Source organism: Homarus americanus, unplaced genomic scaffold, assembly GCF_018991925.1.
Source record: "Homarus americanus isolate GMGI-L3 unplaced genomic scaffold, GMGI_Hamer_2.0 scaffold45698, whole genome shotgun sequence".
In the NCBI taxonomy this organism is placed as follows: Eukaryota; Metazoa; Arthropoda; class Malacostraca; order Decapoda; family Nephropidae; genus Homarus; species Homarus americanus.
In genome coordinates, this window is record NW_024735554.1 from 10,157,780 (window position 1) to 10,301,958 (window position 144,179).

At 40.3% G+C, this 144,179-nt stretch overlaps 4 protein-coding genes across 15 annotated transcripts in view; 3 read left to right on the forward strand and 1 right to left on the reverse strand.

The window, feature by feature from the left end:
- The window catches only part of LOC121871506, a 41,246-nt gene extending 8,682 nt beyond the window's left edge, over positions 1-32,564 (forward strand). The window contains exons 2-4 of the mRNA XM_042373904.1: positions 19,402-19,570; positions 21,458-21,562; positions 28,435-32,564. Coding sequence (XP_042229838.1) covers positions 19,402-19,570; positions 21,458-21,562; positions 28,435-28,449 — 289 coding nt within the window. The 3' untranslated portion in view covers positions 28,450-32,564. The remainder of the gene's footprint in view (positions 1-19,401; positions 19,571-21,457; positions 21,563-28,434) is intronic.
- A 4,014-nt stretch (positions 32,565-36,578) lies between these two features.
- On the reverse strand, positions 36,579-47,315 carry LOC121871507 (26S proteasome non-ATPase regulatory subunit 9-like). Its single transcript, XM_042373905.1, has 6 exons — positions 47,121-47,315; positions 44,799-44,898; positions 42,622-42,803; positions 40,107-40,220; positions 39,197-39,305; positions 36,579-36,805 (listed from the first exon to the last, which is right to left on the reverse strand). Exons 1-6 carry the CDS (start codon positions 47,211-47,213, stop codon positions 36,801-36,803), a joined length of 603 nt encoding a protein of 200 aa, XP_042229839.1. The 5' UTR covers positions 47,214-47,315; the 3' UTR covers positions 36,579-36,800.
- Positions 47,316-51,426: 4,111 nt separating this feature from the next.
- LOC121871508 (E3 ubiquitin-protein ligase TM129-like) lies at positions 51,427-69,759 on the forward strand. Of its 4 annotated transcripts, none has more exons than XM_042373906.1 (8): positions 51,427-51,553; positions 53,504-53,714; positions 54,230-54,488; positions 54,655-54,885; positions 56,528-56,681; positions 57,834-57,979; positions 58,470-58,631; positions 63,054-69,759. In XM_042373906.1, the coding sequence occupies exons 2-7, from the start codon at positions 53,510-53,512 to the stop codon at positions 58,585-58,587; spliced, it is 1,113 nt and encodes a 370-aa protein (XP_042229840.1). In that variant the 5' UTR covers positions 51,427-51,553; positions 53,504-53,509; the 3' UTR covers positions 58,588-58,631; positions 63,054-69,759. The 4 variants fall into 4 exon arrangements, with proteins under 4 accessions (XP_042229840.1, XP_042229843.1, XP_042229842.1 ...); XM_042373909.1 differs by having other exon boundaries at positions 66,645-69,759; XM_042373907.1 differs by having other exon boundaries at positions 51,439-51,500.
- A 3,554-nt stretch (positions 69,760-73,313) lies between these two features.
- LOC121871510 (major facilitator superfamily domain-containing protein 12-like) lies at positions 73,314-120,226 on the forward strand. 9 transcript variants are annotated; one of them, XM_042373911.1, is made up of 12 exons: positions 73,314-73,387; positions 98,357-99,085; positions 99,465-99,570; positions 102,037-102,244; positions 102,861-102,978; positions 103,165-103,413; positions 106,028-106,222; positions 106,605-106,879; positions 110,950-110,964; positions 113,830-113,957; positions 116,089-116,304; positions 119,564-120,224. In XM_042373911.1, exons 2-12 carry the CDS (start codon positions 98,927-98,929, stop codon positions 119,653-119,655), a joined length of 1,761 nt encoding a protein of 586 aa, XP_042229845.1. In that variant the 5' UTR covers positions 73,314-73,387; positions 98,357-98,926; the 3' UTR covers positions 119,656-120,224. The 9 variants fall into 9 exon arrangements, with proteins under 9 accessions (XP_042229845.1, XP_042229853.1, XP_042229851.1 ...); XM_042373917.1 differs by lacking the exon at positions 73,314-73,387 and adding an exon at positions 86,482-86,622 and having other exon boundaries at positions 116,104-116,304; positions 119,564-120,225; XM_042373918.1 differs by lacking the exon at positions 73,314-73,387 and adding an exon at positions 86,482-86,622 and having other exon boundaries at positions 116,113-116,304; positions 119,564-120,225.
- Positions 120,227-144,179: the final 23,953 nt, after the last annotated feature.

A 144,179-nucleotide genomic window follows, 5' to 3' on the forward strand; every position in this document is an offset into this window, starting at 1 on the left:
CAAACACTATTAAACACACTCAAACACCATGAAACAAACACACTCAAACACCATGAAACAAACACACTCAAACACCATGAAACAAACACACTCAAACACCATGAAACAAACACACTCAAACACCATGGAACAAACACACTCAAACACCATTAAACAAACACACTCAAACATCATGGAACAAACACACTCAAACACAATTAAACAAACACACGGTCACCTGTATACCACTCATTACCTGTGCCTCATTATGTTGGAGTAATTATTGGTGATTTATTCAGACGACACCTGTCATGACATCTGTGTATGATTGTCAGGTGTGTGTGTGTGTGTGTGTGTCTGTCTGAGAGAGAGAGAAGGAGAATGTATGTGCATATGTGAGTCCATGTGTACAAATTGTGTGTTCGTGTGTGTACAATAATCTTTCTCTAAATATACAAATAATTATAATAAAAAAAATAGGTTTTAATTAACAACAAATAGCAATTCATAATGTTACTTCTCATTACAAATATAATTACCAAGTTACAATATTATTAGTTGCAGTTCGTAGAAAATGGTACGGGAAATATCCATATAGTGACGTCACCGGATCTCCGTATTCGTGATGTCATAGTCCCCCCATTGTGACGTGACAGTCCCCATACAGTGACGTTAATATTTGTGGTACACGTCAACGCCGGGGTGTGTATACCTAACGAATCAATACAGTGATAAGATCATCACTCCCTCCTCCTCCCTTCCCTCTCGAGGATACAGTTGACTTCCCGTGCCTGACTCACACATCTGACTCATGTTAGTTACTCCCTCGTGCTGTCTACTCATTCCTTCGTCCTGTCTAGTTAATCCCTCACGCCGTTTAGTCACTCCCTTACTGATTAGTCATTCCCTCGCACCGTTTAGTCAATGTATTGATCACTGCACCACGGTGTATTGATCACTGCTCGCAGGTATATTGATCACTGCCCCAGTATCTGATCACTGCCCCGGTGTATTGATCACTGCCCCCGGTGTATTGATCACTGCTCGCAGTTTGATCCTGCCCCTGGTGTGATCCTGCCCATTGATCACCCCAATTGATCACTGCACCTGGTGTATTGATCACTGCTCGCAGGTATATTGATCACTGCCCCGGTGTATTGATCACTGCCCCTGTATTGATCACTGCCCCCGGTGTATTGATCACGCCTGTATTGATCACTGCCCCAATATTATCACGCCCCTGGTGTATTGATCACTGCCCTATTGATCACTGCCCCGGTGTATTGATCCGCCCCTGGTGTATTGATCACTGCCCCTGGTGTATTGATCACTGCCCATGGTGTATTGATCACTGCCCCTGTTGATCACTGCCCCCAATATTGATCACTGCCCCTGGTGTATTGATCACTGCCCCCGGTTTTATCACTGCCCTGGTTTATTGATCACTGCCCCTGGTGTATTGATCACTGCCCCATGGTGTATTGATCACTGCCCTCTGGTGTATTGATCACTGCCCCATGGCGTATTGATCACTGCCCCCGGTGTATTGATCACTGCCCCGGTGTATCGCACTGCCCCATGGTGTATTGATCACTGCCCCATGGTGTATTGATCACTGCCCCTGTATTGATCACTGCCCCAGGTGTATTGATCACTGCCCCTGTGTCTTGATCACTGCCCCCTTATTGATCCTGCCCCCTGGTGTATTGATCATTACCCTGCATTGATCATTGCCCCTGTTGATCTGCCCCTGTGTCTTGATCAGTGCCCCTGGTATTGATCACCCTGTATTGATCACTGCCCCTGTATTGATCACTGTCCCTGGTGTATTGATCACGCCCTTGGTGTATTGATCACTGCCCCTGTGTATTGATCACTGCCCTGTATTGATCACTGCCCCTGTATTGATCACTGCCCCTGGTGTATTGATCACTGCCCCTGGTGTATTGATCACTGCCCCTGGTGTATTGATCATTGCCCCTGTTGATCCTGCCCCTGGTGTATTGATCACTGCCCCTGTATTGATCACTGCCCCTGGTGTATTGATCACTGCCCCTGGTGTATTGATCACTGCCCCTGGTGTATTGATCCTGCCCCTGTATTGATCACTGCCCCGTATTGATCACTGCCCCTGTATTGATCACTGCCCCCTGGTGTATTGATCACTGCCCCTGGTGTATTGATCATTGCCCCTGTATTGATCTGCCCCTGTATTGATCACTGCCCCTGGTGTATTGATCACTGCCCCTGGTGTATTGATCTTTGCCCCTGTATTGATCACTGCCCCTGGTGTATTGATCACTGCCCCGGTGTGATCATTGCCCCTGTATTGATCACTGCCCCTGTATTGATCACTGCCCCTGGTGTGATCTGCCCCCTGGTGTATTGATACTTGCCCCTGTATTGATCACTGCCCCTGGTGTATTGATCACTCCCGGTGTATTGATCTTGCCCTGTATTGATCATGCCCCTGGTGTATTGATCACTGCCCCTGGTGTATTGATCTTTGCCCCTGTATTGATCACTGCCCCTGGTGTATTGATCCTGCCCCGGTGTGTATTGCCTTATTGATCACTGCCCCCTGGTTCATCTACATAAGGCTCTACCTGGTGTCCGTATCTAATCAACATACACAGTGAGGCCCTCGGGGTATTGATCGTGGCTCCACCTGGACACTAATACCTTACACACTTACCTGACTGACTCTCACACCTGGACACAAATACCTGACTCGCACTCATGGACACTCATACCTTACACACGAACCTGATTGACTCTTACACTTACAGCTCGCATACCTGGACACTAATACCTTACATCCCTACCTGCTTGACTTACACACGTCTACCTGACTCGCACACCTGGATATTAATACCTTACAACACCTTCCTGACTTTTACACATCCACCTAACTGAATCTCACACGCCTATTTATTTGATTTTTACACTTGCTTAACTGACTCGCACGACTACCTCCCTGCCTGACTCACACGGCTAACCTACCTGCCTGACTCTCACGACTCCCTGACTGACCCTTGCCCCCGCTGCCTCGCCTACCTGACATTTACACGGTACCAGCAACTTGTCACCTGTGCTCCCGACTCCTTCATCAACACACTATATAGCATTCTCTATACATAGCTCACTCATTGATTTTATCTCCGAATGTTCCTCCCGCTTTGAATTCATCTTTATCAGTAATTAAAGCAGCGGTTTTTCCTCTCTCTCTTTCACCTTTTTATTTTATTTAGCTCAATGCCCTCCTCTCCTGATCTGACTGGTGAGATATTTTTTCCTATCTTACGTGAGGTTTTTTCGGGTGAAGTTTAATGTAGGTGGTGGTCTATTCCTTGGTTGGTCTTTTGATTCTGTATCTGAATGGAGACGCTATGAGAGATGCTGAAAAGACAAGACCGAGTTTGAAAGGGATTTTTTTTTCTTTAGTCCTTTCTGTTGACGTAACAAAGAGACATGTCAGGGACCATAAATGTAACGAGTAAATTTTTTTTTTTTTCATTTCAGTTCAGGATTCTTATCTCCTTTCTCTTGAAATGTTAATGAAGATTTTAAGAGTAAGAGACAGTAACATGTGTTTTAGAGAGACGGGGCAACTGTGAGATGGGTGTAAACAAAGATACGGTATTACACAATTTAAAAAAAGACGGAGGCGTTGCGAGAGGTGTAAACAGAGAGGTAAACCTTCTCTGTGTGGGACTACAGTATTGGTCCCTGACGTCACGGGGAGGGTCATGGTGGAGGGGCTGTAGGCGCCATTTATCCCTACTGTGTTGTCTGCTGTTAATTTAAAGTAGGAGGGTGGGAGGGAGAGAATAGAGCGAGGGTGGGAGGGAAAATAGAGAGAGGGTGGGAGAAAGGGACAGAGAGAGGGTGGGAGAGTCGGACAGAGAGACGGTGGGAGGGAGAGAAAGAGCGAGGGGTGGGAAGGAGGAATAGAACAAGGGTGAGAGAGAAGGACAGAAAAGAAGGAAAACAGCGAAGCAGGGTGTGTGGGAAGGGAGGGATAGAGAGGGAGAAAGGGAAAGAAAAAAGGGAATGAAGTAGGGAGAGGGAGAGAGGGAGGGGTTAAAAATAAAAATATGGAGAGAGAGAGATAATTAGGGAGACAGTGAAAAAGAAAAAGAGTTGGACTGGAAAAGAAGATTGAAAGGCAGGTAGGGAGAAAGACGGGGAAATATGACAGATAGAAACAGACAGGAAGAGACACGGGGTGGTTTTATCGCCTTTACTGTCACCTTTAAGGAGGGAAGAGATACAGAAAGAGAGATGGGAAAAGAAAGGGAAAGAATAAGAGAGAGGGACAGAAAGAAAGACAGGTAGAAAGGTACAGACAGACACAGACAGACAAAGAAGGCGAGAGAAAGCCACACATTTGTCTGGTGACTTCGATTTGCTTAGTATGTTACTGGGCTGTCCTGACTGGTTGTCCTGACTGGGTTGTCCTGACTGGGTTTTCCTAACTGGGCTGTTCTCCTCACATTTTTATTATATTTAGGACAATAGCAATACAGTATTATCCCCTGCAATCAATACTCGTAATCATTAGCTATATATATTTTTTCAATAAAATTATGACCCACCGAATACAGTACTGAAATATATCCTTCCACTTTTTAATATATTTTAGGATGTTTTCATAATTCTGACTACATATTTGTAGAGACTTTTAACTGGCTATTTTTTTTTAAAGCGCGAGCAAAATTAATTAGCGCATGAAAAGTCCAAGGAGAGTGACCTGGATGTACAGTGCAGTGGTCATTATAACTTTGAACACACCTGAAGTTGTTTTCATTATTTTGTACGTGTTTAAGGGTTTAGTTCAGAGATTTATAATTGGCTGACGCTGATTTTGGGGGCCATAGACACACTACATACTGTATGTGATCTGTACACACACATTACAGAATATATATATATATATATATATATATATATATATATATATATATATATATATATATATATATATATATATATATATATATATATATATATATATTGGTTAGCTGGAACTCGCCAATAGGTGGATTTGAAATCAGGTTAGAATTTTTCCGGAAAAATTATCTCAGTTCCGGGTCTGTGAACAAGTTTCTGGGGACGAAAATCAGCTGCATTTTCCAGGAAAAAAATCCGAGAGATTTTATCATGCACCTATACGACCCCACAAGTCAGGCGCGTGGGTGGCCTAGTCGCTTGGATCCTTAGTTTATATTATAATGCCATTATAAAAGGTTGCTTCCTCTCTAGCTGCTGTTTTTGCATACAAATTGTGCTGTCCAGTACTGTACACTACTGTACCAGGACACAATCAGCTAATAATACATCGTTAATGCGGTGTTAAGACATAAAAAGTGATTACAGTTACATATATTGTAAGCTAGTGATCTTCTTACTTGCTCCATATACATGTTTTACATTGAAACATCTCATCACAGTAAACAGTGGATTGACTATTTCCCGTTTGCACTTGTCTGCTTCCGTCAAATCCATCATTAATTTCTTTCCTTATTACAGTTTTAAGGTTTCTTTTTGACAGACCCAGATTGTATTCAACAGTGTCTTTGTTAGACACGAATTTGGTGACGTACACATATTTGCGTCTGGCTTCAGAGAAAAGCGCGTGACAACTAAAGTTGAGGGTGTCAAGGACAAGTAGTGAGGATAGAGAAACAGTGATGATGAGACTGTCAATGACAGTGGCTTCAATAAATTTAATAGCTGTGAGTGTGGCAACTAACTCATTGTGTACAGTGGATTCCCAGTTGTTCATTCTAACTCCTTTTTCAATTGTATTACCTTTAGGTTGGGTCACAACGACAGCACTTCCAGCCCTCCACAGGCAGTGTTAAGAGCCGTCAGTGTACAGTGGATGGTCTGTGTGATATTATCATCAGTCTGTAGGATATGTATGTGTTCACGAGCTCTCATTATGGCAGTGTGTTGGAGATAAATACTTTGCGTAATTAATTAGGCGGTTATGTCGGTATTGTGATATCGAAGGGAACTGTCCTCCTGGGTGGTAGGAAGGGCTATTGTGTCCCAACATCTTGATGTGTGTAGCTGTAGTTTGGACCCATTTAGATTCACCAGTCCCATGATTCATATATTCTAGCAATTTTAGGAAACAATGTTGCTAGGATCACCTCATAAAAGCCTCAGTTCTTTCCTCATATTTAGTAAGTACTTTGGTGCCAGATTGTTTGTTGAACACCTTAGTTTTTTCAGTGGAGATAATAAGACCGAGGTTCTCACAGGCTGCGTGTACATGGTTCAGGGTGGTTTGCATTTCACGATGAGTTTTAGTATGTACAAGAATATCATCAGCATAGCTTATTGTGATATTGCTGGGGTTGTCTGGTATTTAATTTAATAATGCCTTCATAAGAACATTGAAAAAGGTGGGACTAAGTGCAGCAGCCCTTCTGTTAGTGAGGTAACCACTTATCCAGTATAACAGCCCACCTCCTATATCCATTTTGGCTAGTTCGTACTATATAAGTTGCCTGCTAGCAATATAAAATGCAGCTTTTAGGTCAAGAAATGTGGTGTATCTGTCTTTCATCACCATGTACAGTTAAAAGTGTAGTGATACAATTATGTACACTTTTACCATGGGTGAAGTCATGTTAGGAGACATGTGTTCTCTGATTATATATAAGAGTCTGCCAAGAACCATCCTCTCAGGAGTTTTACACAGGCAGCTGGGTAGTGATATGGGACGAAAAGCATCAGGCTGTCCCGCCTTCGGTAATAGTACTGCAATACTGCTGGTAAATGATGTGGGTAGTTGGCCCTCGGCATAGCTCATATTGTACAATGCCAATAATGGATTACCCGGCACACGCCTTGGTAGTCTTACGATATTATAGGTGACTTCATCCTCACCAGGGGCAGTGAGTGGATCTACCCCTGGCGAGGGCGGAGTCAAGCTCCCACTCATCGTACTGTTTGTCCAGCATAAAGTTAATGAGATTACTTCTCTCTACAGACTTCGTATCAAGGAGTTCTCGAGTCCTATTTGGTAACATGTTATAGCTAGAGTCATGAGCCCATATTCTTATTAGCTCATTCGACTTTTTCAGCAGGTCTGGATGGGAGGTAAAAACAGTAGGCACTACTGTTTTATTCAATTGTTTATTCCTTGATAGGAAGGGATCCTAGCTGTCACTAGTACCCTAAATGCACAGAATCATCTGGCAAGGTGACAAGTATATACAGTATAAATATTATAAAGGGCTTATAAAGCTAAGGAAGGATGTTCTAACACATAATCAATATTATTTAAAAATATCTGGCCGTATTGGGAGGATCATCGTTCCGTCAGGGGTTCTGTTTTATCTCTGTTTTTATGTCCCTCCAGGCTTTGCTAAGGGAAGTATGTTGGTTCAGGCTATTAGAAAATGTTGTTCATGTATTTTTTTCGGAATTCGTTCGCACGCTCCCTATGCGGTAGCTTGAGGTGTTCTCACTTTTTTGCAACCCTTACTTATCCTCCATGAGTCTTTTTTTTCAGTTTGGGGTCATCAAAGCACTGCTATTATCTGTTCCTATAATGTTGACCACATTTACTTCACTTTTTTTTTTGAGTGGTGGTTATTATTGATGACGAAAGCATATGTCTTACAAGATCGTCATGGAAACTTTGGTAGTTGTCCGGTTTGTAATCCTTGTACCAGTCATAGTTGAAGTCTATGAAATGATTTTCACGATCTTGCTTGATTTTGAGTCCACGTCTGTTGACTCTATACTAACTTGGATTGGTTTGTGATCAGTGACTACATCAGAGCTATGAGTTGTGTATGATAGATTAAAACTAACAAACTTGTCTAGAGCCCCGCCATAGATGTGTGCGTTAGGCGTGTGAGAGTGTGTGTATGTGTGAAGACGTGTGGGGATGTGTGTGTGGAGGTTTGTGTGTGTGGGGGGATATGTGCATGTGGGTTTGTGTGTGAGGACGTGTGTGGGGGTGGGGGTGTGGGTGGGGATGTGTGCGTGCGTGTATGGGGGGTAAGACTCCAGAAAGACCAATATTCATGAAAGTAGTTAGAAAGTTAACTTTATGAGTAATAATACATGAAATTCCAACTTTTATTTTTCCAGTCTTGCATATTTTCCCGTAGCGGTAAGAAATTGTACTTCGGTATAATACGACTGACCTCCCTTAACTGGAAGGGAAGGCGGGGTTTTGGTTCTTGCCTTGACCCATGTAAAATGTGCGTGTGTAAAGTTTCTGGTCTCTCCTTCCGTTTTAGAGCTATAACTGGAGCAAACAGACAGAAACACTCACAGACAGACAGACAGACAGGCCCTTTCATTATATTATTATTACGGATTAAGTAAGTGTTAAGGAATGCTGGACTAAAGCGTTTCTCGTCCGCGTTTTGACGCGATATTCGTAGAAACTGAGAAATCTTTTTTCTTTACTCTGGATGGGTGGATGGAATCTCTCTTGGGTTAAAAACAAAAACAGTATCACCGCGAACTCCTTAAATGATCCCACAAGTAGTGTTTAAAGAGAAGCTCCGAGTCTACAACAAACAAAAGGTTAAACTTGTGTACTGTTGAAGTGATCTCGTGGCAAAGACCTTCAGTCGTTATGGTGTTTCCCAGGGTTCTGTGAATGAGTTTTCGATAAAGGAGAACAAATTTCGGTCCAAAATAGTCCTCTTACAGACTTGAAGGACGAATGTCTACTGCGTCTTTGGTTAATTGCTAGGATTTATGTATGTAATAATAATTTAACTTTGCCTAAACATTTGTCGATCTACCTCTGCTTTGGCTTCCTTTTATCCCCGGTGTAGTGAAAAACTCCTTCATTGCACATCTCGAGTGGAGCCAATGGGATGTCAAAAAATTTAATGTAGTGTGTCTGAATAATTTATTAGTGAAACAACTAAAAATTCCATAATAATACACGAGGTAGAAAGACGAGGGCCTACGCCACCGCAGCTCTAAATACTTTCACCACTGACACTATTAATTTGGGAAGAATAAAATACATACACTTTATATATAAATATTTAGCTAGAGTAGTCTATGCGCTATATGTAAATAGTAAAACGTCTACGAGTATAAGTTACATCTCATAGCCTCATTCTATTATAATTAATCCGTGTTACTAACCTCTTGATCGTATCTCTGTTGTTGAAAACTCTAAATATCTGTTATACTGTAAGGATTCTTTATACTACCCGATTGTTATGGCCTCAATATTACCCAACTCAATTGTTCCTACAGAGTTGCACCGGAAACAACATCAAGCCAGGATTAGATAGCTTCATATCTAGGTATATAATATAACATACTATGATACTCTTAACGTGGGCAGATTGGATCCTGGTCACGGGGTTAGTGATGTTTCACTCCACCATGGCTTCAGAAGTCTTGTTTAATGTTATTATACAGGGTGAGTCAAAAGTCTCCATACTTAGGCAAAATGATCACTTTATTATGCAATCACTTGTAAGTCACAAAATATGCTCTATGTGGGCACCATTACACTGAATGCACCTACGGATGCGTTCCTCCCACTGATGGCGAACGCACGTTAACAAGTCTGGTGTTATGCGCGCACACGCATCACGAATGTTTTGTATCTTCACCTGGTACACCATGGCCTTTAAGTGCCCCCACAAGTAAAAACCAAGATGGGGCGCCACCCCATTACGGTATCCGCGTGCGCCAGTGGCTGGATCAGCAGTTTCCGGCTCATCGGATTGGCCGCTGTGGGTCCCGTGGAGTGGCCTCCGAGGTCCCCACACCTCACCCCCCTTGATTTTTAATTGTGGGGGCACCTGAAGGCCATGATGTACCAGGTGAAGATACAAAACACGGACCACCTAAAGGAACGCATTCGTGATGCGTGTGCGCACACTCTTTATTCAATTATTCACCCTATGATCCATACACAATTAAAAATAATACTGGTGTGTATAGTTGTTGTCTGAAGTCCATGGACCATCTATAATTAAGAGAGGTTGTTTCTTTCTAAGCGTGAGGAGCCCTCCCAGCGTCACGTTTTGTCACGTGGTCTGTTTACCCGGGAAATACTTATATGATTCTCTCAACTAAAAAGCTATAATTATTTTTACTGCACTTGGCAATTTTGCAAATTTACTATGAGGTAATTTTCTATTAACTTATGGAAAATACACAAATCTTAGTTGAGGAAAAAGATTTTCTCACATAAGGCCGAAAATAAAGTTTCTGAATTACTCTTAATTCGAGCGGGTTGTTCAAATTCACTTCTTTGGTCAACTCGTCCGAGCTGCTATATTAGATAATTTACGTAAGCATTTAAGCTACTTTTTAATAAGAACATATACATGTTTATTTTATTTAAGTACATAGCTATATTTACATTTGTTGATACTTTTCACACATGAGTAGCAGATCTCATAGGTTTGGTTTTTGACAACTCTGTTCAGTACAGCAATATAGTTCATCAGTAAACTCAATTTAACGTGATTAAATATGGCATTGTAGCAAAAACATCATCTGTGCCAATGTACGGTACACGATATCAGGGGCGGATCCAGGAATATCAAAAGGGGGGTCCAAGAAGTTTTGGGTGGGGGAACATGGCGAGCCAGCAGGCCCACTGGCAGGGGGGGGACGACTCTGTAAGTCCCCCATTATTTCTTTTAAATGTGACCAATATCATTGACATTTTGAAGCCATGTGCACTTGATATTAGGAGATATTCTGAGGTCAAGAGTAAATACTTCTTACTATACGAAAATAAATTAACTAAAAAATAATAATAAATAAATAAAATTAATAAATATTGAAGTGATAACCGTGGTAACATTATGAGATGTTCTTATTACCACCATGCTATTGTACTATTCCACATGATACTAAATGTTACTTAATACTTCCTTGAGACTATAGTATATATCAGGTGCCTCAAAGAGAGCTCAGGTTCTCAACTGGGTCAGCCATGTTAATATTGTTATTATTATCCACTCTGTATCTGTGTTTTTCTGGCTAAATAAACCGTTTTAATTCAATTAAAAAATGACTGAGTTCAATACTGAATTAAAGAAAAAGTATTGGAATTTTCTGATGAAAGGGGGGTCCGGACCCCCAGGACCCCCCGGATCCGCCCTTGATTATGCTATTCGTGTACAACATCGTACAACATCAGTACATCCCTATAATATCCCTATAACACTACAGTTCAGTGCACACTCACATGGTAGCTATATAAGCAACATCGGCAATCGTTTGCTGTCAGCCTTCTGCAGTGGTAACGAGATTACTGGTGGAGTGAAGCCTGTGAAGGTATGAGCTCTGAACAATGGCTTAGATAATGAGATTAACGACATCTGGCATTTACTGTAACCATCACTGTTTCCTCAATTGGCTCGTTGGGAAAAATTAGTTACCAGAAGCCAAATACAGGTACAGGGATATTAAAACCAAGGTCTATATATTCTATAGACCTTGATTAAAACATGACCTTGAGCACTCAGTAAGACCTATCCAGTCATCTAGAAATTTAGTATGAAACTTTTTGTAATCAAAACCTACCCAAAAATAAATAAAAATGCTCAAGGACTCAGCTACTAAAAAATGTTCCCCTGTTCCGTGAACCTCCCTCATATACTGCGTGTATATATATATATATATATATATATATATATATATATATATATATATATATATATATATATATATATATATATATTAATGGTTACAATAAGAGCCTGGTCTAACCACGAGTGGAGTGTACAATATCCCCGTCATTACACCACAGGAATTTTTTTTCCTCTTGAATAACTAAGAGGTACTGTGCGGTATGTTATCCACTTTTATCACGCAAGCATTTATTGACAGTCATCGGTAACCATAGCAACCCCTGAACTATGACGTATAAATATTGGCAACCTTAACAATTGGATTTGATGACACAACACACATCTCATATGTTAGTTCCCAGTGAGTGATTACCCTGTTGCATAGCAACCATGTGTTTGATGACTTAATAACACACGTAACTATAGCAACCACGTGTTTGATTACTTAATAACACACGTAACTATAGCAACCACGTGTTTGATGACTTAATAAAACACGTAACTATAGCAACCACGTTTGATGACAACACAGGTAACCATGTTAACTGGGTGTTGAAGTAATAACACATGTAACCATGGGTGTTGAAGTTAATAACACAAGTAACCATGGTAACTGGGTGTTGAAGTTAATAACACAAGTAACCATGGTAACTGGGTGTTGAAGTTAATAGCACAGAACATAAGAACATAAGGAGTCTGCAATAGGCCGGTTGGCCTGTGCATGACAGCTCCTGTCGAGAGTTACTACCACTCCCTATCATCCATGAATCTATCTAGCCTCCTTTTAAAACTTTCCAGCGTTCCAGCACTTACTACAAAGTTGCTAAGCTTGTTCCACTCGTCCACCACCCTATTTGTGAACCAGTTCCATCCTATCTCCCTCCTAAACCTAACTTATCAAACTTAAATCCGTTGCTACGAGTCCTATCCTGCTCGGATATTATAAGAACTTTATCTATATCGCCTTTTTTTTATTCCTTTCACCCACTTAAATAATTCTATCATATCTCCCCGCACTCTTCGTCTTTCTAGGGAATGCAAGTTTAGTTTCTTTAACATATCTTGATATGGAAGGTTTCTAAGTCCCGGAATCATTTTCGTCATTCTTCGCTGCATCGACTCCAGTGAATTGATATCCATTCTATAATAGGGGCACCAGAACTGAACCGCCTAATCGAGGTGTGGCCTGACTAGCGCAAGATATTTTTGCAATAGGACCTCTGCACTCTTATTACTTACACTTCTAGATATAAAACCTAATACCCTGTTTGCCTTATTTCGAACATTAACGCACTGTTTTCTAAGCCTTACGTCTGGGCTTACAAGTACCCCTAAGTCTCTTTCACAAGTCGACTTCTCTAGGTTGATGTTGTTAAGGCTATATACATTGACAGTATTTGTTCTTCCATTATTAAGTACGCTGCACTTGCTGGTGTTGAATTTCATTTGCCATTTTCTGATCACTCCTGCAGTTTATTTAAATCCTCCTGTAGTGCATTTGCATCCTGCCCTGAATTAATCTGCCGCCCTGTTTTGGTGTCATCCGCAAACTTGCTTATGTCACTGCTGATCCCAGTATCTAGATCGTTTCTGTAGATTATGAACAAGAGTGGGCCCAGTACCGACCCCTGGGGAACCCCACTGGTTACACAGCCCCACTCAGATTTAACACCATCTACGCTGACCCTATGTGTTCTATTGGTGAGCCATGATTTTATCCAATTTAAAACTTTCCCCTCGATATCATGAGCCTTAACTTTTCTCAGTAGCCTCTGATGGAGTACTCTGTCAAACGCTTTGCTAAAGTCTAAGTAAATAACATCGTAATTTTCGTCATTATCTACTACCTCGAAGACTTTCCTAAAAAACGTCAGCAGATTTGTTAGACAAGATTTTCCATTTGTAAACCCATGTTGAGAGTCGTAGATTAATTTGCTTTTCTCTAAATGCGATCTGATGCTATTTGCTATAATTGATTCAAGAAATTTCCCCACTACTGACGTCAAACTGATCGGACGGTAATTTGACGCTGATGCTCTGTCTCCCTTTTTGAATATGGGTACTTCATTTGCCTGTTTCCACAAGTCTGGCACAACTCCCGTGTCTAATGATTTTGTAAATAATTTACGAGGGGTCCACTAATCTGTCCTTACACTCTTTCAAAACTCAGGGAAAATTTCATCCGGCCCTGGGGATTTTGTCTTCTTTAATTTATTTATCTTCTTAAGGACATCCTCTTTTCTGATAGTGATATTCTTTAATTTATCTTCTTCATTCCCCTAAATATCAGTTCCACCTCTGGAATTTCCTCGTGAATTTCTTCTGTGAAAACTGATAAAAAAATAGCTGTTTAATGCTTTGCTTATTTCCTCACTGTCATCGATCACTTCTCCTCTCCCCGACTTTAAAAGCCCCACTTTGTCCTTGACCTTTGTCCTATATACCTGGAAGAATCCCTTGGGATTCGCCTTGGATTCTCTGGCTATCCTGATTTCGTAGCCCCTCTTTGCCTTCCTTACATTTTTCTTAACATTCATAGATAGTTCATTATACCAATTTCTGAGCTGCTCCTCCCCTCCCTTTAATTTCTTATAAATTCCTTTCTTCATTCCTATGTCATGTTTTAAGTTTTCTGGTCATCCACCTTGGCTCATTCTTATTTGACCTAATTTTTCTGTATGGTATATTTTGTTCTTGTGCTTTATGTAGTATACGAGTGAATATATTATAGTCTGTCACCTGTGACCTCACCTGTTCCTACTGGAGACTGACCTGACTGTTCCCAGGCGACTTCACCTAGGTACCTTCTTAACCCCTGATAATTCGCCAATCGAAAGTTTGGAACTCTGACCATATTGTCATTGTTTTTCGTTTCCCAATTTTGGGGGAACCTGATTTCTCTGTGATCACTGTTCCCTAGTTCTTCCCCTACTGTGATATCTCTGATAATATTTTCTTTATTTGGTAATACTAGGTCTAATATATTGTCACCTCTAGAGAGGGAAAAACCAAAGCAAATATACAGGTAAAGATGGAGAGACGGAAAATAGGAAATAAACAGCGAAAAGAGAAGAGTGGTGTAAATAAAGAGGGAAAAACAAACAGGGAGAGGGAGAGAGAAGCCTATAAGGCAGATTGCGGAAGTATGAGACGGAGATAAAGTGAAGAAATTTGGGACAGAAATGAGAAACAAAGAGTAAAAGCGAGACAGAAAAGGGAGATCTAGAGAGGACATGAGAAAGGAACGAGAGAGCGTAAAAGAGGAGAGAGAGAGAGCAGGGTGAGTGAATATTTACCGAGCAAAGGAACGAGTGAAGTGTTAATCACACCACCACACGCATCGCATCACTAACTTCATTGTCCCCATCAGCTGAACCCGAGCCCTCCCATCGCTCACTCCACCCAGGGATAACACCTTTGATACTTACGTGAAACATTTTACCTTCGGGGTAACACCTATAATAATTACACTGAGTAATGTTCGCTATGGAAAACACTTTAAAATTTACACTGAGCAGTATGTCAATATGAGGTAGTCTTTCAGCCCCAGAAAGGAAAAATAATTAACATGCGAATCCTTAAAACAAATTTTCCCAATATTTTGAAAATATGTGCAAGTTTGAACGCAACAGCCGACATTATGTAAAGTTTTCTGTTTTTAATCTTTCAAGCATTTTCCCAATATAATGCAGGAAGTAGGAAGAAAGCGGGGGGGGTGCACGTGCGCGCACACACACCTCTTTGTCTGCCACTCAGCTTCCCTGTCATAAGGTATACGTTTGTGATGTATAAAATAATGTACTGTAATATAAAAGGTTCTCATCCTCTGTAAGTTACTGGAAGAAAAAACATCTTCGCTGATTATTGTTATACCTGTAACAGTTAAATATTATTGTCCAAATTTAGCATTACTACATCCATAAATATGTGCAGTTTATAAGCACATTGCATTTTGTGGGAAAATAAATCATGAAATCAAAATACAGTTCACACATGAACACACACTTACGACACAGAGTCAAATATATTGTATAAAAGCAAAACATATCGTCTATAGTCTATACCAGCGGTTCTCAACCTGGGGGGAGGGGTACAAGGGATTGAATGTTGAAAATGACACGCAGTTTGTCCTTTTTTCGACCTCATCACGAATTCAAAGGCTTGTGGAAAAAAAAGTGCCATCCTTCCCATTAATTCCAGATGAAATACATTTGAACTTCTAGAAAGATCACCTTTGTCTTGGGTTTATTTGGATCTAGAAAGAGAATAAAGGCAATGAAACTGAAGCTTGAAAAAACAGTATTCTACCTTTGGGAACCAGGAGAGGGGGGGGGGAGGCACCATGGATTCAAGCTTGATCATGGGTGGGCTCTGCTTCAAAAAGGTTAAGAACCACCGCTCTATACTGTAGACTTGTAGAGTTTCCAGAAGAAGCCGACAAGCAAATGAATAAGTGGTTTTCGGGGGAAGAACGTGCTGGTGTTGGATAATTCTGGGTAGTGTGAAGCGACGGGGGTAAAGCAGATGTAAACCTTACTACCTTAGTTGAAAGGGGATACCATAACTAAACACAGCCGTAACATCGCCTGGATGACAGTGAGTAATGGGAGAGTCGGTGTTGCTCTTGAATCTTTGCAACACGCTGGGAAAAGTTTCGCAACAGTGATGAAATACAGATGTTGTTAAAGAATATTGACTTTCAACGTCACAAGGGTCATGGGAGCGATTATGTTCTGGTGTTGTATATAAACAATTCACAGCCAGGCCCTCTGCAACACTTATTGATATTCTGCATTAGTCTCGCTCTCTCTCTCTCTCTCTCTCTCTCTCTCTCTCTCTCTCTCTCTCCTAAGAGTGAGGGATTGCGGATGTCTCGCGATGCAGCAGCTGAGGCAGGATTTCACACACACACACTCACACACACACACACACACTTACGAACGAGAGATAGGTGTCTAGCCGTTAGTCCTAGTGCGTGGTAAGAGACGTGCAGGGGTGGTGGTTATTTGTGAGCGGCTGGTAGATGGTTGTGGTAGTAAATCTTATATAAAAGGTTTGCTTATTGTTTTTGACGTGTGGGTGGTAGTAGTTATGGTCAAATAGGAATGATTATTAACGTATGGATGGTGGTAATTGTAGTAGTTAGTCAAATGGATGGTTATATGACTGGTAGATGTAGTTGTAAGCATTCAGATTAAGTGGTTGTTTAGTATATGGTTTGTCGGTGGTAGCAGTTGTGATTGTTACGTGTGGTTGTATGGTAGAAAGTGTTGTGGTTGATTAAGTTTGGTGCAAAAGTTACGATCAGTGGCGAAGAGGATAAAAGTAAAATTCATTTTGGAAAATTCAGTAGATGAATGGAAACACCACACTGTATACTGTCTTTGGTATACAAGGAGGCAGCATGGCCGGTACTGCACTCGACCGCCTTCATTTCCCTAAATTGTAAACCACTGACCCATGGAACAGAAGGAGACCGTTATAAATAAGGCCCGGATAGTTATGCATTTGCATATTTCATATGCAAATGCATATTTTGCGTGATTTCTATGATAAGTGCATATTACCTAGATAACTGCATATAAATGCATATTTTGGTAAAATATTCATCTGGCAGTATCTCTTTGTTGCCACTGAATGAGCACACGTGGTACTGGGAGGTGAGGTGAGGTGTGGTTAGGTGAAGTGAGGTGAGGTCACGTCGCTTTAATCTGTCGTTTCCACACCTGGTCATGACTCATTGGTATTTCTGGGTTAACCCCACCCCCTGACAACCCCACCCCCTGATTTGAAAAGCTGAAAAAGGTCAGTCAGATAATGTCTGGTGATGCTATTATTGACGAGACGGTACAGCCACTCACTATGTCAGACCTCCTATGTATGAAACATGCACCAATCGTCTCGTGTGATGTAGAAAGGGTGTTCTCAGAATATAAAGCTATGCTGACAGACAACAGGCGGGGTTTTAACTTTGAGAACTTACGCCATGTCATCATCAAATGCAACCACAATCTGTAATGTCTGAAAATATGTCAGTCTATAATGTAAATACATGTTCATATATATTTTTTGAAGCACTTTCACATATATATGTTAAATACATTACGTATATTGCTCAATAAACATTAACGTTTGTTTATATTAACTATTTTGTTTCCGTATAACCTGCATTCTTGGCTTTATAAGTGACATTTTTTAGTGCATATAAATGCATATTTCCCCTGTTTTTACGGGGATTAGCCCACCGGGGCCTAGGGGGCGAAAATGTAATGATAATAATAATAATAATAATAATAATAATAATAATAATAATTCATAGTAAATAAAATTTATAATAAAAAATTTAAAATAAAATAATAAATTAATAATGATGAGAATAATAATAATAACAACACTGTAATAATAATAATAAAGAAATACACAAAATTAAAAAAGATAAAAAATGAGAAACAATATATGTATGTTGTGTTCTCAATAGTAAGAGAAACAATTGAGACCCTACAATTATGTGTAAATGAGGCAGAAAATCAGATGAGCAACCTGGAGCTTGGTTACAATTTTCGTGATGCCATATGGCAGCAGGGTCTACCATTAGACAACACATTATGCTTCCAATATCTTCCCAGGCGGTAGTACCTCCCTGTTTGGTAGCTCCCTACCTACTACCTAGTAGGTAGCGCTAAATAAAAGAGTATCTAGCTAATTTAGTCTCTCGGTGAAACTTTGATGTTAAATTTGAACGTTATTTTTGTGAATTAGCTCACGTCAATCAGTTAATACATTCATACATGTTTATTGCTCATTTACGAGGAATTTATTCAAAGTGGTTGTCGCTGAGAATCTGGACAGAATAATAATGAATGTATACAGGAAAAAAGACGCCTGGTATCTAGTTTATGTAATTTTGTCCCGTCAGATACATTTCCACTGCGAATTATGTGTTTATATTGAATACATTGCCATTTTCATTGTTGCTGCTAGTTATTGTCAGTCCCATTGTCACTGGCATTGTCATTCTTTCAAAGCACCTTAAACCAGTGCCATGATCCGTTTTAAGTCGTTAGTCTGTCTCCTACGCAGGCACTATGTCAACACCCTTACCCTGCCCCTCTCCTGCATGCGGTTCCCTGGGTATTATACACTCTTTTTCACCCCGCATGCGGTTCCTGGGTATAATACACTCTGCCTTCCCCCCTCTCACATGCGGTATCCTGGGTATTATAAGCTTCCCCCCCCCACATGCGGTACCCTGGGTAGTAGGCAGCTACCAAACAGGGAGGTACTACCGCCTGGGAAGATATTGGCAGCATAATGTGTTGTCTAATGGTAGACCCTGCTGCCATATGGCATCACGAAAATTGTGACCAAGTCCCAGGTTGCTCATCTGACTTTCTGCCTCATTTACACACAATTGTAGGGTCTCAATTGTTTCTATTACATGACAAAACAACATACATATAGCGTTTCTCACTGTTGATTTTTTTCATTCTTGCATTTCTTTGTATTTATTATTATCACAGTGTTGTTATTATTATTATTACCATTAATATTTTATTTTACTTTTTATTATAAATTTTATTTACTATGAATTATTATTATTATTAATTTTCGCCCCCCGGGCCCTGATGTGGGTCAGTGACCTGTGCCCGGGTGGGCTAATCCCCGCAAAAAAAAAAAAAAATACCACTCCTTTTCACCCCGCATGCGGTTCCCTGGGTATTGTACACTCCTGCACCCCTCACATGTGGTACCCTAAGCATTATAAACGTCTGCCCCCCTCATACAATTATTGTTATAATTACCTTATTACCCTCCTCCACAGGCGGTACCCGCGGGTGGTGTACTCGATGCTGCGGCAGAGCGAGGATGAACCCGAGGACGTTCTGGGCGAGATCCTCATCAACATTGGTCTCGCAGCCCCCGAGGACTCGAGACCTCTTACTCCTTCCTCCTCAGAGACGTCAGACTCACCCGAGGCCTCTGACCACGAGGTAAGAGAGACAGACACCGACAGTGAGAGACAGAGAGGAGACAGGTAGATCAAAGAGACAAACTGAGACTAAAACTAAGGTACTGTATAGACAAATAGGATAAAAGACAGACAATAAAAGAAGCTTAACTAGACAAATTTATAAATATATTGTTTGAAGTAAGGTAGCCACTGGAGTAAGGTGGCCACTGGAGTAAGGTAGCCACTGGAGTAAGGTAGCCACTGGAGTAAGGTGGCCACTGGAGTAAGGTGGCCACTGGAGTAAGGTGGCCACTGGAAATAGGTGGCCACTGGAGTGAGATGGCCACTAGAGTAAAGTGGTCACTGGAGTAAGTTGGTCACTAAATTAAGGTGGCCATTGGAAATAGGTGGCCACTGGAGTAAGATGGCCAGTGGAGTGAGGTGGTCACTGGAAATAGGTGGCCACTAAATTAAGGTAAGCACTGGAAATAGGTGGCCACTAGAGTAAGATGGCCAGTGGAATGAGGTGGCCACTAGAGTAAGATGGCCACTGGACTAAGGTGGTCACTGGAGTAAGGTGGTCACTAGGGTAAGGTTGTCACTAAATTAAGGTGGCCACTGGAGTAAGGTCACTGGAGTAAGGTGGCCACTTGAAATAGTTGGCCACTGGATTAAGGTGGCCACTGGATTAAGGTGGTCACTGGAGTGAGGTGGCCACTGGAGTAAGGTGGCCACTGGAGTGAGATGGCCACTGGAGTGAAATGGTCACTGGAGTGAGATGGCCACTGGAGTAAGGTGGTCACTAAAGTAAGGTGGCCTCTGGAAATAGGTGGCTACTGGAATGAGATGGCCACTGGAGTAAGGTGGCCACTGGATTAAGGTGGTCACGAGTGAGGTGGCCACTGGAATGAGGTGGCCACTGGAATGAGATGGCCACTGGAGTAAGGTGGTCACTGGATTAAGGTGACCACTGGAGTGAGGTGGCCACTGGCATAAGATGTTCACTAGAATGAGGTGGCCACTGGATTAAGGTGGCCACTGGAGTGAGGTGGCTACTGGAATGAGGTGGCCACTGAAGTGAAGTGGCCACTGGAATGAGGTGGCCACTGGAGTGAAGTGGCCACTGGAATGAGGTGGCCACTGGAGTGAAGTGGCCACTGACGTGATGTGGCCACTGGAGTGAAGTGGCCACTGGAATGAGGTGGCCACTGGCATAAGATGTTCACTGCAGTGAGGTGGTTGCAAAAGTAAGGTGGCCACTGAAAATAGGTGGCTACTGAATTGAGATGGCCACTGGAGTAAGGTGGTCTCTGGAGTAAGGTGGTCACTAGAGTAAGGTGACCATTTTTCTGGTAGGTTGCATAATTGTGAACGTCCCCTTATGTCATTTGGAATATTAAGTGACCATAATGCTAAACATTATTGAGTGACCATGATGCTAAACATTATTGAGTGACCATGATGCTAAACATTATTGAGTGACCATGATGCCAAGTGTAATTGGTTAATTATTAGTATAGTCCAGTATTTCCTTACGACAATCAAGAGGACCTCCTTCCACAAAGACTACTCCTGCCTCTCTGTTTAATTTTCAACTCTTCTCTCGATCCTGACACATATGTGGATAAAATAAATTTGGACAGACCAACTACACAGAGTCATGATAGCAGACGGAAAGCCAGAAAATAGTGATAAATAAAAACTGTAATAGCCAAGTGCTGAGTGGAAAATGAAGAGACAAAATAACAGAAACAAAAACAGTGGGACAAGGAGATTTCCAGAGGACGAAGTTGATACTTTGAGACTGGAGATGGACAGGTACAGTTTTTTGTTATGTTTTTTGTTTTAATATTTGTATATTTTGTGCATGCTTAATAAATATGGCTCTCGCATCATCTATAATCTCACCTCAGTGTTTCCTTCGCAGGTGAATATCAATGATTTGGATGGGTCAAAGTTCACCACCATTCCGCTAAGGTCAGAAGAGGCTGCCAAGAGACTCATGGTCCAAGAACCAGAAGAATCTGATGAGGTTAGATATATGTAGTTCTTTTTTTTTCATTTTTATAGAAGAAAATTTATTTAAACTCAAATTTCTCTGTTATTCGAAATCTTTGAGATTTCATATACAATATTTCTTGAGGATTTTAAAAGAAACTATAGCTTTAGCATGTTTTACCCTTTAATCTTATAATAATTGATATTCAGTCATTTTGACCAAGGACAGCTGACAAAGCCATGAAACACCGTACTTGTCTCCAGTAGAGCCCTTATGTAAGCAGGATCTGATGTTCTTAGGGTTAGGATTTATCTGTACCTCCTCTGGTCTTGGAAGAACTTACACTCAGTGCTGTCACAACACTGGCAGATTATTCTAAGATTTTTACAATACTCGCTCCAAAAAAGTTTACCCTCACAATTTACTGGATATGTGGCTTATATAACCTTGAGCTGTGACCTCTTGTGGGGCAGTTGTCCTTCTGAGATGTTTATAAACTTCAATTAAGTCACCCCTTGCCTGCCTATAGTATTACCTAAGCAGTTGCACGTAGCACATGCTCCAGTCTGATGGTCCTCCTTTGGATAATTTCATCAACTGGCATTCGGGGACCAAACGGAATAACAGTACTCCAAACGGTGAAGCACCTCACTCTTGAAGAGTGTTACAAGGAACTGGCTGTCTAGATATCTCAATGGCGTTCTTATAGACCTACAAGCTTTGTTACTTGATTCACCTTCTTTTCAGAATGGCCTGAGAACTTTAGTTCATTGGCAACATACACACTGGGGTCCTTTACATAATCAGTCTCTGTTAATGCAGTTTCATCGTCCCATTGGGACATGTAATACACCTTCTTACTGTTGGTACGACCTAAATGCATCCTCTTACACTTCATCACATTGAATCTTAACAGCCATTTCTTCGACGACTTTGCAACTGGCAGAGAACTTTCTGTAGCTTTTCATTGTCCATTTGGTTCTTTATTTCTCTGCATAGCTTGGCATCATCCACAAACATATGTATGGAGGAGTATATAGTTTCTGGCATGTCATTTATGAAACAAACAACAACAGGCTCAATACATTGCCCTGTGGTACCCTGCTTGTCACTGGTACACGTTGCAAGGAGCGGACTTTCCTTACTTTTATTCTATCCTTCAGATTTATTCTATTTCATATATTTCTTCTCTTTTATTTTTCAATATATTTATTTTCTTTATATTCTTCTTTCTTATATTCTTATTTACAGGTACTTATTTTCTTGCTCATGTCTATCTTTTATATTAACCTTTTTTGGTGTATATATTTAATAATATCATATGCTGTGTCTTTATTTCCACAGTATAAGTATATATCTTATATTTATCTGCTTGTATTTTCCAAGTCAATATTCTTTTCTTTACTTCATTTATTTTCATATATAGTATTGTATTTTCTGAATTTCTATGTCCTTACCTTTCTGAAGTATACCCTGTTTTAATTATATTCAAAACCATGGATTAGTCTGGGGAAACCATGTCATTCTTATTACAACACTTATTATACTTTCAACGGCAGCCTGCCACCACCCAGACTTTTATTAGAATATAACATATCTCATGGAACTGTTAGTGAGCTTCTAGGCATGTGAGTTACTAGTTATTTTCTGAGAACCAATGTGTAGGAGGAATAGAGCGGTGATACTTGTAGTTTACTTATCCACTATTTATTAACATATGGAGTAAACAAGATGTTATCTAAGTACACTCAGACCAGACTGGACCACTTAGGTCTTACTTTGCACATAGCAGAATAGATATTAATTTCTTGATTACAACATTACACACTCATTATATCACTTCATTGTCAATACAGATGACTATATAACACACTCAACAAAATCCAAAATTAAGATAGTATCAAACACATCCTGTAAGTTCGGAATGAACAACATGGCACTTAAACTAGCATTCAGTGGTAGTACACCTGGTTGGTGGACTCAACTCTTATAATCAACAGTACCACTGGTAACACCAACATTCATGGGTTCAATACTTAACCTGGGATAATTATATGTCTGCTAATTATCACCAATCATATACAACAATAATACTTTGGCCCATATAACTGTAAGGAGTGCCCCAGGGTGTAACAACAAACGAAGAACGCTGTTCAGGTCGGTTGCAGTCCGACACAGGGCGAGGGAGTTTGGGCCTACTTCCCAGGGTGATCTTGTCCTCGGATTCTAATCTCGCCATATTAAAGACATCCTTCAAGAACCATCTTGCCCATAGGTGGCTACCGAACCTCAGTAGTGGTGCCAACACAGACAGTGCCTGGAGATGCATTGAGGAAGAGTCACGAACGTGTAAATGTCTAACTCCAACTACACATAACATTTGTCTGGCAACGACACAGATGACACTTACTTTACTCGAATTACTTGGCACAGGATTATTTCACTATGTTAAAACATGAACACTGATATTCACAAAACCGACTAAGTTAAACTGACTTAACATGGTGGCGGGAAACAATCGTTCACATACCTGGAGATGCATTGAGGAAGAGTCACGAACGTGTGATTTTTCCTTGTGCATCCGTATATACGTGAGCCTGGGGCAGTTCCAGCCCATGCATACATACCAGAAAGGCTAATCTCACCAACAGCAGAAATCATATTCAACTCGGTCGCTGTACACTCAACTATGAAAATCAGTGTCATGGGTCAAGCTAATTTTCCACGTCTATCCCTATAATCTAATCAGAGTTGGAGTCTGTCAGGCAAAAGTTAAATGGACGTTAAACACACACTAACAACTCTACTTACAGGAAGCCACAAACCACAGCCACGGAATTCTTCCTGACAAGAGCCGTTAGGTCTTGGAGATTTTGAGTTTGACAGAATCTTTTCAGGAGATTAATGACTTTCTAAAATAGACAACTGACACTAACTAAACTACAAACATCCGCTTCTCTGATGTTTGGGCGGGCATCAAAATAATCTAACTTCAGTAGCACTTGGAACTCATGGCTATCCCCAAGGACGATATAAGGATATGCCACTCATACTGACAAACTCGACACTCACTTACTTGACAAGTTTTACTAACAATAAGGACAGTTGAAGCTTTCAACATCACTCACAATGGATCTTGAATGTTCCAACTGTAATCAGACATATCTAAGTTGCCTCAACATATGCAACCACAGTTGCAATTTCAAATTCTGTGTCATTACTAAGGAATAACGAAGTCTCAGGTGCACTCTAAGATTGAGAGAAAACGGAGGACTCAGGCGTCCTGAAGCGATGAGAAAACCGACTCCTCAGATGAGGGACTCAAATAAAGAAAGCATAGCTACATGTTTTGTGGGCTATTAACCGTAATATGAATCATCTGATTTTACGTTAACTGACGTGTACGACCATGGTCATTACAATGTGACGATTTCAGCACACACACTGCTTGAGGTCATGAAGAAAATTTCCGATCCACTTTAGGGCACTTCCCCAAATCCCATAACCTTCCAATTTAATTATGTCTTTCGAGGATGCATGCCAGCCACGTGGATGAGCTAGCTGTAAGGAGAACTTAGGCCATAGGCTCGTGCACTGCGATTGGCTACTACTGTACTGTCATGTGACTGAATGGGATGCCTATGATTGGCAGATGCATCTCCTAGCCTATCTGCTGTCATTGTACATGCTTGTTTGTTCACTCTCTGCTGTTTTCACATACGATCTGTGTTGTGCAGTACTGTACATTACTGTACATCAGCCAAGCAGTGTTAAAATGTAAAAAGTTATTTTTTTTATGGGGAATAGCCTACCCGGGCACACTTCATCGACCCACAATGGGGCCTGGGGGTGGGCAAAAAAATAAGAGTGAAAATAATTTAAAAAATAGAAGAGAAAAATACTATACTGTATTAATCTACACCAGGGGTCACCAAACTATGGCCCGCGGGCCGGATCCGGCCCGCGACGTCAGTTCATCAGGCCCGCCGACGGTACTTGAATTTGCTTGATAAAACGTATGGAACACGAGACGTTGTGATACAATTTAAATTTAAATATTATGCGGCCCGCGCTCGTCATTCTTTCAGTTATCCGGCCCACTGTGAAAAAAGTTTGGTGACCCCTGATCTACACCATGAAGATGCTGGAAAACCAGCTTTAGAAGTGAAACAGATTGTAACAGTATGGAAACACAGAAGAAGGCAGAGTATTCCACAGTTTGGCTGTGTGAGGAAAGAAGGATCTACTATAATGGGTTATTCTAGCGTGACCGACATCCACACAGAAATGGTGGGCACTGCAGGTAAGACGAGTGTTATGAGCTCACTGCCTTGCCGGTGGTACACAGGATGCCAAATCCACCGAACATTGCCCGTTAAAGTACCTGTAAAAGAGAGACTGAAGCAACATTGCGGTAAAGAGAAAGGGGAGAGAGATTATCAACTAAAGGGGGAGAGCTAATAAGACGAAATGCCTTTGATTCCACCCTATCTAACAGTTGGACAGAAGAAGAGCCACCCAAGATATGAGAGTGAAGTAGCTACAACATCTGTACAGCATTCCCAGCTTTCAGGGGGCAGCTTTAGCAATGTTGTGGTTGTTTGGCTTCCATGACATATTAGAGCATTCAATAAGTGTGGGCATACCATATGTAAATGTACAGTACTGTACTGTGCATAGCAGAGTGGACAGTATATGTCTACTGTAGCCTGATGTGTAGAGTGTGTGTACATTATACAGCATGTGTACAATGCCAAAAGTTAAAAAAAAAACTGTGGTACCAAGCTGCCACAGTTGATGGTACAGAACAAAACAGGTCATCCTGTATCATCATATCACCATTTGGCCTGCCTGTGTCACAAGCTCAAGACACAGCATCTGTTAATGAGTACAGTACTGAATAGAGTATTTAGTAGTAGGTTTTGTTTATTTACATAAATACAGCTCTGTGTCTGTCTGACTACAATTAAGCCGTTGTAGCAACAGTGCTCCATTCCAGATGCATAGTTTATACATGGAAACATTCACCGGTGCCCAGAAAAATTCCGTACATGTGCAATTTTTTCCAGGGATAAGAGAATTCATCTCAATATCTGGAAATCTCTCAAACCTGGAACTGCTCTGCTCCAATTGTTCCAGCTAATGGTGATATTACTGTACAGTATTAGACACAAATTGTCAAAACTAAAGGTTCATAAGAGCCAGGACCCTGACAGCATGTATCCCAAAGTGCTAAGAAATATGTGCAATGAGACTGATGAGCCCCTTAAAGTTCTGTTCTGTAGATGGATGGACAAGCAAAAGATCCCCAGTGACTGGAAAAGAGCATATGTGAGTTCTATATTCAAATAGGGGATCACCACTTCACAAATAACTATAGGCCAGTGAGCTTGTCAGCATAGTGTGTAAGTACTAGAGGGCATTATACAAGATGCCATGAAGGAATATTTACTGCAAAACAACTTAGTAATGGAATGCCAATGTGGTTTTATACCAGGATGCTCCTGCTTGATGCAATTATTTCAGGTGTGGATGTTTGGACCTAGATCCTGGAGTGTGGTGGCAATATCGACAATACTGTATATTTCTGGAATTTGCCAGGCTTTTGACTGTGTATGCCATGATAGGCTGAAAATTCAACTGGAAGGGTACTGAATTAAGGGGAGTGTCCTAGCATAGATCAGAGTCTTTCTTCGTGACCGCAAGCAGTGTGTGGTGATTAATGGCATGAAATTGCCATACGTACCCATGACAACCAGGGAACCACAGGGCAGTGTATTGGGCCCATTGTTGTTTGTTTGTTTCATAAATAACATGCCAGAAACTATACACTCCTCTAAACAAATGTTCACAGATTGTGCTATGCTATTCAGGGAAATTAAGAACCAAACTGACTGTGAAGAGCTACAGAAAGATCTTTGTCAGCTTCAGAAGAGGTCAAAGGAATGGCTGTTAAGATTCAATGTCATGAAATGCAAGATGATGCACCTAGGTCATCCCAATAGGACAACAAAACCAGCATTAATGGAGACCAAATGTGAAAAGGACCTGGTTGTGTATGTTGACAATGAACTGAAGTTCTCGGACCATTGTGAGAAGAAGGTGAATGAAGCCACTAAGCTAGTGGGTTTTACAAGAAGGGCTTCCCTGCTTGGAGTACTATCACCCCATCTGGTCCCCCAAGATATGCTAGAGACTGCACTACAGCATCTCAGGTACCCAGAGAGATTAGAATGCCTGCAATTGTCTAGCTTATACTATATGCGGGCAAGGGTGACTTAATAGAGGTTTATAAACGCCTCAGAAGATATTAATCAGTTCATACCTGGAGCAGGCAGATGCCTGCCCCACTAGGGGTCACAGCTTAAGGTTGAAGAAGCCACAAGTTCAGAAAAGTGTCAGGACAAACTTTTTGTGAACTCCTGGAACAATCTGGCAGAGTGTGTTGCGTTGTGACTGCACTGAGTGTGAGGCCATTCAAGACCAGACTTGACCAACACTGGTACCAGAAGATACATTCTGGAACCGGTACATGCCCAGTACTTGTCAGCAGTGCATAACAGAGACATGACTGACTGCTCAAGTGGCTAATGAGGCAATCAGTAGTGAAGAAGATAAAGTAAAGCACCATATCCTTCATCCCTTCTTTGCCTCCAAGTTTATATCCCTTCCATTAGTGATACTTCTTAATACTATATTTCAATCCTCCTCATCTCATACATTGTGTTTTCTCTTTGACTCATCCTGTGTTGTACCATTTCAACACAGTATCATCCCCTGATATTAAAATTCTCTAACATTAAAATCCTTTACAATAAAATTATTGTCCAAGCTTATCTGAATAGACAGTAATTCTCATCTTTAACTCACAAATTAAAATAAAAACATTTGTTCCCTCTCTCCAGGAACTTCTGCAGTAGATGTCCCTCCAGGAAAATCATTTCTACATATCTCTGCTGCAAGATGGTGTTTTTTCAGTGCCACAGCTTATAGCCACGCATAAGTGGAGAAGAGTGAAAGAGTAAGAAAATGGGAGTGAGCGACTGAGAGAGTAAGTGAATATGTGTATTGAGAAAACCTTCCGATAAAGGTGCTTTTATTAACTTTGAGTGTCATCAGGCCCACGATCATGAGAGAGCCCAAGGTGACCAGCTTTTTGGACTACAGAATATCAAATATATATTATTATGTATACAGTACAATCATACGTGTCCATCCCTAGTACACTTTCCTATTATCATGCAGTTTCTGGGTAAAGTAATCTGGCAGTTTAGATTTAGGACCTGTTTTCATCCTCAGTTATTGGAACAAAAATGCACAAAAATGATACAGTAGTTAGATTTACAGTATATCGCTGAATGATGAAAAATTAAAATGTGTAGCACTTTATTACATAGCTTATTTAGAATCTATACATGTTCATTGTGTGCTCTATGGGTGGTGATTGTAGTGGTTGTATATACCAATAGCAATAATGTTAATTTTAATTAATTATTATTTTGTTTGCCACTCTAAAATTCCCCAGCTGGATCACCAACTTCCTTAGGACTCTATTTTGTCATCCGTCATTTCTCCGTCCGGTAATCAGGTCCTTTAGCAAAAGATTGATATTAACAATCAATCTCAGTCCATTGTAATGATCTGTTAGTATGGTTGTAATAATACTAAATTCGTAAGATGATCCCACACTCAAACGGCATCCTGCCTGTGGGGTGTGAGGACAAGAGAGCCAGACTAAGATCATAGCAATGTGACTTATTTTTATAGACTGGTAAAGTGTAAGGGGCAGTAAGTATGACAACAGTGCCACACTACATGACACACATGACCTTTTTACTTCATGACACGCTAAAATTGTCTTGTACAGTATACTGCACAGTAAGTGAAATTTCAAAAGAAGCTTTCTCATGTATTACTATGTGTCTGAGTTGACCATCATAAACATACATATGCAAAACAATTTTACTGATAGGGCATGTCATGAATTAAAAGAAATATTGGGATATGTTTTACTCAAGAAGAGGTTTGAAAACAAAATAAATGAGAAGTAGGATAATAAGTAAAGCGCTTTATTTATATAGAAAATTAGGATAGATAAACTTCATCAAAGAACCGAACATGAAAAAGTTGAGGTGAAGAGAGGAAGAACTTGTGGAGATAGTAGGGACACCAGTTTGTTGAGATAACAGGGAACAGTGGTGGTACAGATAACTGCAGGGCTGATCAATACTGTATTGTCATTTCAACTAAGATCTCACCTTAATATGGAGCAATAAGAACAAATGAGATTTGGAGTAGAAGAAAATACTGTATCATCACAACTGCTAGGCAACAGGTAACCTGATATCTGAGGCTGTAAGTTACTACAGTACTTCCACAGTTAATAGATTATTTCATTAGGTTAAATTGATGCAGATGACATGTAGAAGAGTTAATGGTGTAATGTACTGTACAGTATATTCTAAAAATTAGGAAACAAATATAGCATCATAACCTATGGTAATATGCCACATTATGGAGTTTTGTGCAGAATGTATCTCTGTTTTTCCCACAACAAGTTAAGATAATAAGTTAACAATTATGAAAGTTATCGAGGTGTTTTCCGACACATCCTGGTTAACATACAAGGGATGCTGTACTCTGTCTATCATGTGAAAACTGATCCCCATAGTTCTTTAGATACTCAGTCAAACTGGACACAATAGTTAAATTTATTTTTTTAACAAATCCCCCTGAAAATATTAAGTACGTACTGTACAGTATTGTACAGTACAACAAGGAGTCAAGTGATGTACTGTACTGTATAATGACCATAGTTTTGTAAGTACTGTACTGTACTGTAAATATAGTGCAAAATTTAACTACATTACCTGTTTTAAAGAAAGGTCACAACATCCTGATTGCAACATCAATCATGCCTAATAGCAGGCAAGCACAGTCACCCACAAAAGTCCTGCCTTCTCTCCCCTTCAAACATGAACCCCGAGATTCAGGCTTGTGAACCTGAAGCAGTAGACACTGATGCATTATTCGGCCCATAAAAGCTTCAGATTAACGAATCTGAATCTCGGGGTTCAGGAGGCGAGGAGACAGGATTTTTGTGGTTGACTGTACCTATAACTATGACATAGAACATAATGCTTGCAAACAGATCACAGCAAGAACTACAGTACTTGCAGCATTACACTTGCAGTTATACACCAATCAGGTTTTATGAATACTTGACACACTAATATTCCATTTAAACAAACAAAGATTACAGCAGTAACTTGTCATGATCCCAATACAGATATGTTGACTACAATGGAGATTATAACAAAATCTTCATACATTCAAATACATAACTATGACTATGTAACCAAGACTTACATTAACTGCACTAGTAATAAACCTTCAGTCCCTTCACTCTGCCAGTAAATGAACCTTGGAAATGTTAAGCTCTCATGATGGTGGCCTGTGGTGAGTTTACCTGTCCAACCCTCGCTATATTTGGGCAAACTTGATGGTGTGCTTATGAGGCCAAGTCCATGCTCTCATTCTGAATGTAATAGAGAGCACAATACTAAAATTAGAGAATTGCCTTTGCATAGATTATTTACCTACTGCCTGGGTTATGTAGCTAATGCATGAATCTAAAACTGTATGTTAAATCCTCATTACTCGATGAACATAGAATGCATTAGGGAGCTATAATGATTGTTGACAACCAATTATAACTTTTTGTCCACCCATGATGTGTATGTTAAATAATTTTTATACTACTTAATTACAAATATGTGAATAAAACTACAGTACTTTATTATAACCTTGCTTAAGTTATATACAAGTGTGATCATGTAGCTTCAGGGATATTACATGGAATACACTACTCTAGCTTAGCTTCTGAAATACAGTATGTATGACATGAAATACTTAGCTTCTAAAATATGTATGAATGTACAATAATGATGTACATGGATATAAACAAACATTGATATAGTTGGCTTACAAATGATGTGTATAAATATACTGTATTGCAATCTTGACCATATCAAGATACAGTACTGCACAGTACTATTAATTCTACCCAGTGTGGCAGTCATGGCAGTGTTGGACTTAGCCTGGATCACACCATCAGTACACCTACCCTTCCATTACATCGTTATACAGTACCCATGTGTATAAGTGTCTCCTAGATGGTAGGTGGTGTCTTAATGCATACAGCTGTAGCTAAGTCACATAATTTTAGATATTTTTTAAGTTTTGCAATGTGTAAAACTACATTACAAACTGTGTTATTTTGAACAAATGTATACTGGTATCTTATCATGTTGTATGGCAATACCTTATGAAAAATGTTCAGATGGTTGAATGTCGACTATTTTTTCATTGTCCAATAGAAAATCAATCTCATTTTGAAAGATATATTTGTATTTTTTGTCCTTAGGCTGTTAATCCATTTTAAAGTTGAATGCCTACTGGAATCCTTTGAGGTGCCTCTTGCCAACATCCCTGTCGTCCAACCCCTCCAAGGCAATGCAGCTCTTTCTTGGTGTGCTGAATAATTAATATTTTGCTAGAACCATGAACATCTCCTTGGTGAGCTCAATTACACCACTACCCTAAATACTTCCCCCTGGTGAATTATGGTAATTGTTGTGAAGACTAATTACAATAACTTATTGTTGAAGTATGTACTGGATAACTAAAATTTTAAGATGTTTTGTGGAACTTGTCTCATAGACACAAAGGATATCTTCACATGGTAAGTGAAGGCTTACCAATAATCTGATTAACAGATCCTGTAAACAGAACTTCATCAAGACCCTGAATAGCTTGTTCTTAGTGAGCTGAGCTTTACCAAGCCCTTTTATATCTTCTCCTTGATGAACATCATTTCAATAAGTCCCTGAGTGGCTCCAAGTTGAGTTTCAACAGAACCCTGAGTAACTTCTTGGTGAGCCAAGTATCATCAAGGCATTAACCAGTAATGTAATGTGTACTGTACATCTGTATAAATATGTTTGCTGTACATAAAAGTTAAATTCTTTTTCCATTTTGACTTTTTCTTTATAACCTTTATTGCAGTTAATTTTCAATGTAGTTCTGATTGATTACTGCAACTCTTAGAATATATAGTTTGTAAATATTTTGTTAATGTTAGTTGAGTGGGCACAACCCTAGGTGGCATTTTGGGAGTCTACAGAAAGTTAAAATTTGAGCAACTGAAAAAAACTAATAAAATTTTCAATAACACCAATAAGCCTTATGTAATAGTACTGTGTGTCTTTCTCCACGACTTATTTGCCAAGAATCTAAGTCAGTAGAAAAATCATCGTCCAAGATACTTTATTCTACAATTCTTTTTTGTTTAAAAATGAGCTCTTGGGTGGTGCCTGTCTAAGGCAGTCCACGGATAGTCGCTTTTTTAATGCCACAGAAATCTCTCTTCCCTTTTTTTCTACAGATCGTTTAATTCCTCGCATGGCCACGGGCGGGGGTAGTGGGCTACATCCCTCAAACTTTCTTGAATATCTAATGTTTGAATATATTTTAGATGCTGTCATTTTCAATAGCTGAAGCATAAAAAATTTTTCATAAAAAATGATAATTACAAATTTCACTGACTCCATGACCTGATATTTTACCCCAAAACTGTAGCAGTTCCTGAAAAACCCACCGCAGGTCAAAATAACGTAAATCAGGATCATTATAATATGGGGGTCAATGGGATACGTTCCCAGCCAGTCTGACACCCACATATATCACCAAAAATAAAATTCCGACAATAATATACAGTCAACCCTCGCTTTACTCAGTCCCACTTTACGCATTTCCACGTTTAACCGGTACCCTGCCGAAACCGGAATGCTCACTTTCCGCGGTGTGTGTACCCTTTTACGCGGAGAGCGGCGCGAGCAGGGTGCGCACAAGGTCGCCCAGTCATCAAAACATTACCGAGTTCTTCACCCGCCACCCACCACAGCCGGCCCAAGTCAGTGATAGTGATAATGATAGTGAGGATATGGATTTATATGGACTTTGAGGGGTTTGACAAAGAGGCCCTGCAAGCCTCTGTGATGGATAGTGATACAGGTGAGGGCCAATAATAATCTGCCCTCTGCCTCGGAACCAACCCCCCATCCCCGTGTGCCCAGCCATCTTTTCTACTAATGTAAGTGTTAAAAAACCTAATATTATTGATATTTCTCTTAATTATTAATTGTGTGTGCATACCATCATAAAATTAAGAAGTTATTTTTACTACAACGTAGGTATTGTGTCTGAAAAAGTGGAGTTTCGGGGTCAGCCCGGTCTCTATTTCAATTAATCCCATATGTTATGTTGTTCACTTTACGCGGGCCGCCGTGGGTTGAATTAACCGCGTAAAGTGAGGGTTCACTGTACATTAAATGTAATATAACAACACTGGTCGTCATCACATGTCCCCTTCGAGGCTAAGAGGACTTTTGAAGGTGGAGTGGAGATGTCACTTTGACTCCCACACTGCTTCACAATGTCATGTTTCACCTCCAGAGATAAAGTTTTCTTGAGTGCCTTGGCCTTCCCTTACACTGCTCACTTCAGTCACAAAAACAGAGCGAACAATGATAACAATGATAGCAGCCAACACTGCTCACATCATGTTCACAACAACAGAGACAAAGTGCTTTACAGTTACAAAAAACATAGCAAATATCACTTCACAGTCACCAAAACACATTAGTGATGTCCTCTCACTGTAAGGTAAAAAAATAAAAATACTGATGATAAGTAAAAACACCGATACTGACTTATAATCGTTGAGCTACACAATAACAGGCATGTGCGATCACCGTGGAACAAAGCTTGGGGCTGTAGTGCACCAGGTGGCCGTTCATGGGTAGACCGCAGCTGACAAGTGCAGTGAGAGATGTGTTCCATATTCCCCACATCAGCTATTTTGGCCAGACAATGACCACCATTCATGCAAATATTTTTTTTGTAAAAAGGGGGGTTCAAACAAAATATTGTAGATAGGGAGATCATAAATCAGGGGATACCTGTATGTTATCAGTTTTGTACTGACCGTCACTAAGGTTTATAGAATTTGTTTCTCTAATTAGACTTGATTGAACCAGAAGTCTTTCTGTGGTACACGAGGATTTATACACATTTATATTGTTATTCCAATCCATGACATGATTATTATCCCTAATATGTTCAGTACTCGACATAGCGTAGTGGACAGTGTATGCTAGTGTGTAGAGGGTGTTTGTACAGTATACAGTGCAAGTACAATCTCTCTTTCATGGAGGGAGAGGAGACTGACAGTTAGCAACACCTGCTACAGGAGATGGTACAGGATAAAGGCAGGCCATCCTGCATCATCATATCACCATTTGGCCTGCCTGCATCACAAGTTCAAGACAACAGCATCTGCTAGTGAGTACAGTAGAGTATTTTTTTTTTACGGGAATTAGCCCACCCGGGCACAGGTAGAACGACCCACAACGGGGCCTAGGGGGCGAAAAAATAAGAATAGAAAGAAGTTAAAAATAGAAAAGGAAACGGTTATATTAATCTACACCACGAAAATGCCGGAAAACCAGCTTTTTAAAGTGAGACATTGTATGAGTAAGGAAACACTGAAGAAGGCAGAGCATTCCACAGTTTGGCTGTGTGAGGAAAGAAGGATGCACTATAACGGATTATTCTAGAGTGACCGACATCCACAGAGAAACAGTGGGCACCGAAGGCAAGACGAGTGTTACGACCCCACGGCCTTGCCAACGATACACATGATGCCAAGTCCATTGAACAGTGCCCGTTAAAGTACCTGTAAAAGAGAGTGAGTGAAGCAACATTGCAGCAAAGAGAAAGGGAAGAAAGATTGTCAACTAAAGGAGGCGAATTAATAAGACGAAATGCAATTGGGCCAAGCTGTGAGGTGTTATGGTTGTTTTTCAACTCGTATTTCTGGGTAGATAAACGTAACTTTCTTCATTTATTTTTACTTCGTTACATATACACACCATCCTACATACCGGTACGTATTGTGAAAAAAGTAAAAGAAATAATTGTCCTTAGGGCAAACACGTAGCAGGAGGAAAGTGCAGAGTGTAGGGGGTGGGGAGCTTTGCCAGGGAATCGGCGTCCCAGCTGGTCTTCATTACTATGGTGAAGCAGGGAGTGTATGCAAATGGCGACTGTATCAATCTTTCAGTTGGCTTTTATTTACTGATTTGGCAATAAAAAAAAACTTTGTAACTTATTTATTTTTATTATTTTTATTTATTCTTCACATTTCCTGGTATTGCATATATTATTTTAAGAAAACTATGGCTACAGAAGGATAATACAACCAAAAGTATGCTGTAAAATACGGTACTGTATTTTTGGTGTTTTTTTATGTCATTATTTATCGTTCTTATTCATTACATTCACTGGAAAATATTGACAATCGGCTTTTACTAACTGGTGGTCACCCATTTTAGTCCAGATCTTCGAGGGTTCACTGTACATGCTAAATGTAAATGAGTTACATAAATTAATCCTTTATCAACTGTAGTTTTCTTTGATTTAGTTCTATCTAAAGCATTTAATACCTGTAGTAATGAATGAACATGCATAACCTATAATACTTCCATGCTAAGCTGGCCCGTAAGCCTCGCCTCTCGTCTACAGCTAAAAATATTTGATTGGTTCCCATAAGCATTTTACCTCCCCTCGGATTGCGTGTATACTGTATAAGTGGGTATTTATCTCGACCTTTCATAACAAACATTTAAGATTTTCTAACATCCTTTCTGAATTGCTAATGCCTTGAAATTATTTGCATTTTGATTATCCATATATTTAACATTATTTTAGATAATAACAGGTCTGCTTACCAATTATGATCACATTTAGTTTGAATTTTCTGTGAACAGCTGTTTGTATAGATGAGGGGTGGGGCCTAAGGCCAGGTTAGTGTGGAAAGGGTATAGTAGTCAAAATACTGTACAGTTTAACCATTTGGAAAATAATTTATCCAGTAAACTTGCACATGGATTTTACTGGTTACAATGATCTAAATAAAAAACAATGATGACATATGTTGCATTTATTCCTTCAAAATTAATTTACATGCAGCTGTACAAACAGCTTATATCGGGACCTATGATTCATCTACAATGCCAATAAGAATATAAGTTTTGATTATAAAGGTATATAACCGTTTCCATTATACAAATTAATCCAGGAAAGTAACTCTTTGAAAACTAAATATAAACTTGTTGTGATTCAAGTGCAATCAGCTCAGTAGATTCTCTCACCCTGCAATTAGATAAATTACTGTAATTAGTGAAAAACTTGTAGCCTAAACCAGCACAATGTAACACTTGTAGATTAAATGTGAAATAAGTTTGAACACTGCATGAGTAAGCCCTTACACCTGTATTTCATCCCTTCTATGCTCATGTGAATCTTAAGTTTCCAATGTACAGGTAAATAAAAAATTACAGTACATAATTAATTAACACAAATTACAAGAGTTAAACAAGGGTCACCTGAAGATGACATAGTCCCTGACTGTGTCTTATTCCATAGTTCCCCTCCATGATGACTTTGCTTCTATGAACTTTCTTCACACAAGAACAGGAAGAAAATCTAATTTAAAGAACAATTTGTGACTCCAATTAGTCCACTTCCATACAAACTGGTTAGCATCACAGAATGAAAAGTATTTGCCAATCAAGTTTTCATTCTAGGGGCATCAAATTTCAGCATGTCATAGGCTCCCAATGAGTGCTATGAGCAACAACTTTAGGATTTTATTCTGGCTAATGCCTGAAAATTTTATTTTGGCTAATGCCATAAATTTTATTCAACTGAGGGAACCGTAGCAATCAGAGGGTCAAGGAGTTGAGTGGGGCAGTGCATACACAATTTTGCTTCAGTTGCATCTTGGCAGTTAACCTGGTATGTCACTTACAGTACACAGACCCTTCAATTAAATCTCCTGTCGCTCACATTGCCCAGCCACAAGCTCGGATTTCAGTGTTGAGATTGTGAAATAATGCTTTGAATATTGTCAGTTATTAAATTTTTTAATATGATTTCATAAATACTAAACGTACTGTTCTGTACAACTTGAATATTCAAACCTTGAACAATAATTAAGAATCATGTCTCGCTCCCACTATTCCCATGCTTGCTTTTGTGAGGTGTTATATTTGGTTCATTTAGTTATATGGAAGTTTATTTAGTTTCACCGAGGTTTATACTGGATTATAATAATCATAGGTTTTATGATTTCGTAAACAGTGGGGTAAAGAGCCGAGTTACACATGTACGTAATTTTTTGAGGTAGATTTGATTACTACAATCCATACATGCCATACAAAAAAAAAGTTCAAAAAATCATTTATTCTACTATAAATTACAATGCAATTTGATAACATTCATAACATATATACAAAGAAATATGAAAAAAATGCCCCATTTCACTCATTTTTTTTCAATTTACCTCAAAATTATTAGTCGTATAAAAATATGATCGGACTGTTGGAAACTTGTAATTTTCCACATCTGGTGATTTATAGCGCACCATTTTAGCCTGAGAAAACTTTGAGCTAAGAAGTGGGGATAGTTTTCTGGGATTTCATTTGCATGCAGAGTCAAAAAACAGTGTTTTAAAGTTGTTTTCTCCGATTCATTTTTTTTAAGCTTATGTGAAAGCTAAAACGATTCTGAAGCCAATACAGGAAAACCTCCCTATTTGCAACCCCATTTATCTGCAATTGTTATTTTAACACCCCTATTTGATATTCGCAAGGCATACCCCGCTTGTTCGCAAATGAAAATTAGGATACCCTACAGTAATATTTCAAACTGGGCGAGCAAGCCGCAACTCTTATATTCCGATGTAAGGCCCGCTTCACATGAGTGTTTTTCCCCGCATGTACAGACCCACGCTTATTAGAAATTAATGAAGTGCAATGGGACCATTCATATGGAGCATGAGTGAGAAAATTCAAACGAGGGAGACTCTTATCCCATGTCTGTACCTGTATTGTACTGTACTTCCAAAGCGTAGTGTGAAAAATACACTGAACGTTCTAAAATTCTTCATATGGCAATGATATATGCTAGTTTAAATGTTTAGTCTCCTTTACAAATGTCATACACACACACACTCTTTTAAGAATGCATCCCTTGCAGTAACTGGGGTATTCCTGTACTGTCAAAATTATGTAAAACTAATGATTTTTGGGTGTGAACTCGACACTCGCTAGAGAAAAAATATGAGGGGATTCTCCATGCATAACGGTTGTAAATACACAACTTTCCAGCAGCAAAAACTTATTATAATTTTAGTGTAGCAACACAAATGGGTTAGACAACAAAAGTCATTGGTGCACAGCCAACTCTTCATATATGTACATACATCCATTGTACAGTACTGTACTGTACATCATTTGTTCTTTGTGGCATAAAAGTCTATTGCAAACTGGTGGAATTTATTTCATAAACTTATAATTACTCTTCCTCCTGTACTTTATGAGAAATTATTTACTTCTTCCTTAATAAGTTTGTAGAAAAGGCTCAAAACTTTTAAATAGAAAACTCTGTAATAAGGTTTAAATCGAACACTTAGCCTATAAAAACAGTTTATAAATGACATTGTGTAGTTTATAAATGACAAGGTGTATATTAATAACTTACGGTCTGGTCTATCAATAGGGACAATATTGCATCCAAGAAGACCACGACCAGACCACTGACGAGGAGTGAGAGTCAGGGTCACACTTTGCTCATTGCGACTCACAGTAATCTGAAAACAGAACATTTCTACAGTAGGTTACATCTCTTTGGAAGAAGTCATAGCTAAAATTAGAGGAAAAATTAATCACTTATAAAAGACAACGTAATATACGAATTGACAGGTGGCATAGGTATACAATACTAACAGAGTGAAACATATTTTTCCTGTATTCCAAGAAGGATCAAGCATACAATAACCTTCCCTCAAAATTGATGTTTATAGTTGTTTAAAAAAAAATTTATGCTCAATATGCAAAAGAAATGCCAATAAATTTGTTGGATAATTTTATAACTTGCTACAGTACAGTATAGCTGCCAAAATAAATTTGACACGGTTTACACTAAGTAATATAAATCTTTCAGCAGAGAGAGAGAGAGGGGGGGAGATTGTTTGCTGACAGAACAAAATTATTCAAGGGGAAAGTACCAAACAGTGAGACAGGAAAAGAAACATTATTAAGGCAAGTGAATACTGTATAAAAAAATTGAAATATTGTAAAGATAGTTTTTTGGGTCTGAAGATGTGTATACCATGCCACCAGGTAAGTGGCCAGGTAACTCTGGCTAAAGAGACAAAGCATCCCTCACAAGATATGATACCTGGTCAACTGAAACCTACTATTTACTACCGTACCTGTATTGAATAAATAAACATATGATCAGTAGCACAGCAGAACACATCAGTTGGGGCATGAATGACAGCAAATGAGGGGGAATGTAAGGTGCTCTTAATTCTGATTACCCTGAGCTATAGTAGGAAAAAATTAGTAAGAGTAAAGATAGAGAGGAGTGAAAAAATATCAGTATTTACCTGGATGGGGGAATTCATGGAGTTCTGTACAATCTGTGATATGTTGACCAGGCTGCGGAAGTTGTCGCAGGTGATAGACCCAAATTGTGTCAACAGGTCATTCTCTTGCAGTCCCTAAAACATTAGTACAAATGAAGAGTGTATCACTTGATCATTAAAAAATTAATTTAGTGTTGATAGGTTATGCAGTGCTTAAGTATAAGTAAGAAACTAAACATAAGTACAGTGTTGCTTTGAAATAAAACAGCCACCACTTAAGGTAGAAGGCAGTGAGTGATGATGATGCACGGTTAGTGGACTTGGGCTGAAACCAAGTTTCCAACTTCAAAGCTGAAACCACTGGAAGTCACAAAACTGAAGCCATTTAAAAATTCATGAAGCCAGAGCCAAGGTTTTTCAAGGTTGCATGAAAATTTATCTCCATTACTTATACCTGTATAACAGGTTTACGCCCACTTTGTCTACTCCCTTTCTGTCTACTCTGAAGATGTCACAGTATTCCCAGAATGTCTACATCAGTTAATGATCCCTGAAACTTTCTTTACACATTTAATGTTATTGTGCCTTAATGTTACAATATATCATATACTAATATTATGTGAAAATTATCATGCTGCTGTACAGTATATAGTTGTTGACATTCAGTAAGCTGAGTCTCATAAACATGTTGTTCTTATTACTTATGCAAGATCATTTTAAATGAAATTATGAGTGTCATCATGATTATATATTATGTACAAAATTCACAATATTAAGAAATAACATTGTATTTACTTGCCTCGAGTTAGTCATTGTCAAGTTGTCAACACTTCAAAGGAACTGCCAATCTGAGAGGCTGTAGACGTAAGGTGACAGGAGTTATGACCTCACATGACAAGGATTACCGCCAATGACACATTATTAGGGAAGGGGGTGGAAGTAAGGGTAGGTGACCACAGGTGCTGACTCTGATGTAGATTCACCTCACAAAGGAATTAAACATCAGCCAAATCGTGGACAGGTTTGCCATCTTGCAACCCAGATGGATGCTGATATACAATGCAGTATTGACAAATCAATTTATTTAAGGGTTATTGTAAAAGATTTTCAGTTTGCCTATTCATCTGACCAATCCGCATTTTTCGTAGTCAGGATAGTCTTTCTTTAACTGGAAGGTAAATTGTTGAACCCTCTTTTTTAAGGTTAATATTTCAACCTCAATGAAGGGAAGCACAGAAATGGTTTACTAATGCATCAAAATAGCAACAACAAAATAATTTTTATAAATAAACAAAATTAAGCTGAAATGAACTGAGATCATTGGGATGACAGGCTGTGTAATCCAGTTCAATTTCTTGACCAGGAGTCAGGCCTGAGGTCACATTGTGTTTTGTTAGCCCTTGAGGTCAACTGTACAGTATATATACTGTATCCAGTATAAGCTTGTTTTTCTGTAGCTTCTGTCAGTATCCTCAGTTATTTTCTCCTTTTTAATTATTGTATTTAGTATTCTGTATGCAGAATGGACATATCTACTGAATAAATACAATTTGAATTGGATGTAGACTAAATGGGAATATTATCTATTTTGAGAGTAAATGCTGTGGGAGTAGACACAATGAGGAGTAGATGAAATGAGATGTTGCCATATAATATACAGTAGTACAGTATGTATAACCTCACATGTTGATGGGAATACATATGATATTCAATGCAGCATTAGGGCTTTGAAGTAAGCCAATTTTTATTGCGGTAAGTTTTGACTATCTCTTCAGACTAAAAGGTTTGCTTAGAGTAACAATTTATCTTTATAAACTTTGTTTCTTCATTGTTTTTTCTAATTCAGTATTCATCATTATTAGTTTGATTTATTCATTATAACAAATGATCTTAGGATTTTCAAAGGTGCTGTTGGTCAGTCAACAGCACCTGGGGCTGAGAAGGCAGGGAGACAGAGGTGGCTTTTGTCCAAGGTTCAAGTGAGAATAGACCAATAGGAAGGATCACCTGTGATGTTATTGAAGCTGTAGCATGCACCTGGGCTCTCTTAGGTCAGGTCATTGTGGGAACAGAAAAGTCAGAAGTCAGCTCTGATGTCACAATATGGTCAGTGTAAAAAGAAAATCCAAAGCCAGGCCTGTGGCTTCAAAGCCATTCCCCTGGCTTCGAAACTGAACCCAAGCCAAAAAAAACTGGCTTCCAAAAGCCCTATGTCTGACAGTTAGTCAATATGAACCATGGCTTTCACTTCAAACTCAGCCAAGAGCTGTCATTTAAGATCCAAACTCTCAGTTCCAGCTGACTTAATTGTTATCAATGGTAAGGGGGTAAGGAGAAGTTGATAATAACTAATGCAAGAAAGGAGAGTTGACGTTGCCTGAAGTTATTGATAAAATGAGTTATGTATGTAGGTGTGGAATGTGTGAGAAACCTACAAGATGGAGCGCTTGTTCCAGCCCTTCTGTATGAAAGAAAAATACAGACAATCTGAATTCCTGTTTCATATTACAGGACCTGAACTTTCTCATCTACTTACTGCCATATTTGCTGGAGACCCAAGAACAACATGATCCACTTTAGCAAATGGCTCACGATTTGGGGATGGTGGAGAAACATTGGTGCCATTGGGGTCTAGATCCTGTGTGCTCGAAGGGCTAAGAACAACAGCCAAGCCTTCCTCAATTCGGCGTAGTAGGGCTGAATGGTCATTCTGTAAACCTGTCATTTGCAGAAAGCTAACATGGTGTCATACAAATCCATATTCATAAAACACAGGTATCTAGTTTATTTCCTAAATTTCTAATTATTAATTTGAAATTTTTACCTAAAGTTGGGATGATAATCTTTGACCAGTCTCGAAGGCTATGGTATACCGGATATTCTGTCTGGAATACTTCACTTGAAGGCCAAAATTTAATCTGAAATGCGAGAAGCAGTTGCCCACTAGCTCTATGATTTGGGTATTTGACAAATGAAGCTTCCAAAGATAACCTTGCAGATCCATCTGAAAACTTCATGGTAACATGAAAGCACTGAGCGTGTTAAAACATTAAATTTTCCTAGTTAAAATTTAACAATGGTAATCATGAATGAAGTTCTGTGTGACCTTGACCTTTCATTCACCTCACCTAAACACAATTTTTTAGCCTAATCCTCAGGGAGCTCATCTGTATTTTGTTGGTTGAAAATAATGTTGTATAATGTTCAAATGCACATTAAAACTTATCATAATACAGTACAGTACCATGATTAAAAAATCTCTTTTTAGTTGCACCTGAGGATAAGACACCCACAAAAAGGTTTTATTTGAAGTTTATTATTTAATCTGAATGCTTGAACTGATCAAAGACCTCATGACTCTTGGACCAAGCTTAACCACAGATAAATAATTTCTAGCTAACCTGATCATTTGAAGCGCATTGTCAAAAGTATGAAAAAAAAATTAAGTGCCTAAATCACAAGACATTCATCTCAACATGCTATGTTTGACAAATTTTTGACAACTATTGCTTTTTTAATCTCTCGATCTAAAATGGACGAATGATCCTGAAATCTCACTTTATAACAAGAATTATGATCAAGTAAATCTGTATCATCAGTAAGTGTGTTATTTATACAAGTAGTTCTTTCATTGTCTTCTATCCCTGTAGTTTACACATATGTGCTGTTGTTCTGTATTATAATGTACAGTGCCTATAATAAATTTTGTTAGCAAAGTGAGGAAGTCACAGTGGCGGTGTCTGGAAACTGTCACTTTTCCAGGGCTAGCCTTGGTCCTGCGGCCTGAGCCCTGTGTAATTCTACTTTGAATTAAGGGAAGCTCATAGTCTGAGTACCATCATCAACAATGTTATATAGTCATTTTCCAGGCTTGTGTGGGTTAGCTATGATTACCTGATCACAGCTGTTGGGTAAAACCTAGGACACCACCCCAGACCAGCAGTGACCAGAGGATGGGCACAGATCTGGTGATCTGGTTGTTATTTTGAATGCCCAGCCATGTTTTATAACTGGATGCCCTTCTTTATGCCAACCCACAGGGTGGGAATGACTGACAAGGCAGGGTCATAATTCCCAGAGGTATTCAAAGACTGCCTGTCTGCTAATATTAATAAACATCCTTTATGTTAGATAATTGTTCTATAATAAACAGATTTTTTGTACAGTCTCGTTCAAGATTCTTCGAACACTGCTGGAGACAGCTGGTAACTCAAGGCTGTTTGTTTACTATAGTACGTAGCAAAAATTATGAATGAATGTAAAAAGTGTTCGGTGATTGGTTACTCAGTTTTCCGTTGCATAATTAATGGTTGGGCTTTGTTGTTTTGTATTATTTTATACTATGTACTATAGTAAACAAAGGACCTCGAGTTGCCAGCTGTCTCCAGCAGTGTTCGAAGAATCTTGAATGAGATTGTACATCCCATATTGAATTTTTTGCCTATTATTCCACACATCACCATTGGTATTGAGTGGCAGTGAAGAATTGGAGACTATGACCTAAATTTGTTCTCTATGATGTGCCAAATTAATAATTTTGAAACCACAGAAACTGAGGGCATTTTGTGTATGAATGATCTTTAAGTACATGCACTAAAATTCCAATAATTTTTCCTAACACATTACTGTACTAAACAGTATGGTAATTTATAGGGTAGCTTCCATTATATCTGGAAAAAAATAGAGTTGAGATGCTCTTGTTACAGTACTTACATTTTATCTGGTGTCGTGCATGACGAACTTGATAGACATCAATATCTGTGCGAGGGTAACCTTCACTGTCAATTACTGACTCGGTCATACCTATGTTATTCTGAAGAAAAAAAGTACTTAACAGAACATTCCCAAAATCCATATACCCATACTGCACCATACTGCACAGTACTGATTATGTACTAAAATGATGACTCTACATGCTTTGTACATGAAGAAATTAATTATTTACCGTAAATATTCCTCTGAAAAATCTGTCACTGTCGGAGCGTGTTGTCATCCGCTGTATGTTTATTAAAAGGATGAGAAGTAATGGAACACAATTTATAAAGTTGGAGAGGAAGGAGCAATGGCGGCAGCAGGGGAATTGTGAAGCCAGACTGACTTATGGTAAGAAAATGATTTGGGTGTTTGAAATGCACCTAGAGACATAATTTTAATGCATAACATCAGTGTTCGCCGTGTTTTACCCCGTAAATTCCCTCATCTTTCATGCCCTGCCCACTAACAAGGAATTTAATATCGTAGGATAGAGTAAATGAAAAAATTCCTAAAAAATACTTCAAATTATAATAGAAAGTTGTCGTTTCCTTTAATATTCAGTAATTAAAATCATCAAAACAATAAGTATTGCAAAATTAAGAAAATCAACAAACAACTTCTAGTGATAGCTGTTTCGTAAACCTTTAACCATAATAAGTACTTTCTGTTTAATATGGCGGGGGTCCGGGGGTCGGAACCCCAGCCATGACATTAGGTAAGGTTAGGTAGGTTTCTTTGGTTGGTTAGGTCTGGTTCTATTAGGTTTTAGTTAATGTTGGCTCTTTTATAATACTGTACTTAATATAATGATAAGAACATCTGTGGCAAAAATGGGTAAATTTTACTTTCGGACATGAGTCCCTAGAGGTTGACCAATATGTTTTTCCAGTGTATTTTGGTGCGTTTTAAGCAAATCTGACCTTTATTTTTGGCGGAAATTGCTCGTTTTTGCCCCATCACGACTCCCCAACAATAATGGGGGAGAGCTTGGGAAATCGAGGTTTTTGGGTAAGGGAGAACATGTAAACGACTCGTCTAACCTAACCTGACCTCACGTTCCTAACCTAACAACTTGACTTAACGTAACCTTACCTAACCCCTAGCCGGGGACTCCGTCACCGAACCCCCGGTAGGCCTATCTTAAACTAACCGGTAAATTTGCATTAGTGCACACAATTCTGTTAGAAACTCAAAACTATGTTTTTCTAGTGTATTTTTGTGTTTTGATTGGTTTTGATCTTGATTTCCATCGGAAATTGCCTATTTTTTAGTTATCGGGGGTTTTGGGTGGGGCATTTTCCTACAAAAATCATGGCCAAGCCAATACAAAATACTGTACACACAAAAAAAAAACACTAGAAAAACATAAACCAAATCTAACCTAACCTGACCTAACCTGACCTAACCTAACTATCACCAAATGATGGAATAACTTATATCTTACTTTATTGGCTTGGTTCGTGCCACCTATGTTGGTCTTGACAATATTTACACTCGTTCTTCCACTTAATATACAGTACTTTACTGAGGTCAGGAAAACACCATGAGATCTAAAACATGCTATAGCTTGTTCGTTTTTTTTCCCTAAAATGCACAATCGACTCCCTATAATTGAAGTGACACCCATCGCAGACTTCTATGGTCGGAAATGAATTTGAATTTCGAAATATATGACCCAAAATCACAATCGATTCTGATTGGGCAAAAAATACCGCAAATTAAACCACAATTCATTTTAATTGGTGCCCCCCCCAAAAAAAAATGTTTTTTGATTGGCCATGTGACGTGTTCAGGAACGCATGGCGATTTATGAAGGAAACGCGCTGAGTGGGAGGTTGGGTAGGCGATAATGGCAGAAGATTAATGTTAGAAAATAGAGAAAGATTTGGCATGCACTATCTCCGTTATTATACATTTGCGACGGTAATGTAATAGAAGAAAATTATCTTAAAATTAGATGTCATTTTCGAATGATAATAAATTTGGGGTAGGAAAGTTGTGTGCACTAATTAAAAATTACCAACTAACCTGACCTAATCTATCCTAACCAAATGTAGCCTAATCGGGGGGCTTTGCCCACCGGACACCCTGGTCAGTAATATTCATTTCAAACTAGTGTAAATGGGGTTCAAAATGCTAAGAATAGGGAGATCTAAATGTTTCAGTAGTTTATAACTTTGGGGCGCGCTATGTCCGAAAGTAAAATAAAACCCAAAAATGAAGGAAATCAAACAACTCCTGGTGGTGTTCTCATACATTGCCAAATAAAAATGAACTTACTGATTTCAACACATCCCATAATTCCTTGATAGTTTGCTCTAACTTTTCTTTCTCTTCCATAAGTGCCATTACTGATTCTCGAGTGTAAATCATATTTTCTGGTGATGTCCTTCTTTTATGAGGCTCGCACGAAGCTACTGACTGACTGGGACAGAATGACTGGTCACTCACTGGACTGGAGCTTCATCAAAACAATAACATCTCTCTTTAAATCCGGATTATATTGTGATGAAATTTCCACTAAAATATAATTATTACAGTTAATCAATACTTAAAAAAAACCATTGGGATAATGCATCTATATAATTAATAATGAGTATGCCAACAGAGAGCCAATACATGCCCTCACTCCTCAGTGCCAACAGAGACGTAACCGACCTCCCATGCGGCTAACAGACCCATCAGTAGCGAAGAGAATAAACAAAATAAAATACACTGAAGTAACACAACTGCTGCATCCTACAATTATTACAAAAAAGTTAAAGTCCTCCCATTTGACAGTTCCATTTTCTTTTATGACATCCGAGAAAATGGACGTATATAAGCAGTTTCATGAAGAATTTAAATGCGGGACTTAAATGACTGGGTTAGATAACATAGAGGAAATAAATGACTTTGAGTAAGTTCAGAGGTGCTACCGTGGTATTAAAGAAACCAATCGAGTTATCACTTTAATTAAATGGCTAATAACAATAATAATAATAATACAGGTCATTTGCGAGGGAAAAGTTTTAGAAGAAAAAGTGTCATAGAATTGTCTGAACTGTTGATTGAAAATATAAAATTCTCCAGATTCGGCTGGTGGCAATGATATTAATATAATAATAATAATAATAATAATTTCTGCACTCCTTCTTTTCCTCCTCTCTTCCGAGCTGATAACTCTATAAGGCAATTGTCCCCCTGACAAAGCCAATCTCTTTGGCACCTTATTATCCTCTAACTCCACCTTAGACGATTCCAACTCTTACCCTCCTACTCATCCTACTGAACCTATACACTTCCCTATAATCTCCACTCGTAGGGTTGCTGGTGTGTTATCCACGTTGGGTGTGAGTAAGGCGCTTGGACCGGACGGAATACCCTCTCGTGTTCTGAGGGAGTGTGCTTAAATTCTGGCCTCTGTGCTTGTTCGCCTCTTTCGCCTTTGCCTCAGAACCCAAACTTTTCCTTCTTCTTGGAAGCATGCCTCGGTTCAGCCCATCCCGAAGATGGGTGGTCATTCTAATCCATCTATCTATCTCCCAATTATTCAACGTCATCCCTCTCTAAGATTTTCGAAACTATCTTAAACTCATTTTCTCCGTCACCTTGAACGCCTTTCTCTATTGTCCGATCACCAGTATGGCCTTCGAGGTGAGATCTATTGGTGATCTTGTGGGGTATGAGATGTTTGGTTCACACTCAGGATGGGATGGAGAAAGGAAACTCACAATGTGCTCTCTATATACATGTTGTATTGGATGTACAATGCAGCTTGGTGCTGGGAAGGCAGCATGGTTACAAGCGTGATGTAGAGAGAGCTGGTTGGTGAGGACGCCCAGAGAAGGACAGCTTGTGGGTCGCCATGCTCGCCGGCGGGAGAGAGGACCGCCAGGCAGGCGGAGGAGCGAGGGCCGCCAGGCAGGCGGAGGTGTTGCTGGCTGGTTGGTGTAGGTTCGATATGGCGGCGCTGGTTGACCTAGACCACGAGGCATACACTGGGGAATTGGTGGGGTCGGCTAGGCAGCGACAAACAGCGTTTGTAGGGGAGAATTCCACTACAATCTGCTCTCCTACTGCACCCATCTTTGGTCATCCTCTCTACGGGATTAAGGGGAAACTTTCGTCGTGGCCCTCGACATCTCCAAAGCACTTGACAGGGTATGGCACAAGTCGTTGTTTTCTAAGCTTTCTTCTTATGGTTTCTCTCCCCCACTTTGTTCTCTCATCTCTCATCTATCAATGCGGATCTGTGCAGCATCTCTGAATGGGAAGGTAGAAACGTGGTTAAAATTAATTGTAATAAAACACAGTATGTTACCACACATATGCAATCTTTCCTAAAATATAGATAGCCTCACCACTCCTCACATTCCTACATTCAGCACTTCCTCAGCGATCGGTAGTCTCTATTATCACTGATCGGCTCGTTAGATGCTTGGGCGATCGGTCACGTCTCTGTTACGCACTGTTGGCAAGTACTGGGCATGCAATGGCTCCTGAATGTACCTGAACCTGCTCCAGTGTTGGTCAAGTCTTGTCTTGAAAGAGCTCACACTCGGTGCCGTCACAACACTTTCTGGTAGATTGTTCCAAGAATTCACAACTCTCACTCCGAAAAAGTTTGACCTCACAGCTTTCTGGACTTGCGGCTTCTTCAATCTTGAGCTGTGACCCCTTGTGCAGTGAGTGTCCTCCAGCTCCAAGTAAGGACACTCGACTGAGTAGTGCCCCTTGAGATGCTTATACACCTCTATTAGGTCACCCCTTGCCCGTATGTAGTATAAGCTAGGCAAGTTCAGGCGCTCCAATCTCTCAGGGTAGCTGAGGTGCCGAAGGGCAGGCACCAGTCTGGTGGCCCTCCTTTGAACATTTTCAACCAACTAACAGTCCCTAGCATATCTCGGGGACCAGACGGGGTGACAGTACTCCAGATGGGGAAGCACTTCACTCTTGACAATGTGTAGGTACATAGACCGCGGAGGCATACAGTTTACAATGCCGCTTATCCACCGGAAAAAAAAACTTTGATTGACGAAGTCACGGGTTCAGAAAATTGCTAGGTTAAACTTTTTCGGTGTGAGTTGGGAATTCTTGGAACAGCCTTCCAGAGAGTACTGAACTGTGACGGCACCGAGTGTGAGCTCATTCAAGACCAGACTTAACCAACACTGGTGCAGGTACAGAAACATTCTGGAGCCAGTACATGCCCAATCTTGTCACTAGTGCGTAACAGAGACGTGACCGACCACACAAACGGCTGACAAGTGACGAAAGAGGATAAAACATAGCCGCAGAACACACACACACCGCCCCCCCGTGATGGAACACGTTTAATTACCTTGGGAGGGGGGTTAGGTTACCTTAGTTCAGGTCAAGTTAGGGTAGGTTAGGGCAGGCTTGGGTAGATCAGGTTACGGTAGGTTAGATTAGGTTAAGTTTGGTTAGCAATTTTTCATATATAGAGTCTATACAGTGTGGGGTATGGGATGTTTGGGTTCTCACTCAGGATGGGATGGAGAAAGGAAACTCACAATGTGCTCTCTGTATGCATGTTGTATTGGATGTACAATGCAGCTTGGTGCTGGGAAGTGGCAGCGTGGTTACAAGCGTGGTGTAGAGAGAGCTGGTTGGTGAGGATGCTCAGAGGAGGACAGCTTGTGGGTCGCCATGCTCGCCGGCGGGAGCGATGGCCGCCAGGCAGCGGCGGAGGAGGTGGTGTTGCTTGCTGCGGCTGTAGCTAGAAGAAGAGAGAGGTCACCACGAGGTCAAGTCTTTTATAGCGGAGGTAAGCGTGGGTAGATAGTTGACCCCCGCTCCGTGGGCGGCGCTGGTTGACCTAGACCATGAGGCATACACTGTGGAATTCGCGGGGTCGGCTACTCAGCGACAAACAGCGTTTGTAGGGGAGAAATCCATTACAACAGTATATGGAAACTCCTCTAATATTTAGTAAATCTTAATAACCAGTTATTGTCTATATACTGCACATGTTGAATCAATCACCAATGTAAAGTTGCCTGGCGATTTTACTTAATATCTATCTATCTATCTATCTTTATATATATATTTATATATATATATATATATATATATATATATATATATATATATATATATATATATATATATATATATATATATATATATATTTATCTAACACGCCAATCGAGGTCGAAGAGGATAAAGGGCTGTTCTCTTTACTTGTACGCAACTCTCTCTCTCCCTCTCCTTGATCACGGGAGGACAGGATACAGATAAAGTTAAAGGATACTGTGATCGGTGTTGTGTAAGAGATAACGGAATAATATTTCAATAATGATGATTTTCTAATAATTTTGACACTTACATTATTCGCGACTATGATGGAAATTTAAATGAAATTAAATTTATTTTAAGTGTGGCAATAGTATTCTTAACTAAAGTAATGTTATAAATTATCATGTCTTTGAAAATACTAATCCAGCCAGGGGTTTGGGTTCGGATTAGGTGTTGGGTTCGGATTAGGTGTTGGGTTCGGATTAGGTGTTGGGTTCGGGTTTGGTGTTGGGTTCGGATTAGGTGTTGGGTTCGGATCAGGTGTTGGGTTCGTTTGTCGGGTTCACACCTGACCCACGTCAACAACAACAGTAACTGTGGTCGGGCCGTCCCATTCCCCTCTTTATAGGGCACACATAAGTAGTTAATACCTGGAACACCTGAACGTTTTTTAGAGAACACAAACATTAAAGGTATATGGGAACAATCGCAGGTGAAGTTATCAGAATTTCCTGGTACATTTTGTTATGCTACTCATTATATAGAGGTCCCACTAATTACCCAAATATAGCCGGAATGAAGTCAAATAATGGTCCTACATGAATAAATCGGACTGCTAATCACTTCTTGACTAATATTTGGTGTCAGAAAGTCACAAAAAATTGGTAAACTTAATTTAATCTGAGTTAATACATCGCGTGCATGTACCGACGGAGCGAGGAATTACCCAAATGTAGCCAAATGTAGTCAAATGATGGTCGTACAAGCGTAATTTGGGCTGTGAAACTTCTCGATTATTATTTGGTGTCATAAAGTAAAAACAAATTGGTAAACTTAATTTAATCTGAGTTGTGTTAGGTTAGGTTAGGTTAGGTTAGGTACATGCACTTGATCTATTAACTCAGATTAAATTAAGTTTACCAATTTTTTGTGACTTTGTGACACCAAATACTAGTCGAGAAGTGATTGGCAGTCCGATTTATTCATCTAGGACCATTATTTGACTTCATTCCGGCTATATTTGGCTACATTTGGGTAATTAGTGGGACCTCTATATAATGAGTAGCATAACAAAATGTACCAGGAAATGATTGTATAATACTCTATGTATATAAATAGTACAGCAGGCACACACTTGTGTAAAATAAATTAACATGTGTAGTAGTGCATTAGCAATGCAAAGGTAGTATAATATTTTACTTAACCATTTTATTTATACAGTACAATAGTAGTTCTCTTCTTTTATGAGATGTTAACTGCTGTATAACTTCATCATAAAAGGAACCACGGTCTTAATTCCCAAAGAATATTCTAAATTGAATGAATCTCTCCTGACCTTACATTCCACGTTAGCAAGTATTTATTCATTTTAGCCCAGAAAAGGAGCATTCTGCTGCAGCAGAGTTACTTGGTATAGTTATGATCAGTTTGCCCAGTTTAAATATTTTTTTCAAACCAAACATGAAACTGTAAGTTAATTTTTCGAGCAAATATAATAAAAAAGTGATACATATATTTTTTTAATATGTTTATTAAGTTACCTGGAAATGTCACTCTGGTAACTTTCTCTATTTTCATAGATTTCACCTTTCGTCACTATATTGGTTGCTATAGTAACCTCAAAATAGCATAAAACTGGATTCCCAGATGGCCTCCCCATCATTTTTGTGAACCATGGACATTGGGCTTTCAGAAAAATTGGTCATTTTTGTCCCCAGAGATGATATAAATTAGCTCAAATATGGGCCTTGGGCCAAGGACTAGTAACCCTTCTCACTTCTGACCTGGGCTGGGATCAAACTCAAGACACAGTGGTGATGGCCATAAGCATTACCACTGTAAAGAAATACTGTATGTACTGTAGTTTAGTGCTATAATGTGATCTTGTGTAATATGTATTACTGTGTTTGGTAGACTTCCCATGTACTATATAAGAATAACATTTTAGTCCCTTCGTTAATACCCTCAGGTCCTCTTAAGAGTGTAGACAATTGATGTGAGCTTTGTCAGTGTGTGACAGTTAATTCCTATTAATATAATCCAGTCATGTGTATGTAATGGCTTAGTTGATGTTATATTTTGTGGTTCAGTGTTCCAATATCTGTCTAGTCTTCCTTCATATTATTTACCTGATGGTGTAGCTGGAGTTAAATTTTGAAATTTGTCCTAGACATATGCTGTATTGTTCTTTAAGTAGAGGAAGAAAATTAAGAGTTGCATTCATAGAATAAAGAGTTAAGATAATGAAACTGTGTAGCAAGTTTTCCAGTTAGATTTTTTTCTAATTACATTACAATATATGACTATTTTTAGTTATGAACAGAACAAATTACAAGTACCGTATATTGATCTTTTGTGACAGACAGCTAAACGTTATGGGTAATGAAGTGATGGTGTATTATGAATTTGTACAATATTTTCAGGAAGTAATGGTTGGAGAGGTGTGGTTTTACTCCTTACTCTACTGGCTGTTTGCTCTGGTAGTGGTGTTTCCACCGGATGAGATGGTCGCTGCTGGGCTGACTGTTGAAGCTCTGCTTGGATCCTGGTTGGGCAGCCAACTAACAGGATTTATCCAGTACCAGATAAGGAGAACTGCAGTCACACTTATGGTTCATGTATTACTTCTTCCAGGTAAGTGCAATGCACGTGAAGTTACCTGTACAGTATGCTGTAGCTATGTATTTTCTGACAAAGACATGTTATCAAGCTACTGTATAAATGATAGACAAATTCTGTATGATTTTGAAATGAAAAGAAATTGTAATCTCAAATATAATTTTTATGAAATACTGTACATGGTATTTTTAGAATTCTACACTGATAGCTATCCTGCTTATCAGAAAACAGTTGTGAATTCATCTAAAGTCTGAAATAGAGTGCACAGCAAGAGTTATTTCTCGTTTCATGGGACTTTTTCATTCTAGACTGAGAGTCATTACTTTCTTAATGCAGCATATTTTATGCAGTTGTAATATGTTTTTTTTTTTTTATGTTATTCCTGGAACATATTTATTACTTTTTTTATATTTCTAGTATTAATTGGATATGTAGATTTGAATTAATGTGAATTACTAAAAAAAATTAGATTATTGTATAGATGATAATGAGTTATATAATCTTTCAGAAGAATTGTATCTTCTTCCTAGGTTATATATTGATGTTGATCAGGACAGAACCTTCACTGATGAGATGGGCAAATACTCAGATCCACCCAGACACCACAGCAGTAGTAGTTATATTATCACTAGTCCCAGTCATTGTGACAGCCTTAGTAGTCACAAATTGGTGGCGTGACAACTGGCAGCGTCATCCTTTAAGCAAGACATTGTCGTTGTATAGCCAAGGAAATGTAAGGCCATCTGCCTGGGTGTCAGTGGCTTCTGATGTCAACAATGAGTTCAGAAGGTCAGACTTACACTATGTTTCTCCCTTTGAGTATTCTTGTGTTCAAAGACTAAATATGTATCCATGGTACTTCAATGTTTGACATTATACATTATTGCTGTTGCACAATATTCTGTAATGTTTTACTGTAATAACACTTACTAATTACTCTTATTCATATTGGCAGGATAGACAAATTCAGCACCAAAGCCAACAGTGTTTGCCGTGTCATTGCCACTGACAGCTGGCTGATGAAGGTGACAGCATACAGGGTCCATTTGACACACCAGCGTGATGCCGTTCTGTCCCTTGAGAGTAGTGTGAACCATCAACTCTCTCAAAACAACTCCTTGGACACACAATTACTCAATATCAAAGTGACATCCATCAGGGAAGGGATAGCACCATTTTATATCAGGTTAGAATATCATGTTTTATATGATTTTGAAAAGCCAATCCCTATTACTGTACCTGAATTATTTTTTCCATGCATAAAATCATAGGAAAATTTTTATTTGATGGTTTATTTAAAGATGTTTGATTCCTACCACAAGACAGAGTAACTTTTATTTTGCTATCAATATACATCACATTATCTGGATCAGTTTTGTCTTGCAAAGTAAATATCCTTGTACACTGCAGTTGTGTGTCCCACTCCAACATACTGCATGACTCCATATAAATTTTTTTTTTCAGTATGCAGTTCCTTCATTTGACTGTTCCACATTAGCATTCCATTCTTTATCTTATCAATCAGTCCTTTCCACAATACCTTGGGGCCTTTGTTCTGTTTCACTCCTCTCTCACTCCTTAGTTGACTTAAAATGTAGGTAGATTACATATACCGGGTAATTAACTCTTTTTCTTGTACGAGATACTGCTGTACAGGAATCCCTCAATATTCAAAAGGGGGTTGCATTCCTGGAAACCGTATTATAAGTGAAAAAATGTACTGTACCCTGTATATCGAATGGTGGAGTCCATACATACTATTATTGGGGGGTTTTGTTTTGGGAAGGGAAAATGTGGGTCAAATAGGGCGATTTTTCATGCAAAGTTCACCACTGTACATCCTGTAAAAAAAAAAATAATAATAAAAAATTAATGCATTGAAAACAATTTAATTTTAATTTATCATAATTACTGAGGATGGAGATGAAGAATGGTCGAGAAGAGAGGTTGATAAACCAAGGGCTTGGCCGATTTTTGTTGGCCCTTAACCAGCTTCATGATGCTTGATCACCTTGAACTTAGTTTCCAGGATAAATGCCTTGTCTTACTTCTTGGCACATGGCACAGGTAGGGGTAGTGCAGGTGGGTTCTGTCTTACTGTGACCAGGCATCTTGGTCTATATATATAAGTATTTGTAGGACCTGTGTGAAAGGGCAGGAGGAGACACGTGAATACAGCAAAAGAAAGCCGTGCATTACTGGCGTGAGGGGTGGCTCGCACGGAGGAGCATTGGACAGCAGAGCATAAATGTGTCTCTGCACGTCCTTGGTGGGAATCATCACCATTTTAATGCCAGAAGTAGTTCTGTGCAAGTGATTTGAAATTTTCTTTTTGCAGAACATCATTAAAGCAAGATTTGCATCATTAAAAAAATAAGGGTGTTGAAATATGATTGTTATCCATTTAAGCAAATGTTTGCTTTCATATAGAGAAAAGGAGGTGTCAAAATGTAGACTAATGTCAATTTTTTTCTTCATATATTGGGGTTAGAGTAGGTACAGTATATTGGGCTGTTACCTGTATCAATGTTGGTTTATCTTTAACATAAACTGGCATCAGTTTTAACAGGATAAGGTGTGCAAAATGTTTGTACTAAGAATTAAATTATGAGATACTGCGGGATATGAACACATAAGTAAAAGAAGAAAAATACAGTAATGGAAACAGTTTCTGTTGTAACATGCTTATACCTTTACTCTCTTGAATAACCATCAACCTTTGATTATCATTAGATTTTGCAGTATGGAGGTTACAGGTAAAGGTGATTTAAGATTTAGAGTATAAGTAAAGTTCACGATTATAATATTATACATGTTTTATTTCACAGGTTGAGTTCCTTGGAATACTCAGAGTTAGAGCGAAAAATTGTCAACCCGGTTGTGAATGCTCGACAAGTTGTAGTGCAACAAAGCCTCTCAGATCGCTTTCTTGAAGCCTTCCTGGAAATTGTAAATTTAAACCCTAAAGTCAACATTATGGATGTGAGTAGTGTCTTTAAAACTAGGGTAAATTATCTTCCAGATTTGTATAATATCTTACTTATTAAGGCATGTCATTAGAGGTTACAGCAATTGGGAATAATCCTTTCATGTCTGATTAATTTTATAAACTGTCCTCCCATATGTGCAGGAAAAAAAGGCAGGGAAATTGAAACACACTGTGACGTTGGTTGTTATTAAAGGGTTAAAAATAGGACAGAAAATACTCGCAAAAAGATACCCAAAAGAGTGAGTAGAAACTGCATTGCAAATGAAATGGGGAACAAGATATGACATGAGAATAAAGTACTGTACTAATGTTTTTAAGTTGAATTAAGAATTTAAGGTTGGTGAAATATAAAAAAAATAAATTCAGGTAAAAGCAACTACTGTATAATATCAACATTTTGAAGGTAGATACACTTTCATAGTTATGGTGTGTGGGTGGCAAGGAAACAGAAATTCTAAGTGAAATGAAATACAGTATTTAGGAACTACTGTATATACTATAGCACCAGTATGGTAAGAATGGTATTGATAAAGTAAAAGGTGAAAATATAGTAATGGAGAAGACAGTAGCTAAATGTGGAACACCGAGGCCCATGGAAGTTGGGGAAGAGGTTGAGTATGGGGTGTGTTGGAAGATAACGAAATTCATAACGAGACACATGGACAGTTTAATATGAGAGGGAAGAGGCAAACTATTCAAGAGGGGGATGGGGGATGGATGAATTAGTATTTGAACTTATAAGGATTTTTGTATCAGTTGCTTATTACAGAGGAATGTTTGTAACTTAGAATGAGTGATAGATTGTATCCTTAGAAGAGGACATGGAAATGTAAATCTCATTTATGGGCCAAGTAAGTTATTGAGAATCAGATTGGTGTGTTGGAGCCCTTGATAAGTTCTCCGATGCTCATCCTTACCGATCAGCTATGTTGTGTATGTTATTAGCTGCCAAGTTGCTCTCACTGAAAAGACACCATTTACCTTTGATTCACATTGCTCTAATTAACAGGTAATATGCTGACTCCTTGTTCTGGACGGAGAAGCGGGTGGGAACTAACAGATAGGAATGATATAAATTTGAATGGTTTATGGATTAACAGATTTTATGTATGTCATTTTTGTTTATGTGTTTTAATTATTTTCAGGAATCAGTCATGTGTATTGGGTGTATGGAAGTGGCAGCTAATATTAAACTACAGCGTCAGTGTGGAACAACAAATAATGGTTCAGGGAATAGCTGTGTTGCCTGTTATTGTAGACCAATGTGGTGTGTTTCCTGTTTAAGTAAATGGTAAGGATTATTGCATGAATTATTATTATAATTTTGAGGGAAGACATGTTGCTGCTGGTTGATGCTAGATTTTGTGAAGCAACCATTGTCACCTCATAAAACCTAACAGTACCCATCAACAACATGTCCTTCCTCAGAAATCACTTGACTGCTTGCTCTTCGGGCATTTGTGCACATTGCTACTCCCTTAATGCCCATCCACCTATCATCCAGTTTGGTTTGTCTTCTCCCCATTCTTCCATCTCCTTCTTGGTCTTCCCCTCGCCCTCTTACCAACCACCTTAAGTTGCAGAACCAGGATATTTTATAGCATGCATATCTCCATGCTAAATTTAATCTTTCTACTTTTAAAACTAGCCAGAGATAGTGGACAGACACATGCATAGGCACAGTGTCCTCATATATATATACCTGTAAATCGTTTTCATGCATTTAGTATGTGCCAAAATATCTTTTTGTTATAACAATGTTAAATATGAAATTTACACAGGTTTGCGGCCCGACAAGACCAGAACCATCCAGAATCCTGGCTATCGTCAAGAGCACCTTGCCCAACCTGCCGTTCACCGTTCTGCCTCCTTGATGTCTGTATTATATCTGACCACTGACATTGGAAAACAGAATGCCACTGCATTTAAAAATTTAGAGATAAGTAAGATGATTATTTGCACTGATAGTAGCATTACCACTCTTCATTGTGACCAAATAATGCACAACTTTTTCCTTCACTTAATATTATTTTATATTTACATGTGTCATTGTTTTCCTTGTGTCCTGTTTCTCTGGCATCATGGTTTTTCTCCCTCTTATTGTTTTCCTTTATCTACTTTGTTTGTTTACATTCACTTCCTTTTTGTTTATTCAGTACCTCATCTACTTCCTCCAATTACTTATTTACTTTCCTTTTATTATTTTTTTTTACCCCTTTACCCATTTCATCTTCATTTCTGTGTGTATGCTTCTTTTATCTTGTAAACTAACTCAATTTTACTTCAGTTTTGCCAACACCAGGTACAGTACTGTAGTAGTCTGAGCTTGTCATCTTTTCTCTAATTATATGTATTGTGAACCCTCAAAGATTCAGACCCGGTAAATCCAGATTTCGGGAGATTCGCACAAAATTTGGGAGTTCCACAAGCTAAGAAGCCTCCCTAAGAAGCATTCCCAAAACAGAGCAAAGATCATCTTAGGTCCATGTAATTAAGATGTCAGCGTGCGGGACACAGGTGCCCGAGGAGGGAATCATAAACAGAGTTGTCAATTGTTGTTCACTCTAGTAATGATACAATGTTTTTTATTATGTTATCATAGGTAAATGCATGGTTTATATAATTTGTTTATCACTGTGCCCATCGCCGTTTTCAAATTGAACTACAAGATATGTATTTCTCCCTTATGTATATTTTGATCGTACGCCTGGCAACGGAAGCAAGTGAGTGACCACTAGTAAGAGCATCGTCTGCTCTTGTAACGCTCCTCACTCCCTGCAATATTTCACTGAATTTACTTTTATTATTAGTGTTTACTGATATAATAGTGCTTAATAGTGATTAATCATGACACTGTAACCAGGTTAGACTCGTCACTGTAACCACCAGGCTACTGGGCCAAGCTGTGAGTGTTATGGTTGTTTTTCAACTCGCATTTTTGGGTAGATATACGTAACTTTCTTCATTTATTTTTACTTGGTTATATGCACACACTGTCCTACATACATGTTATGAAAAAGTAAAAGAAGTAATTTTCCAAAGGGCAAACACGTAATGGGACGAGAGTGCAGAGTGTAGGGGGTGGGGAGTGTTGCTAGGGAATCGGCGTCCCAGCTGGTCTTCATTACTATTGTGAAGCAGGGAGTGTATGCAAATGGTGACTGTTAAACTTTCATTTGACTTTTATTAAAAGATTTGGCAATACAATATTTTTTGTTGGTTGTAACTTGTATATTGGTATTATTTTTATTTATTCCACACATTTCCTGGAACTGTGTGTATTATTTTAAGAAAACTATGGCTACAGGAGGAAAATACACACTAAAGTTTTTTCCTAAATACAGTACTGTACTTACTCCTTGCTGTATTTTTGGTGTTTTTTATATAATTATTTATCGTTTTCATACATTTAGTACATTTGCCGGACAGGTGGTCCCCCCCCCCCCTTTAGTCCAAATCTCTGAGGGTTCACTGTATTTGTACTGTACATACCATGTATATGTGTCTCCTGGTCTCATCAATAACTATTACATTAAGGACTGATACTTAATTCCTTTTTCACTTCTTTTTCTGTGTACTTTATGCTCTTTAATTAGATGAAAAAGGGGCTCTGTTCACTCTAATTACCGAAAAATCCGAATTAACCGAGTTCATTATATTTTGACAGTACTTATACTGTATTCGACAATTTTCAAATTTTTTTGTTCAGTTATCCGTTTATTTTCTGTTCAGTTTTAGCATCTTATTTGTATCGTTCAGAAGATTGTTCTTCATTACAGTATTCCAACCAACAACCACACTCAGTTTCCATGCCTTGGCTGTCACATAAACTATTCAATTTATAATTACTGTGCAAACATATATATTTTTTAAATGTACATACAGTAATGATAAAATAAAAATTACAGTATAAATATATATATTTACATTGTGAGGTGAGCTGATAATATGTAGATGATATATAAATCCTGGGAGAACACTAGCGTCCAACATGTTTGCCGCACAGGTAGTAAACAACAGGGTGTCAGACTTATGGACATCCATGATGCAATAATAGTTTATGTACGGTTTTATTACAAATTGCATTCAATTTACTTTCTCAAAATCTTGCAAAATATTTCAGATTTATATTTCCACCAACACAATTCTAAAAAAAAATTGGTTTATGACGCTAAGCATCTCAACTGATGAGGTGGCAGTGCCGCATTAACCTATGCATGCGCCGGTGATCCGCTCACACATGATAGCAGCATTGACCCAAGATTACATGCCACTAAGACGATTCCTAAGTAGACGATTTCTTCCCAGTGGATGATTCCCGTAAAGATAATTCCCAGAAAGACAAGTCCCACGTGGACAATTGCTGTATAGCTAAGCATCGTTCATACATCACAAATTCTATTAGAAATGCTGTGTTTATTATGAATTATATTAGGATGAATAAATTTTAGGAACAAAATATGAGTTATACTGTACATATTAGGAATAACAAAATACAACATAAATTATATTAGGAATGCATTATTATAAAGATTACTGACTCTTTCCTCCCAAACTACCGGTAATGCAATAGCCTCCATCAACATATTGACAGTAGAACTTATATAAATGTGGGCTATTTACATATACAGTATTGTATAATATTACACTTCCCGAATTAACTAGATAATCAGCAACTAAGCATACCTTATCTCTACCTTTTCACTTGTTGGATGACATTCCTATGTTCTCCACGCACCTCTGATTGCACGGGTCATCAGCAAGTTCCCAGCCCTCTGTGGACTTGACCCCCATACTGTATCTCACTTGCGACAGATGTGTTAAAGGAGCTCTGTAAATTACTGTACCTCCTATATTCACAGGAGGTACAGGGTACCAGTTGGAAGGGACAACAACCAGTACACTAAATGACCTTCTATTTCCACCTGTTTTAGCCTTGACGCTATTATGAGGTTACCTGATGTCAAGTGACCTGACCACAGGTCATGTGAATATTATACTTGTCAACCTTACTTACAAATGAATAACATTAAATTATTAAATTAATAACAATTCAAATTGAGAAGCATCCAAGTGAAAACACGATCACCCAGATGGGAATTCTCCAGTTTAATTGACAGGCCAGAATTTTCAAGCCCGTCACTGGGCGAACTTTCAAAACCGCTCGGTTATTTTGGATTTATTCTAAATTCAAATCGTTTAATTCATATTTCTATGTATAAATGTATTTATTTCTGCATTTAATTTAATTTGGTTGCCATTTACTGTACAGTTTCTTTCTGCCTGCAACTTGTCATTTCCCTGCACAATTTTATTTTAATTATTTACTCCGTAATTTGATTCAGTCAAGTATAACAGTACAGTATCAGAATTTTCCAGTGAAAAAACATTGCATTTTAATTAAATACCCTACAATCCACTGCTTTTCAAGTATAAATGTGTAGTACTGTACAGGGGGCCCCCCAAATTCGCAGGGGTTAGGTTCTCAAAATGGCTGTGAATCGCCAAATCCGCGAATAACATTTGCAGATTGGGGGTGGTTACATTTTTACTTGTATACAAAGAAATGTATATTCCTTTATGTGTTTGCCCTTTGGACAATTATTTCCTTTATCTGTATTGTAAATATGTAACACATAAAACACATACAAATAAATAATAATGGGAAAAATACTCTCACATAATTATCAGAAACAAATTTATTAAAAATGTGACAGTTCACCCTCAAGTTCGTGCTTTAATAATAAAGTAATAGAGCATGGACTTGAGGGTAGACTGTTACATTTTAAATAAATTTGTTTCTGATTATATTTGTGAGAGGATTTTCCAATTATTATATATTTGTATGTGTTTTGTGCATGTGTGTCTACACACACACACATATTTACAATACTACAGGTAAAGGAAATTACTGTCTCTAGAACAAATGGCTCCCTGTCCCAGCCGCGAAAATGCCAGCAACTTTAAAAATACCCACAGACATTCTTGGGTACATCTAGGGTGTCATCTGCGAATAATAGAGGACTGCGAAATAAAAATCCGCGAACTTGGGGGGTTTCCTATATATACAGTACAGTATATAGAATTTTTTTTAATTATGCAGGCATCCCTCAATTTATGAAGGATCAATTTACAAACAATTGCAGTGAGGAATTGCTAAAAATTGAGAAAAAATTTTGAATTACATAGCAAAATTTTTTAGTTACAAAATTTAATCTGACGTAATGGATTTTATTTTCTGAATTACCTTCAGTATATCATTAAATACAAAATAATCTGTAATATGTAGACACTAAAAATAAGTAATGTACTGTATGAAAAAGAGAGCTTATTGAAAGTGTTGTTATAGTCATCTTGGCTCACAGGACTGGTACAAGAATTAATAACCAGACATTGGCCCGAGGATCATAGCTGTGGGGGCACCGATGTTTACATCCTCCTGCAGTGTTATCTGATGTTGGGAGGACAAAGTAGCTAATTATTGTACCCTTGTACCGTTGCGAACATAAGTAATGATACACATCGTGGTGGCCATGGTGAGATCTGGCAGCTCATCAATAGTAAACAAACCCACAGGATTTGTAAGTACAGTGTAGTTAACTTTTTTTATGAATTAGCAGATGTTTGTAACAGGTGTGTTGATTGGTAGCTTAAGCAGTCACTGTATTTTTATTTTGAATTAATTTATACTGATTACCAATACAAAAAAAATAAAAATGCTAGTTTGAGATGAATTGTCATACACAGTACAGTGCTGTATTAGAAAGACAGCATGCAAGGCCGTATGGTGAATACTCGTATATCTTTTCAGTTCACAAAATAGCGTCGTCCAATCCTTCCTCCATCCTTTCCATCCCGTTCTTTACAGACTGATGAGGAGACATAAACTTCCAGTTGAAACAAACACTAAGAGTTCAGGCAAAGTCTAATATCTTTCATAAATAAGCATTACAGGTATTCAGTTTGCTAACTTTCATTCTCCACTCTGATGTCCGTGCAATTCCTTTTATTATGTTAATGTCATAGCATCTGCTACTGAAGTGATTAATTGGTCCATAGAAAGCATGACATTCCCCTGAAGGATTCCCTATGGCCTTCTGAGCTCCCACTCATGCCCACCAATCCTTGAGCCCATCCGTTGGTCATGCAAGCCTTAGATTGCATTCCTTGGTATGCTTCCGAGCAGTTTTGTAAACATGCAGTTTAATGAGTGTCATTCTGTGGATTCATGCGTTGCAGTTTTTTACAGCTGAACATATTTTCAAAAGCTATAAAACACTAATTAATTCTGTGAAGTCCACCTAACTAAACTGTAACTTTTGTTTCGGAATAAAGTTTGGTTTAGATAATTATTATGTATTTATTACAAATTAGCAAATATTTAAACTTGATAGTGAATTAGTATTCCAGAAAGTCTTTAAGAAGCCATTTTCTCAAAAATATTGAAACTAAATTTCACAATTTAATGTTCATTCACATGGTTCTCATATCTTATACTGTACATATATGGCTATGCTTTGGTAATTGCAACAATCATTTATAATCTTATTTAAGAGTAATTCTTTTTCCATAGATTTGTGTTTATTGCACATATATTTCTGGTTAACACAACAGAAAGGAATGATGGTCAATAATTTTATTAAAGTGTCATAGGTAGTGACAAGATTAGTTTGAAAACATTAACAATATAAAAAAATTGCATTCAGTACTCAGTTCAACCCCTATTTCTGTTCAATACAGTACACACTGTATCCAACAATAAACCTTTGCCCAAGTCATTCTCAGTTTTTGTGAAATTTGAGTTGGGTTTAGGCCTCTCCTCATTATCCCAATGACCATGCTTTCTTGGCTTACTTTCTTGCTGTAATGGTTCATTGTCAAGGTGTCTGTACTCAGGCTTAGTAATTGTGTGATGCCATTCTCCACTACCAATCAACATTACACCTCAGTTTATCAGGATTTTAATGATAAAATTTAATAAATAAAGAACTGTTTATTCATTAATAATTGCCTCAATATACAATTTGATTCACTACCTTTATTCAGAACCTTAAATGTATACAATTTACAAAATGTTATATAAGTACAGTGTACAGAATATACTATGAAAAAATTATGTTCAATAACTCGCAATATTCCAAGAAATGATGACGCAATCTTGGAATGACATAACACATACGACCCATACGAGATGCATGGAAGGTTCTGCCCGTCCCCGGTGATTGCCAGGCTAAGTAGTTGAATGTGTCACATCTCCCAGAGGATGGTTTGTGTGTGGAAGAAGCTATTATTTGTACATGAAATAATATACATTACGTATCCTGTATCAGTAAATGTGAGGAATAAATAAAGAAATAGTGCATTGCCATTTGGCAATCTCGTCACTAGCACAAGACAGCAGAGCTGTGAGAACCCCACTCCCTCACTACTCTCTTGTCCTAGCTCCCACACATGTAATAAATGTTTAATCCCTTTATGTTTTTAACCTTATGATAATAGTATTTTTTTTTTGCTCATTCTGTATGAACAATTGTGTGCATGTAACAGAGTAAAAAAAGAAGAAGAAAATTACCTATATCTATCCAAAAATACAATTTGAAAAATAACACCAATGTAACTCACAGCTTGGCCCAGTAGGGGAGGATATCACTGACACCTCACCCCCACCACCCGCTCCCTCTCCCACAATCTACACTCTTACTCCCATGGTTGTAAGAAATTTTTTATTCTCATTGTTTTTGATCTTTTAATAACCTTTTATTTTATTTATTTTTTGCACATTCTATATGAACAATTGTGTGTGCATGTAAACAGTATAAAAAAGAACAAAATTACGTACTGTATATCTATCCAAAAATACGAGTTGAAAATAACAATAAAGCAGCTCACAGCTTGGCCCAGTAGGGAGGATGAGATCCCAGTCTTGTACCTCCCTCACCACTCCTCCTCTCTGCCTCTCCCACAATTGGCTTACTCCTGCTGACATGATAAATGTTAATAATCTTGATTGTTTTTTAACTTATGATAATAATTTCTTATATTTTTTTCACGGTCTGTATGAAAAATTGTGTGTGCATGTAACAGAGTACAGTAAAAGAAAATTAATAAAAATACATTTATACTGTAGTATCAACTCGAAATTACTAGTTGAAAAATAACAATAACACAGCTTCGCCTTGTAGGAGGAGAGGTATGGCAATGTAGCTACTCTGACATCTTGCTTGGTGACCTGCCAAGTTTACACACACACACACATTCATGTTAGGTAAATGAATGTAAATTTTTGTTTTGTATAAATTTATAGTTTTTATATTTTTATTTTGTATAAATTGATTGATTTTATGTCTATAAATTATTTGAGTTATTTAGACATTTAATCATTATAGTTGTAGGATATAAAACTTGTTTGGGCTCTTCAAGGACTCAGGAAGGGAACATATTTTTCTCCATTAAGTTATTAATATCAATATACAATTGATCACTTAGCGTTGGCTTTTGGAGGTCCCAAACCTAATCTTGTAATGGTCATACTTGTGTTCGCAACTGTATGTGTACAGTACACTATAAAATGTTAAATGCATAAGATGTACAGGGTACTGTAGCATTCAGTGTTCAGTTAAACCCATAGCAAAATTTATATTCAGTAAAAGCATAATGTGTATGGGAACATTAGCTGGTGCATCATTGTGGAATAAAAAAAATGTTGGTTAGGCCTCAGCCAGTGGCAGAGGCTCTCGGTAATTATCGTACTGTGCTTCTCAGTAACATTTATTACTGTTATAGTCAGTTGAGCCTGATGTTATGGTTAGGTTGTAGCACTTAGTAGTTATGACTACATGTAGTTAAAGTCAGTTACTTGAAGACACTTTAATTATCAGGGAGTTTATTGAAACACAACAGTGTTTGTCCTTTATTTTGTGTAACACTATATAGATACACTTAAGATATAATTACAGGAGCTGTAACTGAGAATTGCTGTGAGAGTGATATGGATGTGCTCTCTCTGGTACAGTATAACCAGTATGTATCTGGTGCCAGGTGCCCAGGTTCTCTTGAGTTCACAGAAGTCAGCATCTTAGAGATCAGTAAGCTGACCCTTGGCACTGCTCTGAATGAGGGTTGTCAAGCATGGAATTACTAATTAATGCAAGAAATATAGTGAGAAGCATAATAAAAGCAAATTACTGATGTTATTGTTTGTTATACATAGATTATGAAATTATAATTTCTTACTTACTATACTAATAACAAAGATGCAGTAGTCAATAGGTTAAACCAAATATTCTTGTCAGTGTTCCTTTTAATTTTCAGTGAATAAACGTATTTGCCAATAATAATACAGTACTAGTAATAAATATAGTATAAATCTTGTTTCTCATTAAGTATGTGCTTCCAAATGTCTTATTTGTCATTATAAATAAGCTTTGGGCATATTTTTTGTTGGAATATATCTTCAAATGCAGTACAGTACTGTATACAGTAGTATGTAATAATGGAAATCAGTGGGAAAATTACATTCACTTAAAGAAATATCAATTTACAAATGGTTTTCGGGAATGGAGAACTCTGTTAAATTGAGGGATGCCTGTAGTTATTAGAATCATATAAACCATAGGTACAGTACATGGTATGATTATCTTTTGGGGACAGCAGTGTAAAAGGAGTAAATGAGCTGAAATTTTGTTTTTCTTTCGTGGAAGGAATTGTACACATTGGCACACTATACACACCTATTGTAGTAGATTATTGTTACGTAAAGTTAATTTCATAATTTGATTTGGAAAGTGATGCCAACTGTCTTTTTGTTCACATAAATGCAATGCATTTCCTGTCTTTGCTAAGCCCTTTCTAAATGCAATTGCTGTAATACATGGTAACATAATTATCACTATGACCAGAACTGACAATAATTGACATTGGACAATATTTTTATTGTGCAATTTAAGTTTACACAAGATTACAAGTTGCCTTTTGAAAGTGCCAAGCAAACTCTCTTTAAGTTGTTTGTACAGTGTTGTATTTTTTCAGTACAGTAATTCAAATTTTAGGCATGATTCATTGGAGTCATAATGGTGAGCATACTATAGATATAAATGACCTGTTATTAAAACATTAATAATATTTATGTACTTACTGTAAATTCTTAAATATACCAGTGATGGACCTGTTTCCGTATTTCTCTCTATTTGCTGAATTATTTATTTTTGTTAGATGTTAAAAGATGTTATTGTTAGTCTGTTGAAATGTGAAATAGCAAGGATAGTTTATCCTCACATACTGAATTGTACTTCATCCCTAATAGGAGTACAGAGTGAAGGGTTAGCATAGCCTGGGAGTTAAAGCAACAATGGCTGGCTGACTTTATGCATACTATAGTACTGTATATATTAACATGGTGCCAATATTATGTAACCTTATAATCACACCAAGTTGTTTAGATATGATTAGAGCTTTATCCCAGTACCAAGTACAATTTCACTGTGATGTGTATTGGGCCTTCCTGTGTACCTACATATAACTTAGAGTTTCTGTAATAAATACTGTACTGTACTGTATTGTACAACATTATCAATCATATCAAACACCTTAATTCTCACCACTGTTACTACTACTACTTGCGATAATCTTAATATTCAGTACTACCGGTATTTTTTTTTAGGTGCAGTATGTGAAATTATAAATGATTATAAGTGATTACAAATATTTATTGCATGTGATACAGCTCATAACACTTGTTATTCATAATATAGTACCTTAAATATAATCATGAGTTCTATATTATTTTCATTTGTTTTTGTTCTCAGATACTGCACCAAAAATTAGTAGCTGCATTAAGTGTTATTAATATTTGGAACAAAGCAAATTTAACAGCTGGCCATTCCTGCTGCCATCCAGCCCGACCTCCTCACTTATCTACCGTCTTAATTTAACTTCTCGTCTAATTCAATGTCTTTCAAAAAATTTAGTGACTATACTGCAATAATAGAATAAGTAAACTGTAAAATTATAGTACACTTGTATTCACTACATTAGGTACTGTACTGTGTAAAAAAATGAAGAAACTCCTTCAAGGAGACTGTCATATGTGATATGAAATGAGCTCTTGACAAATATTGTTATTGGGAATTAGCCTATATAAAGTGGGACTATATCCCTAACTTATATATTACATTATTGTAAAATTACATAAAGAGAAGGATAACTATATTGTTAATCAGAATAAATTAGATTAATGACATTATTCATGTTGACAATTTGTGTTTGTTATTGAGGGTGTTAAAGTAACTAATGTATGATACTGTAGTTAATAAAAGTTAATTGATGTTAATATAGTAACAGATGAGAAATTTTCTTTTATATCATTTGTTATACAGTACAGTATTGTTCATTTATTCTTTGGGAGGACATTCTAATGAATACAATCAAATTTATTGCTGACTTATATTTTAGGGGCATGCTAAGCGTACAATATTATGAAAACAATATTGCAGCTCTTTTATAATATTGCAAATAGATTATTTTGCCAGATATTGCTGTTAATTCTTTCTTTAACTTTTATTCCTACACAAATATTGTAAGTCTTAAGTATGTTTTAAGAGTACTGTATGTCAATTGGGGTCTCTGTCAATTCGCTGTAAAGACAATCCATGGTGACCTAGGTGTGGGGAAGACCTCTGAAGCTCACCCTATTGCAAAGTGGAAGAAGGTATATGATGGTTGAACATTGTGTGTTATTTACCAAGTACTGTGCAGTAAAAAAAACATACTTTTGTACCCCTCAAATTCGAAATTTGTAGAATATATACCTGTACAAATGTTTCACAACAACGCTAACTTTTTCCATGTGCTATGCATATTATATGATCATTTGTTAGTGAAGAATGTCATTGTGTTTCAGAAGAAACTGATATGACTGAATTTCAATCTTAACTGTATATATAGATTGATGTAGAATAAGTTTTTCTTAAAAAATGACTGAAGCCTTATACAAGTATTAATATTTTCATAAATGATATGCTGTAGTACTGTATTGATAACATGAACAATACCAAAAATATATATTTGTTGTTATTTTGAATTTTTATTGACTACTGTATTTCAACTGAAATTAATTGCTTTCTAATTATTTTTTTTAATATTGATAATGAGAATTAGTCTATAAGAATAGGAAGTGGACATGCTAGGAGTGTGTCAGATGAAAATGCTAGAATGCTAGAAGATAACAGTGGTGAGGAATGGGTCTTGTAGCACGAGTATAAATAAAGAATATTTACTTGTACGTTTATAAACTTAAGAAGTGAAGTGTGGGATTGTAACATTTTATATGGTTTGATTTAGAGTACAGTACTGGATGAAGGCATTAGGCTTTATGCACTGATAAGAATGAAATTTGTGTAGTACAGTACAGTATCTAAGAGTACTGTACACTAAGAAATTACAATTAACAACAAAAAGGAGTGATTTTGATGGGTGATAGAGTGGAGAATGGTGTGACTGGTGGGTTTGGAGTCCCATAAGAGAACCTTGATGAAGTGTGAACAGGGAAGTCAATTGCTCCTGAAAGGTTCAAGGGGGGCCTTGCATGGCCAAACTATGGACCCCATATCGTGCCAGCGAGGACACAGCACGGATTATTTAGGAAAAACTCTTTGAAGTGCCAAGAATCACCTGCCCATAACGAGGCATGGAGTATACAACTCAGAAATGCCAGGACAGGACAAAGGACACTATGGATGATGATAAGTCTACATATGAGTAATTATGTAGTTAATGTGGATGGTGAGGCTGTGGAGGAGTGTGACGATACTCGTGATGGGAAATCGTCTACGCGTTGGCAACTATGCCAACTGTGGGAAGGCAAGAGTAGACCGTGAGAGGACAGCACTTTGGACAACAGGGAACAATGTGAAGTATCATCAGTTACTGACAGTGGAATAAGTGTGGCAGAGGTGCAGGAGGTTGAAGTGGCTATCCTACGCTCGATGCAAAGGGAGTGTTATCCAGACAAGATGAAAGCTGTTGCTAGGGGTATGCTGAGGGGGCAAAGTGAGCTTTGCAGATTAGAGCCATTTTTGGGCAAGGATGAACTAATCAGGGTGGGTGGCCAAATGAAGAATGCCCCCTATCAATGGGGCATCCAGCATCCGATCCTACTTCCTTATCAATACAGTATCACATCACTGAAATCTTTGTGCGGAACATACATGAAACTCAGGCTGGACACTGGAGGAGAACACATGTTGGCGTGTTTACGGCAGAAGTTATGGATTCCCCAGTGTAGCCGGCTGCTGAACAAGATCACTTGGCTGTGTGTGGTGTGCTGCTGGATCAACTGGAAGCTTGTGAAACAGCATTAACTGACTTACTGGGGAATCGAATTACTCCAGGTAAGCCACTATTTGTTTAACCAGGGGCGTAAACGTCTCAAGAGGTGGGGATGTCTGTTCACGTGCCTGACTACTCATGCTATAAACCTTGAAGTTCTTGCTTCGCTAGATGCTGAAACCTTTCTCAACGCCTTAGTGAGATTCTCGGCCCATAGAGGTACCACAGAACATATTTGTGCTAGACGATGAAAGTCTTCAGACCCTTTTTTGCGAGGTGGGAGCTTTAGTGAATGAACGGCCGATTACCCCTATTTCAGATGATGTCAATAATCTTGAGGCACTCACGCTTATGCACATTATATGCCCTGGTACATGCACTCTCCCCCTAGGTGGCCTACTGATGGAGCAGTCGTATCGCAGGAATACTTGCCTTTGTTGAGAAGCTGCCAAACCCATCTCAAATCATGGTGCAACTTTCGATCAAATGACATGGTCATCGTAGCTTAGGAGGCCAACTCTAGGAACCAGTGGCCACTCAGCAGAGTAATAGAAGAAAAACCTGACAATGATGGACTTGTGAGACATGTCAAGAAAAATACCTTTTTTTTTCGGGGATTAGCCCCCCCCCCCCCCCGGGCACAGGTCACTGACCCACATCGGGGCCTGGGGGGCGAAAATGTTGCACTTAATGTAGTGGATTCCTCCCCTACAAGCACCGAACCTTCTCGAATTCCTCAGCCTACGCCTCCAGCGCTGCCCACGGAGCGGGGGTCAACTATCTATCCACGCCTACCCCCGCCTTATAAGGCCTGACACCGCTGTGACCACTCTCTTTCTACTCAGTGCCCAGCAAGCAACACCTCCTCCTCTGCGCCAGTCGTGCGGCTGCCGCTCCCGCCAGCGACCTTGGCGTCCCTCAAGCCGCGTGCCCTCACTCTGGGCACCCTCACCACCCAGCTCTCTCTACTCAATGCTTATTACCATGCTACCTACCCAGCAACAAGCTACATTGTACATCCAATACCCTATGTATACAGTGAGCACATTGTGAGTTTCCTATCTCCATCCCATCCTGAGTGTGAACTAATATCTCATACCCCCACAATGTGTTTGCCCTATGGTAAAACTCTGTCTCCTAGAAGGCATTTCGGCAATGGAAAACATACTTCTTCTGGGTACGTAGACATGAAGTGATGGACTTCTAATGAACCATGAACATTAATGAGGAACTAAATCACGGTCGGGCGTGGGGGGGGGGGGGGGGGGGGGAATTGACCTTGCTTAACTCTGGTGCTCGGGTGTACTCCCGCCTCCGCCCTATTCCTCATCCTATGACCTCAAATGGCTGTCCATTTCAACTTCAGTAGTACAGGATGCAAGGGGGTGCCCAATAAAATAGCCCCTCGCACGGCAAATTGTAAACTTAAGTACTATAGTAACTTTTCTATACTATCAATTTCAATCCTTGTTTTGTCTGGGCTTGCTTGCTATTTACCTGGTTAAGGTGTAGTGGACTCCATCCCCTACAAGGGACGACTTAAATACGGCCATGCCTACGCCCTACAGGAACTCTGAGCAAGCTACACCTCACCTAGTAACTCATTAGCACTACTCTGTACAACAATATATATACAGAAAACGCATCGTGAGTTTCTATTCTACCTCATTCCTGAGTGTGAGATATCTACATGTACGTACGTTGTGTGGCCATACAAAGAGATAATAGACATCTAAAGATAATTGACTACTGGCCACAATACAGTACAGTACGCTACAAGGGAAAACTGATTCAACAAATAAAGTTTTTTCTTGCCCCCCTACAACACCTGTACTAACTCTTATATCATCTTTGTACATGATTAATACAAATTGTGAGTTTTATTGGTAAATCTTATACAGTAGTACTTTATGATGTTAAACTTGACAAATAAAAAGTTTTAGGTTAATTTTAAGCACATAATTACATACAGATTAAGTAACATAATCTCGGAGACTTGTATATCATAGTTGATTGCCCCAATTATAAGCATAAATAATAATGTACATTACCAAAGCAATTTAATGGTTTAAAGTTTGCGGTGGTAATATATTCATAGAGAAAAACATACATAATTATTCTATATCTTTGCATATCATATTAAAACGAACAAATATAATGAAATAAGATGAATACAACGAATTAGCTTCAAAATCTATTAAAATATCAAGGCTGTTTTATAGCAGTTTTTAAATAGTTAAATGTTCTCCACTTTTATATTCTCTATGAGTTAAATCCCCAACCCAAACATAGAGCAGCAGGTGAAGTACAGACTGTGAGCGGCTACCGTGAGGAACAGACGCGGGTGAGAGCAGCTAGAGGCGCCCACCATGACGTAAGTACTCTACTATATTACCTCACTTTATCATGGAAAACAGTGCCTTGGACTTAAAAGAAAGTATGTATGGATGACTGCGTCTTCTAAATAGCCCAACCTATTATTGGTGTGCTGTCTTGAGGAGTTTCACACTAAGTTCAGTGGTGGTGGGACGAGAAAACACTTAAGAAAATAGCAACTAGGCTGAGTACCACTCTTGGTGGATTAAAAAAAATCATTGAGCTAAGTTTGATTTAACCAAGGACAGGTCACCGTCACTCATTCATCTAAAATGGCATTTTATGTAGTTTGCTTTGTATATTTATTGACCTTGCCCCCTCACTGAAGATGGGTTCTGCATTAAAGCTCATAATTTAGAGAAAATCCCAAAGAAAACAAGCCATTCTATAGTCTGTAACGACTGTGTAACTAGAAGTTACAACACAGTAACGTAATTTTGTTAAACAACATAAATGTGTTCATAGTACAGTACAGTACACTGTATTTTCACAGTTTTAGAATCATATTGGGGGTTGTGGCTTACCTTAAAAGAAATTATGACAACCTGACACAAACTAACAAAACACCTACACTAACTTAAGTTACTTAACAAGAAGGTAAGTGGTTGGTTATTTCAAATAAACCTAACTTATCAAATTCATAAATGTTCGACCACTTCTCTGCCTTATTATATATATATATATATATATATATATATATATATATATATATATATATATATATATATATATATATATATATATATATATATATATATATATATATATATATATATATATATATATATATTGATAAAATCACACAGGGAAAAGGGAAACGATGGATATTTTTGTTTAATGCATGAAATACAATTCTTGTTGGGGGGGGGTAAATAAAAGTATGCCATGGGTATTTGCACACTTTAGTGCAAATAACATCCGTGGTATTTGCACACTGTAGTGTAAATCTAACCTAACCTGGGCCAATTTATAGTAGTGCACCATTCTTTCTTTTGATATTAGAAATGTGTAAAAAAAAACATAGAAAATCACCAAAAACCTAACCTAACCTAATCAGGGGGAGCCCCCCCATGTTTAGGTTAGGTTAGATAGAACGGTGCACTAATATAAAAAGATCCTAACCTATTTCATGGTATTATGGAGCCATTAGTGTGTGGGTCAGGCACTGGCAGGGAAGGGATTTAATGTAAAGTGTGCAAATGCCATCTGCCTTATTTTCACTAACATTTGCAAAAAATACCACATGCATTATTTTCACCAAAGTGTGCAAATACTGCATACTGTACATTATTTTCACTCAGGTGAACATATACTAGCTTTGATAAAAAAGGGTGTTAACCATTTCAAAGGCAGTTTATCAGAACCAATTGGTATTATCCCAATCAGATAATTTATAGTTGCCATAAAATATTTGGTCAGATTTTCTTAACATATCTTTAAGCACCCCAAAGGAAATAAAGCTTTTAAAAACTTCCTTGGTTAAATCGACTAAATGGTTACTGATGTTTGTATAATTAGCATTCTCTGTATGCATGTTGAACCATTGTGAACTTGTATGGTGATTTTACATAATAAATACAGTACATTGTATATAGTATGTCTATCAGTTTATCTTCAAACGATGTTTTCTTTAACAAAGTGGATATTTGACCGGGATTCCTGGCCGAACAACCAATGGCTATTTGATCAGGACACACGGAGCTTGTGTATGATTTTATGATACTGTACTATGACTTTAATGGGACTCTGGTCAGGATGGCTGTGGGCATTACAATAGTTTGCTTTGGTCTTCCTGTAATTTTTTGGAGTTTCCATCAGATTTAATTACTGTACAGTTCACGCCTTATTTTTGTGTGGTCAGCAAATTTACTTATGTGGAAGTTAATAGCTTTCTTTATTGTTAATGTATACAGGTCAGGGCTGGATCCAGAACTCAAATTTGGCTGATGCACTCTCAGTTTTTGTAGTTGTGGCTAGCCCAGCACTATGACAATGCCATATTTTTAATAAATAATTAACTAATATTTATTTTGATAAATGTACAGTTTGTTTATCCAGATATTTTAACCTACAGTTTTTTATAAAATAAAATGAAGTAAGACTGTATACTGTACTGTACTGTATATACCTATCCTATACAGTACTTATAGTTTTATTAATTTACACAATACTGTTTATACAATACAGGTACAGCATTCCCATTATATGAACTTTCTAGATACGAATTTTCGCTTAAATGAATTTCATAAACTGACACCACTCTTTTGAGATACAAAAGCTTCCCCTGCTTATACGAATTCAAATTATGCGTTGCCGGGAATCAGCTGGCTTGGCTATCTTGGGGAGAGATACTCAGAGACATATTCCGCTCACTGATCATACCCCCCCCCCCCTCCTGTATCTCCTACAAGCCTTCATCCTTTCACTCACCATTCATTGTGCGTGTGAAATGATCTCTCTTTATCTATGTGTACTCATGCCATCTCTTTTTTTACAACTTTCGTTATGGTATCCAAGCGTTCTGTTGAATCTTTGGCTACCCGTACTACAACAAAGAAACCACGACAGGTTGTGAGTCTTGAGACAAAGCTGGAAGTAATTAAGGGACCATAGCTTTTGTATAGTGAGGAAGAGGTGTAAGGATCGATTATTAGTAGAAGTGAATATTCGCAGAGTGAACGTTTGTATAGCAAGGGATACCTGAGACTTTCATTGAATAATTGCCTGTAATATTAATATTATTACTACTATTCCAACTTGTAATAATGTACCATGATCTTCAAACCTTTTCCACTGTAGTAGTCTGAAGGAGCCTAATCTTAAAACCTAGTTTTAAATTTCCAGCAGTACATTGGTAGTTTTGAAACTGTAATGTACTTTTTTAATAAATATTGGTCATCAATAAACTACGAGCACAATACTGTATTGGATGTGAAAAATTGATGATATTGCCAATTCGGTTACCAACTTGTGAATACCATGATGTTCTATATATCACTACAAAATTGTAGCCTGTTAAAAAACTTCAATAAAGTGCATTTTTTAACTGTCTGCCGTATTTTTGTGCATATTCAGTGGTATATAACTCTTACTGAAGAACCAAAAGCAGTATATTCCCTTATTAAAGGCTTGGCGAGTGGTTAGGCACATGGGAGTGGATATTTTTAAGAAATATCTATGCGGTGTAGATATTTCTTAAAAATATCCCCCGTTAAGTAGGCAACCAATTATCTTTTATTACAAAATAATAAATGTGTTGCTTTGAGAAATTATCCTTAGATATCTAAAGTTGGATGTCAATAACCTATTGACTATAAATAAACTGTCTTTATTGAGTAATCTGGAGGTTCGCACATCCTGTAAGGCACAATGAGCTTAATGCGGTTCTTACTTTCCGGCTGTTTGGCAACGCCATCGTCAGGGGATGATAAAACAAAACATTGCACCTTCGTCCTTTAGTGCAAGAATTCTTGACCTCACCCGGTGATTGATATTTTGACAAATAAATTTTTTGGGAATGTGTGGCGCCGCGAATTTAGGATTCCAAAGTAACCCGATTTTAAGCAAGTCTCGGCATTAAATTTTAGGTTGCGGCAGAAAGTCTTAAGTAGCCCATATTGGGCGGGTAAGCCAAAGGATGTGGCAAAGTCCCATGAAATAACTAAGGATGATTTGCTTCCGTTGTAATTATACAAAATATCAATTTACTTTAAACGCACCGAACCATTGTTTGTTTTTGGTTTTATTTGATGCCGGCTGTTGTCCTGGGTTGCTATGTTGGGGGATTGGGTGTGCCTAAGGTATGTATTATTGTATGTTACTTTTTTTTACTTTTTACTTTTATCCTCTTCGCCACTGATCGGCTCGTTAGCCGCTTGGGCGATCGGTCACGTCTCTGATTACTTTTCCTTTTCATTTATCCTCTTCACCAAAAGATTGGCTCGCTAGCCGCCCAGGCAATCGATCACGTCTCTGTCACGCACTGTTGGCAAATACTGGGCATGCTACGGCTCCTGAATGCACCTGAACCCACTCCAGTGTTGGTCAAGTCCTGTCTTGAAAGAGCTCGCACTCAGTGCCGTCACAACACTCTCTGGTAGATTATTCCAAGAGTTTACAACCCTCACTCCGAAAAAGTGTGCCCTCACAGTTTTCTGGACTTGCAGCTTCTTCAATCTCGAGCTGTGACCCCTTGTGGGGGCGAGCGTCCGCCAGCTCCAAGTAAGGACACTCGACTGAGTAGTGCCCCCTGAGATGCTTATACACCTCAACTAGGTCACCTCTTGCCCGTCTGTAGTATAAGCTAGGCAAGTTCAGGCGCTCCAATCTCTCAGGGTAGATGAGGTGCTGAAGGGCAGGCACCAGTCTGGTGGCACTCCTTTGAACATTTTCAACCAACTGACAGTCCCTAGCATATCTCATGGACCAGATGGGGTGACAGTACTCCAGATGAGGAAGCACTTCACTCTTGAAGATCGTTACGAGGGACGGACCGTCTAGATATCTGAAGGACCTTCTTAAGACCCAATAATTTATTTGCCTGGTTTACCTTCTTCTCGCAATGGCCCGAGAACTTCAGCTCATTTTCAACATACACACCTAGGTCCTTCTCACATTGTCTCAACTAATGCAGTTTCTTCATCCCGTTGGGACATATGATACGCTTCCTTACTGTTGGTATGCCCCAGGTGCATCCTCTTACACTTCGTGACATTAAATCTCAGCAGCCATTTCTTTGACCATTCCTGGAGCCCACAGAGGTCCTTCTGCAGCTCTTCATAGTCCGCTTGGTTCTTAATTTCCCAAAATAACTTAGCGCCATCGGCAAACATTTGTATGGAGGTGTGTACAACGTCAGGCATGTCATTTATGAAACAAACAAACAAACAAACAAACAACAGCGGGCCCAATACACTGCCCTGTGGTACCCCACTTGTGACAGGTACAGATGACGATTTCGTGCCATTAATCGCCACACACTGCTTGCGGTCATGTAGAAAGTCTTCTACTGTATCCATGCTAGGACATTTCCCCGAATTCCATACCTTTCCAGTTTGATTTTCAGCCTATCACGGGGTACACTGTCGAAAGCCTTGGCAAAATCTAGGTAAATATTGTCAATATTACCACCCTGTTCCAGAATATGGGTCCAAATATCCAATACCTTGAGCAATTGTGTTAAGCAGGAGCGCCCCGGCATAAAACCGTGTTGGCAATCCTTTACAAGATTGTTTCTTATTAGATGTTCCATTGCGGCATCTCTGATAATACTCTCAAGTACTTTACATATTATGCTGATCAGGCTCACCGGTCTATTGTTGTTCATGGAGTGCCGATCGCCCTTCTTGAAGATAGGACTCACATAAGCCACTTTCCATTCACTGGGGACCATTTGTTCATCCAGGAATTTACAAAACAGGATCTTCAGGGGCTCTTCTTGCTCATTGCACAACTCTCTTAGCACTCTAGGATGCACCATGTCAGGGCCGGGACTCTTATGGACCTTTAGCCTGGACAGTTATTTCTAATACCCTCTTTTCTGAACACAATGTGGGTCAGTGCTGTGTCGAACCGTCTGTTCTCAAACGCAGGAAGGTTAGTTGCATCCTCTCTTGTGAACACCGAGAAAAAGAAGTTGGACACGGCAGTTGACAACAGTAATGACAGTCTAAGAAAATCGACTCGGTATAGTTTGAGCAGATAAAGCAAGGAGAAGCAGTGAATTGTTTCACTCGTACACATGCGCCACTGCAGCCTGAAATCAATAATAATGACCCTTATGAGTGTGTCATAACGGCGAGTTCCACTTGAGCCTGTGCCTAGCCACCCCCCTTGCAGTATGTACACTGTACAGGGTATGTGAAATCCGATTTCAGTTAAAATCAAAGCCTCTGATTTTAACCACATTATAATTTGCAACTTTCGGCACTGTTTGGCACCTGTAAAGGAGTATATTCTTCGTGGAAGTAATACTTTACATGTGGAGTGTGAGGCGTTTGATACACATACATACACGTTATTGTGTATCTTCCTAAAGTTAAAAGAAATCCGGTAAAACGATATACAGTACTCTTGTATGTCAATGTTAAAAATATTTTATCGTGAATAAAGTTCTTGCCTTTTCTCCTCAAATGACACGACCTACAAAACGACGAAAAGAGCTTGCCCAAGAAAGATAATGGAACAGCCGATAGTTAAAAGAATGTCGATAAATCTTATGAACCTCTCATATAATCGGTATTGTATATGTTTTGAGCTGCCATAAGTCACTGGTGATTAGGAACATGAATTTATTGTAGAGACGACTAATACAATGGCGAATTTAGTTTATCACACCTTCCAGTTGAGTTAATAATTTGGTGACCTTGGACAGACCCCCTGACGGAGACACGATGATCCTCCCCATACTGGCCAGATATTTTGTAAATAACATTGATTATGTGTTAAAGGAATATCCTTCCTTCCTTAGGCTTTAGTAAGCCCCTTGATAATATTTATACTGTATATACTAGTCACACTTGCTAGATGCTTCTGGTGTCATTGTACAGGGGTACCTAGTGACAGCACTAGGATCCCGCTTCCTCTATCAAGGAATAAACAATTGAAATTGAATTGAATTGACCTTGGACAGACATAAAGGTGCATCTAGCCGATTACCATTTATTATAGTCGCACACTTGTAGGAAGGTCTGGATACACTGACTTTGGTAGGCCGTATAGGCTAGGCTTAGATTCTCTAGCTGCCTTCAACTAAAACATACATTGGTCGCATCATACATCGGTTTAGCTTATCCTTTTCCGGTCGACCTTTTACTGTCCTGATTTGGGGCCTCTTATTCACATCCTTTGACACCTTCTCGGTAATATTGTGACTCGGTCTTCCTGGAGCCTCGTTATGACTTTGATAACTCCTAAGAAAGAGATGAGGTTTGAAGTTATAAGTAGACGAATTCATATAGACTATTGGTAGATACTTATTATAGGATAGTTCTTAGTGTTAAAGAGTGTTAGCGACGTGACGTGAACGCGCCGACCAGCAATGGAAGCTAGTGTTTAGTGGTAACCGGTGGGCAGCGTCAGCCAGGGCAGGAAGTTGTCAACTCATTGTTTAGGTTTTGGGCTTGAAGGGATTTTCTGAAACACACACACACACACACACACACTTTTTCAGCTTATTGGGGGGTTTGAGTATGTCTAACAGATTGAACAACATAAATGTGTCTGTCAGAGTGAAGTATTATGTGGTGGAAGACTTTTCCGTAAACAATTACAGTACGTTCTCCCCTCACCAGGTATAGGGAAAACTGATGTAAGAATATAATATTCTGGGCAGTGGTCAGGATTAAACGTGACTATGGTTCTTGCCTGTCAAGCGTATTTTCGTCGCCCCACCATGCCGTGTGATGATTAACCGGAAACTTGCCAACACAATTAGTCTTGTTTTGTTGGATTCATTTTGAAATTTAACCCTTTATAGGGCAGCAGCACACTTCGTTATATTAATCTGGCCAACGCCAGACGATTTTATTCCGCTGAGAAAAGCCCCTGTCTATAAAAGTTTAGGGCTTATTTCGATTAATAGGCGTGAACATTCTGAGGTCAAAGGTCAGAGTTAATATTACTGACACTGTTCGAGGGATCTTTATGACATAGATGTAATCAGTTGCATAAAATTTCAGATTCCGATTTGCCCCTACGCAGCACAAAGGCTAGTTTATTGTGTACCACCTTGCACTCTGGGTAAGGCGAAACGAAAAAGCATTACTGTGCCTAACGGAAGCTTGCGGAGTTTATGTTTGCCTTCTTTGACTTATTTAATTTACGGGCGAGAGTGCCTGTAGCAAGTTACATTAAGTTAAGGGAGAATAAGAGTATAACTATAGGGAGGATTCTCTGTACAGTTCATGTATTTATGGCAACGCGTGGTAGGTCCCTAAAAAAATGTCAAATGCCAGGCCTGTCTCCAGGGGTAATATTTGGTCAGGAAGGGACGTGATGATGACCCGTAGGTGGTCTGGGGACTAGCGAGAATGTAGTATGAGAGGGAATGCGAGTCGGGTCTGACGGTTCAACCATTGTGTGGGGCCGACCACAAAGCTTACATAATCATACAGTTCGTATAGTGCGGCCAGGCTCAGGGTTTTCAATATACTTCCTGGAGTAGTACATATAATCCATGATCAAAATGACCATGACATAACCCAGGAGCAATCTCGTGTGCACACAATCTGTTGAAAGAAGTCATGGGTTGATACTCTGTAATGACAGTTGTCATCTTAGTGGCGCAGTGTATCACATCCCTGATGTTTTAGATTCACGTTGTTGCATCAAGGCCGGAGGGGAGCGTGAAGTCTCGTTAGCGTGTCTGTACTGTCTTGGATGATAGGGGCAGGGCTGGATTCAGGAGTGGGCAGCTGCCCAGGGGCCTCCACAATCTGGGGGCCTCAACATATTACAATATTTTATTTATTTGTTTATTAATTTGGATTATTTTTATTTTCATTCTTTGAAATTCATGTTTATCTATTCCATCACGTAAAACTATGTTCAGCAAGAAGCGTGTTAGAAATTAGGCGAGCTACTCCTTGAAATTCATGAATACCTGGTTTTCCTGTGAACCGTATATTTTTAATATAACTGCATATGGCTTCAAAATTCTCCAAAGACGTCTTCAAATTTCAAAATTTTCCCGGAACTCCCAGATGTTTAGGTTCGCTTCACTCGCCACTCCACCCTCTTGGATAGGGGATTCCGTCGTTCATTGTGGACGTAGACAGCTCTTCCCAGTGTGTCAAGAAACCCATCGCAGTAGACAAGGAGTGGAAGGTACTTTAGGTGCCGTGGGGGTTTACAAGAGAGGAGAAGGTAGCGTCGATTTTTGCTGGGCAGATAAGTTACCGGTAGGACTTTGGTACAAACCTGCGACACATAGAACTGATGTCAGCTTCACGTTAATTTTCTTATATGTAGGATTACAATTTTTATATCTGTATATTGAATATTGCGTTATTGATTATTTTATGGATTTAAGGAGTGAACGTTTCCAGCGGAATCTAACTACTTATTCACCGTTAGATTAAACAAAGTTGTTTCCCATTGTTGGCAAGAACGAAAACTGGCGGCGGACGGCCTGCCAATAGGTGCCATAAGAAAATGAATGTGCCTGACTTTTTTTTTCATTTAGTATTATAGCACATTAGCATAGGATTTATGAAAGGTAGACTTTTCACATCTGAGGCGAACACCTGCTATGGCATCAAATCCAAAATAGCTGCCATTGCTTTCGGTGAAATAAAGATAATTACTTAAACGCTCAGCTTCCTCCTGTGTCAGGTGTTTGGGTTTAGTAGATCGGTGTCGGGGAAATACAATACTGTATTCCGGCAGGGATTGTGTTCGTGCGTGCATGCGTTTGTTTGACCAGGGTGGTTTGTGTTGTACTGCCAGGTGAGGACACACACACACCCTCGTTTACCTGTATTGGCGTATCAGCAAATTGAACATTGGTCGGGATTATCGCCAGGTATTGGTTAGTGTGGAGGGGCGTCGTTACAACCATTGTTGTAACGTCATACTGTACACGGGTTGACAGATAACCCACATTCATCACCGATCATAAACTCTCTTCTAAATTGTTACATAATTAAATCTCATATATACGTGCTATGAATTAAGTGAAATAAACAATAAATACAACTATATTTACATCTATTTGCAGTACAAGACTTATGCCAAAGTGACAACCCGGGCAAAATAGTGCACACCTAAATGTTCTTAAGGGACTGTAATTATTATTATTTCATAATCTTGATGTTTGTCATTATTTTAATTAAAGTTCTTGCTGTTTTCACTATCACTATTTTATATTTCTTTATTTGATTGTATAATTACATGACTGCGGAAAAAATATTGATCTGGTTGGAGTGACTCATGATATGTAGTGTAACATCTATTACACACCTGTGTGAATGACGCATCACACATCTTTATCTTACACCTGTGCAAGTGACGTACCGCGTGAGAGACAAGTGTTTTCTTAATTTTTCATCTTTGGTGTCGATGAGTATATACAGTAGTGTATAATGCTGTCTACAATGTTGGCTTAAAGGAACCTTGCGGGAAGTGTGGGCAAATTTCTATTGAGGGCGGAAGTGATCTGATAATAGTAATGAGGAAAGTGCCACGTATAAGATTCTATGCAGTGGTTGTCCTGTTACGTACTATGGGGAAATATCAAGAGGTGTAGGGACTAGAATCAATGAACATAAAAGTGACATAAGGAACGACCTTATATTAAACTCGTGCTTCACGTTGACAGCCATGGACACCCGTCAAAATGGGAAGATATGTGACAAAAGAATAAGAAAAGAAAACATCAAATCATTGGAAAGGGTTCGTGTGCTTGGCCAAGTAACGTTGGGAAACTTTGGTGAAATATTTTATAAGTTCAGTTTGTTTCCTAATTGAAACTCGACTTTAACTATATAGGTAAACTTAGCACCTATTAAGAGTCAGTATTGTCACCCACAGACACAAAACACCGTGTCAGTACCAACCAAACCCAGTGACGTGACATTTCACTCAAGCATTTCCTTCACTCTGTTGCCAAGCGGATTGCCAGAACGGCTGACGTTAAATTTTCCTACTGATTGTAGTCGTGAGGATGTGTGTGTCAGGGCCGGATTCAGGAGTGGGCAAAGTGGGCAGCTGCCCAGGGGCCTCCACAATCTGGGGGCCTCCACATATTACAATATTTTATTTATTTGTTTATTCATTTGGATTATTTTTATTTTCATTCTTTAAAATTCATGTTTATCTATTCCATCACGTAAAACTAGGTTCAGCAAGAAGCGTGATAGAAATTAGGCGAGCTACTCCTTGAAATTCATGAATACCTGGTTTTCCTGTGAACCGTATATTTTTAATATAATTGCATATGGCTTCAAAATTCTCCAAAGACGTCTTCAAATTTCAAAATTTTCCCGGGGGGCTTACAGCTCCCCCCGGAACTCCCAGATGTTTAGGTTCGCTTCACTCGCCACCCCACCCTCTTGGGTAGTTATAATGAGGGGGGCCTCCACAAAGAGGCTGCCCATGGGCCTCCATAGGTCTAAATCCGGCACTGGTGTGTGTCTAGCATATTTCAAGTTGCAGCACAAACATGGCAACCAAAATGATATGGAAATTGCACTGAGTTGTTGTTTTATTATCCCGAGTATTAACCGAAGGTAGGTAGTAGGCAAGTACCAAACAGGGAGGTACTACTGCCTGGGAAGATATTGGAAGCATAACGTGTTGTCTAATGGTAGACCCTACTGCCATATGGCATCAGGAAAATTGTGTCCAAGTGCCAGGTTGCTGATCTGACTTTCTGCCTCATTTACACAATTGCAGGGTCTCAATTGTTTCTCTTACTTGACAACACAACATACATATTGTATAGCGTTTCCCACCATTGATTTTTGTTTTCATTTTTGTATTTCTTTGTAGTTTATTATTATTATTATTATTATTATTATTATTATTATTAGTTATTTTTATTATTGTTATTATTTTATTTTTTTACTATAAATTTTATTTACTATAAATAATTATTACATTTGCGCCCCCCAGGCCCCGATGTGCGTCGGTGACCTGTGCCCGGGTGGGCTAATCCCCTAAAAAAAAAATACTGTACAATGCAGTATAATAGTTTTCTCGCTAGTGGTGTGAGTTATTACACGTTTTTGCTAGTGGTGCGAGTTATTAAAACGTTTTTGCTAGTGGTGTGAGTTATTACACATATTTGCTAGTGGTGTGAGTTATTACACGTTTTTGCTAGTGGTGTGAGTTATTACACATATTTGCTAGTGGTGTGAGTTATTACACGTTTTTGCTAGTGGTGTGAGTTATTTCACGTTTTTTGTTAGTGGTGTGGATTATTACACATATTTGCTAGTGGTATGAATTATTACACGTTTTTTGCTAGTGGTGTGAGTTATTACACGTTTTTGCTAGTGGTGTGAGTTATTACACGTTTTTTGCTAGTGGTGTGGGTTATTACACGTTTTTGCTAGTGTGAGTTATTACACATTTTTGCTAGTGGTGTGATTACACGTTTTTTGCTAGTGGTGTGGTTATTACACGTTTTTGCTAGTGGTGTGAGTTATTACATTTTTGCTAGTGGTGTGAGTTATTACACGTTTTTGCTAGTGGTGTGAGTTATTACACGTTTTTGTTAGTGGTGTGGGTTATTACACATATTTGCTAGTGGTATGAATTATTACACGTTTTTGCTAGTGGTGTGAGTTATTACACGTTTTTGCTAGTGGTGTGAGTTATTAAACGTTTTTTGCTAGTGGTGTGAGTTATTACACGTTTTTGCTAGTGGTGTGAGTTATTACACGTTTTTTGTTAGTGGTGTGAGTTATTAAACGTTTTTTGCTAGTGGTGTGAGTTATTACACGTTTTTGCTAGTGGTGCGAGTTATTACACGTTTTTGCTAGTGGTGTGAGTTATTAAACGTTTTTTGTTAGTGGTGTGAGTTATTACACATATTTGCTAGTGGTGTGAGTTATTTATGTTCTTGCCAATAGTGTGATCTTAATGTATTGTTCTTCGTAATGTTGTGAACTAAATATTCAGTGTTCTTTGTAGTAGTACTGTGAGACATATAATTATGTTCCTTTCTAAATTGAAGTAAATACATGGTCTTCTTTTTAACGTTGTGATCTAATTATAGTGCAGTATGTTATATTATGACTTGCAATATTCCCACGTTCCCTCGCCCCTCCAGTCTAAGATAGTGTTCATAATGATTCATTCATTCTCTTTTCCAGTCAGTGACTCCGTTTAATCACAGGCAATAAATATGTATGTAATAAATATGTATGTACTAGTAAAAAGTTATGTGTAAGGTTGTTATCACTGACCCTTACTGAACTATGAAGAATAGATTGTTAAGAGTTTTACTGGTGAAGGAACACGGAACAAACGCATTAGTGTAATAGAGAGGTATATTAGTTGATTGTGGAACCTTACGTCATTGATATTGAGGGTTAGCGGGCAGTGTGCAGCAGTCACCCTGGTGGACTTTGCTGACTGAGATACAGCGGCCTAGCAGGACATACTGCACCTCTCGCCTCCACTGAATACGTGTCACCTCCTCACCCACTACCTACTCAGTTTTCTACCATTGTGGACTGCAGAACATGTGGCATAAAATATCATGCTAATGTAAAAGTGACTTTACTGGTAATTTTGTAATATACTCAAAGATTTAACGTTAGAGTCTGATTGCCGTATTTAATGGTTACTTACAGTATGCACCGTGTTTTAGGATGTTAAGTATCGTACGCTTGTGACTGCTTTATGAAACTAACATCCCGTTATAGTGTTCCGTTTATGTAAGGTGGGTGTTACCTGCTCTCATGCCAGACAAGGACACGACACAGAGAAAGAGGTAGGTTAGGGCGTATGTGATCTTGTTGCCTTGTACTCGCTTCCTCGCACTCATCACCTCTCGCTCCGATTCCAGTCAGTCGACTGTCCAGAGTCAAGCTGTGAGTGTTGGCTTAAAACGCAATGTTGGAAACTTTTGTTAAGACATTCAACAGCATGTGGGTTTTTTTTCCCGAGAATATAGTTTAATTTCAGAGCTAATCCATGGTAGAATTTTCTTTCGTTACATTACGATATCGTTGAAGGAAGATTTCAAGTGACTTACTTTGAATAATTGTCCATATATGTTTATATTGTGTTACCTCTGTTAGTACATAGAAGTGTTTTAAGTGATCTGCTCCATATAAGTTTACTATAATATGCAGTGTTTCAGAATTTAAACAATAAATAAAGGCAATCTTTGTGCGTGTTTGGCGATTATTATATGGCGCATAAAAATGAGTTATATTATGGGGTTATACAGTATACAAGACAGAGACGTTGTTGTGAAGGTATACAGTGTGTAAGATGTATGTGTTTATACAGTAGACAAGGTGCCGAGTTCTATCACATAGCCAGTGCACTAAATGAAGTAAGGACGGTATAGTATCTTGTCAATACCGTTCATTGTGAGGTGTTGTAAGCTCATGACAATAAGCAAGTGATGTGATTGGTTGTGGGAAGTGAAGTAAGTGTTTTACGTACAGTATAGGCCAAAATGTAAAACAAAATGAAGAATTTTTTATGTAAAAATAAAATACAGAATGAAGTGGAATGTTGTAAATGTCGCGCAGAATATGAAGTCACAGTAGGCTATAATGTGTACAAGTGCTCCGACATGCTTTTATTAAGAGTATATTGAAGTGCTTTAAAAGTTTTAAGAGTATTACTGAAAGGAGTTTTGGGTGTATTGATGATAAACGAGAAGTTGCTCACTGCGTTGGACACCCCTCTGAAGTTACTTTAATGATCTATTCACAGTTTACCAGACGAAGTACTGAGGCGAGTGGCGGTTGTGAAGAAAGAGGCAGGGAAATTGAAAGGCACGAAAACAGACTTCTTTGTGAAGAGATGAAGGCGTCTTATAGCACCGGTACGCGGTGTTACATGTGGATCGTTTAAAGCTTTTAATGGTAGATTTTTGTCCGAGTGGGGGACTAGGCATGTGGGTATTACTCGTAATTCGGAAATAACAAAACAAGTAGAGTTTTAAACAACATATAGAAAATAATTTGAAAATATAACTTTAAAACCTACAATATGAATTAAAACCATATATATGTAATCAGCGGGTAACATAATCATTACCTACTACATCATTCTACATGGAGTACATAAAAAGCGATGTTCAAATCCTCAAGACTGGGTGTACAGTAGGTTGATCAAGCACATGTGCCGAGTGCTCATTGGCAGCATCCTACGTGATAGAAACTTGTTCATCATCAAATTTCATTGTAACGGGACGACATTTTGCTTATATCTAACTGAATGTTCCTTTATACACATGAATTCGAATCTTCCGCGGGGATTTTTGAAATTATCAATATGTAATTATCCCCCAAAACGGGCGGCAGATGCCGTGACCATGAAGACCCCGCCCTGACCCGAGGCTTGGGAGGACCTACAGTATACGACCCTGGAAACCCAAGGTTGCTACTAAAACTCTCCTTCCACGGTGTGCACCATACCATTTATTTATTAATATTAATATTGAAGATTAGATGAATGAATAAATAAATAAGAATCAATTATAATAATAGAATACAGATGTACAGTACTCGGAATTCAAGAAAATTCACCAGGAAGATGACACGGATGAGAGTTAAGGTGGCGAGGGCGTGGTCAGTGCTTGAGGTACTCAGCAGGCGTAAACGTGAAGGTGTGCGGACGAGGGCAGTGCACAAAATAGCATAGTAATTAAGAGACGGCTAAGTATTTGTTCATGAATCGTATGTTGCTGAGAGATACAGTAAAAAATATTTACAGCTATTGTTTTTTGTTTTGGTACTTAATTTTTTTTTATAAACGTGAAATGGAAGTTATTAACTATAACAGCAATTTATTTATCAAGGTAACGTAAACTAATATTTGTTACACAGGTAATGGAAAGTTTACAGTAGACGCTCTAGTCCTACGAGGCCCAAACTTTAACACATTCCCGCGTATATTTTACTTTGCGTATGCGTGATCAGTACCTCGAAATGATTCATTTTCAAATATTTCTATTATCTGAGATACCTATCATTAAGTTAGATATGGATGACCTTCGTAGATATCACGGTAGTGTTTCGTGTGTGTGTGTGTGTGTTAATACAGTATTACCATTCAAATATTAATAATTAACTTTATTGAAAGAACATGGCAGCCAAAATGCTGAAAATATATAATAAACGGAGATGAAAAAGTTACCTAATTGTTGAGTGGGTCACTTGATTGACAAGTAGCCTGAAAAAAACAAGTGTTATTAGTGGTACAAATATAATATATAACAATTTCAGCACAGTTATAGTACCAAAGTGAGATTGGCAGGGAGTGAACACACAGGTTAACTACGAGTTGATAATTTTTGCCGTAGTTGGAATTGGGCTGTTCTTATAGCGATTGTACGTGGTCGTGTGGGCTTGATATTATGTGGAGTAGGATTGGGAGAGAATAATCTTGCACTCGTTCTAGGAGTGTGCGTGTGTTTTGTTTTGTTTACTAATTTCCATTGGCGTGAGTTGAAAGACAGAGTCCAATAGGAACATAAGTTGGAGCCTGTGACGTATCATCCTAAAAATAAGTCGGAAATTTGTCAAGGTGATAGCTGACATCCTACCCAACCACAAACCTAACAATCTGGATTGGTTGTGTACATTAATATTGTATCCCAACTAGTGGTCTGTGAATCTCCTTGTAAATTTATTTATATTGCTCGCTATAAGATGGATTCTGTTACTAGAGATTTGATTCTGTCTCGGCGTGTTTATCTTATTTACAATAAGTTCGATTCTATGCCCTGGGCGTTATTTTATGTGCAATAGCTTATGTATAATAGGTGCATTCTTAAATGTTCACTTAGGAGGAATATTCAACTTACAAACCTTTAAGAATATTGAAGGGAAAACTATTTTGACAAGACATTTAAAACTTTATATCTTGATGTTACACTTTAAATGTACTGTACCGTACCATGGGCATACTTGGGATTTCATTAAAAACAATTTTATTCGCTGTGGTGATAGTTTCAAATTGCCCTTTTCTTATTCGCATCAGTGATCTTTTCTACTTTTATCTTCTCACCACAGATCGGCTCGTTAGCCTATTGGGTGATCGGTCACGTCTCTGTTACTTTTCTTTTTCTTTTGTCCTCTTCACCAAATGATCGGCTCGTTAGCCGCTTGGGCGATCGGTCACGTCTCTGTAGCACACTGTTGGCAAGTACTGGGCATGCACCGGCTCCTGAATGTACATGAACCTGCTCCACTGTTGGTCAAGTCTGGTCTTGAAAGAGCTCACACTCAATGTTTAATTGTTAATTCTATTTAGCGCAAGGATGGTTAAAAATGGCATTCACTTGTTTAAAGTTAAAACGTGTATTTTTGATAATAGATGGTTAATATTGGGGTTGTACTTCAGATCATTCAATAGATCAATACATTATGAATCTTTAACATAATGCGTTTAGGTACAAACTCCACTTCTGGCCGTGCTGTATAAACTCTGCTCATATACTCCATCTTATTCTTCCACCTCCCTCATTCAGAGCTTAAACATTATCTTTATTTTTAAAAGGTTGATTGTTGTCTACTTTACATTAAAAAAACACGAAGCTATAGAGTATCTAATTTAATTTGTTAAACTTACTGTCTGGTGTAGAAAACTGTTTAATAACTTACTCTAAAGCTTCGAAAACAATGACACAATAACCACCTCGGGCCGTCCCCATACGTCACACACACACACACACACACACACATATCAACTGACCATTACTCATCAACACAACAGTCATATGATCGTGCTAGTTGGCATTACTCCTCGCTTACTCTCCCATTTGCCAGTGCGTGAATTACGATGTTAGTGTTTTTAATTTTATTTTATAATTTATTGTTGTTGACGTTTTTGTTGGATGTTTGTTTGTTTGTTTAAAGAGCAAAAGCCCCTAGGACAAATAATAAGAAATTGTTAAATACCCTGTGCTTATTTTTAATCTTTATTATTTACAGTTTATTCAATTCAATTTCAATTGTTTATTCCTTGATAGAGGAAGCGGGATCCTAGTGCTGTCACAAGGTACCCCTGTACAATGACACCAGAAGCATCTAGCAAGTGTGACAAGTATATACAGTATAAATATTATAAAGGGGCTTTCTAAAGCCTAAGGAAGGAAGGATGGATATTCCTTTAACACATAATCAATGTTATTAACATAGTATCTGGCCAGTATGGGGAGGATTGGTTCACACTCAGGATGGGATGGAGAAAGGAAACTCACAATGTGCTCACTGTATACATATTGTATTGGATGTACAATGCAGCTTGTTGCTGGGTAGGTAGCATGGTAATACCGTAAGCGTTGAGTAGAGAGAGCTGGGTGGTGAGGGTGCCCAGAGTGAGGGCACGCGGCTTGAGGGACGCCAAGGTCGCTGGCGGGAGCGGCAGCCGCACGACTGGTGCGGAGGAAGTGTTGCTTGCTGGTGGCACTGGGTAGAAAGAAGAGACTGGTCACAGCGGTGTCAGGCCTTATAAGGCGGGGGTAGGCGTGGGTAGATAGTTGACCCCCGCTCCGTGGGTGGCGCTGGAGGCGTAGGCTGGGGAATTCGAGGTTCGGTGCTTGTAGGGGAGGAATCCACTACAATACTCCCCTTCTCCTCCGGGTGCGGTGGGAGGCTGGAGGTTGGCAGAGTTGCGTGCCACATGTGAGGCAGAACGGGCGGTGCATGCCACATGTGGGACATAACGGCGAGGGCGTGGATGAGCCGGCCGCTGGGGGGGGGGGCAACTCTGTCTAGATACACACGCGACAGGTACAGAGAGTCGTCAGATGCGCCTGCTGGGGTGTGTGGGCCTGGGTCAGGAACAGGGGCTGCGTTAGGAAGAGTGTCCATGACAGCAGCAGGGTGCATGACAGCAGCAGGGTCCACGACATCAGCAGGGTGTAGGACAGTAGCAGGGGGTACCTGAGGGAGAAAAGAGGGGTGTATGGGTCCGCGTCAGGAGCAGGGGCCGCGTCACGAGAAGCGGCAGGGGGTATTGCTGGGCCGGGGGCGGCGTCTGAGTCAGGACGGGTGTGTTGGGGTCGGTAGGACGTGGTGCTTGGGGCAGGAAGAGGAGCGGCTGTCTGCTTAGAGTAGCAGAGCTGCTCTAGGGTGTCTAACCTGCGGTGTAGAGACAGTAGATGTAGAGCCGATGAGAGCTGCTTCTGTGTGGATAAGCCAGTCTTCCATGTTGCTTGAAGACTGGGAGAGTGATCAGTTTCTCCTCCATCCTGTGTGAGTGCGAATCTCCGGGGATCACCATTTGTGGGGGTATGAGATATTGGTTCACCCTCAGGATGGGATGGAGAAAGGAAACTCACAATGTGCTCACAGCATACATATTGTATTGGATGTACAATGCAGCTTGTTGCTGGGTAGGTAGCATGGTAATAAGCGTTGAGTAGAGAGAGCTGGGTGGTGAGGGTGCCCAGAGTGAGGGCACGCGGCTTGAGGGACGCCAAGGTCGCTGGCGGGAGCGGCAGTTGCATGGCTGGCGCGGAGGAGGTGTTGCTTGCTGGTGGCACTGGGTAGAAAGAAGAGACTGGTCACAGCGGTGTCAGGCCTCACAGCGGTGTCAGGCCTTATAAGGCGTGGGTAGGCGTGGGTAGATAGTTGCCCCCCGCTCCGTGGGCGGCGCTGGAGGCGTAGGCTGGGGAATTCGAGAAGGTTCAATGCTTGTAGGGGAGGAATCCACTACAGGATCATCGTGTCTCTGTCAGGGGGTCGTGGAGTGGTGGTCCAGCAGGTGTCACGGAAGCGTTGTGTGTGGGTCATACAGTTTATTAACACTTCTCTGACATGTAAAATATTACATTTATTATATAAGACTGCAATACCTAACCTAACCTAACTTATTTTACACTTTAACTGTGGGGCTTTTGTCCGTTTTATTTTTGCCCAGACCCCGTGCATCACCATTTAATTATAACAGGGTTTTGTCCAGAGGACTTTTGTCTTAGGGGGTTTTTGTCCGGATCCCATGCATCATTATTTAATTAATTTTTAATACAGGTTACATCAGTCATAATTCATATGTGACGTGTGCATTATCATTTAATAAATTTTCCTTTAACTGGGGGTATAATTATGTGATTAAACAACATAACATTTTTTTAAGTTACAACTGTCATATTATGCAGTATGTTACAACTGTACCATATTTCATATCTGACTTGTGTACGTCATCATTTGATAAATTTTCTATACCTGGGGGGTATATCAAGTTAAGCAACATAGCATGCAATTTTCTAGGTGAAGTTTGATATATGGTTACAGTAATAATTCTTTTTATAAACACTATTGATGAGTAAGCTACCTCACAGATATAGGTGCTTCCATTTTTTACCAGAACTCTGAGAGTTTTATTTTTATCTGCTGAATGTCTCTGATAAAGTAATAAAACTTTTTGCCATGTCATCATAAAAGTCAAAATTCACAATTGCCTCGTTGTAAGCCTGTGATTCTGTCATTTCGAACGCAAGAAAGCCACACTGTTTTACATCTGTCTTGAACGGAAACTGAAAAAAATCAGGAGACTCGGTGAGCAACTCAGGGAATCTTTGATTGAAATTTGCTGCCATTTTCTGTCTGAATCCATTGGAAGTAGAGTAAGCTGAGCTGAGAACAGTTCAAAGGTAGGAGTGTGGAACTTCTTTTGCAAAATGTGTCATCGGGGTAAGCCCTCTGGATTGACCTAACCTGACACAAGGAAAGTAACTGCATTAATCCCTTGACCACAATTTATGGTCCCAATTTAACGAGACCGCACCTGTTTGCCATGTCCTTCAGTCCTTGACACCTGGCATTCATACTCTTTATCTTTAATTAATTTGTGGAAAGTTTGACAGGCTGAGATGAATCTCTTATTTTTTAATTGTAGATGACTAGTGTTGTCGGAAATTTGGAATTCAGTAGGGATTTACGCATACACGTTGGTAGTAGGGCTGCTTATTCCGTGGTAATAAGTATTAGTAGAAATACGAGATCCAACTCCGTTGCAGGCTAGCAGCTAATATATACTATGGCTACACTATCAAATACTGGAACAAATTGTTTAAAATTACTGTTTAGTTAAAATAAATGGTGCAGCATGTGCACTGTGAATAACCCAAACATCCAGGTATAAGTGTTACACAAAGGATTGTAAAATTTCACCGTGTCACTAAATGGTCCTGGCACTTCGTTACATGTTATAATCCTAGACCAAAACATTATCCCGACTCAATTGTCCATGCATATTGGCACCTGAATTAACATAGTCAAGTTTGATAGCCTAAATAAACTGTATGATATAATAAGTAAAAGGGGGTTTCTTAGCTTGACATGTTCATTTTGGAGATTCCTTGGATGTGTAGGTACAGTATCTTTAGTAGATTACATCATGATGATTGTATTGGGTTACACATATTTAATAAAACTGAGTTGATGTACTGATTAGTTGTTAGAAGATGCTATAACATCTAGTGGATTGTAGGTTTCCTCGCCTGAGGTTGAGATGCCTCATCTTTTTATGAATTGTGTTGCTTGTACGCGTGTCCCGGCTCGTCTTGAGTCATTGCTGGTCTGCCTGTTGTTGCTGGTCTTGGTCTGCCTGTTGTTGCTGGTCTTGGTCTGCCTGTTGTTGCTGGTCTTGGTCTGCCTGTTGTTGCTGGTCTTGGTCTGCCTGTTGTTGCTGGTCTTGGTCTGCCTGTTGTTGCTGGTCTTGGTCTGCGTGTTGTTGCTGGTCTTGGTCTGCCTGTTGTTGCTGGTCTTGGTCTGCCTGTTGTTGCTGGTCTTGGTCTACCTGTTGTTGCTGGTCTTGGTCTGCCTGTTGTTGCTGGTCTGAGTGGCATTACCGCCGGTGGCCTTCTGAGTCTGATGCATGAAGTCGTGTGAAACTCGTGTGTAATTTTAATTACCTTTTAAACTGTAAAATATAATTGTTTTTATTCAATAAACTTATTATTAAATTATGTAGTGAGTTTTTCATTACATTTGAGGCGTTTTTTGTAAGGCGTTTTAAGATGCACGGAATAGCTAACACATTTGCTCTCCCGGACTGTCATTAAAAAATACAACATTTGTACCGCGTCTTGGAAATAACTGTTGTACAACACACTCTTCAGAAAACAATAAAATTTGAACTGTTAAAAAATGAACACAATACGGAAAGAAATACATGTAGTGAAGAAAATACCGGTATACAGTATAGAAAAATATGGAAAGAAAGGAAAAAAGTCAATCAGTCAACAATAACCATGGCGGCTTGATCCATTTTTGATACAGGAAAGGTGCTCCACTACGTACTGTACATTCTCTTGTCTTGCGGCTACATAGTGTTGTTTACAAGTGTCCACCTATAATATACATGCAATATGACGAATTTCAGGTTCGTTATGTCTTAATTTTTGCACTTACAGAACTGTAATAAACGTTTCACCCCTATTTATAAGTATCTTATGAGTACAGTAATGATATTCAGGTTTAATCATATTTCAGTAATTATCAATATTGTTAAACCAAAGTCGCCAACGGCTAATGAAATCAGACAGCACCCACTTAAAAATGGGCGGAACCAAAACTGGTTTCAACTAGGGGCAATTCTTTTAAATTTTTTCACGGATTATACTCTGTTTTAGGTCCTATCTAATATACTATCAATATATATAATTCTTTTTATTATTATATCAGTTTTTTATTGCCTTACATGGCCCCAACTATTCAATATTAATCAAAATATTCTCCATAAGCGGCCATTATCCGCGTATTTTTAGTGGGAGGAATCGCTGAATGGTTGTTAACTATATCCGTTAGCCGGAATCCCTCTTAACTGGAACTCTCCAATACAGCTGGAATTGAAATTTTCTTAGAAAATTGTCCCCAAAACCGTAATTTTCCGGAAAATTCCGGCTTTGGGAATGATTTTCCGAGTGGCACATTTTCTAGAATATTTCAAGAAAACTTTCCCAGTGCAGTACCCGGAAAATTCCGGGTTGGTTGATTTTCTTTACAGGTTTGAGAGATGAAAATCAGGTGCATTTTCCAGAAATTTCAAGAAATTTCTTCCTGTACCCGGAAAATGCTGGGGATGAGGGATATTTTTCTGAGTTTGAGAGATGATGTAATGCACACTTTCTGGAACTTACGAGAACATTTTTCCGTTACCCGGAAAATTCCGGGGATGAGGGATTTTTTTTGGCTTTGAGAGAGTTGTCTCGTTACTCGGAAATCTCTCATTCCCGTAAGTGCTCTGCACCAATTATTGCGGCCAACTGAGCTATCACTGTATTATACAGGTATCCATCTTTTAGCAATTGTGATGTGTTCCTGTAAAACAGATCGCTAAGTGAAATGATCGATAAGCAAACAGAAATATGAAATAATATCCTAAACAAGGGATAAAGAGTTATAATATGCATGGAAATGACACGTAATTGTGTAGCCGAGTCGCCGACTTGACACCCAGTAGCACTCAGAGTGGGTGAGGCTGAGCTGTGAGCTGTGTTATTGTTTAATTTGTAATTTTGGGTAGGTACAGTACAGGTACTCCCCGACTTACGACCGACTCGACTTACGCCCACCCGCACTTACGACCTGCCTCAAGTCGTACCAAAATGTGGTCTAATTATGTAATTTTGAGTCGCAAAGTCGGTACACAGACAAAATTTTCATCTGTAATTCACTTTAAAATGGCTGGCAAGCTTAAAAGTGAGTGTTTTGTGGTGTTGAGAAGAAAGAGGCCCAGATTTTCGATTTTCTATGTGTTATTTAAGCATTTCCGACTTACGACCATTTCGACTTACGACCTGGATGTCGGTCCCTAACCCCGTCGTAAGTCGGGGAGTACCTGTATATGTAATTTTCTTCATTTTCTTTTAATCTGTTACATGCACACTCAATTGTTCATAAAGAATGTGCATAAAAAAGGCATATAAAGTCAAAAACATAAACGGATTAAGCAGTTTTTACGTGGTCAGCAGTTAGCCCACAGAGCAGGGGAGGGGGAGCGAGGAGTGGCATAAGGGATATTTCGGCTGTTCTTTGTTTCATGAAATTATTACCAAATGCCAATGTAGTATTTTTTCTTTTATTATATTTATTTTTATTCCTCACATTAACTGATGCGGGTGGTATACACACAACACAGTTCATCTGGGCAGTCACCAAGCTGACTCAAGAGATGAGTGTGGCTGCTGCCTGTATGCCACGACGTCACATAGGGGGAGGGAGAGTGCAGCTGGCGAGTCGCTTCAAAAAGCTGGTTTTCTGGCATTTGCGTGGTGTAGATTAATATAGTCTTTTTCTCTTCTCTTTATACTCTTATTCCCCCCTAGGTCTCATTGTGGGGCGATGACCTGTTCCCGGGTGGGCTTCCCTATAGAAAAAAGTACAGACCTTCACTTCATTTTATAGTTTTATCGTACTGTATCTGTATAAAATTATTAAATACTGTACTGTACTGTATAATTATACAGTACATATAGTACAGTATTTTCTTTATTTCTAAGCCACATTACAGTACATGTACAGTATTGTAATGATGTGCACTTAGGAGCACAGAATCCGCAGTGTTCTGACTTCCCTCCTGAATTTTTCCCATTGAGTCAAATATTGCTAAACTGAAAATTGCAGATAATTAAGCAACAAGTAGTGTTAAATATTTTAAAGCGATGAACCGAAATATTGCTAAGTAAACGATCGCTAAATGACGGATACCTGTACAGTACATATATTATATAACATCACAACAGGCTGTAATTAGGTATTTGCATTATAAGAGTACCTCCTTTCTCTTGGGAACTGGGTCTTACTAAATGAAGGCAGTGTATATAATAATTCTTATTGTTAAGTCCATACATAAAACATAATTAAAATGTTTTAGGTGGTGTTAGCAACAAAGTTAGTGCTCTGTCACCTCACTGTCTGTCTTTGAAAGCATGGGATGGTGAGCTGAGGCTTTAACAGGGGAAGCATGATTTTTCCTGAAATCACATTCATTGGATACAGTATTGTACTTTTCTTTTGAGTTTTCACATAAAACTGGTAAAAGTACACCGGAGAAACATTTACATAGAAATAGATTGTATTTTTATGTATGTTTGTGCAGGAAGTCATAACAAGGTTGCTGAAAGAAATGTTTTCCTTGTGATGTTTCTACTACTGGATACCACAAAAACTAATTACAGTACTGTATTCTCAGTTTTTGTCAATTGTATGAGTGTGTTCAATAAGTTTAAGAACAGAAAGGTAGTAAAATAAAATGTTTTCTAGTGTCAGTGTTTGTATTACAGTATACAGTAAACAATGCCATAAACCTTTTCTCTTTTCAGATGACCAGTATATTGACATCACCCAAGCCACAGCACCACCTACCCTTACCGTACCTTGCCCTCTACTTTCCGTGCAGCAGGCTCTATTGCTGGTCGAATATTATTTTATCTTTTTATAAATACGACTATAAAAATTTTAGCAGATTCTTAGTGAAGAACAATTACCAATATTTCATTGTTTTTGTTTGTAATACAGTACTGTAATTATCTTCATAGTGCCCAGCCATCTGTTTTTAGTTGAAAGACGATCCCTAAGTAATATATTACACGGTATCAATTTGGTGTTTACAATATCTTGGAGCTTATTCAGTTTACAATACAGTACTGTAATTTGTGACTGATTTATTCCTACCTCTTATTATAGTGCATTTGCATCCACAACTCACTGTTGTTGGCTCATTTTTAAGTCGTAAGAATTTACTTAAACCTCACTGGTTTTATAAAGTGACTTCCATCATCCCACACTCTTAGTTATTTCTACTGTCACATCTCTCGGTTGTTCATCAATAATTCATCCCCCAATCTAGTCCATATTGCACAATTGTGTCTTCCTGAAAGCGCACAAACAGAATGGCAGGTCTCAGTGTGCGCATCAGGTTTGGCTATGGTGTTGGCCATGTCCTCAATGATCTCTGCTCTGCCATGTGGTTCACATACCTACTCATCTACTTCCACCATGTACTTCTTTTCAACAACACACTATCAGGACTTGTTCTCCTAATTGGTCAGGTTAGTAAACTAGAATGCTACTTTTGCTACACTTTCTTTGTGAATGTGATATCCTCATGTACCCCCAGTGTTATGGCAAATTCTCTCCAAATTGTTATTTTATTCAATATCTTGATATAGATACAGTACTCTTGACAAACTAAATAAAGATATAGTGGCAAAAATGTAACTTAAGTTATACGGTTTGCAAATGAACCCTTTTAAAAAATTTCACCTACAGTGTTACTCACCATCAATTACTTGCTTCTTGTAAGTTTTCATATTTTTTTTTTAATTTTGTAGCAACTAAACTAGTTTAACATGTCAATTTTAAAATCTAAGAGAAATTATTTTATAAAATACAGTAAACTGTACATTTAATTTAATATACATTTAACAGGTAGCTGATGCACTATCCACACCATTTGTTGGTCGTGAAGCTGACCGTACTGATGATTTGGCTTTCTGCACCCGCTATGGTCGCAGAAAAACCTGGCATCTACTTGGTGAGTGTTAAAAGTTTGCCGAGTGAAGAAGCTTTACCAGTTGTATTAATTTCTCTTAATGAATTGATATAGATATATAAAATTATTTAGCACAGTAAAAAGTTAAGACACTCGCGCATTCTCTTTGTTTCACCCACCTTGAGTTAACGATTATTTCATTGATTGTAGTCTGTAGTGAGGCTTAGTACACTTCTTCCACACTGTTTGATTTATTATGAAGCCCAATGTAGAACAGTACACCTCTTCCAGACCAGTTAGTTTGTTGTACTGCAGTTTTGACCTTAGCACCTGGCACATACTGTACAGTACAGGACTTGAATTTTTTTTTTACTCCTTATACTTACAATACTGTACTGCATATGTCAGGATTAAGCAACTAGGGACTTGGCTCTCTGGTCCCCAGGGTGTAGCTTTTAGATATACTGGGTATATTCTTCCTCTTTTTATTAGATTTTACTCACAATTCACACCATAGGTACAGTCTCGTTCAAAATTCTTCGAACACTGCTGGAGACAGCTGGTAACTCAAGGCCGTTTGTTTACTATAGTACGTAGTATAATATAATACGAAACGACAAAGCCCAACCATTAATTAAGCAACGGGGAACTAAGTAACCAGTCACCGATCACTTTTACATTCATTAATAATTTTTACTACGTAATATAGTAAACAAATGGCCTTGAGTTGCCAGCTGTCTCCAGCAGTGTTCGAAGAATCTTGAACGAGGCCGTACATCTGAACATGCTGATTAAATTAAAGAGATAAAAACTTTTAATTCTTGTAAAATGTCAAGTGGCCTTGCAAAATGTAAAGTTGCCTTGCTAATTGCAGTTTGTGTTTATTGTTGATTATGGTAGGCTTCACTTTATATGCCTTTCAGAATAAGAGCCTTTCATACTATCAGTGTTACAATAATGCACATATGTTTGCTATCTGCCATAAGTTTCATTCTTATTTGTAAAATAAAAGGCATGAAAACATCTATCCAAACAGGACAAATGTGTGATGTTTCAGAGTCCAATATTTTAAAGTCTGTCCATACAGTTGACTTAACTTCTAAAACAGTTCAACACAATATCCATTTCATATAAAAAATATTTTTTTATCACAAAAGACTTTCGAGAGTTTTACAGTTTTTCTAATACAGTATACTTGATCTTGGTCAGATCCTCACCAGAGTTATTGCTGTACATAGTCTAGTTTTTGATGTAAACAATTTGCAATTCTTGTATAGTAAGTGCACAGAAACAAATATCCTTTCATGTCAAGTCCCAGATAAACTAACCTATCTCACTCAGGAGTTACCACCCTACAAACTCTTGAAATACAGTACAGTAAACCCGTGTTTTTCGCGTTTTTTTTTTAATCGCGGTTTTGACCATTCGTTTTTTTTTATATATATATATATATATATATATATATATATATATATATATATATATATATATATATATATATATATATATATATATATATATATATATATATATATATATATATATATATATATATATATATATATATATATATATATATATATATATATATATATATATATATATATATATATATATATATATATCCTTTAAAAACAATAATTTAAATTTTGCACCATTTTCAATATTCCCCTGTGCGGTGTGGCAAACAGACGCCACCCTTTCCTGCCTCAGACACCCGCTGCTCCGAGAAGCCTCAGTCCACACGTGCCTACCGTACTATAAACGCTACTGTGATTACCTCTTCTGTTTGTCCTCCCACGTGCATTCCACATGGCTCTTGGACGTAAGCCAGCCTCATCCAAGGCAAATATTACTAGCAAAGACTCTGAAGTGACCAAGAGATCAAGAATAGTGATGACCTTAACGGAAAAAAACTTTTATTGGACAAGCTCAGAGGTGGAATGAGCTATGGCTCGAGATGTGGTGAAGACTGACAATTCATTTGTGTCTTGTCAGAATACAAGTCTTCAAGTGGAGGAATGTGGGTGGAAGAGGACTGGCTGGCTGGCGTGACTGCATGAGGGTGGGCAGACGCCAGGACAGTAGGGAGAGGCTGGCAATGCGGGTGTTGCCGACCTCAACGAAATATAAATTTTTTTATTTACGTGTAAATAAAATTATTTGGTATATAACTGTGTTTACGTTTTTCCATTATTATACTACAATATGATTAGTTTCAAAATAATGATGTTAGTAAATGCCGTTACATTGCATCAGTGATCAGTGTGACCACTGGGCCGTGAGTGGAGAGCATGGCGTGGTTAAGTGCATGACCTACCTGAGCTGTTTGGTGGCCACAGGTACAGTGATTCCTAAAAGAGTATTCGCGGTTTTGGCTTTTCGCGGGGGTTTCAGGAACGTAATTCCCGCGAAAAACACGGGATTACTGTACAAGTACATAGTGTATATGCTGTATATGATAAACATTATATAAATTTCCCTTTTGTAATTTTAGACTCCTTACAGGTACATTTTGTGTAGTGATTGCCTTCCCTTTCATCTTCCTTGGATGCTTTGGGTGCTTTTATGCCGATGACTGGGCTCAGGTAATCTACTACACCCCATTCGTCATAATCTTCCAGTTTGGTTGGGCATCTACACAAATCAGCCATCTAGCTCTTATTCCCACTATAACTCAAGATCCAAATGACCGTACAGAGCTTAATGCTATCAGGTGCTTATCATATTTCTGTATTTTATCTTTTGCTTATTCTAGATGCTGTATACATGTAATTAGTAATACAGTATAATACTGTAGTATGAAAGAGGAATGAATACCAGAGAGGATGAAAATTTCAAGATATGTCTTTCTCAGGTGGTATTGTTAGATGATGATGAGAGTGAATAACACAGTTGAGCAAGATTCACATGTTTAGAAAATAGGGCCAGTTTAATGATGCTTAATATTGATATAAAGGTCAAAAAGGAATTCAAGTATAGATAAGACCAATGTTTAATAACCCTTACCTGGTAGCTAAAGATTCCCTACTCAACCACTGCCTGTATGTGCAGAAATGGAATGTAAGCAACATGAAATGTCCACAGATGATGGCCACCATCCCTACAGCTATCCTCCACTGATAATGGCTGCTATTTAAGGGATAGGAAGTTAATAGTAGTTTAGGGAAGAAGATTTGTGTTAAAGTCCCGTGTTTGTGTTATGCAGCTGGGAGATACTAAGGTGGCAGTGAAATGGTTTAGAGAGAGAAAAGTTAAAAGATACTATATTTCTACAGACTAATTTTAAATGTACTGTACTGTAGATGAAAACAAAAGATGTTTGTTTTCAGGTATGGATTTACTGTTGTGTCCAACATAACGGTTTATGTCGTGACATGGATGGTGCTGGGGTTAAGTACCTCTACTCCTGAGACTGGTCTTCAGCCTGATGATGCCATCAAGTTTAGAGTAAGTCAGCATGCCATAATGGTTTGCTTGTAATTGGTATCCTTCTTTAAGTGGTTGAATAAAAAGATATAAATTAATTTCAGTTTAATTTTTAATTTAGTAATTTGTTGATTGTAAAAAAGGTACTGTATATACACGTAATCTGAGATTTTATCAGCCTTATACATGAAATGTTTTTTCTTTCAGTATATTGTTTTAATTGTGCTGTCTATTGGTGTGGTATTTACAATTATATTCCATACATTGGTCAAAGAAGACAACACTCCACAGTATAATAAATTATCACCTGATACTGATGGGGACAAGGCTAATGATCCAGATGATTCCCAGACTGGTGACAGTACCTCCAGTTATCAAAATAATCTACCAACTGTGTCAGTGTGTGCTCCAAGACATTTTCGCATGACTTCTATTGATTGGCTCAAAAATATTCAGGTAAAGTATATCTGTAGCAGTTCATAGTTTTTCATTGGTAGCTTTTGTCTGTAAGTACAGCAACTATAATCACTTTAAGGGGAGTGTCTGGCTGAAGCACAAAATTCATTACTTATTGATCACTCAATTTAAATATCCTATCAGCAATTAAGGACACTAGATACATTGTTACTATACCCTTGAATCGGTTCTGCCTTATCCCTGTTGTCTGATTTTTCCCTAATATTCCTATCAATTTTCAAAATCCTACTTCTCCATAACTTCTCGCTAAATTAATTTGAAATTCATGTGGAATACAGATATTTCTGATTATCACTTTTGTAATGGGTGCATGAATTTTTTTCCTAACACCTCAAATTATTTCTAAAAATAAATCGGAAAATAATAAACCAAGCCAAATATAAAGAAAATCTATATGTTACACCATGTGAAGTATGTTATTCTATGACTTGGTTTTTGTTTTTTTAGAATTGGCCCATAAATGGGTGAGCCTTAGGGATTTGAAGTTTAGAAAAACTCCTTCTGAAATACGGGCCAATAAAGGTGGCGTGAGAGCAACTCGTGATCGTACCTCACTTGTGCATGTTTGATGGGTCACTGACTCGAGAAGGCGGTCTCCTGTGTGGTTAGCTCGTTGAGAAATGTACCAGATACTGATATTTACCAAGTGATTGGTATTACTTTACACCAAAATATTATGATAAATACTTTTCTACAGCTTTTCCTATGTAAACAGAAAGGGCCCTCTAAGTGATGGGGGGTAAGAACAATTATGCATAGCTACATAAATATTTGAATTATGCAATAAAAATATGTCAGCATATAGCCATAGGCAACAGCTTTCCTCAGGAATTTTTCTGAATATTTTTGTAATTTTCCGATTTGCCTTGTATTCTCAGCCGGACGCTCCCCTTAAAGAAATTTGAATGAAACTTACTAAAATGTGCAGTAAAACAAATGTAGAAAACTAGGTGAAAAGTGTTTGAGAGTAGTTTACAGAATTGGGTGAATAGGATGCGTTTCATGAATGCAAAACAAAGAGGAGGTACCGTAGTATAGAAATGCAAACATTGTCAGAAACAGAGTGGTCAAGGTAGATATAGTAGATGGTATGAATGTACGGTATTGAGAGAATGGAAAGATGATAAAAAAAGTTTATAATCAGATGTTGATGGGAGGAGAGAGAAGGAGGGGTGGCCAGAACAAAGAGCAAACACAAACTTCTCATTTGCTATACTGTATCACTGTTAATCTTACTACACTACTATCATATCCTTATGAACCAGAGGATGCCATATTTACCAATCATTCATGTAAACTTCGGCTTCTTGAATATCCATATTTCCTCACCTCTATTAAATCCTTCTTCTCATCCTTGCACTTCTACCATGGGCTTTCTTTGTCTCCTACAATCTGCCTCTGAATTATACTCTTTTGGTTGGTTTGTCTATAACTATCATATGTTCCTCTCCCATAGATTTAGAATGTGTGTGCTGGGGGTCATTTGCTTGTTTTTTCTTTTCAGGTTTCAAAATTAATGATTTTGACATTAATCAAGGTTTTCTTAGTGTTTATTTCAATGATTATTGAATTGGATATAGACTTTTCACTTGTATAACCTGGTATTTCCGATAATCTTTAGCTGTTTGGCAAGTGTTGTCCATGTTCCCAATACTTAGATTACTTATCTTATAAAATATGGGGAATTAAGTTTATTGGCAGACAACATTGCTTGACTATTCTGTGTATGTTGCATTGAGATGGCTATTATAGCCTTTAAGTCTTTGGTTATGATTTTTATGGCTTACAGAAGTTATGCTACACAGAACTTTGCGTAATTTTTACTGGAACAAAATTATGCTTGATAATTTTTCCCCCAGGCTTTCCTTTTCTTGCTACAGTTTATTGCAGGATGGTCAGAATCCCGAGTAAAGAAATACTATTCCTTGATATACAGTGGGGTATGCTATAACGAACGGATCCTACTACGAATATTCCTATAACGAACGGTTTTACCTATAAAATTGAGAATGCTATAACGAACGAAACTCCTACAACGAACATTATTTAAAATAATTTTTTTTTTTACTAATTTATTGTTTTTTTATTATAAATATTAATGATATTCTTTATTTCAGGGGTTTAGATGCATATTTATGCACTTTTTTACAATTTTTACAATTTTATATTATATTTTTCAGTGTTAGGTGGTTGTATTTGGGGGCCTGGAACGGATTAATCCTATAACGAACGAATGCTATAACGAACAAGGTTCTAGAACCAATTAGATTCGTTATAGCATACCCCACTGTACTTGCACTGTCATTTATTAATTGTTACTCCTAACAGACTTGTTCCGCTATGTATTCCCTTCCATAATAAGTCCCCAAATACCTACCTTGTTCACCTGTAACTTCATATAACCTGGCATTGCCTATCAGCAACATGTGCATCCTAAAACCACCAAATGCTATGCTCTCAGTCGTGCATGCAGAAAGTCAAGCATCCCAAACTAGTTCAATAGTTCCAAAGTAGATGGTGTGAGTGACTGCTGTGTTTGGAAAATAAGAAGGGAATATATGGACATTGATCTTTCATAAAAAATTCTCTTCAGTTTTACCAGGTAGCCTTGCTCTACATGGCAACTCGACTCTTCTGCAACCTTTCACAAGCCTATGTCCCCATATATATCCAAGATTCTCTTCATTTGCCACAAGAATCTGTTGCATACATTCCACTGGTTATGTATGTTGCTGGCTTCCTCACAACCATGTGCATGAAGAGTCTCAACAAATACATTGGCAGGAAGGTGAGAAATATATAATTCTGTATACTGGTACTGTTTTCTTCCCTATTGAGTGTTCATAAATGGCCTTAACCAATATATAGTCAATTAATTTAACCTAAGTCATGCCAAGATGCCCAAAAAATTTCCATATTCTCTTTGTCGGCAAAAACAATTATTGCCAGTAAGTATTGCCAATTTAAACACTCCTCAGTTGGAGTGAGGGTAATTGTGCTACATCCTCCAGGTTAGGACTTTAAGGATGATTGAAGCTGTCCATTCAACTAATTAGATGAAAGTGGAATTACACTTAGTGAGATACAGGTATACTGTATTGAAATATCTCATTTGTATGTCCTTATATTTTGAATTGTTTTTCTGTAAGGAAATATATTCTCTTTGGCAGGCATCCTTCCTTATTGGGTGCATTATAGGGGAAGCTGCCTGCATAGCTGTGTGGTTTGGTTCAGGTGATCTCTATAAAGATTACCTCTTGTATGGAGTAGCATCACTTCTGGGAGCTGGAGGCTCTATCCTGCTTGTGACATCACTCTCCTTCACTGCTGATCTAATTGGGCCCAATGTAGAATCAGGGGCTTTTGTATATGGTGCTATGAGCTTCACAGATAAACTATCCAATGGTGTGGCTGTCATGCTCATACAAAATCTAAATCCCTGCAAGTGAGTATTATCAAGTTTGGTAATTAAAAAGTAATGTTATGAAGGATGAAGTTATATGCATGGAAATTGAATTTTTTCAACAAAGCCTATCGATTAGTTTTAGACTCTAGTAAGGGAAATATACGTGTTTAAATTACTAATTGGCATTTTTGTAATAGTGCATAGTAAGGGAAACATACTTGTTTAAATTACTAATTGGCATTGTTGTAATACAGTGGTCCCTCGGTTAACGAACACGATTCGTTCCACAGAGTCGTTTGTCAACTGAAAATTTCTTTAACCGAATCTTATTATTTCAATGGGATATTGGGTAATTGGTTCCAACTCACAGAAAAAGTATACATACAAAGTACTGTATACCAGTAATAGAATTAACAAAACATTAAATATAAACTAAACACAGTACTGTACAGTACAGTATACTGTACAATAATAAATAAAAAACAATAGAATACTGTATTTTAAATTACTTTGAGGTGTGTATGTCATATTTCCGGCAGCTTTGTTTACATATCAAACCGCTGATTGAAGAGGTCGATGATGAAGCCATATTCTTTACAGAGTGCATTGGTTCTAATGCCTTCTTCATGGTTCATAATAATTTCTGCACTGTATATTATCAATATGTACCGGGGGTAAACTAAATTTTAGAATGACCAATAATTTTAATGTAAAAATGCAAAATTATTCAAGAAACCAACAAAATTGATGTTCACTGAGAAGGGTTGTTGGGTGATTCAATCAGCTGATGGGCACACAAAAACTGTTCCCTGTACTGTCTATATTATCATATGTTAACTAAATTTCAGAATGACTAATAATTTTAATATAAAAAATGCTGAGATATTCAAGAGACCAACTTTCTTGATATTTACTTCACTGGAAATGAATGTAAACATAAAACCAATTACTGTATTGGTGGACTAGCTGATCAGCTGATAAGCACAACAAACGTGTTTGTCGTAAGGATTTCGTTAATCAAAGTTTTGTTCATTACTCGAACTGAAAATCCTTATGGGAGCTAATTCGTTAACCGAAATTTCGTTAATTGAACCGTTCGTTAACCGAGGGACCATTGTAGTGCATAGTAAGGGAAACATACTTGTTTAAATTACTACTTGGCATTGTTGCACTGTTCTTTAAACTAAAATATATTTTATTTGTTTTGGTTCTATAACTTAAGGCAGACTTGTCCATGTTTTTTCTGAGTTTCTCCAAATTTCTTATGTTTTGTCCATGCATTTGTAACAGTAACTTATTGATTTGTTTTGCTAAGAAATGGATAGCAGCATGTGGGACTAATGATTTGAAAAACAAATATAATAATAATTTGAATACCCAAAACTCATGTTCTCACTGATTTTGCATTATAAATTCCATGGTTAGAGAGAATATACAGGTACTCCTCGACTTACGACATTCTCGACTTACGACCTTCTCGGCTTACGACCACCCGGACATATGACCGCCGCAGCCGTATAAAATATTTTTCAAATTATGTATTTTCGAGTCCCGACGTTAGTGATCGCACTGTGTACTGACAAAATTTTTGTTTGTAATTCCCTTTAAAATGGCTGGCAAGCTTAAAAGTGAAAGTTCTCGTGGTGCTGAGAAGAAAAAGAGACCCCATTTTAGATTGTCTATGTATTATTTTTGCCTTTTCGACTTACAACCAATTCGACTTACGACCTGGTCGTCGATCCAGAGCCCCATCGTAAGTCGAGGAGAGACTGTATAAGTCCAGACTCGTGGTAACTCTCCAGACGCACAGTACCAAGTAAATTAATTTTACTCATGCATGTTTGATGATTCCTAGCCAGTGTTCAGTTTTTGATGCGACTGAATTAGTAAACTTTGATTTATTATGTGATAAGTTATTGATAAGAAAACCGAATCATTTAGCATAATAATTCTTAAATACATTTCTCCAGGAATGCCTATCTGCCTCTGATAGTGAGAAAGATTGCATTAAGAAATTAGTTTATCTTTACAGGTATTTATATACAGTGAACCCTCACTTTACGCGGTCAGTTGAACCCACTGCTGCCCGCGTAAAGTGAGAAACGCGTAAAGTGAACAACATAACATATGGGATTAATTGAAATAGAGACCGGGCCGACCCCCAAACTCCACTTTTTCAGACACCATACCTACGTTGTAGTAAAAATAACTTCTTAATTTTATGATGGTATGCACACACAATAATTAAGAGAAATATCAATAATATTAGGTTTTTTAACACTTACATTAGTAGAAAAGATGGCTGGGCACACGGGGATGGGGGGTTGGTTCCGAGGCAGAGGGCAGATTATTGGCCCTCACCTGTATCAATTGTATCACTATCCACCACAGAGGCTTGTAGGGCCTCTTTGTCAAGCATCTCAAAGTCCATATAATTCCATATCCTCGCTATCATTATCTCTATCACTGACTTGGGCCGGCTGTGGTGGGTGGCGGGTGAAGAACTCGGTAATGTTTTGATGACTGGGCGACCTTGTGCGCACCCTGCTCCCGCTGCTCTCCGCGTAAAAGGGTACACACACCGCGGAAAGTGAGCATTCCGGTTTCGGCAGGGTACCGCGTAAAAATGGAAACGCGTAAAGTGGGACCGCGTAAAGCGAGGGTTGACTGTATTTGAGTCCACTTCAGTAAGTTGAGAAATATTAATTCATGTATTGTGGACAGTGGAAAACGTTTTTATGATTTACTTCTTGGGAGGAGTAAATTAGTGGGGTATAACAAGGCCAGGAGGAGGATAGCTGTTTCAGAGTGCCATTAATAAACAACCCTTGTTAAATATGTATTTCATGTCAGAGGGCCATGACACAAAACACTGCAGTAACCCACCTTACACGTGTCCATATGGAATGTATATTATGGTTGTTCCTTTTGCAACTATTTTGACCCCTCGTTTTAGCTTAAATACCATGTGTGTAATACATGACACATCATGATAAGGAAGCATGAAAAGAATCTGTAGCTCGATTAATTGATTGTACTCCCTCCTTATATGGAATGAGTAAATTTTTCATAGACTTTTTGATTATCCATTTATAACGAGGAAGGGAATAAAGGAAATACTATAGAGAGAGAGGGAAATAGAAAAGAAATTCGCTAATATGAAAATAGCCTGTGTCGAAAAAAGAACACGATAGAATGGTAAATGTGAGAAAGAACATGAATTTTAAAAATATGAAGAGCAGTGATGTTTATCACATTACAGGGGACCCCCCAAATTCGCGGGGGTTAGGTTCTCAAAATGGCCGCAAATCGCTAAATCCGCGAATAACATTTGCCACTTCTCTGAGTTAACTTTGCAGCAGATAATGGAGTAACAATTTTAGCACACTATCCTTCTTCAAATCTCTTTACCACATCTAATTTAACATTTAATGTAACGCTTTTCCTCTTCTTTTTGTGACCACAAGCTGTAGTGGTGCATAATGCATGTTTAGCACTCGTTGTTCTTGGGCTCAAATAAATATACAGTATACCATTGTTTTTTAAGTAAAAGTTGGAAGAGCTTCAACCAACCACTGAACAAATACTGTATGACGCCCACGCCGTGGCACCGGTCACTTACACAGCCGGCTGTTATCACAGCTTCTTCATACCGAATTTTTTAAATTGTTGTACATTTAAAATTTTCATGCATATTTTTATTTTTTTCAATGACATTATAACGAAATAACATTGACAGAAACCATGCTAATGGGGGAATTGGTGTAGTTCAAAAGTATGGAATTCTGTTTAGTATATAATTCATTAACTGGAGGATAGTAAAGTTTTGGCTAGTATTTACTTGGCATTGTCGAACTGCATTTTAACATGTTGGAATTAGTTTTATCACAACCACAGCACACCACACTCGCACCACACTCACACCACACCACACCACACTCACACTGTAACCAGAGATTGTTTTATATTAAAAGATTTTCTTTAATTTGTATAATACTGTACTGTATAAGAATAAAACCATGGATTTTATTATGTTTTAAAATTCAATAAACAGTAATTCTGTATTAGTAGTTTTCAGAAAGACTAACAAGTTATGGCATTTGTTTCAGAAGAACGCCTTTTCGGTGCGTAAATTAAAGCTTTTGTGCATGTTTGGGATTTTTTTGGTTTGGGTTATAGTTTTTTTTTTTTTGCATTTGCTTTGCAGACAAGTAAAAGCCTACAATATCATGGCACAGACATGTGAATCCTTTCACATACTATACGTTATCTTATTCTTCTAGTACACCCTTTTATTTCATACTTATTCAGTTCATCTTAGTTTCACTTTTGTTTTGCATCATATACATTTCTCATATATTTTAAGTTTGTTATTTTGAAGCACAGTTTACCTAACTTTAAAGTTTCTTGCTGCTGTGTTTTTACACCGCTTCCCATCTTCAAATGCCTTATATCAGTATCTTATAATCTGCACATTTAATAGCTTACATTTTACACTAGTGCTTAATTTTTTTTAGTTGTTCCATTTCTAATTTTTGTACACTTTAAAATAATTGTATTTCATTGTATTGTACAGTTGCTGACAGAATTTTGCTCCCTGTGGTAAACCTGAGCCTCGTGAATGAGTCTATGAACTTTCTTAACCTTATTGTCATCTGTTGCAGGTGTATTGTTTTATCTCATTTGGGGTCAATACTGCTTCATTTTGGGAGGGAGTGAACTTTTGTCCTCGACTATACAGTACAGTTCTGTATATTTTATTTAGCTAGTAATTTATGGTATTCTTGTGGATTGAAAGATTCCAAGAATCCAAGGCACCTAACCTAACCTAACCGAGTGTATATATACAGTCAACCCTCGCTTTAAGCGGTCCCACATTCCGCGTTTCCACATTTACGTGGTACCCTGCCGAAACCGGAATGCTCACATTCCGCGGTGCGTGTACCCCTATACGTGGAGAGCGGCTGGCGAGCTGCGCCATTTTTGGATCCAAACCTCCCGTCATCTCTCCCACCCTCTCCCGCCATCCGCCATGTTGTGTAAGCGGCGCGAGCAGGGTGCGCACAAGGTCGCCCAGTCATCAAAACATTACCGAGTTCTTCACCCGCCACCCACCACAGCCTGCCCAAGTCAGTGATAGTGATAATTATAGTGAGGATATGGACTTGTATGGACTTTGAGGGGTTTGACAAAGAGGCCCTGCAAGCCTCTGTGGTGGATAGTGATACAATTGATACAAGTGATACAGGTGAGGGCCAATAATCTGCCCTCTGCCATCTTTTCTACTAATGTAAGTGTTAAAAAACCTAATAATATTGATATTTCTCTTAATTATTAATTGTGTGTGCATACCATCATAAAATTAAGAAGTTATTTTTACTACAACGTAGGTATTGTGTCTGAAAAAGTGGAGTTTGGGGGTCGGCCTGGTCTCTATTTCAATTAATCCCATATGTTATGTTGTTCACTTTACGCGTTTCTCACTTTCCGCGGTACCCTGTGGGTTGAATTAACCGCGTAAAGTGAGGGTTCACTGTGTGTGTGCGCGTGCGTGCGTGGTTTACATGTGTATGTATGTATGTAAACAGTGTATATATATATATATATATATATATATATATATATACACACATAATGTTTACATACACACATACGTACGTATGTATGTATGTAAACAGTATATATATATATATATATATTTATTTATTTATTTATTTATATTATCCTTGTAAGCCAGAACTCTCTGATAGCCTCAGAAAAATGACCTCATTAATCCCCTGACCCATCCAGATACTGTTTTTAACCCCCAACAGATACCCATGGCCATAGCCCGTCTAAGTTAACCTTTCTTAACTGGAGATTGCCAATCCACAAATCATTGGAAGCAAAATGCAGGTGTTACTTTACATTCTCAGCATATTAGAATATATTTGGCTTCATCACGATGATATATTTAAATCATAGATGTCTTTAAGACCCCATAAATTAAATTATTCTCAGTACAGTACTGTATCATCTTTAGTGTTATTACTGATGTTAGATAAAAGTACTAAGTCACCTCTCTTATTTCTTTTGAAAAGGTATTCATTTGTACTATTTCTATAGAAAACAAACTTAACGGTGGCAAAATGGTTTATTTTCAAATGACAACTGGCTGTTTCAGAGAAAAAAAAAGGAGAAAAATAGAGTTGATAATTCTGTAGTAATAATGTGAGAGGATGGTACGGTGTCCTCTGAAGGCAGCACAACAAAATGAGGGATGTCACATCTGTTAATAAGTTCAGTCAATAAGGATTCTAATAGTACATTTGCGGAAATGTCTTCCTACGCTCCATTTGGTAACCCGTGTCTCCAAACAACAATGTTGCAGTCGTAGTATCACTGTTTATGAATGAAAGGGTATATGTCATGTAACGACGGATGTAAATGGTGGATAGATTTGTTATAGGTCATATAGGTTGGCAATTTGGAGACAAGGGTTACCACATGTGGATAGGAACTCATTTCCGCAACTGTACCAAGTTTGAGAAAATATTTTTAAGAATTCAACGTTTTTGGCTATTTTAATAACCCAAGAACTCAGTGTACAAGTCACCTTACACTATCATTGTCAAAAGTGGTGGATGAAGAAATATAATGTTTTTTTTAGTTATAATGATATATGATACCTCAGGCAATTTTTCTCACATTGCCCCCCACCCCGAAAAAAAGGTAAGAATATGTACATAATTTTCACCAGAGGTACTGGCTACTGAGTAGTTTTTATTTTTGCATGTTCAGGTGTTGGAAACTCGTCAGTAACATTGTAAAAAAAAGTTTTAAAATTCACACATTTTAAATTTGAAATTTTCAAGTATAGTACTGTATACAGTATTGGAATTATATTATATATAATTTCCCTTAAAATTCATGTATAAAATTAAAGTTTTAATTTCTATGTAATGTTTATGATCAATTTTGCAATGCAAGTTTTCTCTAATTATTTTTAGCACTTGTTGCCCTTTGTGTGAAGGATACTACCGTAATGTGTTGTCTTACTGCTGTGGAGGAGCAGTTGTGCTGGCTGTGTTGGCTCTTGTCACTCTGCTACCGGTTAACATTGGTGATCGTAGCAAAGGTTAGTTTGCCTTCTTGTCTTTATAAAGCTTCCAATACATCAGGTTTTATGAACATGATTAAAATTTGTGTTTATTTTTACCCCATGAAATAAATTATTTATAATTTGAGTCCAGTAAACCCTCGGAAGTCTGGACCCTGTAAGTCCGGATTTTTGATAGTCGGGACCTTTTCCAAGCAAGAAACATTTGTCTGAACCCTTAAATATTTGTCATTTGAAATTGCAGCCAGCAAGCAATCCCTTGGCTCTTTTCTTCTCTTGGTTTCGTGAGTGATCAGTTTATTCCCTACTCTTAGAGTGGACTCGCTCATAATTCTGCACTGTGAATGGGTAGCTTTAAGCTTAACACATATTCAGCCACCGAAAAATGATAAGATCTTAGGTAAAATAATTCAAACAATGGTGATGGTAATCCTCCCGGGAAGAGACCAGAAGATGAGTGCATATTGCATCATCCATATGAGACACACACGCCATTACTTTGAAGTTAAATTACAATTTATATATCTTATTTTTTCTATTATTTAATATTTTGTATTATTAATGATGAAATATACACCATAAGATGCTGATTATACGAGAATTTATTAATGAATAAATAAAAACAGACTGACGAATGTGGCAACGGCCAGTCCCCCCCCCTTCCATCACGTTTACTTATGACATATCAGCTCTCGTTAGGCCTCTTATCAAATCTGATTAGACCACTGTACAGTATCCCCATTAAAGACAAAACAGTAGCTATATATTTTAAGAATAAATAGGTTAAAATATTTTACAAATAAAAAAAATATTTTTAATGAACTGTACAGTACAACAGTGAACCCTTGAAGATCCGGACTAAAAGGGGGAACCACCTGTCTGGAAAAGCCGATTGTCCGAAATTTCCAGTGAATCATAAATGATATAAGAAACACCAAAAATACAGTACTAATGTAGTGATAAACAAATTACTGTATATAAACCATGCATTTACCTATAACACAATAAGAAACATTGTATCATTACTAGAGTGAATGAAACAATATTCCCACAAACAACAATTGTCAACTCTGTTTGTTTCCCACCCCCTCGGGCACCTGTGTCCAAGCAACTGACGGGTCAAGCAGCGCCCACGTGCCTAAAATGTTCTTTGCTCTGGTTTGGGAATGCTTCTTTGGGAAACTTCTAGGAGTTTTCTTAGCCCAGAACCCCCAAATTTTTTGTCCAGATCTTCCAAAATCTGGATTTCCCGGGTTTGGATCTTCGAGGGTTTACTGTACCGTACTATATATAGTATATGCAGGAATAAAATGTAAATTATTGGTTATTCTGAAATTCTGGCAGTTCTCTGCATGAAGGTGTTACCATATACAGTAATTTGATCCACATAGTAGATAATGGTTGATACCAATACCTGTACCAACTGTTCTTAAACTGGTGGACTAACAATGCTCAAAACTACAAACCACGTCAACCCCATGGGTAATAATACTTTTTTGGGGGACTGAACAGTACTGTACTTTATACTGTATTGATTTAAATGTCATAGTGAAGTGCATGCAACTGTGAAATACACTAATTATTGTATTGATTTATTCCAAGGACAGTAGATTAATATTTGGGCCTTGTTGTGGAAGGGGAATATCATATAGTAAAGCACATCTGTTACAGTAGTAAGAATGTATGAAGGAATGATCATAAATGTATTAATGGGAAAAGGCTTGACAGAGCAAATGTAAACAATTTGATTGTCACTACTAACATACTAATTGTTTTAACAGATGTATTTTTTGTTTTGGAGAGTTGGCTCTCATAACACACTGTCATCCATATGTATGTGAATCATAAGTTGGAGCTTTGCTGGGTGGACATTTATTACTGTAGTAAAGTACTGTACTTATATTTTTTTAATATGCGGCTCATTGCTCGAGAAAATAATTTAATTTTAATTTTCTGTGTGAGAGGGTGAAAAGGGTTATCTGAAATGTGTCATAGCTGTTCATATAAAGTAATTTGTTAAATGTAAATAAGAGCATTTCAGTATCTTATGCACAGTATGTGAGTAAAGGTCCAGTTTATGAGATTCACAGTACATGTATTTATATAGAGTAATTTGTTGGTTTGGGGTGACACCACACTCTACTCTCAGGTAATGAATCTGCAGAACACACAGATGCTGAAGTGGGACCTGAAGTGAGCACACCAGCTTGTACAAACTCCACAATGAGCACTGTAGCATGTGTAGGCCCAGCAATAAGCACAATGTCAGCTGCGGGTGTCGGGCCTGGAATGGGCGTCTGTGGTGGTGACAGTACAGGGAGACTATCCAACAGTGCAAGTGATAGGGACCATCCAGGGTCAGAAGGTGAAGGTTTTCTCTTTCTCCTAGATGAAGTATGAATAACATTGGATTAACAGTACTGTACAGTATATTTTTAAGCTGGACATTATTTAAATTTGTTAGTATAAAATATTAGTAGTTATAATTACTTTAATTATCACAGTACAGTAGTAAGTATCTATATATGTTTTAATCATAGTAAGTATTTCTATTTGTTTTAATTATGAAATTGTTTATTTTTTTGCACATTATGCATGAAGTGTGTCTGTTGCACACATAGCATTACTCATGTTTATTTGCAATTCTTTCTTGATATGGAAGTGCAGAGGGTTTGAAAACCAGGGAAAATGAGGGGTTAAAACAGAAGGTTGATTTTAAAAAAACTGAGACAAAATATGGTACAAGCAAGCTCTAAAAAGAACGAGGACCTAAGAAAAGGTAATTTTGAATAACATTCCTAGGTTAGACTTTTGGGGGTTGCCTATTCTACTTCTTCATTTCAGTTTTTGAAAATGCAGTTTGGGAGGTTGCGCAATCCAATTTTTGGCTCAGAATTTTGAAACTCAATCGTTGTGCATGCTTAACCCCACATTTTCCAGTAAAATTGGTTTTTGAACAAGAAATCTAAGTCTTTCCCATGGTATTTGGTGTGGTTCATTCAAATTTGACCTTCATTTCCATCGAGTTGTTTTTGAGTTATCAACCCCCTCCCTTCCCCTGCAACAATCTTGGGGGACGTGTTGGAATTCAGGGGTTTTGGGTAGGAGAGCAAAAATGGAAGTTAATAGGAATCTAACCTAACCCAACCAAACCTAACCTAACTGGAAAAATTGCAGTTTCACTACCAATGTTTTTTCCATGGTATTTGATGTGTTTCATTCAGATTTGACCATAATTTCCATCAGGAATGAGTCTTTTTGAGTTATCACCCCAAAAAACCCTGCTCTAACCCAATTGGGAGTGAAACTGCAATAATACCCATTTTCCATTGGTCTTCATAGCTCTCCCCTCTAGATTCAAGTAAGAAAGATGTTGAGCTCTTCTAAGTAAATTACCATGTGTATAATAATATAAATAAACATTTGGTTTAATATTATTGTATTATGAAAGATTATGAACGTTCTTGAGTTCCGACTCCCACTGCTACTTAGCTTCCGACTTTTATCAAGTATTCAGAACATTATTATTGTAATGTTTCCCTTTATTACTTCATGGGAAAATCAGCCACCAACAATAGTATATATACCCTATGGTAGAGAACAGCTATATCCGTGGCCATTTTGGCGCCACTCGAGATCAAACAACTAAGTCTGGGTAACAAATGAACATTGCCTTGTGCACTGTAGTAAACAAAATTATCACAAGAAGGTTATGGTAAGTATTCTTTTCTGCACAGGTTTTGTTTTACCTTTATCTGATGACAATTTGTCAACTTAGCTAACATTATTAGACTAATATTAAAACTTTAATTTCATTATAGAACAAACCAGTCTCATAGTTGCCATTTTAGTGACTTTTCCGTTGCCGATAGTCTAAATTTCTGCCGTTTATAACTTCACTAATTATGTGAATTGTAATTTATTGGTATTTAGTGCTTGGGTACATAAATGAAATGATATGAAAAAGTGCATGTGATTGATCAAGATGTGAAGAAGCGCTTGTGATTGGTTAGCTTCCAATTTTGTCATGTCCTGTGCTTGGATTTTTAAAACTTTTTGGGGCATGTAATGAGCGACGATTTTTTTTTTCAGTTATATTGGAGTAAAATTATTAGAAAACCATACTTTTTAAAAGTACTGACAAATTTGAGTACTTTTTAAAAAGTAAATGTTATTTTGTTACTTTACATCTCTGAACAACACTCACCATCACCACTACCAACAACAACAATACTCACCACCAACAACACTCACCACTACCAACAACAACAATACTCACCACCAACAACAATACTCACCACCAACAACACTCACCACTTCCAACAACAACAATACTCACCACCAACAACTCACCATCACCACTACCAACAACAACAATACTCACCACCAACAGCACTCACCATCACCACTACCAACAACAACAATACTCACCACCAACAACACTCACCACTTCCAACAACAATAATAATCTTCACCAACAACACTCACCACCACCACTACCAACAAAACAATAATCATCACCAACAACAACACCACTCACCACCACACTCCTGTGACCACCAGCCACACAAAACACATACAAATAAATAATAATGGTAAAAACCTCTCGAAAATAATCAGAAACAAATTTATATTAATAATGTTGAGTCTACCCTCAAGTCTACTCCGTGCTTTATTAATAACAAAGCACGGAGTGGACTTGAAGATAGACTCAACATTATTAATATAAATTTGTTTCTGATTATTTTTGAGAGGTTTTTCCCATTACCTGTATTATTTATTTGTGTGTGTCTACACGCGCACACACACATACAGTATATACAATACAATAATGGAATTCATGCAAGGTGGCGATAATTGTAATGATTTTTCCACAACTTTTATAGCATTACCGTTGACTTTTAGTAGTAATGGAACATATCCTAATACTCCCCATAAGATTAAGTATTCACTATATGCGTCCCAAACCATCGAAGCTGCCAAACTATCAGGTCCTGGATTAGCAGGGTCCAACCTGTTGAAGCAGGATATAAAACTTGTTCGGGTTCATCAGGGGCACAGGAACAGAAGCTATTTTCCCCATAAGTTATTAATATCAATATATGATTAATCACTTACTGATGGCATTTTTGAGGTCCCTAACCGCATTGTAGAACAGTCATTGCCTGTACTGTAGTACAATGAGCACTGGAACCATCATTTTACAACTTCTATTCATTATTCTTTCAGAAAAAATATAAAAGGGGCATTACATTTCTTGGGGATACCCAACATTTTTTTGGTTTTGGCCACTGCATTAATGTACCACAGATACACAAACAAAATTTAAATTAAGACTGTTTTCCTCAAGATATTTGCTCTAACCCAGAAACTTTAACAGCTTTACATATTTTTACTCTGTCTTCCTAACATTTATTAATAAAAAAATTCACACTGTCTGTTTTATATTCAAATTCTATCTACTCGTGCCATTTTCTAGTCTTGCTTACATATTTCAAAGAACATTTTGCAGGTGGTGTTTGATATCTGTGAATATCACCCCTTATTTTTTCTCATAAATTATTTACAGAAATGTTTGTCCCAGAGCTGTTCTCATATTATTAACTTAATTAAATTTTTTACAGAGTATTCGGCAGTCCCACAAGGTCTACGGATTCGGGTCACCTCTTCATCCTCTGATAGTGAAGACGGTGTTGGGGAGGAGTCATATGCATAATTATAAGATCCAGACAACCTTGGTCAGACAAGGCAGATTTACAAAATGTTGTAATGAGTACAGTTCAATTATGCCTTAAATTTTCCTTTTTTAAATATATATATTTATATATTTTGGGTCATGTCTTTCTCTTACAGGAAATATTGAAACCTTCCTGTTAGTTGACACTCGAGTACATTGTGTTGTTTGAAAATTTGGCTTTTACTGTGTAAATATTCACTTTTGTACTTTTTGTAATTTTAGATTAGAAGAGAGACCTGATTGAGGTATTGTATCTGTGAAGTGATGACCTGTGTTTGTACAGTACTGTACACACTTAATAATCCATAAAAAGTTTTGATACATTGTATTCAGGCTGTGAGATTGTTTTCCACATAGTATTGGTTGGTGTTCAGTACAGTACAGTCATACAAAAGGAATTTGTTGAACACATTGTATTTTTATTGTTCATAATACAGTGATATCCCCGTTAGCCGGAACAATTGGTGCGGAGCACTTCCGCGAATGAGAGATTTCCGGGTAATGAGACGACTCTCTCAAACCCGGAAAAAACTCCCCCGTCCCCGGAATTTTCCGGGTATCAGGAAAATTTTCTCGGAAAATCGTTCCCAAAGCCGATTTTTCTGGAAAATTCTGGCTTTGGGAACGATTTTCTGATAAAATTTCAATTCCAGCTATCGTAGAGTTCCGGATTTGAGGGATTCCAGCTAACAGAGATATTACTGTATTTATGTTTACCATGAGTAATTTTATATGGAATAATGTGCTTATATGTATTCATATGAATTTATTATTAATTGTACAAATACAAATATAGATGTTTATGTTTAGTGTTAATAAGAGTTGGACTCACTATCTAGGTCGGCACATTTTTAGTATTTTGCAGTGTTCTTTACACTATGTATTAAGTGAGAACTGACCACAAATTACAAATACAATTTATATTTTCAGTATAATGTTACTTATCCTCTTTGAGGGTATGATTAGTATAATGTAGAAAGGTATAGATAGATTCATAATTATCATGATTTCAAACATAAATACAGTACTGTACAGACAAACCTCTCTAATCCAGACCCTCACTTATTCCGATATTACTTAATCCTAATGCCAAATGTCAGTCCTGGCTAAAGTCCTCTCTAGACTTCATCTGGATGAATGCAAATGTGAGCCTTCATATGCCACTTAGTATGGACACTATACTGTACAGTATGTTGATTTTTGGACTGAACTCATGCTGTAGTATGTGTATTGTTGTACTGTATTATACTGTACTGTATATTATGGAGATCTAACAGAAGATGCATGAGTATATTAAGAAGTACTTAAATCTGCTAAGTACTGTATACTGTAGATGTTAGATTTTGACACAATCCTGTGGACTCTCTCCAGATTAACAGAGACATCTAGACACTTGGATGATCCAGATAAACAGCTCTTCAAGATGCATCTTTTCCCTCGATTAGTCTGGATTAGCAAGGTTTATCTTCAAAGAAAATCTATTGAGTGTCTATTACCATAAAAGGATTTTTAAGAAAATACTATATATAAAACTGTGTTTAGTGTCATAGTAAGTAATGCTATTTTAACCTGCTATGGTACATTCCAGGTATAAGTTTCCTGTGTCTGATATTTGTGGTTACAGTCTTAAATATTTGCATGGTCCATAAGATCAGAATAAGATTGAAATTATAAAAAAGGGACATTTTAAAGCATTACTAGACACTTTTTTGTGAAGCTGCATGAATTCCTGATATTGATGCAAAAGTTACTTCCAAAAAATATTGTAATACCTACTCATTATCCAAGACTATTTAATTAATGTCTACTATTTATGAAATTAAGTGCCATACTGTAATGATGACAGAGGCTAAAATTAGCTTGCAGTAAATCAAACGATTGCATATCTGCAAGTATTTTAATGGATTTATTTGTATATATGTACAGTGAGTTCTGCTATAACGTGTGTTTTGACAATGCGAATTGGCTCTAACACGATTTGTGAATAGAGGAACGATATTTGTATAACGCGAACGCTTGTTTGCTGTAACGCGATTTTTGCTTACTATTTCTCCAATTTTGTGGTATTAACTGTGAATATGGTAAAGAAGAATATCTCCAAGAAGCGTTCTGGTGATCGCATTCCCGGTGATGATCATAAAAGAAAGGATATAACCCTTGAAGAGAAGCTCGATGTTAACCTCAAAATCACCATTCTCCCCCATCAAGTTATATTCATATTTTTTCAAGGTAAAGTGTTACATTTACTGTATGATTTTATTATTAGATATGAATGTAACATTTATTTAGACTGTGCTAACCTTTGTGTTAGGCTAACTACTAAATTTTTTTCGATTTCGAGTAGTAATCTGCACCTAACCCTATTTTCTCCATAAGCCCTGTTATTTCTATTACGCGAATTTCTATAACACGATGTTTTACAAGAACACAACTATCGCGTTATAGCAGAACTGACTGTATGTATACTTATATTCTATGGTAGTCAGGGTCAAAAGTTTGTACCTGCCCAAAATGAAGCGGCATTAACCCAAAAGGAGTTGAAACAGTCAGGGTATGTTAGTTTGGAAACCCATTCCCATGACTCAAGTTTCACCACGAGGAGCGAACTTTTGTCCCCGACTGTGATGGAAATGTAGAGTATTGTATTTTCATATTTTTTTCAGCTGTTGACTAGCCTTTCAGTGTGAAGGAAGGTTATTATATTAGTCACATTTTGGTAAATTGATAAGTTAATCATTCCATAGTGATGTTTAACTGTAAAATCAGAAGTTAAAGATGGTTGAAGTTCCTAGTTGATTTGTAATGCTTTTACAGCAAGGTTGAAGTGTCTACAAAGGATAATGCAGTAGAACATCTGTTAATAATGTTATCATTTAGAAATATGAAATGCACATTCATCCTTTGAATGGCACATAGTCATTAACAGCACAAGTTTCATAAATGCCACATGTCCAGTTTATACAATCATTCCTTATTACAAATCAACAGCATCTCTTAGGGTTGTGCTTCTAATACCTGTAATGGAATTTTCACAGATTGTTGTATTTATAGGGTTGTGAGATACTGACACTGACTGGAAAGTGACACCTAATATTTTGTAATACATTGGATATCTTAGTACAATGAATACTGTCAAGTAGATATGTTGTTACAAAAGCCACAATGCACAATAGTTAGTGTATATACAGACACTCCCTGGTTTACGGAAAGGTTTCATTCCTGGACTCTATCCGTAAACCAAATTTTCTGTAAACCGAAAATAACCCTTCCATAAAGTGCTATACCCTGTACTGAATCACAGATGGCATCTCACAAGGGGATGTGCTTCCGGGAATGAGAGATTTCTGGGTAACAAGACCACTCGCTCAAAACCAGAAAAAATCCCTCATCCCCATAATTTTCAGGGAAACAGAAAAATGTTCTCGGAAGTTCCAGAAATTACACATTACACCATCTCTTAAACCCGGAAAAAAATCCCCCATCCCCAGAATTTTCCGGGTACTGGGAAAATTTTCTCAGAAGAGCATGGGTGTGTGTGCGTAGGAAATGAACATATTCTATGTATTGAGGCAGTGAGCTGTAACTGTAGCCAGCTGCACTTCTTCTTATGTTACATCACAAGCAGCAGCCACCACAGTGAATGTGAGGAATAAATAAAAAAAAAATTAAATAAAGTAAAAAAAAATGCTGCATTGCCATTTAGCAATCATTTCATGGGACATGACAGAGAGCAGTTTAGAGATCCCCCACACTGCTAGCCCCCCACCCCTGCTGCTTACGCTAACTGTCGAGCTCTTAAGAAATGTTTATTACCTTTGTTTTTGACCTTATGATATTTGTTTTTATTTTTTCATTCTCTATGAGCAATTGTGTGCATGTAAGAGCATAAAAAAAAAATGAGGAAAATTAGGCATATCTACCCGAAATTACCCATTGAACAATAACATAGCTCACAGCTTGGCCTCACCTGCTCTGAGTGCTATTGGGTGGCAACTTGGCTTTACAATTACACGTCTTCTCCATGGATATATTTCTGTTATCCCTCATTCAGTATACTATTTCTCGTTTAGCAACCATTTCGCTTAATAATTGGTTTTATAGGAATGCGTCCTAGTCGTTAAATGAGGGGAGAATTGACTGATTTGTTGTAATTAAATGACCATCGATCAGTTGCATAAAAGTCAGATCGTTAAGCCTAATTCTCCTCATTGTCGTCATTTTGATTTGCTGGCCTTCAACTGCTGGATGGTCATTACGGCCAAAACACATCGGGGTGACGAAAAGAGGAAGGCATGGGGGGGTAGAGTCGAGCTTTATCGTACGTCTGGAAGACGCAGTTGAGCAGTGTTACCAGACCATTTAGGGCTTAGTAACCTTTCGAGTGTATACAAATACATGTGGGTTACTTTATATTACAGTATATAAATTAAAGCTTTATGACAATAATATTAAAAAAAATGGTAAATTTAGAGAAAAAATTTCTGTAAGTTTTAGCTTGAGTGGATCATACATAAAATGATGTACTGTACAGAAGGCAAGATCTGAAACCTTTGTATTTTTTAATGGTTATGTTGATATTACAGGGTCATTCAGAAACATCATGTAATATCAGGAAATAATTTGCACAAGTTTGTTATATTGTCAGTGTATTTGTAATACATGGATATGGTACTGTAGTGTTTATGAATATATGGTGCTGTATTGTATGTGATAGGCATCATAAAGAGTATTCCTGATGCCATGAATAAACTCTATTTTTTATGAATCATAATTTCTTCTTTGATATAAAGTTTCAAGAAACCAAAGTTTGTATGATAATTTGTATTTTATTGTCTGTGATAGGTTATGAAAGCTGTGATTGTTATATTTTATAACAAAAACCATAATTTTTTCTAAGAATAAAATAAATTATCTCCATTTATATGAAAAGATATTCATACCTGTTGTAAAGTTTGTGATTGTACAATATATTAATTCTGTTTTGAGGCGTATGAGACCAAGTTTGAAGAGAAGTTAAGGGATTGGTATTCATAGCAGTAGCCACTGCCCCCTGAGAGGGCGCCTGGGGCCACCACCATCACTGGGAGGGCCCCTGGGGGTGCCGCCGTCCCTGGAAGAGCCCCTAAGGGCGCCGCCATACCTGGGAGGACGTCTGGGGGCGCCAGAACCCCTGGAGGCACCACCACGCCTGGCAGGGCCACTGGGGTGCCGCCGTCACTGGGAGGACGGCAACGCCCTCAGGGGCCCTTCCAAAAACAGCGGTGCCCCCTGGGGCCTTGCCAGGGCCAGTGGCACTTCCAGGCGATCTCCCAGGGATGAGAACACCCCTAGTGGGGTTGTCTCCAATGGCCTTGTCAGGGACTCTTGCGCCCGCAGGGCCTCTCCCAGGGATGTCGGCAACCCCAAGGGTTCTCCCAGCAACAGCGGCACCCCCAGGGGCCTTCCAGGGATTGTAGCGCTCCCAAGGGTTATGCCAGGGGCAGTGGTGCCGCCAGGAGCTCTCACAGGGACAACGGCTCTCCCAAGGGCTCTCCAGGGACGGTAGTTCCCTCATGGGTCTTGTCGGGCTCTGATGCCCCCAGGGCCCTGCCAGGGCGGCTGCCAGGGGTGCTGCCGCCTGCAGGGCAGCTGCCAGGGGCGCTAGCGCACCCAAGAGCCCTGTCAGGGGCTCTCTCAGGGACATTGGCATTCACAGTGGCTCTCCCAGGGACCCTGCCAGAGACTGCAGCACTCCCTGGGGCCCTCTCAGGAGTGGTGACACGTCCAGAGGCCATGCCAGGGACAGCGGAGCACCCAGGGGCCCTCCCAGGGTCTGTGCTGACCCAAGGGACCATACTGTATATGTTCTGGGTATCAAGTTCTATCTACAAGAGCGAACACAAACACCTGTAGAGTTTTCGTAGGTTCTATTTACTGGACAAACAGAGATACACAAGTGAGGTGGCGCTCCTTACTCTGTCTGGGGGGTTAACTAGCCTCTCAGGCGACATGTGGCAAGTGGTACATTAGCAGCTTCCATATGTCGCCAGGCACATTAATTAAGCGTGTGGGACATGGTAAATAAATACATTGCCACACGCTGCTAGCTAGGCTGAATAAATAATGTATATAAATGGAGCACATACATAATATACATCCAGCATACATAATATACATACACCTCCCTATACGCTCATAGCAAAGTCTTGAGCGGACCTTTTCTTTTGGATCCGTTCTGAGCGTCGAGGGACTTAATCCCTGGGGAGGGTATGGGACTCACACTGGTGGCAGGGTCAGCAGAAGGCGTTGTTACGGGGCGGAGAAAACGGCGGTTCCTCCACCACACGACCACTGGGTAACCGCACCTGGTAGTCCCGTGACTTACCGAGACCCATGACCGCCCACTTTGTCCCAACGTAGGGAGGTCGGGTCCTGAACACGGACTTGGGTGCCAACACTCAACTTGGGAAGAGGACGGGCATGGTCGTTGTAGCAGGCGACGACGACATCATGAACACGTTCGGCAGCTCGGCGATCACAATCCTCTGTCTTGGCCTGCCACTCCTTGGAGAAGGATTGAGGGTGAGCAGGGACACAAGAACGAAGGGGGCGTCCATACAAGACCTGGGCAGGGGAGCGTCCGGTGTAGTTAGGTGTGTTGCGGAGTTCAAGAAGACCCCGGTCGAAGGCTTCGCAGTCAATATTCCCAGAAGGGGCCACCTTAAGGATGAGGTGCTTCAAGGATTTGACAGCAGCCTCAGCGTGGCCGTTGGACTGCGGGTAATGGGGCGATGACAACACATGCCGGACTCCCCATCGGTCAAGGAACACAGCAAAGTCCCGGCTTGTGAACTGGGGCCCTCCGTCGGTTCGCAGGCGCACAGGAACGCCCACGTCACGGAAGTAGTGGCGGAACTTGCTGATGGTGGCGGCAGACGTCGTGTCATTACCGCACTTGATGACAACCGGCCAACCAGAGAGACGGTCGACGATAACAAGGAAAACTTTCCTGACACAGAAAAAGTCGGCCGACACAGACTCAAAGGGGCGGGTGGGGTTGTCGTCACTCATGAAGGGTTCCTGCTGCTGGCTGGGTTGTAATACTTGGCAGGGCTCACACGCACGGACAACATTGGAGATGTCGGAGTCGATGCCGGGCCAGAACACAGTCTGTCGTGCACGTCGTTTGGTGGCCTCAGCTCCACGGTGACTGTCGTGAAGGCGAGCCAAGACGTGGGGACGTGAGGCAGCAGGGACAACTACACGTGCTCCGTACAGAACAAGGTCCCCGTCGCAGTAGAGTTCATCGCGGAGTTTCCAATACGGGAGCAGGGTGTTGTGAAGGTCGTAGCGGTTGCTAGGGAATCCATTCCTCACACACCCGACGAGTCGGACGTAGGAAGGGTCATCTCGGGCCGCTGTTCGAAGGTCCTCCATTGCCTTGTCATCTGGTGACAACGTCCAAACGAAGGGCTTGGACGGCGTGTAGGGTGACCACAGTCCGGACGGAAAGAGCGAGGTCGGCGTCGAGCACATGGTCTTCTGGAGTAGGGAAGCTGACAGGAGAGTGGGATAAAGCATCAGGGATGCAGAGCTCTTTACCAGCACGCCACACTGCTGTGTAGATGTACGCCGAGAGCTTCTCCTTCAGACGCTAGAGGCGAGGGTTCTCAACGGCGTCCAGCGTGTAGTGGTTGAGGATCGGGACAAGCGGGCGATGGTCGGTCACTAGGTGAAAGTGTTGCAGGCCTATGAGGTAAAACCTGCACTTGGACATCGCCCAAACCACAGCCAACAGCTCCAACTCAATAGTGGCGTAGCGCGTCTCAGTGTCAGAGAGGAAACGCGAGCCACACTGGACGAGCCGGAACTGCCCTCCACCATGATCCTGCAGTAGGGCATATCCCACGCCGTACAAGCGTGAGGCATCTGTCTGCAGAACCGTCGGCAAGGCTGGGTCAAACGTGGCGAGGACAGGTGGACTAGACAGGGCCTGTTTCACTTGCTGGAAGGCCTTGTCGTGGTCGGGGGTCCGCAGGAATGTCCTCTTGGGGCTCATCAGGGGGCGAAGTGGTTGGGTAGCTGCGAAGATGTCCGGCGAAAACTCTGCTAACTGGTTGACGAGACCGATAAAGGACCTCAAGTCGGTGAGGTTAGCAGGGGTGGGAACTGCGATGGCTTGGTGACCGGTCAGCTGCACACATTCCCCAGGTGTACCCACAATAGTCCACTGGAAGAGCTGGCCAGAACAACCACGGCATTTAGGGAGATGCCGTGCTTCCGCACCGCTGAGTACCCTGAGATACGCGGAGGTGATCCATGTAATCCTTATCGCATACACGAGTATGTCGTCGCATCACTTTCACGAAGTTTGCCAGACCTGTGGTGAGCCATATCACCTTGAAGGCAGAAAGTACCTCCTGTAGCGGGTGAATCCCATGGGGCCACGGCAATAACTGTAACCAAGGGTCACCAGGGGCCCTATGGCATGTTTGTCCGTCGTGTCATATAAATTATACCAGCAGTCCTGCATGGCAGTGAACAGTGACATCACCCACATAAATCTGACCTATATATAGTACTGTATACTGTTAATTAATATGATGTATATCGTTGTGTATGAACCTCTGTCCTGCGTGGCAGTGAGAAGTGATACCACCCTCAGTGTCAAGACCTGACTGAATTACTCAGAATAGGCAAACTGTACTCCAAGTTTTGTCAATAACTTTGTTAAACTAAAAAAAAAATAGTAGTCCCTTACTTAACTGTGATTGGTGGACTATTCTCTTAACCCACCAAATTACAGCCAATAGGAGCAGAGAGCACAATACCACAAGTTATGTTTTCCTCTTGTATATTATTCACCATTACCTTCTCCAGAATGCGACGATACTGGAAATGTGATGGGTGGCGGTGTATTTAATTAACGTTGCTTCTTCCAGAGCTCTAAATAGCACAAAAACTACTATAACCAAGGGCCCTCCCAGGAACGTGAGAGCTCTCAGCGGCCATCCCAGGGACAGGAGCGCCCCAGAGGTCTTCTCAGGGCCTTCGGCGCCCTCAGCGGTGCTGCAAGGGGCGGTGACGCCCCAGGGTTTTCTTGTCAGAGGCAGTGGCGCCCTGAGGGGGTTTGCCGGGGCGTTTGCCAGGGGCGCTAGCGCCCCCAGGGTCTCTCCCTGGGTCAGTGACGCTCCCAGGGGCCCTGCCAGGGACGGCAGCTCCCTCAGGGGCCCTCCCAGAAACGACGGCGCTTCCAGGGGCGTTGCCAGGGGCAGGGTCGCTCCCCGGGGCTCTCCCAGCCAGCGGCGCTCACATGGGCCCTCCCAGGGACAGTGGTGCTCCCAGGAGCCCATTCAAGGGGTGAGGCGCCCTCAGGGGCGATGCCAGGGACAGCGGAGCTCCCAGGGCCCTCCAAGGGGCGGCGCTGACCCTAAGGACCTTACCAAGGGTCCCTAGGGGTCACATCGTGTCACATATATTACATACTTCCAGCAGTCCCTTACTTAACTGTGATTGGTGGACTATTCTTTTAAGCCACCAAATTACAGCCAATTGGAAAGAGAGGCAGTCAGTCAGCACAACATCACAATTTAAGTTTTGCTGTTGGAAATTATTCTCCATTGCCGTCTTCAAATCGCGATGACACTGGAAATGTAATGGGTGGTGGTGTATTTATGTCACATTGTTTCTCCCAGAGCTCTAAATAGCGCAAAAAATACTTAAAACGGGGGCCCTTCCAGGGACGGGAGCACTTCCAGGGTCGGTGCCAGGGGCGGTGGCAACCCTAGGGGCTCTCCCAAGAACATTGGGGGTCTCAGGTGCCCTCTCAGGGACGGCGGCAACTGCAGGGGCCCTTCCAGGGGCGGTGGCGCAAGCCACTGTGCTCCCAGGGATAGCATTGCTCCCAGGAACAGAGGCACTTTCAGGGACATGGGCGCTCCCAAGGGGCCTCCTAAAGACGGCGGTGCTCCCAGGGACCTTCCCAGGGATGGTGGTGCCCCCAGGGAATCTTCAAAGGACAGCGGCGCCCTAGGGACCATCCCAGAGACGGCGGCTCCCCAGGGTACCTGCAAGGGGCGGCGGCGGCGGCATCAAGGGCCTTGCTAGAGGCGGTGGCGCCCTCAGAAGCCTTGACACAGGCACTGGCGAACCCACGGGCTTCACAAGGACAGCGGCGCTGTCAAAGGCCGTCACTGGGATAGTGGCGCTCCAAGGCCCTCCCAGGGACGGTAACGCGCTCAGGGGCTCTCCCAAGGACCCGGCACTCCCAGAGACCCCCCCAGGGATAGCAGCGCCTTTGCCAAAGGCGTTGGCCCCTCAGAGGCCTTGTCAAGGGCGCTGGCACCCCCACAGCTCTCAAAAGGACAGCAGCACTCCCAGGGGCCCTCACAGGAACAGCAGCACTCCCATGGGCCCTTTCAAGGACGACAGTGCCCGCAGAGGTCCTCCCAGAGTCGGCAGCGCCCTCAGGGGCCCTCTGACAAACGGCGGCGCCACCAGTGGCCTTGTCAGGGGCAGTAGCACTTCCAGGCGCCCTCCCAGGGACGGCAACACTTCCAGTGTCCGTATGGCATGCTTGTCCGTCGTGTCATATATATTACAAACTTCCAGCAGTCCCTTACTTAACTGTGATTGGTGGACTATTCTTTTAAACTACCGAATTACAGCCAATAGGAGCAGAGAGCTGTCAGTCAGCACAACACCACAACTTATGTTTTCCTGTTGGATATTATTCACCATTACCACCTTCAGAATGCTATGAATTGGAAATGTGATGGGAGGCGGTGTATTTATTTAACGTTGCTTTTCCCAGAGCTCTAAATAGTGCAAAGACTACTTCAACCAGCGGTCCACCCAGGGATGTCGGTGCCCCAGGAGCCCTGCAAGGGGCGGTGGCGGCCCCAAGGGCCTTGCCAGAAGTGGTGGTGGCCTCAGAGGCCTTGCCAGAGGCGCTGGCGCCCCCACGGGCTCTCACAAGGACAATGGCGCTCCCAGGGTCTCTCACAGGGACAGCTGCGCTCTCAGAGGCACTCCCAGGGACGAAAGAAGCCCTCAAAGGCCCTCACAGAGAGGGCAGCACCCTCAAGGGACCTCCTAGAAACAGCGGCGCCCCCAGGGTCCTTGTCAGGGGGCGCCCCAGGATGGCGACACTTACCGCCGAATAGCGCCCCCCCTCCCAGGGGGCCTCCCAGACGCAGTGGCGCCCTCAGGGTCTCTACCAGGGACAGCGGCAACCATGCCTTCCCAGGGATAGCAGCACCTTCAGAGGGGCCCTGCGCCCTCAAGAGCCCTGCCAGGGGTGCTGGCGCCCGCAGGGGCCCTGCCAGGAGCGCTGGCGCCCCCAAGGGTTCTCTCAGGGAGATCGGCACTAACAGCGGCCCACCTAGGGACAGACGGTGCTTCCAAGGGACCTGCCAGAGAAAGCGGCACACCAAGGCGCCCTACCATGGATAGCGGCTCACAGGGCTCACAGGGGCGGTGGTGTCCACAGGGATCATGCCAGAGACAGCTGAATTCGCAGGGACCCTCCCAGGGGTGGCACCGACCCCAGGGACCTTGCCAAGGGTCCCCAGGGCCTCTTTGGCATGCTTGTCAGTCTTGTCATACATATTGCATAATTCCAGCAGTCCATTTAACTGTGATTGGTGGACTATTCTTTTAAGCCACCAAATTACAGCCAATAGGAGCAGAGAGCAGTCAGTCAGCACAACACCACAAATTATGTTTTCCTGTTGGATATTATTCTCCATTACCTTCTACAGAATGTTATGATACTGGAAATGTGATGGGAGGCGGTGTATTTATATATTATCCTTGGTTCTACTAGAGCACTAAGTAGTGCAAAAAACCACTGCAACCAGGGGCCCAACCAGGGACATTAGTGCTCCCAGGGGCCATCACAGGGACGTCGGCGTTCCTAGGGGGTCCTCCCAGTGCCGGCAGTGCCCCTACAGACTCTTGAAAGGACAGAGGCGCCCTAGGGGTTATCCCATGGACGGCAGCGCCTCATGGACCCTACAGCGCCAGGGACCCTTGCAAGAGGCTGTAGCGCCCTCAGGGCCTTGCTAGGCGCACTGACACCCCAGGGGCTCTCCATGGGTGAGTGGCGCTCCCAGGGGCCCTCCCAGAAACGGTGGCACTACCGTGGCTCTCCCAGGAATAGCGGCGCCCCCAGGGGCGTACCCTGGAATGCCAGGAGCTGTGGCACCCCCAGGAGCCCTGCCATGGGCGGTGGCATCCCCAGGGTCTCTACCAGGGACAGCAACGCTCCCAGGGGCCCTGTCAGAGGCGTTGGCGCCCACAGGGGCCATGCCAGGTTCGCTGGCGCCCCCAAGGGCTATGCCAGGGGCGCTGGCATCCCAAAAGGCTCTTTTAGGGAGATCGCCACTGACAGGGGCCCACCCAGGGATAGCGGTGCTCCCAAGGGACCTGGCAGGACGCACACCCAGGAGCTCTCCCAGGGACAGCGGCACTCCCAGAACCCCTCTCAGGGGCGGTGGTGTCCCCAGGGACCATGTCAGAGACAGCTGATCTCGCAGAGACCCTCCCAAGGGTGGGGTCGACGCCAGGGACCATACCAAAGGTGCCCAGAGGCCCTATGGGATGCTTGCCCGTCGTGTCATATATATTACATACTTCCAGCAGTCCTTCTTACCTGTGATTGGTGGACCATTCTTTTAAGCCACCAAATTACAGCCAATAGGAGCAGAGAGCAGTCAGTCAGCACAACACCTCAACTTATGTTTTCCTGTTGGATATTATTCTCCATTACCTTCTTCAGAATGCGATGATGATACTGGAAGTGTCACTTCGGTACACATGCACCCACGCACTGGTACACGCACCCACACATGCACCCAAGATCACTTCGGTACACATGCACCCACGAGCACTTCGTTACACATGCACCCAAGATCACTTCGGCATACATGCACCATGCACTCTGGTACACGTGCACCCAAAAGCACTTCGCACACATGCACCCAATGCACTCTGGTACACGTGCACCAAAAAGCACTTCAGTATTTGCACCTGCACCTGGGCAGCACCTGGCACATGCACCTTGCACATCAACGGTAAAGCACTTCGGTACACTTGCACCCAAGAGCACTTCGGTACACATGCACTAAGAGCACTTCGGCAACATGCACCAAATGCACTCTGGTACACGTGCACCAAAAGCACTTCGGCACACATGCACCCAAGAGCACTTCGCGACAGATGCACCCAAGCACTCTGGTACACACGCACCCAAAAGCACTGCACACATGCATCCAAAAGCACTTCGGCACACATGCACCCAAGGTCACTTCGGTACACATGCACCCAAGAGCACTTCAGCACACATGCACCAAGGTCACTTCTGGCACACATGCACCCACGCACTCTGGCACACGCACCCAAGATCACTTCTGGCACACATGCACCCAGGAGCACTTTGCACACATGCACCAATGCACCTGGTACACGTGCACCCAAGAGCACACATGCACTCAAAAGCACCCTGGTACACATGCACCCAGGTCACTGCACACATGCACCCAATGCACCTGGTGCACTGCACCCAAGATCACTTCGGCACACATGCACCCAAGATCACTGGCACACATGCACCCAGGAGCACTTCGGCACACATGCACCACGCACTCTGCACACGTGCACCCAAGATCACTTCGGTACACATGCACCCAGGAGCACTTCGGCACACATGCACCCAATGCACTCTGGTACACGTGCACCCAAGAGCACTTTGGGAACACATGCACCTGTCACTTCGGTACACATGCACCCAATGCACTCTGTACACGTGCACCCAAGAGCACTTCGCACACATGCACCCAAGATCACTTCGGTACACATGCACCCAGGAGCACTTCTGTTACACATGCACCCAAGATCACTTCCCATGCACCCACTGACTCTGGTACACGTCACCCAAAAGCACTTCGGTTCACATGCACCCAAAACACTTCTGGTACACATGCACCATGTGACTTCTGGTACACATGCACCCAAGAGCACTTCAGCACACATGCACCCAAGGTCACTTCGGTGCACATGCACCAATGCACTCTGGTACACGTGCACCCAAGATCATCTGGCACACATGCACCCAGGAGCACTGCACACATGCACCCAATGCACTTGGTACGCGTGCACCCAAGAGCACTTGGCACACATGCACCAAGAGCACCTCTGCACACATGCACCCAAGAGCACTTCAGTACACATGCACCCAAGAGCACTTCAGTACACATGAACCCAAGCTGGTACACATGCACCCACGATTCTACAGTGCACCCAAGATCACTTTGGCACACATGCACCAAGGAGCACTGGTACACATGCACCTAATGCACTCTGGTACACTTGCACCCAAGAGCATTTCTGGCACATGCACCCAAGGTCACTTGCACACACATGCACTCCAGATTTGGCACACGTGCACCCAGCACTTCTGGCCACATGCACCCAAGATCACTTCGGCACACATGCACCCAGAGCACTTCGTTACACATGCATCCAAGATCACTTCTGGCACACATGCACCAATGCACCTGGTACACGTGCACCCAAAAGCACTTCTGCACACATGCACCCAAAAGCACTTCTGGCACACATGCACCCAAGGTCACTGGCACATGCACCCAAAGCACTTCAGTACACATGCACCCAAGGTCACTTGGTACACATGCACCCTTGGGTACACGTGCACCCAAGATCACTTCGGCACACATGCACCCAGAGCACTTGGCACACATGCACCAATGCACTCTGGCACGTGCACCCAAGATCACTGGTACACGTGCACCCAAAAGCACTCTGGCACACATGCACCCAAAAGCACTTCTGGTACAACACCAAGGTTTCTGGCACATATGCACCCAAGAGCACTCAGTACACATGCACCCAAGGTCACTTGGCACACATGTGCACCCAATGCACTCTGGTACACGTGCACCCACACTCTCCACACATGCACCCAGGAGCACTTCGGTACACATGCACCCAATGCACTCTGGTACATGGGCACCCAAGAGCACTTCGGGTACACATGCACCCAAAAGCACTTCGGTAAACATGCACCCAAAGTCACTTCTGGTACACATGCACCCAAGAGCACTTCAGTACACATGCACCCAAGGTCACTTCGGTACACATGCCACCAATGCACTCTGGCACACGTGCACCCAAGATCACTTCTGGCACACATGCACCCAGCACTTCGGTACACATGCACTCAGCACTGGTACATGTGCACCAAGAGTACTTCGGCACACATGCACTAAGAGCACTTTGGCACACATGCACCCAAGGTCACTTCTGGCACACATGCACCCAAGACCTGCTTCAGCAGCACACGTGCACCCAAGAGCACTTCGGTACACATGCACTAAGAGCACTTCGGCATGCACCCACGCACTCTGGTACACGTGCACCCAAGAGCATTCCTGGTACACGTGCACCCAATAGCACTTCTGGCACATGCACCCAAGAGCACTTTGGTACACATGCACCAAGAGCAATTTCAGTACACATGCACCCAAGAGCACTTCGGTACACATGCACCCAATGACTTCTGCACACGTGCACCCAAGAGCACTTCGCAATGCACCCAAGGTCACTTCGGTACACATGCACCAATGCACTCTGGTACACGTGCACCCAAGAGCACTTCGGTACACATGCACCCAAGATCACTTCTGGCACATGCGCCCAGGAGCACTTCGTTGCACATGCACCCAAGATCACTTCTGGTACACATGCACCAATGCACTCTGCACGTGCACCCAAAAGCACTTCTGGTTCACATGCACCAAAAGCACTGGTACACATGCACCCAGGTCACTTCTGGTACACATGCACCCAAGAGCACTTCAGTACACATGCACCCAAGGTCACTTCGGCACACATGCACCCAATGCACTCTGGTACACGTGCACCAAGATCACTTCTGCACATGCACCCAGGAGCACTTCGGCACACATACACCAATGCACTCTGGTACACGTGCACCCAAGAGCACTTCTGCACATGCACCCAAGAGCACTCTCAGCACACGTGCACCAAGAGCACTCTGGCACACATGCACTCAAGAGCACTTCGGGTACACATGCACCCACGCAGGCCACTGCACCAAAAGCACTTCTGGTACACATGCACCAAAAGCACTTCGGTACACATGCACCAAGGTCACTTCGGTACACATGCACCCAAGAGCACTTCAGTACACATGCACCCAGGGTCACTTCTGCACATGCACCCACGCATTCTGTACACGTGCACCCAAGATCACTTCTGGCACACATGCACCCAGGAGCACTTCGGTACACATGCACCACGTACTCTGGTACACGTGCACCCAAGATCACTTCTGGCACCCAAAAGCACTTCTGGCACACATGCACCCAAAGCATTTCTACACATGCACCCAAGGTCACTTGGCACACATGCACCCAAGAGCACTTCTGCACACATGCACCCAAGGTCACTTGGCACATGCACCCACGCACTTGGCACGCACCCAAGATCACTGGCACACATGCACCCAGGAGCACTCTGCACATACACCCAATGCACTCTGTACATGGGCACCCAAGAGCACTTTCGGCACACATGCACCCAAGAGCACCCTGGCACACATGCACCCAAGGTCACTTGGGTACACATGCACCCAAGACACTTCAGTACACGTGCACCCAAGAGCACTTCTGGCACACATGCACTCAATAGCACTCTGGCACACATGCACCCCAGAGCACTTCGGTACACATGCACCCAAGAGCACTTCGGCACACATGCACCCAAGAGCACTTCAGTACATGCACCCATGTCACTGGCACACATGCACCCAATGCACTGGTACACGTGCACCAAGATCACTGGCACACATGCACCCAGGAGCACTTCTGGTACACATGCACCAATGCACTCCTGGTACACGCACCCAAGGTCACTTCTGGTACACATGCACCCAAGAGCACTTCAGTGCACACACGTGCACCACATAACTCTGGTACACATGCACTCAAGAGCACTCCTGGCACACATGCACCAATGCACTCTGGTACACGTGCACCCAAGAGCACACCACCCAAAGCACTTCAGCACATGCACCAAGAGCACTTCTGGCACACATGCACCCAAAGCACTTCTGGCACACACCCAAGAGCACTTTGGCACACATGCACCCACTGACTCTGGCACACGTGCACCCAAGAGCACTTCTGCACACATGCACCCAAGGTCACTTCGGTACACATGCACTCCACCACTGGTACACGTGCACCCAAGAGCACTCTGGCACACATGCACCCAAGATCACTTCTGGTACACATGCACCCAGGAGCACTTCCTGTTACACATGCACCCAAGATCACTTCTGCACACATGCACCATGACTCTGGTACACGTGCACCCAGCACTTGCGGTTCACATGCACCCGTGCTGGCACATGCACCCAAGGTCACTTCTGGCACACATGCACCCAAGAGCACTTCAGCACACATGCACCCAAGGTCACTTCGGTACACATGCATCCAATGCACTCTGGTACACGTGCACCCAAGATCACTTCGGCACACATGCACCCAGGAGCACTTGGCACACATGCACCTGCACTCTGTACACGTGCACCCAAGAGCACTTCTGCACACATGCAAGGCACTGGTACACATGCACTCAGCAAACATGGACATGTGCACCCAAGAGCACTTCAGTACACATGCACCCAAGAGCACTTCGGTACACATGCACCAATGCACTTGGACACGTGCACCCAAGATCACTTCTGGCACACATGCACCCAGGAGCACTCTGCACACATGCACCCAATGCACTCTGGTACACTTGCACCTAAGAGCACTGGCACATGCACTCAAGGCACTTTGGGTACACATGCACCCAAGAGCACTTCAGTACACATGCACCAAGAGCATCTCTTGCATGAGTGCACCAAGGTCACTTCTGCACACATGCACCAAGCACTTTGGTACACGTGCACTAAGAGCACTGCACAATGCACCAAGATCACTTTGGCACACATGCACCCAGGAGCACTTCGTTACACAGCACCCAAGATCACTTCGGCACACTGCACCCATGCACTTGGGTACACGTGCACCCAATAGCACTTCGGGTACACATGCACCCAAAAGCTGGTAAACATGCACCCAAGGTCGCCTGGCACACATGCACCCAAGAGCACCTCTTAGTACACATGCACCTGTTCCTGCACATGCACCCATCGCACTTCTGCACACGTGCACCCAAGATCACTTCGGTACAATATGCACTCCAGGAGCACTTCGGCACATGCACCCACGCACTGGTACACGCACCCAAGAGTACTCTCTGCACACACATACCCAAGAGCACTTCGGTACACATGCACCCAAGGTCACTTGGTACACTGGATAAGGCACTTTGGTACACGTGCACCCAAGAGCACTTCTGGTACACATGCACCCAAGAGCACTTCTGGTACACATGCACCCAGGAGTACTTTGTTACACATGCACCCAAGATCACTTCTGGTACACATGCACCCAAGCACTTGGTACACGTGCACCCAAGAGCACTTCGGTACATTATGCACCCGCACTAGTACACATGCACCCAAAGGCACTCTGGTACACATGCACCCAAGGTCTTGGTACACGTGACCCGAGATCACTTTTGATACACATGCACCCAAGAGCACTTGGTACACATGCACCCGGCACTTCTGTACATGCACCCAAGAGCACACATGCACTAATGACTTGGTACAGTGCACCCAGGAGCACCTGCACACATGTACCCAAGAGCACTCAGTACACATGCACTCTATGTAGTCTGGCACGTGCACCCAAGAGCACTTCGGTACACATGCACCAAGCACTGGCACATGTACCAAGGCACTTGGTACACATGACTCAAGGGCACTTCAGTACACATGCACCCATGGCACTTTGGTACATGCACCCAATGCACTCTGGTACACGTGCACCTTAAAGCACTTCGGTACATGCACCCAGGAGCACTTCGTTATATGCACTCTAGATCACTTCGGTACATATGCACCATGCACTCTGGTACACGTGCACCCAAGAGCACTTCGGTACACATGCACCCAGTGTCACTTGTACATATGCACCTAATAGCACTTCGGCACATTCAAAGTACTTGTGTGCACCCAAGAGCACTTCAGTACACATACACCCAAGGGCACTTCTGGTACACATGCACCTAAGAGTACTTCGGTATACATGCACCCAGCACTCTGGCACATGCACCTGGGAGCATTTCTGCATACATGCACCCAAGAGCACTTTGGTACACATGCACTAAGGTCACTTCTGGCACATGCACCCAAGAGCACTTCAGCACACATGCACCCAAGGTCACTTCTGGTACACATGCACCCATTGCACTCTGGTACACGTGCACCCAAGATCACTTCTGTGCACATGCACCTAGGAGCACTTCGGCACACATGCACCCACGCACCTGGTACACGTGCACCCAAGAGCACTCGGCACACATATCAAGAAGCGCTCAACACACAACAACACCTTGACTCACTGACCATCACCACGACTCATCTGCAAATTTGGTAAGAAGCTTTACACCATCCCCAGACACCAGTTCCTACTACCACCTGACATCCCCAACTGAATTGGCGGTTTGAAACCACAACCGCATCCAGCCCAGAACTGATGATATCTAAGAACAGCCCAGTCCCAACCATTGTAAAATTATCACAGCGTATTAAATCATGTATTCACTCCCGGTAAACACTGCGTTCACACTGTCGGTATGTTGAATGAACTGTAGTTTGAGCTGATCCCCATCTGAGTTATTTGTCTTATTTGTGTCATTTATTTGTAACTCGTAACCCATTCTACATATGTAATGTATATTTTCAGCTTCTGGCTGCCGTTTTTTCATGTACCGTTAATTATTGTTATTATTATTATTATTGGTACACATGCAATCTATGTACTTGGTATACGTGCACTAAGAGCACTTTGGCTCATGCAATAAGGTCATTTTGGTCATATGCACCTAAGAGTACTTCAGTACACGTGCATCCAAGGTTGGTCATGCTGAGTACTTGGTACACATGCTCCCAAGTATTTTGGTAAACGTGCACCGCATGATTCGGTCGTGCACCGATCACTTCGGTACACATGCACCAATGCACCTGGTGCACGTGCACCCAAAGCACTTCGGTACACATGCACCAGAGATTTGGTTACTGCACCAGGTCACTTGGTACACATGTGCACTAAGAGCACTTCAGTACACATGCACCCAAGGTCACTTCGGTACACATGCACCAATGCATCTCTGTACACGCACCAAGATCACTTCGGTACACATACACCAGGAGCACTTCGGTACACATGCACCACGCACTTGGTACACGTGCACCCAAAGAGCACTGGTACACATACACTCAAGAGCACCCTCGGTACACATGCACCCATAGTCACTTCGGTACAATATGCACCCAAGAGCACTTCAGTACACATGCACCTATATTACTTGGTACATGCACCCACGCACTCTGGTACACGTGCACCCAAGATCACTTCGGTACATGCACCCAGGAGCACTTCTCTCTGGTACACATGCACCCACGTATTCTGGTACACGTGCACCTACACTTCGGCACACATGCACCTGGGCGACACTGGTACACATGCACCACGCACTTGGTACACACGTGCACCCAAGAGTTACTTCGGTACACATGCAATTCCAAGATCACTTCGGTACACATGCACCCAGGAGCACTTGTTACATTATAACCTAAGATCACTTAAATATGCACCCACGCACTCTGGTACACGTGCACTAAAAGCACCCCGTCTTCACATGCACCCAAAGCACTTCTGCACACATGCACCTGCTGTCACTTCGGTACACATGCACCCAAGAGCATTTCAGTACACATGCACCTGCTGTCACTTCTGGTACAATATGCACCAATGCACTTGGTACACGTGCACTAAGATCATTGGAGACATACTAGGAGCATTCGGAAAGTACATGCACCTGTCGTACCTGGTACGTGCACCCAAGCATCACTGGTATACCCTGCACTAGAGCAGTTAGGCACATGCACTCAAGATACTTTCAGCACATGTACCAGCGTCGTTTCGGTACATTACGTAATTCACGCACTTCTGGAAGCGTATTTCAAGATCACTTCGGTACACCCTGCAGTAATAATACGTTGTTTCAGTGAGCACTTCGGCACCAGAGTGCATTGGGTGCATGTGTACCGAAGTGATCTGGGGCATGTGTAACGAAGTGCTCCTTGGGTGCATGTGTACGAAGTGATCTTAGGCATGTGTACCGGCGTTCGTGTGCACGTACCAGAGTGCATTGGGTCCATGTGACCGAAGGACCTTGGGTGCATGTACCGAAGTGCTCTTTGGTGCACGTACCATAGCGCATTGGGCATGTACCGAAGTGTTCCTGGGTGCATGTGTACCGAAGTGACTCGGGCATGTGCACCAGAGTGCATTGGGTGATTGGAAGTTACCTTGGGTGCATGTGTACCATGCTCTTGTGCATGTGTACCGAAGTGACTGGGTGCATGACCGAAGCGTTTGGGTGGACGTGCACCAGAGTGCATTGGGTGGATGTGTACCGAAGTGCTCTTGGGTGCATATGTACAGAAGTGCTTTGGGTGCATGTAACGAAGTGCTTTTAGCACGTGTACCAGAGTGCATTGGGTCATGTGTACCAAGTGCTCTTGGTGCATGTGTACCGAAGTGCTCTTGGGTCAAGTACCGAAGTGCTTTGGTGCACGTGTACCAGAGTGCATTGGTGCATGTGTACCGAAGTGCTCTGGGTGCATGTGTACCGAAGAGCTAGTACAATTGGCATTGGGGCATGTACCGAAGTGCTTTTGGGTGCATGTGTACCGAAGTGCTCTTGGGTGCACGTGTACCAGAGCATTAGGTGCATGTACCGAAGTGTTCTGGGTGCATGTGTACCGAAGGATCTTGGGTGCACGTACCAGAGTGCATTGGGTGCATGTGTACCGAAGTGTTCTGGGTGCATGTGTACCGAAGTGATCTTGGTGCACGTACCAGAGTATTGGGTGCATGTACCGGAAGTGACCTTTGTGTGCACGTGAAAGTGCTCTTGGGTGCATGTGTACCGAAGACCTTGGGTGCATGTACCGAAGTGCTCTGAGTGCATGTGTACCGAAGTGCTCTGCACGTGTACCAGAGTGCATTGGGTGCATGTGTGAAGTGCTCCTGGGGCATGTGTACCGAAGTGTCTTGGTGCACGTACCAGAGTGCATTGGCATGTGTACCGAAGTGATCTTGGGTGCATGTGTACGAAGTGTTCTTGGGTGCATGTGCGAAGTGACCTTAGGTATGGGTACCGAAGTGCTTGGGTGCATGTGAACCGAAGCGCTTTGGGCACGTGTACCGAGTGCATTGGGTGCATGTGTACCGAAGTGATCTTGGTAGGTACCGAAGTGCTCCTGGGTGCATGTGTACCGAAGTACCTTGGCATGTGTACCGAAGTGCTTTTGGGCACGTGTACCAGAGTGCATTGGGTGCATGTGTACCGAAGTGTCCTGGGTGATGTGTACCGAAGTGTCTTTGGGTGCACGTGTACCAGAGTGCATTGGGTGCATGTGTACCGAAGTGCTCCTGGGCATGTGTACCGAAGTGTCTTTGGGTGCACGTGTACCAGAGTGCATTGGGCATGTGTACCGAAGTGACCTTGCGCATGTACCGAAGTGCTTTGGTGCATAACAATACCTGGTGTGAAGTGTTTGGCGCATGTGTACTCAAGCGTTTTGGGGCACGTACCAGAGTGCATTGCGCATGTGGACCCGAAGTATGTGTACCGAAGTGTCTTGGGCACGTACAGGAGCATTCGGTATGTGTACCGAAGTGACCTTGGAATGTGTACCGAAGTGCTCTTGGGTGCATGTGTACCGAAGTGATCTTTGGGTGCATGTGTACCGAAGTTTGGGGCATGTGTACCGAAGTGCTTTTGGGTGCACGTACCAGAGTGCATTGGGCATGTGTACCGAAGTGATCTTGGGTGCATGTGTACCGAAGTGCTCTTTGGGTGCACGGTACCAGAGTGCATTGCATGTGTACTGAAGTGTTTGAGTGCATGTGTACCGAAGTGCTCTTGGGGCACGTAAAGAAGTGCTTTGGGTGCATGTGACCGAAGTGACCTTGGTGCATGTGTACGAGGTGCTTTGGGCATGTGTACCGAAGCTTTGGGGCATGTACCGAAGCTCTTGGGCACGGTACCAGAGTGCATTGGGCATGTAGAAGCGTTGGGTGCATGTAACGAAGCGTTTGGCAATGTACCAGAGTGCATTGGGTGCATGTGTACCGAAGTGCTCCTGGGTGCATGTGTACTGAAGTGTTCTGGGTGCACGTGTACCAGAGTGCATTGGGTGCATGTGTACCGAAGTGACCTTTGGGCATGTGTACCGAAGTGCTCTTGGGTGCATGTACCGAAGTGACCTTGGGTGCATGTGTACCGAAGTGTCTTTGGTGCATGGGTACCGAAGTGCTCTTGGGTGCACGTGTACCAGAGTGCATTGGGTGCATGTGTACCGAAGTGCTCTTGGCATGTGTACCAGTGTTTGGGTGCATGGAAGTGACCTTGGGCATGTGTACCGAAGTGCTTTTGGTGCATGTGAACCGAAGTGCTTTTGGGTGCACGTGTACCAGAGGCATTGGTGCATGTGCACGAAGTGATCTTGGGCATGTATAACGAAGTGTTCTGGGGCATGTACCGAAGTGATCTGGGCACCGAAGTGCTTTTGGGTGCACGTGTACCAGAGTGCTTTGGGTGCATGTGTACCGAAGTGACCTGGGTGCATGTACACCAGAGTGCATTGCGCATGTACCGAAGTGCTCCTGGGCATGTGTACCAAGCGATCTTGGGTGCACGTGTACCAGAGTGCATTGGGTGCATGTGTACTGAAGTGATCTTGGGTGCATGTGTACCGAAGTGTTTTGGGCGCATGTGTACCGAAGTGACCTTGGGTGCATGTGCACCGAAGTGCTCTGGGTGCATGTGTACCGAAGTGCTTTGGGTGCACGTGTACCAGAGTGCATTGGGTCATGTGCACCGAAGTGCTCTGGTGCATGTGTACCGAAGTGACCTTTGGGGCATGTGTACCGAAGTGCTTTGGGTGCATGTGTACCGAAGTGCTTTTGGGTGCACGTGTACCAGAGTGCATTGGGTGCATAAAAAGTGTCTTGGGTGCACGTGTACCGAAGTGTCTTGGTGCACGTGCACCAGAGTGCATTGGGCATGTACCGAAGTGTTTTGAGGCATGTATGAAGGCTTTGGTGCACGTGTACTGAAGTGCTCTTGGCATGTACCGAAGTGACCTTTGGTGCATGTGTACCGAAGTGTTTTGGGTGCATGTGCACCGAAGTGTTTTGTGCATGTGTACCGAAGTGTTTTGGGTGCACGTGTACCAGAGTGCCTTGGGTGATGTGTACCGAAGTGGCCTTTGGGCATGTGTACCG

Excerpts from the sequence above, each read along its gene's own strand:
- LOC121871507 (XM_042373905.1), bottom strand. The coding sequence starts at position 47,213 with ATGATTTACACTCGAGAATCAGTAATGGCACTTATGGAAGAGAAAGAA. Across the intron at positions 44,899-47,120 it reads TATGGGATGTGTTGAAATCA|AATAACATAGGTATGACCGA; the intron begins GTAAGTTCATTT and ends TTTTTTCTTCAG. Across the intron at positions 42,804-44,798 it reads TGCACGACACCAGATAAAAT|GTTTACAGAATGACCATTCA; the intron begins GTAAGTACTGTA and ends TGCAAATGACAG.
- LOC121871508 (XM_042373906.1), top strand. The coding sequence starts at position 53,510 with ATGGTTGGAGAGGTGTGGTTTTACTCCTTACTCTACTGGCTGTTTGCT. Across the intron at positions 54,489-54,654 it reads GTCAACAATGAGTTCAGAAG|GATAGACAAATTCAGCACCA; the intron begins GTCAGACTTACA and ends TCATATTGGCAG. Across the intron at positions 56,682-57,833 it reads CTAAAGTCAACATTATGGAT|GAATCAGTCATGTGTATTGG; the intron begins GTGAGTAGTGTC and ends AATTATTTTCAG.
- LOC121871510 (XM_042373911.1), top strand. The coding sequence starts at position 98,927 with ATGGCAGGTCTCAGTGTGCGCATCAGGTTTGGCTATGGTGTTGGCCAT. Across the intron at positions 99,086-99,464 it reads TTGTTCTCCTAATTGGTCAG|GTAGCTGATGCACTATCCAC; the intron begins GTTAGTAAACTA and ends TACATTTAACAG. Across the intron at positions 103,414-106,027 it reads ATTGGCTCAAAAATATTCAG|TTTTACCAGGTAGCCTTGCT; the intron begins GTAAAGTATATC and ends AATTCTCTTCAG.